Below are 143,626 nucleotides of genomic sequence, written 5' to 3' on the forward strand. Positions count from 1 at the left end.
AAAAGGCAGCTGCCGGTATGCTTTTCTGCACAGCCCCACAACAGACACAAACTAATCACAAACTGTCAATTTCTTTTCCCTTACCTTTCAGGAATCTCTGTTTCTGGCCAAATTTAACCTCTTGTTTCGGCGTAGACGACTGGATGTTCCACGATGCCCGGATGGTGGTGACTGAAGCATAAATACATGGGGCTCAAGAGGGGTACCGCCGTCATCCCGCTTATTATCACGATTATTTACGTTCTATTAGGTGTAACTTAAACAGCTGCCGTTGAGACAAACTGTCGGATTAGAAGACCATGGATAAAATTAGTTTGATTTATTGTCCGGCCTCTAGTCGCCAAACTGACAAAGAGTTAGAGGGCTTCGAATATTTTTTGGACGGTTGAGTGCACAACATATATCAGCTTGCGTAATTTGACACCTTTACTTGTAATTTACTTCATTTGAACCTAACTACAGTTACTCAGATATTCGAAACTTCTGGTCGTAAGATAATATGCTTGTCGTGATTCTTACGACTTGCGACATGGTACAGCAACCTCCAAGTGTTACGTATACTTACATACGCCGTGTTTTTTTTTTTTTTTTTTTTTTTTTTTTAGCATGTGGTAAATTCTGATGCAAAACAAACCCAAAATGCCTTGGGCTATTGGGTCGAATGACTGAACTAATAGATTCTAAGCCTTAGGCCACATCACAACTTCTTTAATATATGTATGCAGTATATAGACCTCAACCGAGAATTGATATTTGCTGTCAATTTGTTATGTACTATGTTTAAACTCATTCAAACCCTTAGGGCTCACAGTAATTAGATCAGTGTTGAATGGCACATTTTTATTTTTACGTCTCCCGACTTAAAGAAGAAATAAAAGTTTTAATTTTTATCTTTGTTTTGTATTTTCACTTCACCGAAAAGTGAGGCTGGAGGGAGACGTATTTAAATGTAACTAATGTAGTTGTTAGCAGCAGAACGTATCGGGAAGACAACTATTGCACTCAATGCAGTACATTTTCCAGTTGTCTCCCCTTAGCCACGCTCTCGATATAATTTATTTAAACGATTACGCCCTGCTCAAGAATATTTCACTTATACGACGGCCGTCAGCATTATGGTGGGAGGAAACCGCAGGTTGCTGACAGACCTTCCCACGTACTGACGGAGAGGAAGCCAGCACGGGCTGGACTTGAACTCACAGCGACCGCATTGCTGAAAGGCTCCTGAGTCATTACGCTGCGCTCGCGCGTTAACCACCTGAGCCACGGAGGCCCCTCGCTCGATATAAAGACAACTTAGTATTCCCAAACTGATGACGTCGTATGTCAGGCAATGTCTTTAAATGTTGCCTCTTCTTCTTTGCAATCAACACATGAGAGGGAAAAAGCTTCTATAGCTATATATGACATACCAGTATACTTCATAGGTTACTTTCTTTCCGTATTTCAAGACCATCGCATGACACGCAGATGGGATTAAGAGACGTTATTTTAATCTCAGCACGCAGTGATTGACGTTTAAATCAAGTGAAACTTCAGTTCTTACATGCCTGTTAAGTTTAGTAATTTTTACTGGCTTTTAAAAGTGTCTTCAAATTCTGTGCATGTGTCATAAATTCCATACAAAAGTTCGAGGAGATGACGGGCACAGGCTTCTGCTAAGTACAAGTGTGTACTTCGAGCCTCATACCTGCTCGTTGTTGGTGACAAGTTCACAATGCATTATATAAGAAATAAATAATTGTCATGAAGACCAGCGGTAAGGATTTTGTGACGCAACCTCACTTTATATTAATTTAAGACATATTCATAACAATTTACGTTTGTTATGTGAACTGCATTCGGCGTAATTTAGTGGCATATGCGCTGCATCCACTAAATAAACCCAAAGCTAGAGATTCACTGCATTGTTATCTGTAGGGCCTACTGGTATAAACAAATATCCAACTCCCCATGCACCATTGCAGGTAAATAAATAAGGCGTAACTTTTCTTCTTATAACTGAATTCTTATTTGATAGGTCCTAATTTATTTGCTTTAACGCTTCATAACTAGTACCACCAGAGCCACTCGATCAGGGTCAACGGAGTGCATCTGCACACGTGAATATACCATATGGTCATATTTTAAATAATTGCAAAATTTTTGTGCATAACATAACAGCGCACGTGGTTATTACGCCGTGCGTGTCGTTACACGCATCCCACCCCCAGACAAGCCACGGTCCCTACTCTCTGGCCGTACCCATCGCTTATCAGTGTGCCAACCACCCTCTCTGACACGGCCATTCCCGCATACATGTCGTCACATGTTAACATGCATTGCTCACTAAATTATGACGCCTGGACTGCTAAGTTAAGATATATTAATTAATGCGTATTTAATTTGCTGACACAATTGATACATAATTTAAGGACCCCAGTCGATCAAACCTGCATGTGCTGGTACGAGCTGGCTATGTCAGACCAAACGGAAACCTATTATTCTGTAGTGTTCATTAATCGGCTTGAAAGTTCAGTTAAATATCATACAATATAAGGGAACGTGAAAATATTAATTCTATACAGTTTCTTATTAGCATTGATTGCGAAAAAAATAAAAGATGAGTAAAATTATATTTCCTTTACAGAAAAGATGCATCGAAAAACACATGATGCCTCTAAGGTAATTTTCACAACTACCAAATGAACTTTTGTACAATGACGAACGAAAAGGAAAGAAAAGTACTACTAAATTATAAATATAAAATAAAAAAAATAATAAGTTGGACTTAAAACGATCTTTTATTACAAAATAGTTACGTTGAATTGTTTTCACACGCCTCCAATGACCATTTTAATAAATTATTTGTAGTTTGTTGTTTAAACTATAAACATTTTTATTAATGAAATGCATTAGACTATTTTTTTACCACAGAAAGGTAAGATATTCCATTCCAAATTGCAATGTAAGAATGCTGGACAATTTATGGAGGAAAGGACACATTGTGTAAAAATGATGAATTAGGACACGTGCGTCGGTCCTGCAGCTCGACCTAGGCTTGAATAGTCTTCAAGCCCGACATGTTGGCTCTATATGAGGCTTTTATATGATCCCGAAGATGACGTCACCCCAGGTACCGAAGACTGCTCACGTGGGTAATTTTACTACGGAATTTCCCGAAGATGACGATTTTGACGTCACATCGATCCAGAACAAGCTTCCCATATGTCAGTGCGTTATAAAGCACAGTTGTACAATGTCTGGATGTCCGCCATACCTGTGGCAGACTATCGGGCACTCTGCTGGCACAAGTCCCGTTACATAGGAACTTCTGGCTGGCCCCATGCAGTACTCTCCTCAACAGATAAAAGATAGACTTCTAAGGGCACTAGATGAGGACAATAATGTAAGAAAACCGACTTGAAAACGTGTTTTTTTGTCGTGAAGTTAAGGTGGTGTCCGGTGCAACTTTTCTTGGGTTGTGTACCATCAACGTTGCTCGTTGGCGACAACATGTGTCTTCATATATTTCCATTTTTCATGTTCTTCTGCACCATTTATTAGATAAATTTTGGTTCTGTCGATGACATGAATGTACCATAGTAATCTTTATTTTAAGTCTGTGTACTGATTTTACGTTTTAAACGGTGGGAATGTGTTTGAAAAATGGACTAGTAAGCGGGGGCGACTGGTGTAGTTGCCATTTCAGCCGGCGGGGAGTTGCTGCCGTGATCAACGCGTTCAGGCCACATATCTGTCTCAACACTTCCGTCCACATTGCTGCAAATCTCCACTACATTTCTTCTGCACGCTTTGCTTGTTGTGTACCAAACCACGCATGTACCTGGTAAAAGTGGTCGCTTGTGAAAGGTCGCTGATGTCTTTCGTTTTGTTCGTAAGCAATCGAAAGAGATCTAAAAATAAAAAGGGTAGACTTAACCGGTTGTCACGTGGTACACTGAACATGTTAGTATGTATAAATATGCATTTATGCCTGTATATAGAAAAAGCTGACCAGGGAAGTTGAAGACCTATGTCCTCTCTTGTGCAGTGTAAATACAGTGGTTTTGTGGGGATGCTGTCCAGTGTTAAGTGGACTCAGTATAAAAAGTTATGTAATTTGTTCAGCACATGTACGGAGTTAAAGAGAGGATGTGCATATAGCGTGGCTATTTCATTACAAACTTGAATTTTACCAGTTGATGAGGTTGGATGATGGTATGCTGTTTAATATTTTGCTCTCAGATGCAGCACTGTAGCTCTCCTATTTTGTATGCTGATGGCCAGAGAACTTCATGGTGAAAGCTGGTCGAAATTGGGCCAGTAATTTATTTGTTTAGACACATATCTTTGGCTAAACATTACCAAAAAACAAAGAAAGGGCTAACATTTGAATAAAAGGTGTGTTTTCATTTAAACTGTGTGTTGCACAGCCTGTCAATATATAGTTATTCACTATAGCCTCCATATACGGCTGATATTTATGGTTTATGTGAGGTATCCCCATCTCCAACCTGCCATATTCTTGAGTACCGCGTAAAACACCAATCAAAAAAAAAAAAAAAAAAATCCAACCTGCCATGTAGCCTCGCCTTTGATTGAACTGGATTTTCCCAATGTCTGAAGCTTTTACTCTGTAGTTCTCAGATCATCACCATTACAACAGAGCCTCAGTACTGTATCTACTTATTCCTAAATTAATACCCCAATCTATTTTCATAAACTGACGTATTGGTGCTGGGTGCCTCCTCACTCCCACTTCCAAATTTCTACAGTCAGAAACAGTTCTTTAGTTTTGATATTGTAGTTTGTGTTGTTAAGCTTTCTTTTTACGATGGTATGTATTGTTCAGACATCACTGTCTGGGATATCTTGTATAGTAGCATTATTGTCATGTTTGTATACTGTCATGTCCATCTCATATTGTCATGTCATGTCAGGAATCATTGCTTTGGTTGTATTGTTATGCCACTGATTTTGGGTCATCCTTCTTTGTGGTTGTATCATCATTATGCTGCTATCATACATAAGTTTCATTGGGTTTATTGTTGTGTCGTTGTTGTATTATCCTGTTGCAGTGATACTAGTGTCGGAAATTAGTGTTTTGGTTTTATGATTTTTCCGTGGATGTATTGTCCTGTCACTGTGATATCAGGTTTGGTTTGGTTTCACCACACTCTGTCTAGTTTATTAAGCACAGATTTGTCAGGTACCTGGTGAAGGTGTTGTTTCACCAGGCTCTGGCTAGTTTCCTCCACCCATAAACCAGAGATTTGTCAGGTACCCGGTGAAGGTGTTGTTTCACCAGGCTCTAGCTAGTTTCCTCTACCCATACACCAGAGATTTGTCAGGTACCTGGTGAAGGTGTTGTTTCACCAGGCTCTGGCTTTCCTCTACCCATACACCAGAGATTTGTCAGGTACCTGGTGAAGGTGTTGTTTCACCAGGCTCTGGCTAGTTTCCTCCACCCATAAACCAGAGATTTGTCAGGTACCTGGTGAAGGTGTTTCACCAGGCTCTAGCTAGTTTCCTCTACCCATACACCAGAGATTTGTTAGGTACCTGGTGAAGGCGTTGTTCCACCAGGCTCTGGCTAGTTTCCTCTACCCATACACCAGAGATTTGTTAGGTACCTGGTGAAGGTATTGTTTCACCAGGCTCTGGCTAATTCCCTCCACTCATAAGCCAGAGATTTGTCAGGTACCTGGTGAGGGTGCTGTTATGTATTTTATTTTAAACATCCCCTAATCTGAACAAAGTTCAAAATACTCCTCTGCAAACTTCATCTACCTAAGCTAAAACCTTAACTTCATTTGACATGCATTAATTTTCTTTGACTCTGTGTCAACCCTTTGACCCCAATCTGGCCATATACCATAGCTGCTGACCTATGACAAGAGTGTGTGTAGCTGCTGTCCTGTGACAAAAGTGTGTGTAGCTGCTGTCCTGTGACAAGAGTGTGTGTAGCTGTTGTCCTGTGAGAAGAGTGTGGGTAGCTGCTGTCCTGTGACAAGAGTGTGTGTAGCTGCTGTCCTGTGACAAAGGTGTGTAGCTACTGTCCTGTGACAAGAGTTTGTGTAGCTGCTGTCCTGTGACAAGAGTGTTTGTATCTGCCATCCTATGACAAGAGTGTGTGTAGCTACTGTCCTGTGACAAGAATGTGTATAGCTGCTGTCCTATGACAAGTGTGCATGTAGCTGCTGTCCTATGACGAGTGTGTGTAGCAACTGTCCTGTGACAAGTGTGCATGTAGCTGCTGTCCTCTGACAAGGATGCATGTAGCTGCTGTCCTATGACGAGTGTGTGTAGCAACTGTCCTATGACAAGTGTGCATGTAGCTGCTCTCCTATGACAAGGTTGCATTTAGCTGCTGTCCTGTGACAAGGGTGCATGTAGCTGCCGTCCTATGACAAGGGCACATGTAGCTACTGTCCTATGACAAGAGTGTTCGTAGCTGCCATCCTATGACAAGGGTGCATGTAGCTACTGTCCTATGACAAGGGTTTATGTAGCTGGTGTCCTTTGACAAGTGTGCATGTAGCCACTGCCCTATCACAAGAGTGTGTAGCTGCTGTCCTATGACAAGGGTGCATGTCCTTTGACAAGTGTGTGTGTAGCTAATGTCCTATGACAAAAGTGTGTGTAGCTACTGTCCTGTGACGAGGGTGCATATAGCTGCTCTCCTATGACAAGGGTGCATGTAGCTGCTCTCCTGTGACAAGGGTGCATGTAGCTACTGTCCTATGACGGTGCATGTAACTGCTGTTCTATGACAAGGGTACATGTAGCTGCTGTCCTATGGCAAGGGAAGATGTAGCTACTGTCTATGACAAGGGTGCATGTAGCTGCTCTCCTATGACAAGGACACATGTAACTGCTGCTCTATGACAGGGGCACATGTAACTGCTGCCCTATGACAAGGGTGCATGTAGCTGCTGCCCTATGGCAAGGGAAGATGTAGCTACTGTCTATGACAAGGGTGCATGTAACTGCTGCCCTATGACAGGGGCACATGTAACTGCTCCCCTATGACAAGGGTGCATGTAGCTGCTGTCCTATGACATGCGTGCATTTAGCTGCTGTCCTATGACATGAGGCATGTCCTTTGATGAGGGTGCATGTAGCTGCTCTCCTATGACGAGGGTGCATGTAGCTGCTCTCCTATGACAAGGGCGCATGTAGGTACTGTCTATAACAAGGATGCATATAACTGCTCTCCTACGACGAGGGTGCATGTAGGTACTGTCTGTGACAAGGGTGCATGTAACTGCTGTCTGTGACAAGGGTGCATGTAACTGCTGTCTGTGACAAGGGTGTATGTAACTGCTGTCTGTGACAAGGGTGTATGTAACTGCTGTCTGTGACAAGGGTGTATGGTTTCTGTAGATTCCAATTCACCTTATTCATCTGATGTTCAAGTTGCCAGGTTAATAAGATTTTTCCTTTTGCATTGTTCCATGTACAGATTTAATTTACACATGATAATGTCTTACTCAACAACCTGCAGATAGTCATGTGTTTCCCCTGGGCTCTGCCCGGTTTCCTCACACCATAATGCTGGCCGCCATTGCATAAGTGAAATATTCTTGAGTACGGCGTAAAACACCAATCAATTAAATAAATAAATGTCTTACTTAGATACCCGGATCCTACTAATGAGGACCCTCTTTCACAAAACTTCATAAATCAACTCTTGGTAACCTTTCCTTATGGTATTATGACCTACACAATGTCTTGCGCAAAAAGTTAGGAGAAATATGACTTGCAAAGTTTTGTGGTAGTGGGGCCTGGCTATGAAAACCAGTATTAAAAGAGTGATTGATTGTTTTTGCAGGTTGTGGACATGGCCCAAGTGTTGGAGGTCATCTCCATTCTGGAGACCTATACCATTACTAGAGAAGCTTTGGAGGTAGGCTTATCTCATGTTCACTCATTAACAGTCATAGCAGTTCATGTGGTAATCTTACATATTGGACCTACAATATTAAGTAACAGATATAATACTTGTCCGTGACCTTTTGTCTGCTTCTTTAGCCGATACACATTGTAATTGTAACAGGAATACATATTTTTGTCTTTTCCCCTCTGGTTGGCACATCTAATGAGCAAAGCATATATATCTTTACTTTTCTGAAAAAACTGAGAAACATGGACATGTCATACACGAGATATGTTTTTTTTTTCAGCAAACTAGAATTGGAAAGACCATTAATGAACTGCGGAAAAAGACGAAAAATGAGGAACTGGCAAAAAGGGCCAAGCGCTTGGTGCGAAGCTGGCAGAAGCTTGTATCTGGCGGGGGAGATTCCGGGGCAACAAATGGGGATCCGTCAGGGGCCTTGCCTCATCCATGTGTGGCTATGTTACAGGGTAGTCCCCGATCCCGCCCCAATAGTCCCGCCTCAGTCCTCAGCAATATCTCACCGGGCCTGTCAATCAGCCGGCCAGGTACTCCTCTCACTCCAGGGAGCAAGTCTAGTCTAACCTCAAACAGGGTGAAATCTCGCCCTCAGACACCCAACTCTGTGGGAAGTGGGGCACGGCTTCAGACTAATGTGTCCCCTAAGCTGCATTTTGGTGGCAGAATTGGTGCCCAACCCAACCAAAATGCGACCTCAGAAAACCTGGGCCACCGTCAAACTCTCTCCCCGCTGATCACTGGAACTAAAGGGAGAACACTCAGTCCCGCTGTATCTGGTGGCATTCGTGTTAGCCCCTCTAGCGATCGGGGGAAGACAAAGAAGCCAGATAAAAACGCTGTACAAAATGTGAATCATTCCAATGGAAATAAAAACCTTTCTCCTGCCTTGTATGGGGTGAACTCTGAACTCAGCAGATCTCCTGCCTTGCCTGGAGTTAACTCTGAACTTAGCAGATCTGATCTGGCAGCACAGAAGAAACGGTCGCGAACAGAAGCTGACACAGACAGCTCCTCCACCAAAAGACTGTCCGTGCGAACTGGCTGGACTGCCGGGGATAACTCCTGCCAGCCTCCCGCGAACCAGTTAAACCAAGAGCGTAGACACTCGCCGGTAAATGGGATGGTGAAGCACTCTGGGAAGTCTAGTGGCCTTAAGGGGTTTGTGAGGGAAAGTCATTACCGCCCAGCAACCACGCTTCATGGTAGTAAGCCAGCCACTGTCACATCACCTAGCCTGGATGACTCAAGAGATAGTGACAGCTTCTCCGCCAAGCGGACTATTAATTTCAGTGTGCAAAATAAACTGGGCGATGCCGACAAACCTGGCAAAGAAAGTTTAGTAAAACCTCCCAAAGCAAGGGTAAAAACTACAGCTGAGTTAATCGCTGAACTCCAGGCAAAAAGTGATACTGTCGATCGTAAAACTTTGGAAAGAATTGCCTCTGTTGAACGGGAAGCTGACGATTTAAACCAGTCAGTTGTGCCTGCTGGGGCCCTGCCTAGAGCTAGGAGGAAGCCAAATGAGGCGGTAACACCGCTTACTGGTAGTCGTGGGAGGGGCAAGCTGAGCCCCAATAAAACTGAACTGGTTGAGAAATTCCTGTTATCATCAGTGGCCAGTCCGTCTCCTGTTGAAGATTTCCATTGTTTTAAAGATGAAGATCATTCTAGTGATTCCCTTAATCACTCAGAACACAGTGCTAAGTTAGATAGTTCACTGGATCCTGTGCGTGAGCAGTCCACGGCCACTGGGCCAGGACTTGTTGATCCTTTGTCCTTGTTACCTCCCCTTAATCTGGAGGAGATTGTATGGGATGAAGAAGAGGATGAGGGTGTGCTAGAAACCGGTAAGCGGTCAGTTACAAACATTGATGTGGAGCGACTGTCAAACTATCATTGGATGGGAGTGAATGGGACATACGACAGTGCGGGCAACTGGCGGGACTGGATGCAAACTTACTCCGTGCCCACGTTTGACGGGGAAGTGCTCCATATCCTGCCCTATGTAAATATTGACTGAGTCACACGGACTCTGTGATGCATTGTTGTTTCTGTCATGTCTACTTCTTCCTCCCAGGACCAGGCTCACATCTTATTTAAGAAAAAAACATTTATTGATGATTTACTTGATATGTGTAAAAAGCCAAATGTTACAAATATTGAAGTATTAAAATGTTGAAGGCACATTATATTTGACTATGGCATTGATGTTGTCTCGAGGGAGATTTAAGATGGTTACCATGGTGATCGATGCAGAGCCGTTTTGTTAAAACAACCTTCACCTTTTAGTTTACAGAGACATATTTGTTACAGTTAAACAGTGGGAACTGTTCTCATCTCTGTGTTACCTGCATTGAAAGTCAATGATTTCCACAGTTCAGATGCCTCAAAAACATAGGTGTGTATGATATATATATGTATATATAAATTTATATAACATAATATATATATATGTGCATGTATATACATGTATAAACTAAAGTGCTGTAACATTGATTTTCTTGTGAATTACATTTGAAACGTCTGCAAATCAGCTATAAACAAATTATTTAAGTTATTCTGGGAAATTTTCCGTTCAGATACATGTGGGTGTCAGTCACAGTGTCCAAACCATTTTGACATACCTTGTTTGACTGTTGGATTGTGTTCTTTGCATTTGTACAGTTTATACCACTGAGTAGTTGTGTTGATGTTGAATGCTACATGTGACAGAATCCTGGCATGTATATGTCGTGTGGACTTTTACGATACACAGTTAGTGGTTAGATTTTGGAGTACCTCCCTTTCTCCAACTTCAGCCCCCCCCCCCCCCCCTCAAACCTCCCCTCCCCTCCCTCCCCACCAAAGTGTCACAGCTATGCACTGTCTGTATCACACCTTGGCCACGGGTGGAGGCCACTGGGTAGAATCATTGATCTTATGCCCCTATCGGAGTCTTTTAAGCCTTGTATGCAAGTTTGTTTTTTTTCAAAAGAAGAACCATGAAGTACACTGAAAAAAAGGGATCTACAATCTGTAACTTTGTGAAGAGTTAGCACATAATAAAGATTTGAACTTTTATATATTTCATAAGGACAGTTTATAATGTTAAATGTTGGTAAACAAAGAGGGACTGTTGGGTAACCTTCCTTCTAAGAAGGAGTGCTCTTTGATGCACAATCCGGTGTGGTAAAGCAAGGTTGATAAATGATCAATTCAATTCTCAGTGCTGCTGTCAGGGCCGACTTAGAACACGTGGTCAGCACTGTTTTGTTTTGTTCATACATGTGCATGTATAGCAATACCCATGTGTGGCAAAGGGTCGAAAATGGCTGAACAACCCATAATCATTCGTAGTTTAATAAATTAATTCTTCACAAACTGCAAGATATGCTGAAATTCTCTTGTTACATGTACATACCACAGATGCTAATACAGTCTGAACAACCCCCCAACACAATACATGCGCCTGTTCACAGGTTGTGTGAGGAAAACTGTCTTCTGTCTGCAGATTTCTACACTACTGCTTCCGCTCTGTATCACTAATCCAGGCTCTTCACGATCACAACTGACACTTTTAAGAACTGATGCTCTTAACTATTGTGATATTCTGATTTGTTTCTTTTCACAGTTTCATTATTTCAATTGTTACTGACCTTTTTTTTTTTTTTTTGAGGGTGATATTTGTTGTAACAAAGTGGCTCTCCTGACATAATCTTTTCACGAAATACAGAAATGTTTATGAAAATAAATTTAGTTAAAATGAAACTAACTATGTTGTTATTACTCTTGTTTTTTTTTAACATTATATATTATTCACTACAGATACATTCTTGAAAGCTGATGCCACTGTAAGATACTTATTCCAGGAACTACTGACTTCAGCATTGTTTCTCAAGATCATATGGCGTGATAGTTTATTTTTGCCGGGCAGTGGGAAAAGGAGCAGCCATTGTCACCTCTCTGGAATTGTTGTTAGATTGAATCTAGTCGGGTGTTATGTAGGATGGTGTATTCACCTCTCTTGTGTGACAGTTTTACAGTGGTACTTCATGTCACACTTCTCACCATATGGGCTGGCTTTGTGCTTACAAACCCATCCTGAATATACCTGGCTGTGGACACACATGGAGTAGCATTTTGTGCTGGAATGCCCAGGGCACAGATCCGCTGATGGGCTATGCAATCACCACTGGAAATAACAACTCCTGTGGACATAGTTATGACATAGCCTTTCAGCTCACATGGAGGGAAGCCTTAGGTGACTGATTTGCCTCCAGTGGTGTTCTGGCCACAGCTGATGGACCCCTGAGTTCACAGGTTCTAACCCAGCCCTGGTTGGTTTGTTAACAGCTGTTAGTGAGGAGGATTGATGCTTACCTCACAAAGGCTAGCAGATCCAGTTTCTTCTGAACCTAAACTTTCCTGCTGCTGTACACCTAACATTTGCTTGGTTATAGTATGGAGCAGTAGTGAAGTAGATGATTGACTGGTAGGCGTATAGCAATGTCTATACTCACACCAATCCCTGTAATTCTCAAAGCTGATAGTGAAGTGCTGAATGGAGTTTCTATGCTGGGAGATAAGTGCCCAGGCCCCAGGGTCTTGAAGCCATCTTGAGACTTGTTAGGCTTCAGAATAAGTCACCTCGCTAAATGTGTGACTTGTTTTAAAATTTTTTCTTTGATATCAATAACCTTATCTTCCACTTTTCTTACCAAACTGAAAATTAGCCTATAGATTGAAGTTTTAAGTTCCGTATTAGTTTAGACAACCACAAGTTTAGACTAAAGTCTGACTGATGAACTTTATGATGTTACTGGGTATTTAATGATTGTAAAATCATGCAGTTTAAATACAGTAAAATCATTGTCTTGAGCTGCTAATCCTGTGCTAATCCTGCGCGTATCGTGCTCAACAGTCTTTCAAAGTTTATTTATGAACGCAAGCTTTCTCAGGTATCACCTTGCTGAAATGTAGCACGGGATGACGAGTAGGTTAGCATGGTGAGTCCAGCCTGGGAGAGGTCAAAACTAGTGCCTGTGGGAAGGGGCGTCGCCTCCACTTAATTGTGCTGAATGTCCTGACAGCTGTACAAGAGAATTATTCATACACATGCTACGACACAAGTAATATGAAAACAAGCAGATAGAAACTTTCAGCCTGCAGTATTGTGCTGGATACAGTGATCCCGGTGACTATGACAAATTGACCAAGATGTGGCCGCTGGACAGGCTGCTTACACAGTAAAACTGCTGACCTCCAGAGGCAAAGGTAAACTTCCATACCAAAATGCTTCGTGTCTCACTGAGAATTTGTTTGTGCATGTGCAGGTCTGACAGGCCTCTGTAACTGCATGTGTCAAACACATTGCCGCTGAAAGCTTTCCTGTTACCATGGCAACTGTTACATAACGCTCGCATGATCCCTTGCAAGCTGGTCAAGGCCTGATGATTAGTGCTGATGTTCCTGAATATTTCCACATGGATGCCCGTTGGGGGTTTGTGTGTTGGTGGGTTGGGTGTTGGTGTGGTGAGGGGTGGGGGGTGGGGAGGGATGTGTGTGTTAGTGTGGTGTGGTGGGATGCACATGTGGTCAGGGTCCTTTGTCAAATACCTCCAAATGAATGGGAGTTAGGTGTGTGTGTGTGTGTTGGTGGGGGTCTGGGTGGGGGTCAACTGGGGCATGTCCATGGTGCTTGTCTGACTGAGGATGCACATGTGGCCAGGGTCCTCTGTCAAATACCTCCAAATGAATGAGAGTTAGGTGTGTGTGTGTGTTGGTGGGGGTCTGAGTGGGGGTCAACTGGGGCATGTCCATGGTGCTTGTCTGACTGAGGATGCACCTGTGGCTAGGGTCTTTTGCCAAATACCTCAACACTGAATGGGAGTTGTGATGTGTTTGTGTTGGTGGGGTCTGGGTTGGGGTCAACTGGGGCATGTCCATGGTGCTTATCCGACTGTGGATGCACCTGTGGCTAGGGTCTCCTACCAAACACCCCTATATTCCTGTATTAGGGCCACGGACATGTTATTATAGCTGTGGAACTTGTCCATATTCATAAGCTGTATAACATCCCATAATAATGATGTCATGTTACATGGATGCATGTATCCCAGGAGGGATAAAACATGCTGGTCATCCCTGCATGTGCCCGTAAACTAGCGTGATTGAGAAGGGCTTGCCTTATTGCTCTGAAAGCCAAATGTTAAACATTAAGTTGTGCTTTGCCTGCAGCTTTAATGTGCACAATTCTGAGAGTTATTTATGTCACACCTTACCCGATTTAAGACCATATTTACGTTAGTTGTGCGTGTGTTGATGGGAGGGAGGGGAGATTAGTTGCGGGTAGATCGAGGAGCATATCATTGAGGTGTTATATTTTCTTTTTCCCAGAACCAACCTACTTTCCATTTTGTCACATACTTGACAGTTATCAGACACCTGGCAGTTGTCATATACCTGACAGTTGTCACATACCTAACTGTTGTCACATACCTGACAGTTGTCATATACCTGACTGTTGTCACATACTTGACAGTTGTCATTTATCTGACAATTGTCACATACCTGAGAGTTGTCACACCTGACAGTTGTCACATACCTAACTGTTGTCATATACCTGACATTTGTCACATACCTGACAGTGGTCACACACCTAACTGTTGTCATATACCTGACAGTTGTCACATACTTGACAGCTGTCATTTATCTGACAATTGTCACATACCTGACAGTTGTCTTACCTCTGACAATGGTCACATACCTGACAGTTGTCATATACCTGACAGTTGTCACACAGCTGACATTGGTCACATACCTGACAGTGGTCATATAGCTGACAGTTGTTATGTACCTGGCAGTTGTCATATACCTGACAGTTGTCTTACATCTTATAGTTGTCATACACCTGAGAGTTTTCACATACCTGACAGTTTCTTATAGTTGTCACACACCTGACAGTTGCCATACACCCGACAGTTTTCACATACCTGACAGTGTCTTATAGTTGTCACACACCTGACAGTTGCCATACACCCGACAGTTTTCACATACCTGACAGTGTCTTATAGTTGTCACACACCTGACAGTTGCCATACACCCGACAGTTTTCACATACCTGACAGTGTCTTATAGTTGTCACACACCTGACAGTTGCCATACACCCGACAGTTTTCACATACCTGACAGTGTCTTATAGTTGTCACACAGCTGTCACATAAATTACAGTGGTCACATACCTGATAGTTGTCATACACCCGACAGTTTTCACATACCTGACAGTTTCTTATAGTTGTCACACACCTGACAGTTGCCATACACCCGACAGTTTTCACATACCTGACAGTGTCTTATAGTTGTCACACACCTGACAGTTGTCTTATACATTCACCACTCAATCATATATGCTTGAATACAGATTTACCAATCCTCTACACAAAGGTGCATTTGTCTGTGTGTTGTCATACAGGCAGCTGTCATAATGTGGCAATGGTCACATACCTGACAGTTTTCACATACCTGACAGTGTCTTATAGTTGTCACACACCTGACAGTTGTCATACACCCGACAGTTTTCACATACCTGACAGTGTCTTATAGTTGTCACACACCTGACAGTTGTCTTCCACATTCACCACTCCATCATATATGCATGAACACAGATTTACCAATCCTCTACACGAAGGTGCATTTATCTGTGTGTTGTCATACAGGCAGGTGTCATAACGTGACAATGGTCACGTGACAATATACCTGACAGTTTTCACATACCTGACAGTTGTCACACACCTGACAGTTTGTCATACACCTGACAGTTTTCACATACCTGACATTGTCACATACCTGACAGTTGTCATATACCTGACATTTGTCACATACCTGACAGTTGTCAGATAACTGAGAGTTTATATATAACTGATAGTTGTCTACAGCCATGACTATGATCTAAGATTGGCTGGTGACATTGGCTAAACTGGCTTATGACATTGTCTAAGACTGTGGCTGATGACACTGCCTAAGACCATAATGATAACACTGGCTTAGGCAGTGGCTGATGACAATTATTAGTTATTTATTTATTTATTCGACTGGTGTTTTACACTGTACTCAACAATGTTTCACTTATACGATGGCTGCCAGCATTATGGTGGAAGGACACAGAGCTTGGAGGAAACATCGCACGAACATCCAAAGATCACTGGCAGACCTTCCCGCTTACGGCCAGAGAGGGACAATTCTTGAGACCATTGTAGATGACACTGGCTGTTGACACTTGTCAAGTTCAGCAGAAGCTTCCAGTTGTGGTGAGCTAGATGAAGGACTGCTAGACGTGGCTTACTGACTAGCTTAGAATCAAAAAAGGCAGCCTGATATGCTGATGAGGAAACCAGAAACATAACACTTAAAGATGAGGAAATATGTTGAAAAAAAAAGAAGCAAATGGACACTTTAAACCAAACTGTCTTCTTTCTTTAATTTATTTTTCCTAGTATTAAATGTTGGACAATTACAATTTTTCTAAATATATGTACCATCTTCAGATAAACAATGCATGTTTCTATGAAGATACTGCTGTACAGTGATCATTTTTCTACATGTACATACATTCTGGGTTTATCTACATAATTTACATCCTTTAAAAGTAAATGCTCATTATTAATGATGACAAGAAGTACCTCTCATGTTGGTCTTTGTAAATGCACCTTTTGAACTGGATTCAAAATTCCGTTAACAACTATAAGTGATAACCCTCTCAGGTATTATACTTCAAACTTTCTACCTTTGATCTTGGAGCTTTTTGGACAAAATTCACCAAAGCACAATTAATATCAATCATATGTGTACCTTACATTAATGTTAACTCAGAATCAACACACCTTTTCTGCTTTAATATGGCAAATGTCCTGAGTTTTGTCTTATATATGCATGACCAAGATGCAAATGAGAAAAGTTCAGGTCCTTATCGAATGACCACTGATTTAGACATTTTACAATTGATGAAGACATCTTACTGGTGATTTACATGTCACTGGTGATTTACACATCTTACCAGAGGAGGGCTTTGCTTTTGATGTTATTTGACTGCAATATGGTAACAAAAACAGTTTTTTTAATGATAAATACAGAACATAGTTTCAATTTAATGGTGTTGAAATGAGGAAAATAAATAGATTATGTTTCTACTGATCAGGTTAATACACCTGTGTACATTTTAACTCAGACATGGGGAAGGTGCATGTATGCAGATAGACATTCATGATTCGTATGTCGAAAAGCTAAACTTTCACTACAAAATGCCTTTCTAAGATAAAACAAACCATGAATGAATCTTTCTATATAAAAAATGCCACAGATATCTATGACTATCTATTGCTACCATACCATCTGCCACATTTGGACTAAGTGTAAGGTATAAATGCTGCCTGTAAAATTGTCCACACTCACTTCATGGGAATGTACTGAAGACTTGAACATGTGGGATGTCAAGGGATTTGTCTGTATTTTTATTTCAGATATGTACATGTCTTTTCTGGCCAATAAGACATTTCAGGATTAATAAAGAACTAACAAGATTAGAGCCCTGTGACTCGTTGCAGTATCACTTTTAACTTCTATCACTCACACTTAGTTTTGGCATTGGCTTTGACCAAGAGAAGAACAACTCATTACCACTGATATGTTTGTTGTAATCAGTTTTCATAGTCAAATGACTCCTCTAATTCTGACAGCAAGATTCCAGGTGACGAGTTTTATTTACCGGTAAATACGTCCCTACGCTATATGGACATGGGCCAGCTTTCACGAAGCGCTCTTTACATTACGTTCACTCAAATATCACACCAACCAATACAGTAGGCATTACATCGTCCTGGTAGTTGAAAGCTCAGAACGTTAAAAGTGCTTTGTGACACTGGGTGATGGGTCTTTGTCTGACTTTACCTCGTTTTCCAATGTGAGTTAAGCTTGTCAAAGTAATAATCAGGATCTTTGTCATCAGAATACAATATCAAGAAGACAGGAAATCTAAAATAAAAAAAAGTTTTGTCTACAATAAATAAAGTTAATTAATAAATAAGGATAAAATACATTCTTTTGACTTAAATAGTTTTTCTATTGAGTTTGGATCATGTGTGCACAAGGGAGTGGAAGAGATGAGCTGACATTCTATGTATAAGGCCTGGGTCACAGAAGTTTAGGTAACTGTTTTAATCGGCGTACATCAAGTATAGTATCTATTTCTAGCTGACTTTTGCCAGCTAGTTCTGGGTCAAGTTCTCCAGCAGCACTGTTCTGTCTCTGAGTCTTCCCCTGTGGATCCCTGGGAGACTCTGGCACCTGAGGGGGCACCTGTTTACGAGCAGTGGAAGCAGTAGTTCGTTTGGAAGATGGCACAGGTGTCCTTTGTACAAGGCTTTCTTGCATTCTGTACTCTAGCAGTTTGTCTGGAGAGCCTAGGGTCTGATTGGCTGTTTCTCTGTACGAGTTCTTCCTCACAGAGCAACTGATCACATTAATATAGCTCTCGTAAAGCTCACTCTGTTGACTGTTTGGTGGGGCCTGACATGAAGGACTTGGGCTGAGCACACAGGGAGAGTTTGTCCTCATCACCTGGGCAGACTTTGGCCTCTTACAGCTGCCCTGACCTTGTCCCTGCCGCAGCGAACCTGATGGGGAGGGGGCAGGGGAAGGTTTGCTGCTCTCACACTGTGACCCACTCAAAAGCCCATACTTCTGCATGTACTTTTTGGTGGCAAATGTCATGTCATTGGGTGACATGCCATACTGGGTAACATTAGGTGTCGTCTTGGCACCTGTCTGAAGCACCTGCTGGAGTAAGGCTGTCTTTCTTCCATTCTTTGCACCGTTCACACATGCGGCTGCCCGCAGCTTGGCCATCTGGGTCAGCTGTTCGTCTTTCAGGTACTTCATAGCCATGGCATTGATCTCCATGGAGGAGTCGCTATCAGAATCCAGGAACATGGACACATAGTTTATCTTGGGAATGAATGTCGTGTCCAAAGTACCCACAGAAGCCCCAAACCTGCATTGATAGATTAATAGACAGAATATGAATGAACATTGATCAATAAGCACATTTAAAGACATGAGGATATGAACATGTTTCAAATCATCCAATAGCATATAACTTGAAAAAAAATGTCACTTTCTCAATCATAATGACCAAATTGTAGTCCAGGCTAGGAGATTCGCCGGTGATCCTTACATGTAAGAACGCAATAACACGGAATCTGGATGAGTACTTCTGGAGGTATAATATCAAGAACTGAAGCCAAGAGTGAGTTCTGCTTATATTAAATAGATGAAAGGTCAGTTGCAAGGACAAAGGTTTAATCAGACCCAATGGATCAGCCCACGAATCAAGATATGAAATCTAACTGTAACTTTGTGAAAGATGCAAACCTTTGTAAACTATTATCTCCCAACATTCATATTTGAGGGCTTCCTAGCCAAGATAAAATCACTAACTTTACAAACGAAAGTACATGAAGAGTTTACAGTGATACCATGGCATACATGGTGGTGACTGTGCCCTCTGACCAATTTTGGTAAATTTTGGTACTTAGTATATTGAGATTTACTGGAAGACGTGCTTCTGTCTTGTGCTCCTGACCTGAGTAAGGAGTTGAGTTTGTCCGCATCCTGTGTGATACCCAGGAGCTTGGTCGGTGAGGGCGGAGCAGTCTGACTGAGGCTGTGAGAACCCGAGTCCTCCTGTATGCTGAATGAGGAGTGTCCCTGATCCTTATGGTAATCCTCACATTCCTCATCTGGCTGTAGGGTATCCTCTTCCTCCTCACCACTGTTCTGCTGTAACAGCTTCTGAATGTTTACCTGAGGCAGGTGTACAAAAAATGTAGTCTTAACAAGTACAGTAAGATATATACATATGTGCAATGTAAGATCAACATAAACTTCTTTTTTTATGCAGTAATCCAAAGATAAGTGAAGGAAGAAACTGTGTAAAGCTTTGGTGAAACATGGCACATTACTGCTTTTCTACTTCAAGCAGGACAAACTCCAGAGAAGAACATTACTCTTCACAAGGCAACTGATAAACTTCCTGTAACAAACCTACAGGTACAGCGAAATATGGGGGTATCACAGAAGCTCACAACAATCTACATTCAGTGAGGTGCACCTGTTTAGGAAAGCAGCAATAAGACTGTGGGTGATATACTCAACTTGATTTCCATGGGTAGAAATGAACTGACAAATATTTCTATGAGGCTGTAGATGCTGTTGTGTTGTACTGATGTTTAGAAAAGACTCACTGTTGTGTTGTACTGAGGTGGAGAGATAACTCAATGTTTTGTTGTACTGAGGTGGAGAGAGAACTTACTGTTGTGTTATACTGATGTGTAGAGAGTACTCACTGTTCTGTTGTACTGAGGTGGATAGAGGACTCACTGTGATGTACTGAGGTGGAGTGAGGACTCACTGTTGTGATGTACTGAGGTGGAGCAAGGACTCACTGTTGTGATGTACTGAGGTGGAGTGAGGACTCACTGTTGTGATGTAGTGAGGTGGAGCGAGGACTCACTATTGTGATGTACTGAGGTGGAGCATGGACTCACTTTTGTCATGTACTGAGGTGGAGTGAGGACACTGTTGTGATGTACTGAGGTGAAGCGAGGACTCACTGTTGTGATGTACTAAGGTGGATTGAGGACTCATTGTTGAGATGTACTGAGGTGGAGAGATAACTCACTGTTGTGTTGTACTGAGGTGGAGTGAGGACTCACTGTTGTGATATACTGAGGTGGATAGAGGACTCACTGATGTGATGTACTGAGATGGACTTAGGACTCACTGTTGTGATGTACTGAGATGGATAGAGAACTCACTGTTGTGATGTACTGAGGTGGAGTGAGGACTCACCATGAGCTGGTTATAATACTCCTGCTGTTCCTGTTCGGACCGCTCTTCTACTGGTTCACCAGCCTCAATCTGCTGATGTGACACCACGTAATTAATAGTGAATTACACTACTGGAAAAAATTACGACTGATACACGATTTCCATACTGCCAACAATACATCTGCTGCCAACAGCAAAACTGCCCGGTTACACTAGTGTAGATAATTACGGCTGAAACACAATGTCCCATACTGCCAACAATACATCTGCTGCCAACAGCAAAACTGCCCAATTACACTAGTGGAGACAATTACGACTGAAAACCGATGTCACATACTGCCAACAATACATCTACTCATCTGTCGACGACAGCAATATTTCCCATTTACACTAGTGGAGATAATTACGACGGATACATGATGTCACATTACATTAGTTACAAAGTGTCCTGGTCACATACTTCCTTAACCAATGACCAGTGACACACAAGTCTACTTCTACAGCAGCCCACATCATGACAAATTCAACTGTCCATCATGTTCTTTGCACAGCAGATAATAACCACAAAAGAACTAAACACAAACCCTGATGGTATACTGGTATGTATACTGTCAATCCCCAAGTTATCAATTAAGACGTCAGACTTACCTCTCCTGTGCCGTCCACCATACTGGCACTGATCGGACTTTCTGAAAGGTCAGCCCTAGATTCCCGCGACCTGCAACATTTAAACTGGAAGATAAAATATTTGTAGCAAAAACAATAATTCCAACATCTCATTTTGTTTCTAAACTAATGTGGCTTTAATCTAGGTGCACTGGGTGGCGCAAATGACATATGTACTATGTATATATACTTCACCATAATGAATGCTCCTTGCAGTTGCCACTTACTCACCCTGACAATGACTATAGTTATAGTTCGAAAGCTTGGTAGATAAAGTGTACATAATGTACAAAATTATACTAGTCGCGTTATTCATTTGCAAGATTAACATTTGAATGGCTGGTTTATTTTACTTAGAAGGCCTAAAAATTTATTATAAAGACTTGGGCATATACAACAAGATAGGCTGTAAGAGAGCTCACTGGTACAGAACAAACCAATAACAGATAAGACAAGAGATTCATATTTCACCATCCTAGAAGTCAAAACACTTTATACAGGCATCTGTAACAAGTATATCAAGGGGAGGTAATCAGTACCTGGTGGGAGATGAGTGATAGCTGGGCAGGTCTACAATCATGTCAGACTGGATGCTGTCGTCTGTTTTCTCCAGGCCAACGTTGTTCATCATAGTGGTCAGGTCAGCTGACATCAGGACATCGCCCGAGTCAAACCTTGCTGTGCTGTTCAGCTGCGGAGGACCCCGATGTCGCACCTCTGCTGGTGTTGTGGCTCCACTTTTTGATGGTGGTGTATCAGTGGCTTGTTTGACAGGGGACATAACTCTGTTCAGCAGGCTGGTCTGTATACCTGTAGATTCGTGCTCTGTGAGGACTGCCTCATTGCCTCTTGACTCACACAGGCTGGTGTTAATGGCCACTGAACAGCTCTGAGATGATGACTTGGGTGATGCAGAAGAGGACTTGGGAGACTGGCCCTTAAGCAGCTCCTGTATCTGAGCTTGCATCAGTTTGAGCTGTGAGTCTTGCTGTAACAACAGCTGGTAGACCTCAGCAGGGACGCTGTTAAAACTAGGGCTGTTTGTCAGGCTGGACAGCGTCAGAGCTGTAGGGTTGGCTGCGAGGGTGGATTTAGGGCTGGTGGACTCGCCCTTACTGGTGGGGCGATCCGGGGTGACACTAAGACCACTGTCCTGGCTTGACCGACAACTGTTGTCCGTCAGATTGGCCTGGTCAGTCACATGGAGACTGGGACCTGGGGCACTGGGCGTCACCAACGACGGTGCTGCTACAGTGTTACTGCTCACAGGTGCCTGATGTACATATACCAGCTGTGGAATACTGGAATTGCCCTGGTTGTGTACTGTGCTGCCAGAATCAACAGTGTTACCGGGCTGTACTCTATGGCCACTATTTCCAGGAAGGCCTGCTGTGCTATAATGAACTGTCCTATTGCTTTGATGCACTGCAGTTCCATCTTGTACTGTTCTATCCAGATGACGAGCAGTGGCATTTACTGAGCTAACTGGGTAGCCCACATTACTCTGTTGTACAGCACTGCCAGCCCCTGGGCATGTCGTACCACTGCTCACCTGCAGGGGTACTGTGCTGTGTGTACTTTGTACTTGAGTCGGGTGGGGTCCAGGTAACTGAAGGCGATTGGGCTGGGAGGTGTAGTTCTCATACTGCTGAGCTGAGCCTGGTGTACTCTGTACCTGAGCTGGGTGGGTGGGTATAGACAACCGAGGGCAGTACAGCTGGGGGGTAGGGGCTGGTGATACATTGTAATTCTCATACTGCTGGGCAGGCTGGAAGTGCACAGCTCTAGCTGGGCGCATCTGTACTGGCTGTGCTGGGACATGCGAGGGGTGTGGAGGGTAGCTGGGTTGTTGGGGGTAGAAGGTAGGGTGAGCGGCTTGATGACAATTCTGTCTGTACGCCTGAGCGGTAGGTTGAGCTGACTGTACTACAGGCCTATAGGAAACGCCCTGGGGATGGGTAGGGTTGGGCTGGTCCCACGACTGGGGAGCTGGGTGATGGGGAACAGTCAGGGGTCCTATGGTGTAAGATCTGGCTGACCAAGGTCTACACTGCCTCAGTATAGGTTGTCTGACTACAGAAGGTACAGAAGTGACTGGTGGAGCATGGGTATGACTTTGATGATGTTCTGCTGAGGAGTGGTGTCCTGGCTGAGCAGCCCTCAGGTATCCAACACTAGAGTTATTTGTCACCGGGCAATGCTGTGGCCGTTGAGTAGGGCCGTAAGACCTAGGGTTATACGCCTGGGCAAAATGGGCAGGGCGTGGGGGCAGAGGAAGCCGTCGCCCTGACCCTGGCTGTAATACACCCCTCCCTTGCCCACTGGGTGTTGCTCCTCTTGGATGAGGTTTAGTAAATCTGTCAGTATAACACAGCTGAGCATCTGTAATTGCAAAGTTAGGGCGAGGGTTGTGGAGGTTAGGCATACTTCCACAACGTGACATGCCTGCTCTCCTGCTCCCAGCTGCTGTAGTGTCCACAGGAAGACTGTGTGGAGGTCCCTGGTCATTGGGGCCAGCCAAACCAGGCCTCGCCCTGTTCACCCAACTCTTGTCACTGTCATGAAACATCAACGACACTTCTGGAACCATGGTGTCAATAATGGGCATCTGAGAAAAAAAGCAGAAGTTGTTAAGACAAAACTACAGTTTGCCTTTCAGTAGCGCTTACTTTTCTCCAACCTGCTCCAAATCATTGTAAAGTTTACTTGTTAAGTTTTCTTTTTCATAAACTTCCTATACACCTTTGGTCGTACACTAAACAACCAGGTGGCAAAAATCTTTTAATCAATTTGTTTCAAGGATATTTATTTAAGTCAGTCGTCAGTGAAAAACAATGGAAGGAAGTAAGGAAATATCCCAGACGCACCTGTGTGGGGTGTGGGGAGGGCATTGCCCTGGGGGTAATATCTTCCATAGATAACACAAATGCATTTTCACTTGTAGGTGCGTCTTTTTCAGCTTTCCTTGACCTGAAAATGATATGAGGATAAGACTGATGGGTTACTTGAAATTTCTAACTACGATAAAGCCCACTGTTGTTGCAGCTACAGGTTAATGAGCTTTTTCTATTAAGTTCACCAAGTATAACATTTAGCTGACTGTCACATTCGCAGATGATGTCAAACCATCTACACTTAAAAGCCATTTCAAACTGGGCATAGTATATTATAATCAACTTAAGATACTGCCACGGCCTGGGTTTGGTCTTCGATCAACCTGTACTCACAGCTCTTGTTTGACAGCCTCTTGTGCAGCAGTAAATGGGTCTATCTTAGGTCCATTAGTAACTTGTGACGTGTCAAATTCTGTAAACTTCACTTCTCCATTGTATCCAAACTGAAAAAGACAACGAGCAGAGTGAATCAAATCCTACCGATATATCTTAGATATACATGTATTATATGTTTTAATATTTTATGCAACTAGTCTGGGTACTTTGGTTTCCACAATCCATAAAGCGTCGTTGTATAAGCGAAATATTCTTGAGTACAGTATAAAGTCAGAAAAATTCTTGAAGAAAGTCCTGTAGACCTTGTACAACTTCATTATCACAAATAATCTGGCCAAAGACTTCTCATACTCATGTCAGACACACTTCATGAACAACACCACCAAATGGGGCCAAAATGTATAATCAAATAACATGTCATTGTGTAAATTTTATATAATAAATACATATTAAACAATAAATACATGTTACACAATAAATACATTTACAATAATGCTGATGAACCTAATCTAAACTCAACTGTAACATCAGTACAAATATTTATGTAGAGATGAGGACCCTGTGAAAGTGCAGCCCTTATGTCCCCAACAAAGTGCAGCAATGTACTCACAGCGGGAAGCTGGAGCCTATCACAGGCAGAGTACAGGGAGTAATCCAGCTCAGTTTTACCGGTCCTTGTGGTGCACTCATAGAACTCAGGCCTGGAGTGTAGAGGGCTGTACAACACTAACAGGAATGGCTCAGGAGGCTCACATACTCTGCAACCCAACAACATAGACATGCAGTTAAAACATGAGTGAGGGGCAGGGTGAGACAAACAAAATTCATCCAAACTCATGGAGAATACAAAACATAAGCATATAAGCAAACATTTGTGAGGGGCAGGGTGAGATATCAAAAATTCAACCAAAGTCACTGAGAAAACAAAACATAAACAAATGTATGGACATGTTCAAATTTATGTAATAGTTTGTATCTATTTCCGTTTCAAAATGCCACATGTACTGACAAGTTGAGCACAAGCCAGTTCGCTAAAAACCTGTGGAATGCTGGTCTACATACAACTAGGGCAATAGGTTTGTGAGATGAGGCTATGACCAGATCTACAATAGTTGTCCTCACCTGTCTTGTATAGCCTGATTGAAGATGAAGCGTTGACAGCATGCCCATACGTAAGGGCTATAAATGAAGGGCACACCAATGATCCATCTGTAACACACAGACAGAAATAAAGCTTCATTCTTCACAAGGGATTAGAGGAAAACTGAGATCAGAATAATAAACCAGAAAATAAAACAACACAAACATAAAAAGGGATTCCACATATGATTGTAGAAATGGAAAACATCTCTGGAATACTATGATTTCTTGAAAAATTTAAGAATAGATTCTATAATAAATTTTGTGTTAAGGTCTGCTAGCAACCATTGGTTGGCTGTGGGTTTCTCTCAGTTTTCCACCCACCATGATGCAGACTGTCAACTAGAAGTGAAATAATGTTGAGTATAATGTAAAACAAACAGTCAAATACATAAAATAAATATTTTCAATTTTGAAATCAACAGCTCTGACTCACATTCCAACTAATGGTAAACCATAAGCTTTGGGATCAGACTCTAGCACTAATAGCAGCTTCCTGGTATGATCCATTGTGAGGTATCTGAAAATAAATAAAACATATATCTTAAGTACTGCACATTATATACACCTCCAATTGGCTTTTATCAGCTCATGGGAATTAGAGCTTCTGAGACCCCCAGGCGTAATATTAAACAGATTTGTGAAGCAGCTGTGCCCCAACCGAGCAATGCCATCTCTAAATGACCAAAAGTAAGAATATAACCAGACGTGTGGTGTAAAGTGAACTGTGCAAAATATTAAATGCTTATCTTCTTTAGCAACTTCAGATTTATGAAACCAGATAAAAACAGGAGATGTTGTATACTATTAAGATGTTGTTTTAAAGCTTCAAATATACCTTAACCTACTTCAGCCATTGGCATTTTAGACAAGTTATTTTGTTTCAAACTAATAATCACAAGAAATGGCAGACTTAAGACCCTGTCACCAGGTACCTACCCTGTTTTCGGCTCCCCTTGTAAATGATGCAGACTCATAGGGCCTGCCAGGTTCTTGGACAGTGCCGTTGGGACTATGGGAACAGGGTTAATCTGTGTGACCAAGAAGTGAGTAGATGGACACACCACATCAAACTCCACATCACATGTGACCACATCATGGACCATCTGACTACTGCAGCTCCCTCTGGTGAGGAGAAACCCACCCAAATCTACCGTATCTTTACTGCTACATCTGTGATGAAGACACTAAAAAAGGTTTATAGACGTGAATTGATCAGTAAAACAAACATACATGTTCCATAAAATGCAGTTCTACACATCAACAGACTAAGATGGGCGTGAAAATCACTTATTTATATAATTGCATATTCCCTGATGAACAGATTCCAGACATTACTTTGTCATAAACATAGTTTAAAAGTTTCTGTTACACAAAATCTAATAACTGCATAGCACAAAATAATCCAAATACTAAATACTCACCTTTAAAGCACTTGTATAATGATCTTTCAAATTCTTCACTTTGGCTCTTGATTTAAATGCCTACAAACAGGAAGTAAACAAATGTGACAACATTGGTAAAAAAACTGATTTCCCTGTCACCAGCTACAATTTTCTCATAAAATAACAGCATGACAAACCTTCAGACAGTAAAAAAAAATCACAAAAGATCAGTAAAAGGTAAAAGTAGACTCCAGACAATTAAAATTTGTTTCCTCACAATATACACTCATACCTGAAAGGGAACCAAAACATCTCCAGGTGTTTCAGTGCTAGGACACAGGCCATTCTCACCAGAGTTATGTCCCCTGTCAAACCTGTCTAGTACAAGACTCAGGCCTTGACCATCTGAAAGCATGAAGAGGAGAGGTGGTGCGGGTAGAGACACAGCACCATGACTGCAGTGAGACACTGATGGTCAAGACACTGATGGTCAAGACAAAAATACTTTACACATGTATGTATGTCACATGTTATGGGTGCTCCACTTGAAGGTTACAACTTACATCATATTTACCTTGCAACAGCTTAAAGTTCAAACAAAGCAGAACCTTTGGTTTCTTCCGGAGGAAAAAAGACACCACCTTAATAAAATCTAATCCGGTTTGGTATGCACTGTTATTCGACTTGAGTCCTCTTCGTTACTGGTTAAAGGCAACAGAGCATGCCAAAGTCTACACTCACTCAACCAGACAGGATTATGTTCAGCTGTCACACAAACACTGTACCTTCATCAATGGTGAATGAGCCGAGAAGTAGACAGGAGAAGGAAGAGTCTCTACAGTTGTCCAGGTGACGTAACACCAGCCTCAGCACCTTGCCTGACACCCTCAAGCGAGGGTTCCTGAAACACAACCCGCAGTTGGCTAATTCATGTCAAACTAATTATACAATATGGCTACTTTTTGTCGTAGAAGTAAACATTGCATCCCGCAAAACAAAAGTTCACTTATTCAACAACATTGTTTTGTGAAAAACATCATGGGGAAAAAATTCACGAAAGTCTATAATTTTAAAGAACTGCAAATCTTATGATTTCTGCAAAAACAGTCTTTAACTTGACTTTAGATTTCGAAAGTTTTCCTTATCATTTTATCCCAAAAAATTTAAGTATCCTTAACATCGATCTACATAACTTTCCAATGTACAGAAAACATCTGTGGCTTCTCTCTCTTTGATTTTAGAACATTCCAGTCATCAATAGTGCCTGTCCTTCATGTTAAAAATAATGTAACAGTGTCTTTGACAGCAAAATGCATGAAACAGATTAACTGTTCACAATACAGTCAATGAATGATGGATAAGGTATCATACTTGTCAGGGAATGATGGATAACAGTGATGGCATACCTGTAATAGGCCAGGTGAAGTTGTGCTGGAGAGCCAGTAGGGGTGCGGTCCCAGAGTATAGCCTTGGTACTGGGGAATTCTAACATCTTACTCACCTGACAAAACTGGACACAACAAACAGGGCCACACTTAAAGTGACATTTACAGTAACACTGTGTCTCTTTGTACCTCTACATTTTTCTGAGCTTTATTAACTTTAAATAAAATTTGTGGAAAATCAAGGCCATTTTTGAGAAATTCCCGACATTTATAAAGAAAAAATACCCTGCATTTTCAAGAAATTTTGAGAAATACAAGACAAACATAAAATAAACCATATGACAGCATGTAATATCTTAAACATAAATCAACAGATAAATTCACCTAGCATACCAAAAACTTACAAGCTTACAAAAGAACAAGAACTCTTAAGTATATATATATTTGATATACTTACTTTAATATCAACACATGTCAAGATGCTTGGATGTAAAGAATTCACATGGTGTTATGTGTTTCTGGAGACTCTTCAGATATGTCAAGTGTCATGCCTGCCAAAAAAAAAAAATAAATAAAAAAAAATAAATCGAACATGGAAATAAAAACAAGTTAATGATTCCTTGTACATAATAACCATGGAATATGGAAGAAGTTAAATGAACTGTACATGGCATTTACTGAGGCACTACATGTACCTCATGCAATTGTGATCAAGTCAAACGTGATTCTCCAGTCACTTGACATGTTTTACATGGCATATAAATATATTACTGTAAGTCTCTGCCATCTACATTAGCCTACATACATGTACAGCTCACGTCCATTCACCTGACATAGTTTACATGGCACATACATGTATATGGTACTGTAAGTCTCTTCTATCTACATTAGCCTACATACATGTACAGCTCACGTCCAATCACCTCATAGTTTACATGGCATATACATGTATATATATGGTACTGTAAGTCTGTCATCTACATTAGCCTACATACATGTACAGCTCATGTCTAATCACCTGATATAGTTTACATGGCATACGTATAGTACTGTAAGTCTCTGCTATTTACATCAGCCTACATGCTCACATCTAATCACCTGACATAGTTTACATGGCATATATATATTGCTGTAAGTCTGCCATCTACATTAGCCTACATACATGTACAGCTCACGTCCATTCACCTGACATAGTTTACATGGCATATATACATGTATATAATGCTGTAAGTTTCTGCCATCTGCATTAGCCTACATACATGTACAGCTCACGTCCAATCACCTCATAGTTTACATGGCACATACATGTATATGGTACTGTAAGTCTCTTCTATCTACATTAGCCTACATACATGTACAGCTCATGTCTAATCACCTGATATAGTTTACATGGCATATATATAGTACTGTAAGTCTGCCATCTACATTAGCCTACATACATGTACAGCTCACGTCCATTCACCTGACATAGTTTACATGACATATATATATAATGCTGTAAGTTTCTGCCATCTGCATTAGCCTACATACATGTACAGCTCACGTCCAATCACCTCATAGTTTACATGGCACATACATGTATATGGTACTGTAAGTCTCTTCTATCTACATTAGCCTACATACATGTACAGCTCACGTCCATTCACCTGACATAGTTTACATGGCATACATATAGTACTGTAAGTCTCTGCCACCTACACTAGCCTACATACATGTATATGGTACTGTAAGTCTGTCATCTACATTAGCCTACATACATGTACAGCTCACGTCCAATCAACTGACACAGTTTACATGGCATATACATGTATATGGTACGGTAAGTCTCTGCCATCTACACCACATAAATGCAGATGTACAGAACATGTCACAGCATACAGCTGAAAACTTGGTATGGGAAGCATTTCGCATTCTTATTGTCATGCGGCTGTATACTTAATTACAAATATAAAACTACAAGACTACTGCATCTTTATATGACTGGAAAACTTTGAACAATGGAAATTCTAACAGCCTGCAGATTAGATACTAATCACAATTTGCACCTGCAGAGATCACTAATTAATAATACATGTATATAGATCTAGATGTAGGATTAAGGGCATGCAGCAGGGGAAGGAAGGGGTGGAGGCATTTGTCGATGTGCTGGTAACCGTCCATTCACCACGGGATATGAATATATGAGCAGAGAGTGTGTATCCACCATGCAATGTGAATACATGTACTAATTATGATACAATCTAAAATATGAACTGAGCTGAAAGGCAAATGAAAAGTTTTCTTGTGAAAACTTATTAAACTGGTCTCACAGTTTAAATTTACAAATTTCAGAATTTTCATGTAAAAAATGTGTGTGAAGACTCATTTTGTCTGAATGTTACCATTTACAATCCTGCCAATTGCTTACAGCTTATCTTTTCATATACCCAATTTCTCTACAAAAGATTGTACTTAGCAATTTTCCAGTCATATGACGAGTAATTAAATGTCTGTGTACATATGCTGTGTCTTCTTGTGGCAGGCGAGTACATGCCACCAAAGTGCTGCCGTCACTGAAGTATCATGTCTAAGAGACCAGGCATACAACACTCCACCCAATCACATTATACTGATACTGGGCCAACCAGTTATGCTTCCTTGCTCTAAACTCTCAGGGCTGAGTGCCAAGCAAGGTAGCAACATGTACCATTTTTCAAGTCTTTGGTATGACCCGACCCTGGTTTGATCTCGGGTCTCCTTACTTCGAGGCCTCCCTACAACAAATCTACTCTGGGTTTACACGTTCAAAACAGCACACTGCACATGCAAGCAAGGCATATTATTTAAATGTTATTCAGGCCTTACACAGATTTACTGTCTATCATCTAATTGTTGGTTTATAACACAGCACTTTTAGAAGAATATAAACACCATAAACTTTAACTTTTGATGCAAACACTTATGATTTTCTGATCAAAAATTAATCAAATTTCACCAACCCAAAAAAAAAAAAAAATCAAATGGCATTATAAAATGAAACCAACAAAGTCAGGAAAAATGTGTCAATTGAAAAATGCTTAGCTTTAAGTGAAATACTCTAGATTATTTCATTTATTAAAAAATGAAAATTGGCATGATTTCACATTAAATGTCTCAATGACAATCACAAAAACATGTACCCCAGATTAAAGTCAACTATATGGTGAGATGTAATATTCACTGAAATTAAAAACATTGTATACATCAATAATTAAGATCATATATAATGGTGTTTAATTTTAAACATCTTGATGATGCTTGACACGTGCAAAATATAACCCTGACTTGACGCTGAATTTCAACAAATGACCATCATAACAATGTGCACATGTTCTGTCTAACAACAATAAAAATTAGCACTCTGGACAGAAAGAAATCAGCAGAAATTTGTGTGAACACATAAACTGGCACAAAACCTCTATGAAAGAATAAAAGTAATCTGCAATTACACATTTAAGTCTAACAACCAAGACCTCACCAGTGGTATTATGTTGGTCAGAATGAAATACATCTATGTCAAAGAATGCAAATAATCTCATGCCACACAAGCAAATAGTTAATACTGTAAGTAATAGGATCAGTCTTACAGGTCATTCATTTGTATGCCTTTGGCAGTTAAGACACGTGTTCCATGTGTAAACCCCTAGCCAGGCTTTTTTAGAAGGGTGTTGCAGTCTACCTCTAAAATGTGCAACCCGTCCCTTTTTGGTCTGGCACAATGGTTATAGATTTATATAGATAGGTAGAGGAAATTGCCACCCAGCCCCATTTTGAGTAATGTACCCTGTCCCTTTTGATTTCTAGCTAGGGGTCTGATCAGAACAGAGGTTCTGTTAACTACCTATCAACTGAAAAAAAAAAGGCTAAATTTATTTTGGTCATATCGATGTATCTAACTGCAGTATAATATTTCTGCGATATAGTATTTCGAATGGTACCTTCACCACTACTATTCTTGTTAATGAGCAAGTCATTCATAATTAAATAATACACTAGAAACTGTAAAACATGTATTTAACAGGTTTCAACAATACTTGGTAATTTAAGTCACCCCAAAGCAACGAAACAAAACAGGTGGATAAGAAAATTTGGAAAATAATATTCTGTTTCCACACATGTAATCAGTCTAGTACATCTGAATCTATATCACTTACAATAGCATCGTGGAGCTGCTGACAGCTGAATATTGCATTACTACCTTAGCCAGTTATTTATTTATTTACTGAATTGGTGTTTTACACTGTACTCAAGAATATTTCAGCATTGTGTTGGGAGGAAACTGGTCAGTGCCCAGGGGAAACCCACAATCCAGTTGTGGGTATACGTCTTCCCAACCCAGCCTGGCTTCTGATGTATGAGCATGAGCGGACTAGTGTGCATACAAAAGCATTGCAGGCTGACTAAATGTCAACCGACAAGGTACAGGTCAGAATGTTAAATCAGGAAGGAGATCATTTAGCTCGCTGAATTCACGCAAAAAGATTCAGTAGGTTTCTAGTAAATATATCTACACTAGATAGCTTGACAAGGGTATGAAAAATTGGCACAAGAAAATGATGCAACTAATTAAGAAAATATGAAGTCTTCAGGCAACAGGTGAAATCCCACCTCAAGCTATGATCTTCGGCAAAGTTAACAATTTACTATGGTAACCATTTTTCACGTCTCAATATGAATCAAAAACCAGCTAAATGGACACACATTTCAAGTTTTACTTTACGCAACGACATCATTAACATTACAGAACTTTTCATTGTGCATCATATATAAACATGAAGGTATTCAACCGTTTATTTGTGAAAGAGGTGTGGTGTGTAGGGTGTAGCATGGCTGTCAAAACAGGCAGGGACATGTCAACCGTCAAAATGCGCCAAGTTTGTTGCAACAGTTTGGCATTTTTAACAATGAAAAAGTGTGCTCTAGGCGAAATAATGATGACACTGCAACACACCTAAATACCCCGTGCAGTCTAACGGACATTTAAAACGCTAACATTAGGAAAACATATGAAACTGTTTGTAATCCGAAGGCCCCATACGGTCGGCATGGACAACAACCGTCTGCTAATACAGATAAAATTTTACTTTCTGACAAATTCTCACAATAACCATGGGTAAAATTTTCTGTAAACACTTCTGTCGTTGAAAAACATTTCTCTGTGTCAAATATAGGACTCGTTATTTCCGAAATACTGCACTTAAACCACAAACTTACCATCGATCTCCAACAGCAACATTGGCGCTCGCAGCTTGAATTTTTCTGTACCGAGCAACTAGACGACGGAAGTCCCCAGTGCGCATGTTGAGCGGAAGTATCTGTCAATCAAGGGAAGCGCGAAAGCACGTTGTGCGAAATACGACACATTGTCTAGGAAATAGCAGTGAAACTTTCGCTTTCTGTGGAAATCGGTTACCTGGAAGTTTCTTGGTCGGTTAGTCCATTTTGGTGAACAGTGATGAAATCATCCGTTAACGGTTGTGTAGCAAAAATATTGGTAGATGATAGTTTTTTGCGATAGACGTTACCTTTGACCCGTGGTTGGCGTGTTTGATTACAGCTGTCACCCGAGTGGTTCGTTGGGAAAAAAAATCAATCATTGGTAGACCTGCTTTTTGTCTTGCGGCCGGTAGGGCTTTGGCCAACGTGGTATTTAGACCGGCGAGTCTGTGTGTGAGCCCAGTTCGGCCAAAGCTACAGGGCTACATGTATCAACAATTTGTGAAGGAAATGTCTTCAGGCCAAGGCGATTTCAAGTTCAATGTTGTGTTTGTACTGGGCGGTCCAGGGGCAGGCAAAGGCACCCAGTGTGAGAAAATCACTCAGCTACAGGTACATCTTACTGACCTTACTTATATCTATCTAGGGTTTTATCTCTTAGTTTGTAGTAAAGTTAGCAGTAAAAGTGGACGAGTGTGGTGGACTGTCTTGTAGTCAAATATGAACAGTGTCATTGTTTTTTCTTAAACTAATGACACTTTATTCCTTGCTTCCCATGTCAGTATTTTTTGAGAAATAATGCAGGAAGCGGAAGAATTTCATTATCATTTAATTATTATGATGACAACATTACTTTATGAAATGTCACCTTTATGGCACAAAATAAAATAATGAGTTCCAGTACATGGGGAGGGGGGGGATTAAAATTTCAACAGGTGATGGGAACTAAACAATCAAGTATTATGTGCCCTATATGTGTCTGACATTAGATTTTGTGACAAAAACAGGCTGTAACACCAGGTGTCAGCGTAACATTTGACAGCTCAGTCAGACAGATTCTGTTGCATTTTCACAACACAGAGAATAGGAAATACATGTACCTGAGTCAGTATCAGTCTCTTTGGCTAAAAGAACGTCAGATTTCAGTTCCAAACTTAGCGTGTTCATGTAGGTGATATATCAAATGAGTTGACCATCATACATCACAGCTAGTGTTCTGTCGTCCTTGAATTATTTAAAAATCGTAATCTAAAGTGCACAAGCGTGCATAAAACAAAATGAAAACGAAGTTGTCAGCAGGTTGTATAGTGACATACATGTAAACAGTCACACAGACAGATGCTGATGCACAGAAAACATGGAATAAAACATATAACTACATCTGAGGCGTTAAACAGTTTCAGTTGCACTTTAGAAAAACACATATGAATTTTCTGTGTTTTATTTACTTATTTTTATTTAAGGCCCCGATGTCATTCCGATATTTATTGTGACTGGAATTAAACTTTCTAGAACATAGTATTTGTATATGGCAACTGTCAGTTTGGGAAGGTCATTGTTTTTCTCTTTATTTACTAGGGTCACAAGTTTTAACACCTATATGTATCTCATAAAAATCCTGAATTTCTATATATTTCTTAATCTCTGAGGGTACATGCATGTATAACATTAAACAATGAAGACACGGTATATTGTTAGAGAAACTTTAAAGTGTTACTTGGTGATTGTAAATGGCATTTAAAATTGCTTGTTGGTTATGACTTGGAATCAATAACGAAGGTTGCATTAATTATAGAGTGAACCCAGTGTTGAGCTAGTGAGATGCCCTAACCCCCACTCATCTAGTAGATGAACAGCTGTTTGTCACAGTTTTTTATGTACAGGTAGTACCCTGTTTATACACTTGTTCATTGAACTTCATAACCCTCATATATTCACCAGTTCAAGGGCTGTGTCTATTAATTGCTTCTTTGGACACTCACAAAAATAGCAAAACATTTATAATGCTCTGCTAACAGTAGGTTCTATTTTTGTTTTTTTTTTGGGTATTTGCCATGCTGTGGAACTAAATGTAGCCCAATGATCTATACCTACCCATAGTGAATAATCTGTTAAGTGGATGTCTCTACAATAAACATTTACTGTTAGCATTAATGGTAACAGTCTGTCCTATCCACCACAACAAATAGCAGGTGTTAGTCACTTCCTGGAAATGCAGGTCAGCTATATGTGGAAGGTCATGCAAACTAAATAGGCTTGGTTAGCGGGGAAGTGTTTTTTTTACTTTTTTTTTTTAAAGAAAAAGGTAGGGAATTTAATGAAATGAACATTAAGTGGTACGTGTTGCACTACTCTAGGATGTGTACAGTGTTAGGGCTGTTACTAGACATGTACAGTTTTAGAGCTGTTACTGGACATGTACAGTGTTAGGGCTGTCACTGGACATGTACAGTGTTAGGGCTGTTACTGGACATGTACAGTGTTAGGGCTGTTACTGGACATGTACAGTGTTAGGGCTGTTACTGGACATGTACAGTGTTAGGGCTGTTAATAGACACATACTAGACATATATACAATCACCCTCTGAAATAGCGGGCTTTTTAGGGACAAAATAAAAGATCACACTAACTTTGTATATTATTTTTCTCTTATTTTATCTTATTTATATGTGAATTGACAATAAATATTAGTTTGATTATTTCTAGTTTGTATGGTACATTTTAAGTCTAAAGAAGTATGGCTGTATTGCGTACACGTTGGCGGGTACACTGTGTACTGTATCTCATAAACGTGCTGGCAGGTACACTGTCTGCTGTATCTCATAAACATGTTGGCAGGTACACTGTGTACTGTATCTCGTAAGCATGATGGCAGGTACACTGTGTACTGTATCTCATAAACATGTTGACAGGTACACCGTGTACTGTATCATAAACATGTTGGCAGGTACGCCATGTACTGTATCATAAGCATGTTGGCAGGTACACTGTCTACTGTATCTCATAAACATGTTGGCAGGTACACTGTACTGTATTTCAAACATGTTGACAGGTACACTGTCTACTGTATCTCCCAAACATGTTGGCAGGTACACTGTCTACTGTATCTCATAAACATGTTGGCAGGTACACTGTCTACTGTATCTCATAAACATGTTTGCAGGTACACTGTCTACTGTATCTCATAAACCTGTTGTCTGCTGTATCTCATAAACATGTTGGCAGGTACACTGTGTAGTGTATCTCATAAACATGTTGGCAGGTACACTGTCTACTGTATCTCATAAACATGTTGGCAAGTACACTGTCTACTGTATCTCGTAAACATGTTTGCAGGTACACTGTCTACTGTATCTCATAAACATGTTTGCAGGTACACTGTCTACTGTATCTCATAAACATGTTGGCAGGTACGCTGTCTACTGTATCTCATAAACATGTTGGCAGGTACACTGTCTACTGTATCTCATAAACCTGTTGTCTACGGTATCTCATAAACATGTTGGCAGGTACACTGTGTACTGTATCTCATAAACATAAGATTTCTCATGTAGAAGATGATAACAAGATGTATGTTCTAGGATCTACTTCATCCACTTAACTACCAACCATGTAATTGTCCGAAGTTAAGAGTGTATGTTACTAAGACTTTGTCAGTAGAATGTGCATGTATAGTTAGTGGTTGCTAGATTTCCTCATTTCTCAGAGTTTAGTTTGTGTAAATGGAATATATATGTATAGTGGTTGCTAGATTTCCTGATTTCGCAGAGTTTAGTTTGTGTAAATGGAGTATATATATAGTGGTTGCTAGATTTCCTCATTTCGCAGAGTTTAGTTTGTATAAATGGAGTATATATATAGTGGTTGCTAGATTTCCTCATTTCGCAGAGTTTAGTTTGTGTAAATGGAGTATATATATAGTGGTTGCTAGATTTCCTCATTTCGCAGAGTTTAGTTTGTGTAAATGGAATATATATATATAGTGGTTGCTAGATTTCCTCATTTCACAGAGTTTAGTTTGTGTAAATGGAATATATATATATAGTGGTTGGTAGATTTCCTCATTTCGCAGAGTTTAGTTTGTGTAAATGGAGTATATATATAGTGTTGCTAGATTTCCTCATTTCTCAGAGGTTAGTTTGTGTAAATGGAATGTATATAATGTTGGTAGATTTCCTCATTTCTCAGAGGTTAGTTTGTGTAAATGAAATGTATATAGTGTTGGTAGATTTCCTCATATCTCAGAGTTTAGTTTGTGTAAATGGAATATATATATATAGTGTTGGTAGATTTCCTCATTTCTCAGAGTTTAGTTTGTGAAAATGGAATATATATAATGTTGGTAGATTTCCTCATTTCTCAGAGTTTAGTTTGTGTAAATGGAATGTATGTATAGTGTTGCTAGATTTCCTCATTTCTCTTCCCATGACCAGGGACCAGGCTTCGTCCACCTCTCGGCGGGTGAGTTATTACGTGCGGAGCGACAAAAACCAGGATCGGAGTATGGTGACATCATAGAAACACATATCCAGAATGGCTCCATCGTTCCAGTGGAGATCACGTGTGCGCTCCTTAAAAGGGTGAGATTTGTGTCTGTCGACATAGGGGACAGGAGAATACATATCCGTAAGTCACATGTGGGAAAGCTCATCAGTAACTTGACGAAAGTCAGTACTTTACCCCGATCACTCCTTTTTCCTCCACCTGCCAAATTCCTGTGTGTGGCATTAAATAGTAATCAAGTCAAATCAAATAGAACAAAGAAAAGGTTTTTCGAAGACGTTCATCTTTTCATTGTAAAATATTTTCCATACAGGAATTCAGTCCTAATTTCATAGCATCTTAGTCTTCTTTCAGAAGTTGAGACGCTTGCGTCTGTTTATCAGTATGAAATGGTAGTTTTGCCTTAATTTCTGTACCAACAGAGAGAGCTCTATAACTTGCTTAAAATAAAATGAAGTGATATAGAAAAGAAGGGTGTAAAAGTGGGATGGGATAAAGTGCTCCTCATGAGACATACTAAGGTGAGAGAAAATGTGGATGTCTGTGGAGGTAATGGTGTGATATGAAACTGAGTGAGGTCTACAGGCTAGCATACAAGGTACGTGTTCCAGGATACACTGTACCGGAATATCTTTGTCAGTGTGGGGATTATTTTTTTGTCTTTCCTCAAACATGATGATTGCCCAGAGCCATAGCGCCTAAGAGAGACACAGGTTCACGCTAGTTCCACGAGGGGGCGCTCGCGCATATACCAAAAGTTGGAGGAAGGAAATGATTCATTCGCCCAACGTTCATGGGCGAAGGCAGTGTATTGCCAGGATTCTAACCCCAACTTAGGCATATACGCAAGCGCCCCCAGTCAGAACTCTGGTGATTTCGTGCCCCCCATAGACCCTGTGCTGCCTGTAGTTCATGTACATATCTTTGTACCTGAACTTGTACACTAAGCACTATGAACCTTGTAATAGTCAACAGTTTGAGGGACTCCCATCCTACCCAGTAGCTTCCTGCTTCACTACAGGAAGGACTGAAGAGGTTCACTTCTGTTTGTAGGTTCTTTAGAACTAAATTAAGTGAAAATTGTTTGGAGTGGCTTTGTCACAATCAGTTTGTTTACAGCTGCCAGTCTTTAGGGGAAGTATAAAAGCCCATTATGTATAGCCTCCTCCTAGCCTACATGTATGTGTGTACTGTTAAGTATACAGTAGGCCATGCGTTCAAATCTGTACAAGCACTTTTCCTAAATGCTAAAGAAAACTGTAAATAAATTGGTTACTTGCCATTTGAGGCAACAAGGAACAAAGCAGATGAAATAAAGGCTGAGAAGATATTTTTAAGCTTTTGTAGTTTACTTTGAATGGTAAAGTTGAAACCAAACATAGTTGACGTTATCTGTAGATCTTGTGTGTTATACCGTTCATTGATACATTATCTGTGCAGCAAACAGGCAAAAATAGTATTGTGTTAAGGTGTTTATCCGTCATGGTGTTAAGTTGTGGATATATCTGGCAGGTTAGAATGAAATAATTGAACTCACTCGGCGTAATGATGGTATTTAGCAGTTTCTATATTTGCTGTGGGCACACTTGACATGTCTGGCCACGCTGGGGGTTGGGGGGATGGTGGTAGGGAAGGTTCCCGGAGAGCATTCAGGCATGATCGTCCTATTCACAGACACTCCAGCAAGGGGTTTTGTTGTAACGAGACCTTGAATAGACAGCCACTTCACTCTGTACAATAGGCCTCCAATGCTCCAGTGTATCAGGCCTTTGATGCCTGCTCACTGCTTTCAGTTCTATAAACCTGCTAACACCGTCATTTTAGTGTGTATGAAGGAAGTGTCAGGTATTCTGGTATCTAGGTTACCACACCTAAGTAGGAAATGGTGGCAGGTAATGTCATAGTGAACTCTTGAGAAGCCATCAAGGAGTTAGTTATGATATCATTACATAAGACACACTTCAGACACTTTTGGAAATCATAGTGGCAGGCTTTCCCCTGACTTTTCATTCTTTTCATATTACTGAATGCTCAGTGGCCAATCAATTCCAACAATTTCCAGTAATTTTGTAACGATATCAACCATTGTTAGAGGGAAATGATTTTGAGTACAAAAGCACCAAGAAGATCAACAAAAATTTCGTCGTCTTTGGTCAAGCTTGTGCTGTGCATCCACTAGGTGAATTGTTCTTGGTTTTGTAGGCTATGGAAACCAGCGGCAAACAGAACTTCCTAATAGATGGTTTTCCTCGAAACGAAAACAACTTATTTGGCTGGGAGAAAGAAATGAAACATGTTGCCTTTGTTAAATTTGTCCTTTTCTTCAACTGCAGTGAGGAGGTAAGAAATCCAGTGTGATGAAGTGTGCTTGTGTTAACTGTGAACTCTCATTTTCATGTAGTACATCTGAGGTTTTACCTGAGCGCATTAAAATTGTGGCTAAACAAAGAAGATGTGTTTCATTATGGTGCCAAAATTTTCCAAGCAGCAAGTAAAACATAAATCCAGTTAACAAAAAATGGTTTTATATTTATCCATGGTTGCTAGCTTTTACAGCTTTAGTTCTGATAAAGCGCGTGGATGTCTCATGCAATTTGCAGAAAGTCTCTGTAAAAATGGCTAGTGTCAGTCCTTAACATTGAAGTTACCTCCCTTGAAGGCACGTGGCACGTGCAGCTCTATGATATAGGGAATTTACATATACTGTCAGAGTGCTAGGTGTCTCTGTAACCAGCATGAATTACCGCACAGGAAGCCACATAGAGTGCTTTTGAAAGGATCAAAGCACAACTGTCCGTCTTCCTGAACTTTCTGGTCTACATTTAAACTAGAAATGCCATTAGGCTGTGGTTTAATCAAGCAGTGCAAGCCGGCTAGTTGTTGTTTATTGTCCCGGTGATTCAGGTTCAAAGCCAGATAATATTCCTATCCACTTGTATGATGACGAAACACATTTCCAATTTCATGTACTGTCAAGAGATGAAGATCCAACTGATATATGTGACACACATTGTGAACGCTGCCCAGTGATCATACTTGTGGCTGTGGTACTGTGTGACATTCACGGTCTATTCTGAACACTGCCCAGTGATCATACTTGTGGCTGTGGTACTGTGTGACATTCCCGTCTATTCTGAACACTGCCCAGTGATCATACTTGTGGCTGTGGTACTGTGTGACATTTACGGTCTATTCTGAACGCTGCCCAGTGATCATACTTGTGGCTGTGGTACTGTGTGACATTCCTGTCTATTCTGAACACTGCCCAGTGATCATACTTGTGGCTGTGGTACTGTGTGACATTCACGGTCTATTCTGAACGCTGCCCAGTGATCATACTTGTGGCTGTGGTTCTGTGTGACATTCACGGTCTATTCTGAACGCTGCCCAGTGATCATACTTGTGGCTGAGGTACTGTGTGACATTCATGGTCTATTCTGAACACTGCCCAGTGATCATACTTATGGCTGTGGTACTGTGTGACATTCACGGTCTACTCTGAACGCTGCCCAGTGATCATACTTGTGGCTGTGGTACTGTGTGACATTCCCGTCTATTCTGAACGCTGCCCAGTGATCATACTTGTGGCTGTGGTACTGTGTGACATTCACGGTCTATTCTGAACACTGCCCAGTGATCATACTTGTGGCTGTGGTACTGTGTGACATTTACGGTCTATTCTGAACGCTGCCCAGTGATCATACTTGTGGCTGTGGTACTGTGTGACATTCACGGTCTATTCTGAACGCTGCCCAGTGATCATACTTGTGGCTGTGGTACTGTGTGACATTCCCGTCTATTCTGAACGCTGCCCAGTGATCATACTTGTGGCTGTGGTACTGTGTGACATTCACGGTCTATTCTGAACGCTGCCCAGTGATCATACTTGTGGCTGTGGTACTGTGTGACATTCCCGTCTATTCTGAACACTGCCCAGTGATCATACTTGTGGCTGTGGTACTGTGTGACATTTACGGTCTATTCTGAACGCTGCCCAGTGATCATACTTGTGGCTGTGGTACTGTGTGACATTCACGGTCTATTCTGAACGCTGCCCAGTGATCATACTTGTGGCTGTGGTACTGTGTGACATTCCCGTCTATTCTGAACGCTGCCCAGTGATCATACTTGTGGCTGTGGTACTGTGTGACATTCCCGTCTATTCTGAACGCTGCCCAGTGATCATACTTGTGGCTGTGGTACTGTGTGACATCCACGGTCTATTCTGAACGCTGCCCAGTGATCATACTTGTGGCTGTGGTACTGTGTGACATTCACGGTCTATTCTGAACGCTGCCCAGTGATCATACTTGTGGCTGTGGTACTGTGTGACATCCACGGTCTATTCTGAACACTGCCCAGTGATCATACTTGTGGCTGTGGTACTGTGTGACATTCACGGTCTATTCTGAACGCTGCCCAGTGATCGTACTTATACCTGACAGCAGGTAATATTTGTCAAACATGACCCCTACTTTATGTATGTCCACAAATGTATGTTGTATTTATATGTACCTGCCTACTGTCTCCCGCAGGTGTGTGTAAACAGGTGTCTGAACCGAGGACAGACCAGTGGGCGTTCTGATGACAACCTTGAGAGTCTAAAAAAGAGGTATGTGGTGAAGGACTTCAAGAGGAGTCATGTAGTGATACAGAACTTCAAGAGGAGGCTTGGTTCCCCTCAGCCAGGTGTCACTGGCTGCTGTGGTGTACTGGATAAAGCCTCCTGATCGGTGCACCCAGGGTTCAGTTACAAATCAGTCATATGGGTAATGTTGGTGGCAGTACCAAGCTTGGCACTTGGTGTAAGAGGAACAGACCAAGTACTGGTTTTCCTGGTGTCAATACAGTGTGGCAGGTTGAGACGCGTGTCTTTGGCTTTGCGTTCCATTGAGGCAGTACACATGTCCGTATTGGCTCTGACTTGCAACAAAGAGTCAGCGTTGTCATGTGACCGAAAAGTGTTTAAAGTGACATTAAACCCGAAAAAAACAAACAGTGGTTTCTATTGTGGATCTGGTAACGTGCTCAAGACTTCTGTCTCTAGTCTGCTCAGTGGGCTTAGGCACGAGAAAGTCTCTCAAGAACTGGGCATTTACCAGAAAGTAACAGTTTGTAGCTTCCCCGAGGGGGCTGTGTTTAGGCTTCCTTCCCCCATAAACCTAACAATTACTTGTATTATACAAATGAAGGAGGCTTGAGGAAGGCTATGGACATCAGTCAGATAAATACTGAGTAACCATGATAACAAGATCTGAGCAGGTGTGGGGGAAATAGAATGTGGATGACTGTTGTTTGTAATTTACAAGTAGGAGGATCTATAAAAGAGTAGTACAAAAATGAATAGAGCTTCGAGATGAGATCATACTAAATTATGTATGCACTGAATGGTATATAGTCGAATACAGCCAACAGAGTTGTTATTTTTGTTTGGAATTGGAAAGTTTTTAAACTGCATAAACCATTTATGATCAGCTTATTTATGTTTTAAAGTGACAGGCTGTTCTGCACTTTCTTTCAGAATACAAACATATTATAATGCAACAATGCCAATAATAGAACATTATAAGAAGCAGGGTTTAGTGAGAGAAATCAATGCTGAACGAGATGTGGAAGAGGTGAGTAAATATCTGACCTACTCAGTATTAGCCAAACTGTGTGGAGGTAATGAACTATCTAGGATCACGAGTTCAAATCCACGTGCTCATTTAACAGAGATACTTGCATAAAAATGTAGTGATTTCTTCACAGTCAAACCTATGTACATACAGTAACAATTAATGTGTGCAACAAATAAAAGGCAACAGAGTAATTTTTTTTTTCATTTTTGCCCTACCCAAAAAACAAAATCAAAGCTCAGAAAATCCAAAAAATGTGGTTAGAATCATCCAGAGATGATTTCATTAAAAACTTTTAGTGCAAATTATGCACATTTTTGATTTCATTTTCAAAGCAAAACTACATTGGTTGAATTGACAAATATACATTGGCTGAATAAAAGGATAATTTTACTGGTGAACAGAGAATAATGCCTTCCGAATATGCTTGAATAAACGCCTTGCAAATATGTCAACTAGTTGAAGAATTACAGGACCTGGTATTTATTGTTGAGTGATAGCCGAAAGTGCGTATGTGGTGACTGGAACCACATGTCTTATGTTCCCTTCTCTAATACTACATGGGTATTTCCATTGATTGTGGTATTTTCTTGTATTCGCAGGTATTTGCTGATGTGAAGAAGCTGTTCTTGGAGGTCTAACGTAGAAGCACCTGTCAACATCACACAACATCCAACAAATCTGATGCAATTATAAATAAAACTGTTTTATCGTGTATTAGAAGCTCAAATCGTGGGAAATTGAATTCTGTTCTGTAGATTTTTAAACTTTGATAAGGGATAGGCTTAATGGTATTGTTCAGTTGTCTTTGTTTTTAAGTTTTAAGTTACTGTTGTGAATGATAGAACAAGGGATTGGGATAGAACCGAGATACTTGGCCTCCATCTTCCAACTTTTGGTGACCAAGGAAGAGTCTTGTTAGACTACATCTATACTCTGATCCTGCAGCCTATAACACAATATAAAGAAATAATCAAATAAATTAAGCATTTCCACATATTTGTGTGGCTAATTATTAAGGCATTCACTTTTTTTTTTTAAATTTAAGTCCTTTTTGGTACAGAATTCAGTACTTGTTGCCTCCTGTTTTCTTAAAGGAGCATACCACCTATAAACATTTTATTTTTTGCAGTGAATAAAATGGAAAAAAAACTTTGATGTTCTAGGATAGCATTTATAGGCTGTAGGCCTATTAAGTAGGCTGATGCAGATTCTTTTTAGGCTTTAAACATGATCCAAGTGTTGTATTTCCATATTTCCGCGTTAAATACTAATAGGGATGTAATGTTAGGTTTATATTCATGTTAAACCTAGAATGAAGGAATGGTTATATTTTGAACACCACCCGGGCAGTAATACAACAGCCAAGTCGTGGTGAGGTTGAATGTGGAAACTCCGCAGCCAGAGGTTGTTTAGCAGCTAAAAAGAATCTGTGACGTCACTGCTTCATCTTGTTATGGCCTCGGTCTTTATTTGCATTTAAAAAAAGTCTTGAAAACAGTATTTTATGAAGGTCTGTTCTTTTAAGGTGTACATGTATTTTCCATCTGACGTATTGCATGTGACAACCATAACATATAATTGCATGTTGCTATATACTCTGTAGATTTAGACTTGACATAAAATAAGTTTATTTCACCTAAGCAATTTCTGGTAGAAGGTATGTTAATATTGAGGTCACATCTGATAATGGCTTGTGCAATGATACCCAGTTGTTGGAATCACTTTACTTAACGAGGCAGATCATTAAAAGTTTACACTTTTGAGCTCAGGACTACTTCTTGAATGTATGTGTTTGTCTACATGTAGAGTGTATGTAGGCCAGAATTCTAAATGTGTTAGTCATGGAACAAGTATTTTTAGTTGACCTTTGACCTGTATGAACAGTGTGATGTGCTTATGTTGACATTTGACATTACACGATATAAATTGCAAATATACCCTGATTTATGTATTTATGTAAGCGGGGAAATGATAGGAAAGGTGGAAAATTGCACTTTTGTGGATAATGATAAGTCAGGATAACAGGTGTGTAGAGGTAACCGTCCTCCAGCTGTCTGAAATAAAGCTGCCGAACAACCGACATCAGGTATGTGTCTCAATTATCATTTAGACTGGTTTTCTCTACCTGTTATCCTGACCACTGTGAAAAAAGTGCAGTGTCCTTGAGTACCAATATTTAGAATGGCTTAAACTCTTGTAATGGTAAAAACAGATATTAAAGTTTAAAACGAATATCGGCGTATGAGTAAAGTCATGAATGGGTATATTCTGTCAGAGAGCTTGATTACAGAACTGCTCCCAAGTGTCCATGAACCTGGCATAGGTCAGGTTTGTTCTGTAGAAGTGTAGAAACTGTTGGTAATCTTAAACAAGGCTGGAGACTAGAGCTGACCAAAAGTCATATCTCTTATTGAGAAATATGATTGACCTGTTTGTCAGGTTTGGTCAAGTGTCAATCCATGTTGCAACAGGGCCTTGTTTGCTTTGTGATTTAGTGCCATACCCTCGCCTCAGAGACTGTCTACAGGCTGTCCTGCTTGCCTAAATACCTTTTTTTGATTGTTTTCCTGTTGTTGGGAAAAACTGGTATACTTTGAGGTATCGGTTAAAGTGCTACTTCAGTCTTAAGAGACGCCAAATAATTAAAATATTAAAATATTAAACCGATATGAAGGATACCCTATGGAATATAGCTAGCACCACAGTTCAAAAGAGACGCCAGGTTTGAGATATTAAACTGACATGAAGGATACCCTATGGAATATAGCTAGCACCACAGTTCAAAAGAGACACCAGGTTGAAATATTAAACTGATATGAAGGATACCCTATGGAATACGGCTAGCACCACAGTTCAAAAGAGACGCCAGGTTGAAATATTAAACTGATATGAAGGATACCCTATGGAATATAGATAGCACCACGGTTCAAAAGAGACGCCAGGTTTGAGATATTAAACCGATATGAAGGATACCCCATGGAATATAGCTAGCACCACAGTTCAAAAGAGACGCCAGGTTTGAGATATTAAACTGATGTGAAGGATACCCTATGGAATATAGCTAGCACCACAGTTCAAAAGAGACGCCAGGTTGAAATATTAAACTGATATGAAGGATACCCTATGGAATGTAGATAGCACCACCGTTCAAGAGAGACACCAGGTTAAAATATTAAACTGATATGAAGGATACCCTATGGAATATGGCTAGCACCACCGTTCAAAAGAGACACCAGATTAAAATATTAAACTGATATGAAGGATACCCTATTGAATACGGCTAGCACCACAGTTCAAAAGAGACGCCAGGTTTGAGATATTAAACTGATGTGAAGGATACCCTATGGAATATAGCTAGCACCACAGTTCAAAAGAGATGCCAGGTTGAAATATTAAACTGATATGAAGGATACCCTATGGAATGTAGATAGCACCACCGTTCAAAAGAGACACCAGGTTAAAATATTAAACTGATATGAAGGATACCCTATGGAATATGGCTAGCACCACCGTTCAAAAGAGACACCAGGTTGAAATATTAAACTGATATGAAGGATACCCTATTGAATACGGCTAGCACCACAGTTCAAAAGAGACACCAGGTTAAAATATTAAACTGATATGAAGGATACCCTATGGAATACAGCTAGCACCACAGTTCAAAAGAGACGCCAGGTTAAAATATTAAACTGATATGAAGCATACCCTATGGAATATAGCTAGCACCACCGGTCGAAAGAGATGGGAGGTTTGAGATATTTGACTGATACGAAGGATACCATATGGAATATAGCTAGCACCACCGGTCGAAAGAGATGGGAGGTTTGAGATATTTGACTGATACGAAGGATACCATATGGAATATAGCTAGCACCACAGTTCAAAAGAGACGCCAGGTTAAAATATTAAACTGATATGAAGGATACCCTATGGAATATAACTAGCACCACCGATCGAAAGAGATGGGAGGTTTGAGATATTTGACTGATACGAAGGATACCCTATGGAATATAGCTAGCGCCACGGTTAAAAAAAAAAATTTGCCCTGAATAATGCTATTTAACCCCTGCAAATAAAGAGTCCTGAGAAACAAAATTCTCGGTAATTTCTGTAAAATTTTCCTGATGTGACGTAGTAATATTCCTTATATGACAATGAATCAGGCTGATATGACGTCGTGTACGCTGTTACGCTGGAATGATGTCATGCCCGTTTGAAAGTATGACATCGTTTGTTGCTATTAGTCAGTGATGGGTGACGTCAAGTGTTCTTGCATGAAATCAGTCCAGGCAAAATTGGAAATGACAGAAAACTTTTGTTTCGGTATTATCCTCCCGAACTAACAAAGGTTTTAATACAATGCTCTTATTCTACAATTTAAGAGAAGAATTCTGACTGCCCGTATCATTTAACCTTGCCTTTAGGACATACATGTCTCAACACTAAAGTACATTGTAGGTCCTTAATCATAAATATTTAGTCATACCAAGTGCTAGCTGGACTAGGTGATATAACCTTGGAGGGTTAGTCTGTGTCCATGGCATGACTGTACAATCAAATGATACCTCCTCGGTATGACTACAGTCAAATGATACCGCCATGGTATGACTGTACAGTCAAGTGATACCTCCATGGTATAACGGTGCAGTCAAATGATACCTCCAGTGTATGTACAGTCAAATGATTTCGGTCCAGCTATGGATGGACTGAAATCCAGCCAAGGGAAACCATTGTAAAAATTTAGAGTATTCTTTTGCAAATGTTTAGTTTGAATGTAGCCGATATAGTGTCATCTACTCTGAGCCTAATAGCCCACATGTACTGACAGTTTTACAGAATGTACCCATTTGTATGTAGTCCATATGTCCACCTGTATGACGTTATATGTGTTTGATGTGTACCAGTACTTAACTTTATTGTCAGCATGTACTGACCAGTCTTACGTCACCGCCAGACCTGGCTTACGTGTGCTCTGTAGGTCATACGATATTGACTATATCCTATATGTACCTGTGTGTTAATTTAACTTGTGCCTGTTGGCCTGCGTCATTCTGGCTGTACCCTAATTCCTCAACCTTTTTGCTTATGAAAGACCAACTTTCTGTGCAATTTGTGCACATTTATAATTTGATTTTGGAGACAAAACTACATTGGTTGGATTTGGCCATTTTCAGGCCCTCACAAAAAGTATTATCTTATTAGTCTATATAGAATAAAGCCTTAAGAATACGCTTGCATAAACACCGTGCAAACAGGCTGAAGAATTACAGTATGTGTACATGTAAGTTTTAAGCTGCAAACAGTGGTAGTATTTTAGAATTTGAAGTCTACTTAAAGCACGACAGTTCACAAGTGTAAATAACACTCATGTAGTTGGTCATTATCATGTGTGTGGACAGTTGTACTGTATTGGTATATAGGCCTATTGTATTGTATTGGTATATAGGCCTATTGTACTGTATTGGTATGTCGGCCTATTGTACTGTATCAGTATATAGGCCTGTTGTACTGTATTGCTATATAGGCCTATTGTACTGTATCGGTATATAGGCCTTTTGTACTGTATTGGTATATAGGCCTATTGTACTGTATAGGTATATAGGCCTATTGTACTGTATAGGTATATAGGCCTATTGTACTGTATAGGTATATAGGCCTGAGAACTGTATTGGTACATAGGCCTATTGTACTGTATCAGTATATAGGCCTATTGTACTGTATCGGTATATAGGCCTGTTGTACTGTATCGCTATATAGGCCTGTTGTACTGTATCGCTATATAGGCCTGTTGTACTGTATCGGTATACAGGCCTACTGTCTCCTCAAGACAAAGGCATTGTTTACAATAACCAACTGAATAATGAATAATACAGTGGAACAGCATGCATATTAAATAACACCTCGTTCATAAAAGTGATAGTAAATAATTCAAAGATACAAATTGATTCTGTGGACAGTTGCTTTGACAGAACAGTGTGGAGCTGAATGTTATAGTGTGATCACCTGAACAATATGGTTTCTGAGAAAAAGATACTCAAATTCCTCAACCTTTGCGCATATGAAAGAGCTCAGCTAGTTTCAGTGCAATTTGTGCAGAATCTTAATTGATTTTAGAGACAAAATTATATCGGTTGGATTGGCCCGTTTCCGTTCTTCACCAATAGTTTAACGTCAACACAGAATACAGAAATATGCTCTCAGAATATGCTTGAATAAACACCTTGCAAACAAGGTGTTTGTGTGGCCCCCAGGAAACCGGGGTATATGTAGTTACTTTTGAGGAATGTAACTCCAGGAGTCCAAGGTACATGTAGTTACTGTTGAGGAATGTGGCCCTAAGGGCCAGAGGTACATGTAGTTACTTTTGAGGAATGTAACTCCAGGAGTCCAGGGAACATGTAGTTACTTTTGAGGAATGTAACTCCAGGAGTCCAGGGAACATCTAGTTACTTTTGAGGAATGTAACTCTAGGAGTCCAGGGAACATGTAGTTACTGTTAAGGAATGTAACTCCAGGAGTCCGGGGTACATGTAGTTACTGTTGAGGAATGTAACTCCAGGAGTCCGGGGTACATGTAGTTACTGTTGAGGAATGTGGCCCCAAGGGCCGGGGGTGCATGTAGTTACTGTTGAGGAACGTGGCCCCAAGGGCCCGGGGTACATGTATGTGTTTGACTTACACAGTAAAGCTCTGGTGTACAAATCAACCTTTACCATGACTAAAAATACAAAGTTGGTGTAATGTCGGATACCATGACACTTGTTCTGGTCTGTGCTGTATGATCTATACGACAGCTATTATGTATAATGTAGACCCATATCCTGGACAGTTTATCTGTATAGACACTGTGCGGTCAATTATTTAAGAAAAATAAAACGACTCTTGGATACATTTGGTTTTTGTACATTTTGTGTTCTTGGGGGCTTGAGGAGATGGATAATAGTACTGGTACATTTTGAGTTGTCAAGGAATTATGTTTGCACATAATGAGCCCCAGAACTAACCATTCCAACCAATGTAGTTTTGTCTCCATCAAATTGAAAACATGCATAAATTCCCCTGAAGGTTGGTCTTTCATATGCGAAAAGGTTAAGGAATTAATATATCAGTTCACCCACATTCGTGTGGCTAATATTTATATTTTTGATTGGTGTTTTACGCCGTACTCAAGAATATTTCACTTACATAAGGGCGGACAGCATGACGGTGGGAGGAAACCAGGCAGAGCCCGGGAGAAACTCATTAGCGACTGCAGATTAGACAGACCTTGCCATGTATCTTGCTGGAGAGGAAGCCAGCATGAGCAGAATTAGATCTCACAGCCCTGCTTATGTGCTATCCTTCTTGGCCACAGAGGCCCCCTCGTGCACCTAATACATGTACCATTACAATTTGATTCTCCGATTTCCTGCAGTCCATGCAGGTTTCCTAGCATTACAATATGACTCTCTGATTTCCTGTATTCCGTGCCCGTTTCCTAGCATTACAATTTGACTCTCTGATTTCCTGTATTCCGTGCCTGTTTCCTAGCATTACAATTTGATTCTCCGATTTCCTGTATTCCATGCCTGTTTCCTAGCATGACAATTTGATTCTGCGATTTCCTGTACTCCATGCCTGGAGGTTCCTACACACACATCATGTCATTGGTGAAGGGCAGGTAACTCAGTCACGGGCCACACGACAAGGTACAGCCAATCCTAATGGAGGTCTCTACACACACATCGTGTCATTGGTGAAGGGCAGGTAACTCTGTCACGGGGCACAGGACAGGGTACAGCCAATCCTACTGGGGGTTCCTACACACACATCATGTCCTTGGTGAAGGGCTGGTAACTCAGTCACAGGGCACAGGACAAGGTACAGCCAATCCTAATGGAGGTCTCTACACACACATCGTGTCATTGGTGAAGGGCAGGTAACTCAGTCACGGGCCACAGGACATGGTACAGCCAATCCTAATGGAGGTTCCTACACGCACATCATGTCATTGGTGAAGGGCAGGTAACTCTGTCACGGGGCACACGACAAGGTACAGCCAATCCTACTCGGGGTTCCTACACACACATCGTGTCATTGGTGAAGGGCAGGTAACTCTGTCATGGGGCACACAACAAGGTACAGCCAATCCTACTCGAGGTCCCTACACACACATCGTGTCATTGGTGAAGGGCAGGTAACTCAGTCACGGGCCACACGACAGGGTACAGCCAATCCTACTCGAGGTTCCTACACACACATCATGTCCTTGGTGAAGGGCTGGTAACTCAGTCACGGGGCACGGGACAGGGTACAGCCAATCCTAATGGAGGTCTCTACACACACATCATGTCATTGGTGAAGGGCTGGTAAATCAGTCACGGGCCACACGACAAGGTACAGCCAATCCTAATGGAGGTTCCCACACACACATCGTGTCATTGGTGAAGGGCAGATAACTCTGTCACGGGGCACAGGACAAGGTACAGCCAATCCTAATGGAGGTTCCTACACACACATCGTGTCATTGGTGAAGGGCAGGTAACTCAGTCACGGGGCACACGACAAGGTACAGCCAATCCTAATGGAGGTTCCTACACACACATCGTGTCATTGGTGAAGGGCAGGTAACTCAGTCACGGGGCACACGACAAGGTACAACCAATCCTACTGGGAGTTCCTACACACACATCGTGTCATTGGTGAATACTTAGGGTTGTTAGTCTGTACTCAAAAAAGATTGTCTGGCCTCCAAATCATGGGGGAAAAGAGAATCAAGCCAAGGATTTTCATTTATTGCAATATTAATTTCTTATGACGACAACAACAAATGATGAATTGGATTTCTTTTTACAAAATTCATGCTTTTGGAAAATCATGCACGTTCCTAAGAACTTATTATCTTGTGCAATTTGAATCAACTTTCCTTAAATCTACTACTAATAACATATCAATAAACACTCAGTATAAAAAAATTAAATAAATAGTATTGATCTATGAGAAAGGATGCAGGATGCACAATACAGCAGTAATGAGGGGTTCCCTCGTGTCAAACAACTCAGTGGGTAATGTACTTTTACCTCTCATCATCTTGTTCAAGAACTTATTTACTTGTCTGCCATAAAAGAGGTTGCTAGTATAAAAGGACCTGAAGTTCCACCTGATGAAATATACCACAGTACAATGAGATCTGCATTCCAAGTGATTTCAAACACTGCTGTATGGCTTTCTACTACACTATTAAAAACACTAATGATTCTTGCTTACCACATCAAAACTACAGCACCTGAGCACAGTTTCGCAGAACATTATAGGTTCAACAAATTGCTCAAACCAATAGTTTTCTTGTATCATGGAGCATTTCTGCTTCAGTAAAAACAAAACTTTGGTTCTTTAGTGAGACCAAGCCGTATGGTCAAAGACTCTGCCATCTAACCAGATCTACATCACACTAACCACATCACACTTTTGCATACCTGGTCTTATATAGATCGGCCATTAGCCAGACTATAAATAAATTACTACTGTTGCCCCAAAAATATGCACCGTCTATCATTGGCCAAATGTTAATGTGCGCTGAGCTTTGTTCACAGCATCGGCCATTTCCTTAGCCTGTTGTTTGTACTTTTCAGACAGTCTTTCATCTTTCTTCACCCCATCTCCCTTCTGGTACATCTGACTGACATTGGAACAAGCATACATGTTTCCCAACTCACACGCTTTCACAGAGTACTTGAAGGCTTTTGCCATATCTTTGGGTACGTCTTTCCTCCCGCTTATGTAGAGGCCGCTGGCCTGGTAGCAGCCAAACTGATAGTCATTATTACAGGCCTTTATGAAGTACTCTAGGGCCTTTCTGAAGTCTTTGTCCCCGACTTTCCCACCTCCATAGATCAGCCCTGCATTGTGACAGCCCGGCATGTACCCAAGTTCACACGCCTTCACGTGGTACTTGAGGGCATCATCCATTTTTTTCTCACAACCTGAAACCCACAAAAATGGCAACGACTCAGAGTGACCCCATTTGTCATTATGCTTTATCTGTGTGTAAAACTTCTGTTCAGTACATGCAGTGCTTTTGGAGAAACCACCCTTGACATGTACCTTAACACTGATTTTAACATACATTACACTAAGTTCTGAATATTTTACTTTGTAAATTTGTAATAACATTGCTTTCCCCTTTCTTAGATGCCGGCACCAACATTCAGCCTCATTTCATATAGGATTCCAGCACCACCACTCAGCCTCACTTCATACAGGATTAGGGCACCACCACTCAGCCTCACTTCATACAGGATTAGGGCACCACCACTCAGTCTCACTTCATACAGGATTAGGGCACCACCACTGAGTCTCACTTCATACAGGATTAGGGCACCACCACTCAGCCTCACTTCATACAGGATTCTGGCACCAACATTCAGCCTCACTTCACACAAGATGCCGGCACCAACACTCAGCCTCACTTCATACAGGATTCCAGCACCACCACTCAGTCTCACTTCATACAGGATTAGGGCACCACCACTCAGTCTCACTTCATACAGGATTAGGGCACCACCACTCCGTCTCACTTCATACAGGATTCTGGCACCAACATTCAGCCTCACTTCATACAGGATTCTGGCACCAACATTCAGCCTCACTTCATACAGGATGGCAGCACCAACATTCAGCCTCACTTCATACAGGATTCCAGCACCACCACTCAGCCTGACTTCATACAGAATGCTGGCACCAACATCTCGGCCTCACTTAATACAGGATGGCCGCACCAACACTCAGCCTCACTTCATACAGGATGGCGGCACCAACACTCAGTCTCACCTCATACAAGATGCCGACACCAACACTCAGTCTCACTTCATACAAGATGGCCGCACCAACACTCAGCCTCACTTCATACAGGATGCCGGCACCAACACTCAGTCTCACTTCATACAAAATGCCAGTACCAACACTTAGTCTCACTTCACACAAGATGCCGGCACCAACACTCAGCCTCACTTCATACAGGATGGCGGCACCAACACTCAGCCTCACTTCATACAAGATGCCGGCACCAACACTCAGTCTCACTTCATACAAGATGGCCGCACCAACACTCAGCCTCACTTCATACAGGATGCCGGCACCAACACTCAGTCTCACCTCATACAAAATGCCAGTACCAACACTTAGTCTCACTTCACACAAGATGCCGGCACCAACACTCAGCCTCACTTCATACAGGATGGCGGCACCAACACTCAGTCTCACTTCATACAGGATGCCGGCACCAACACTCAGTCTCACTTCACACAAGATGCCGGCACCAACACTCAGCCTCACTTCATACAGGATGACGGCACCAACACTCAGTCTCACTTTATACAAAATGCCAGCACCAACACTTAGTCTCACTTCACACAAGACGCCGGCACCAACACTCAGCCTCACTTCATACAGGATGGCGGCACCAATACTCAGTCTCACTTCATACAAGGTGGGGGCACCAACACTCAGCCTCACTTTATACAGGGAGCAAAAAAGAGGACTGTGCAGTTATTTACATTCACTTGCCACTCTGTACCAACTAATGGACACCTCCACCAGTTTGGATCCATTCATACATAGTATATGAAGTCAGACAAAACTTGTTTTACCTCTTCCTAAAACTCTGTAGTTTCCAAATTTGTAGCAGCTGTGTCCATAGTTATTATCATCACAGTTTGTCTGGAAAACCTTAGCAGCTTTTTCAAAGTCTTTCTGTATACTTTCAAGAAAATCTGCGAGTCGATGACATCCTGCAAAAGAGAAATACCTTAACATATTAGTGAATTATCTTTTTACTGGTGTCATTTTAATATAGAAGATTGTATTATAGAGTAGATAAGACAGAAGTTAGATAAGAGACACGTAGGACCAAGGCATCTTACATCAGCAACTGGGCCTGTTTACACAACTAAGCCTAACAAAGTTAGCCGACTTGCCACCTGATTTAGCCTGTTTCACAAAGAAAATATTTGGCTATTCAGTGAAGTGTTTTTGTTTTAGATGTTCCAAGTAGCCTGAAATCGTTAGTCACATTCAGAGGTGGATAAGGTGAAGCATTTAATATTTCATCTTTAAAAGTGTTATGTCTACAATTTTTGAAAATCTTACATCTTTTTAATGCTTATAAACCAGCAAAAGCCTACTTACAGTAGCTGGCTATCACCCTAAAGGGCTTAGCCGACTACTGATTCTTAGATGGCTACAAAAGTTTTGTGTAATAGGCCCCAGGGATTTCTTAGGAGTAGTCTCCACTTTATGGCTACTGAAAAGATGACTTCAAATTGCATGTAGAGCAAAATCTTTGCAGGTCCTGTTTTTTCCAAAAATGGTGTATCTTTCATGTGAAAATCAGTCCACATATTCAATTGTTTAGTTACATACAAAATCTCTGTGTAACACATTGGTAACATAAAAATGTCACACAAAAGGATTCACTGAAAACTCATAGGAGAATGTGAATAACAATTTACAGTGTCATATTTTCTAGACTGAACAAATAACAAGATTCCATAGACAAAACCATAACGATGGAAGTGACGAATGGAGGTGTGGACTGATAGCAAATAATACATATATCAAGCCATGTAAAACATTATTTTACATACGCCAGTCACTGTTTTCGCCAGAAAGTAAGGCTTGTCTTGTAGTTTCTACACACTACGTCTTTTGTGTGTAGGCCTAGAGTTATAAGATGTCATTAATGGGTGAAATATCAGATAGTATATGATATGAAAATATACAACACAGCTGGAAACATGTTAGTAGCACGAGCACTTACCATTAATCTGAGCCAAATTATGAATTAGTATTTATTTACAAAATATTATGACTTTCATTCAGATTAATAAAACATAAATGTGACAAAATGCTAAAATTTATGCCAATATGTCGTATGTTTTTCCATCATACGAAATGCTGATAGTTCCAGTTATTGTTATGTAAATGTTTTTATCAACATTTTTATTTAAACAGGGTGTTTACAGGGGAGTAGAATATTTCTACATCAGTGGACGTAGGCCTACATATGGGTATGATACAATTCTGGTCTAAACATGATGTCTGTTATGTGTCTTTTGGAGAAAGCAGATTGACATGGGTTCAGTATTCGTTGTTTCCTCATTATTTGTTATACCTTCAGCGCTCTTTTCGCTGTAACACTGAAAACGAAATTCTATGCCAATGTTTTTCAAGTATTCTTTCGCTTGCTTCTCATCTCTGAGGTCATAAGCGGGGACAGCCATCACAAGTTAAAAGAAATGAAATGAAGACAATCCGAGTTTGACCACACACGCGAGCCCCAGTCGCGCACCTGCGTATAAATCACACAAGACTTCGCCACCAGGGGGCGTCTTGGCGCCAAGAACGAGAAGTGACAACGAATGGCCACAGTCATCTGTTTGCTCGCCAGCTTTTGAGAAATATTGAAGATGTGTCAGACATTGTCAGTAGTGACAGAAGTGGTGGGTAGGTAAACTAGAGGGAGTGAGATCTGAAGAGGTTCACCCTGCCTCTTATGGTCGCCGTTCCGCCACATTGCCAAGGTAATGACCATGTACCAGTGTCTTCCTTGATGAAAATTTCTCAGTAACGCAGCATGAAATGTTGTTGATGATAAAAATTTGTTTACATCATAGCTTGTTTCCGGTGTAGGGGTACCATATAAAGTCCCTAGTTGGTTTGTAACTTCAGTAATTTATTTGTAGTGCTGGGTGTATGTTGATAATGAAAAATTACTACCTCTCAGCATGTTTACATGAAAATCTCGGAGAACTTCTGGGTGTAACAACTACTGTAGAGATGAGCATAAACTTACTGGTAATACCTTTAGGCCGGTGTGGTGATCTTCTAAGTGTCTAACCGTCCATCTTAAAAGACATTGGAATGAGCTATCCTTCAGTTTTTAATAGTGCATATAGCTTTGTTGTAAACACGTTACTCAGATTCAAGTGGCGCATCCACAGTTAGTTTTATTCAACCACACCAGAAGTTGGTGTGTGCTGCTGTTTTAGTGTGAATTTAAAGGCCCACTTTGTTCCTCAAAATGCATGCAGAATGGACCAGTTGGGTTTGTCATTTGCATGATTATACGTTGAGGCAGGTAAATATAAGAAATGTGGAAAACATACTGAAACATTTAATTAAAACTGAAGTAACTACCACAGAGATATGGTGCAAAACTATTTCTTCAGATAAAAGCATCCTCTTCACGCACTACTAGCACTGGTAATTGTATGTTGTATTCAAGTAATTACCATTAAGCGAAATCCCACCGAAAAAATTTTCTTTTCTGCTGTTGACAAACTCTTGTTTTCCATTCAAGATGCCATTCAAATCATATTTCATGCATATTTGCAGCTACATATAACCATGCATTTACAATGATTTAGCTTGAATAAAACTTGTTTGAGACCATGGATTTACAGGCATTTGCCTTTTTACTCCTGCATACATGTTTATACTGGCATAGACACAGAGGTGAAAATACTGCCAGAATAATGCAGGAGTTAGTGCAAAACTCTGCTTCACTGCCTATAAAGCTAGGCTCACTTGATGTTCATAATTCACAAATGCTGGGCAGACTTCTCTGCTGTAGGAGGTACTATAATCTCCTGTTGTTATCACTCATAGTTTTCAGAGTGTCACCCCGTCTTTCATCTCTTATGTTTATCATTGGCTTGCCCATGTCTCATCTGAAGGAGATGCCCAGATGCACACAGTAAAAAAAAAAAAACCCCGAATAATTCAAGTTAAAAAACACTCAGTCCAAGATGTTACATGTGTAAGGTATATCAACATTTTCTTTGGTCAAGGATAACCCCAAACTGGTGTCATAGTACACTGCATGTAAAAATATGTTGTGCCTTTGAACTATAAACAAATATTATCTGTCAAAACATACCAGTCCCAGTACTAATTTTGCAGTTACACTTGTCCCTTTTTGTCTAAATCTATGACTAACACCACCTTCAGTCTGGTATTTCCAAGGCCATGTGGTCTGAATCTATTGCTAGCATCCTTCAGTCTTGTATTTCCAAGGCCATGTGGTCTGAATGTATGGCTAACACCCTTCAGTCTGGTATTTCCAAGGCCATGTGGTCTGAATCTATGGCTAACTCCCTTCAGTCTGGTATTTCCAAGGCCACTTGGTGTGAATGTATGGCTAACATCCTCTTCAGTCTGGTATTTCCAAGACCATGTGGTCTGAATCTATTGCTAGCATCCTTCAGTCTGGTATTTCCAAGGCCATGTGGTCTGAATCTATGGCTAACACCCCCTTCAGTCTGGTATTTCCAAGGCCATGTGGTCTGAATCTATGGTTAGCATCCTTCAATCTGGTATTTCCAAGGCCATGTGGTCTGAATCTATGGCTAGCATTCTTCAGTCTGGTATTTCCAAGGCCATGTGATCTGATTGTATGGCTAACACCCTCTTCAGTCTGGTATTTCCAAGGCCATGTGGTCTGAATCTATGGCTAGCATCCTTCAATCTGGTATTTCCAAGGCCATGTGGTCTGAATCTATGGCTAACACCTTTCAGTCTGGTATTTCCAAGGCCATGTGGTCTGAATCTATGGCTAACACCCCCTTCAATCTGGTATTTCCAAGGCCACTTGGTCTGAATCTATGGCTAGCATCCTTCAGTCTGGTATTTCCAAGGCCATGTGATCTGAATGTATGGCTAACACCCTCTTCAGCCTGGTATTTCCAAGGTCACTTGGTCTGAATCTATGGCTAACACCCTCTTCAGTCTGGTATTTCCAGGGCCATGTGGTCTGAATCTATGGCGAACACCCTCTTCAGTCTGGTATTTGCAAAGCCCCTTGGTCTGAATCTATTGCTAGCATCCTTCAGTCTGGTATTTCCAAGGCCATGTGGTCTGAATCTATTGCTGGCACCCTTCAGTCTGATATTTCCAAGGCCATGTGGTCTGAATCTATTGCTACCACCCTCTTCAGTCTGATATTTCCAAGGCCATGCGGCCTGAATCTATGGCTAACTCCCTTCAGTCTGGTATTTCCAAGGCCGCTTGATCTGAATGTATGGTTAACACCCTTCAGTCTGGTATTTCCAAGGCCATTTGGTCTGAATGTATGGTTAACACCCTCTTCAGTCTGATATTTCCAAGGCCACTTGGTCTGAATCTATGACTAGCATCCTTCAGTCTGATATTTCCAGGGCCATTTGGTCTGAATCTATGGCTAGCATCCTTCAGTCTGGTATTTCCAAGGCCACTTGGTCTGAATCTATGGCTAACTCCCTTCAGTCTGGTATTTCCAGGCCACTTGGTCTGAATCTATGGCTAGCATCCTTCAGTCTTGTATTTCCAAGTCCATGCGGTCTGAATCTATGGCTAAGAACCCCTACAGTCTGATATTTCCAAGGCCACTTGGTCTGAATCTATGGCTAACAACCTCTTCAGTCTGGTATTTCCAAGGCCACTTGGTCTGAATATATGGCTAACACCCTCTTCAGTCTGATATTTCCAAGGCCACTTGGTCTGAATCTATGACTAGCATCCTTCAGTCTGGTATTCCCAAGGCCAAGTGGTCTGAATCTATGGCTAGCATCCTTCAGTCTTGTATTTCCAACGCCATGTGGTCTGAATCTATGGCTAAGAACCCCTACAGTCTGGTATTTCCAAGGCCACTTGGTCTGAATCTATGGCTAACAACCCCTACAGTCTGGTATTTCCAAGGCCATGTGGTCTGAATCTATGGCTAACAACCCTACAGTCTGGTATTTCCAAGGCCACTTGGTCTGAATCTATGGCTAGCATCCTTCAGTCTGGTATTTCCAAGGCCACTTGGTCTGAATCTATGGCTAGCATCCTTCAGTCTGGTATTTCCAAGGCCAAGTGGTCTGAATCTATGGCTAACAACCCCTACAGTCTGGTATTTCCAAGGCCAAGTGGTCTGAATCTATCGCTACCACCCTCTTCAGTCTGGTATTTCCAAGGCCATGTGGTCTGAATCTATGGCTAGCATTCTTCAGTCTGGTATTTCCAAGGCCACTTGGTCTGAATCTATGGCTAGCATCCTTCAGTCTGATATTTCCAAGGCCACTTGGTCTGAATCTATGGCTAACACCCTCTTCAGTCTGATATTTCCAAGGCCAAGTGGTCTGAATCTATGGCTAGCATCCTTCAGTCTGGTATTTCCAAGGTCACTTGGTCTGAATGTATGGCTAACAACCCCTACAGTCTGATATTTCCAAGGCCATGTGGTCTGAATCTATGGCTACCACCCTCTTCAGTCTGGTATTTCCAAGGCCACTTGGTCTGAATCTATGGCTAACACCCTCTTCAGTCTGGTATTTCCAAGGCCAAGTGGTCTGAATCTATGGCTAGCATCCTTCAGTCTGGTATTTTCAAGGCCACTTGGTCTGAATCTATGGCTAACACCCTCTTCAGTCTGATATTTCCAAGGCCAAGTGGTCTGAATCTATGGCTAGCATCCTTCAGTCTGGTATTTTCAAGGCCACTTGGTCTGAATCTATGGCTAGCATCCTTCAGTATGGTATTTCCAAGGCCACTTGGTCTGAATGTATGGCTAACACCCTCTTCAGTCTGGTATTTCCAAGGCCACTTGGTCTGAATCTATGGCTAGCATCCTTCAGTCTGATATTTCCAAGGCCACTTGGTCTGAATCTATGGCTAGCATCCTTCAGTCTGGTATTTCCAAGGCCATGTGGTCTGAATCTATGGCTAGCATCCTTCAGTCTTGTATTTCCAAGGCCACTTGGTCTGAATCTATGGCTAGCATCCTTCAGTCTGGTATTTCCAAGGCCATGTGGTCCAGAAAATGATGGGTAATGCTCATATTGATCTACTGTGGTATGGCTGCACTGCTTCCTTGAAATGTTTGACCAGGGCCTGTGTTTTTAACTGTATCAGATTTTTAAATGGCGACCTATATGGCTGGACAATATAATACCAAATCTAATCAATTGTGTATAGTTTAGGGACGGATGGCATGTCTTTGACACCTTAAAACAGATACAAAGTTCATTTTTTTATTTCCTCACGTCAATTATCGAGATTATGGTCTGAATTCAAATCTTGTTCAGTAACGAGGAGAGGCAGAGGGTCAAATCCATTTGCTTGTTATGATGTTTTTCCTGGCTGTGTCTGAATTCCCATGGTTGAAAGTTGTTGTTGTAGAATCACTTAACCATGCCTGTTGTCTGGCTCTAAGATTGTTTCTTCTTGTCATTTCAGATGATATATAAATGTCCTGTGTGTGGGAAAGAATTCCGAAGAAGAGTAATTTTAAATCTGCACAGAAGTTCTCACGCCAAATTTAAATATAAGTGTCAGATTTGTGGAAAGGTGAGTTTTAATCTATCTGCAACACATTTAGAAATAAATTTGATATTGTTGTGTAAAAAATCTACATTTAAAAGATCAGATTATTTTTTAAAATCTGATAAATTCTATGTTTTCCCCACCGTTTATTCGGGCTGAAGCTCTGCAGGGGAGGAAACTAGCCTGTATATTTATGGCATTCACTCTCCTAGCAGAGACTACAAATGTGGACAGAATGAACAACACTGACTGAGTAACTGTTGTTAGGTAGGTGTAGGTTGACTAAGTCAAAAGATGAGGTGGGTAACAATTTTTGGTCCACATAATGTTAACATTGAGGATTTTTGAAGTTTACTTCATGATATACCTGTAGGTGCTCAGGGCTCAATTTTGGTGTCTGACTGAAACAGATGAATGGAAACTTTGAATATTGATATTCTCTGTATATTGGCATCCTATATTTGGGTGTAGGTATGCAGCCATCCTCAGGAGTGCACAGAATGAAAGTTCAGGCTTATATACATATATGTGTGTGTGTTTTGCTTTACACAAAACTGATCTGTGGCCATAGCTCCGCCTGACTCAGCTGTGTAGACTACTAGACTAGCTAGATCACATTCATACACAGCTTTGACATTTTCACCTGTGTCAGGTGGGTATGTCATATACCTTGAAAAGAGTGGAAAGGTGTGTCAAGTACCTGGAAATGAGTGAGCTGTGAACCAAGTTTCCTCTCCTACAATCTGGTAGTCTTTCTAGTGAAATATTTATGAATAGGATGTAAAATGATTCAAAGAGAATAAATTCTATTACAGGTGTTGTGAATAAATCTTTTTGTTGAAATCTTTGCCCATATGTTTCAGGTGTTTTTACTGCGGTACCAAGTTCTACAGCACCAGAGGCTCCATGGAGCATTTAAGTTACGTCAGTGTAAGACGTACCCAGAAGTCTACAAACATCTGTCAGGACTGATGAAAAATTCACGTGCTGATTTCAGTGGCTGGCCATTTAAGTGTAAGAAATGCCCATCTAGTTTTCTCAAATCCCCTTATTTATCTGCTCATCTGTTCCGTGTACATGCCATTGTGACAAACAAAAAAACATCTGCATTGATAAACACAAACTTCAGAATGGTGGATCATGAAAAGAGTGCATGGAAAATTGGATACCAACAACTATTACCTGTAGGGAAGGAATGCCACAATGACCAGAATGCCTCTACTTTGGGTTTGTTATCCCATGTGCAGCAAGGGGGAATAAATGACAAATCCTCTGTGCGCAATCATGGACTAAGTGACAAATCCTCTGTGCAGCATCATGGACTAAGTGACAAATCCTCTGTGCAGCATCATGGACTAAGTGACAAATCCTCTGTACAGCATCATGGACTAAGTGACAAATCCTCCATGCAACATCATGGACTTAGTGACAAATCCTCTGTGCCACATCATGGACTAAGTGACAAATCCTCTGTGCAGCATCATGGACTAAGTGACAAATCCTCTGTGCCACATCATGGACTGAGTGACAAATCCTCTGTGCAGCATCATGGACTAACTGACAAATCCTCTGTGCAGCATCATGGACTAAGTGACAAATCCTCTGTGCAGCATCATGGACTAAGTGACAAATCCTCTGTGCAGCATCATGGACTAAGTGACAAATCCTCTGTACAGCATCATGGACTAAGTGACAAATCCTCCATGCAACATCATGGACTTAGTGACAAATCCTCTGTGCCACATCATGGACTGAGTGACAAATCCTCTGTGCCACATCATGGACTGAGTGACAAATCCTCTGTGCCACATCATGGACTGAGTGACAAATCCTCTGTGCCACATCATGGACTGAGTGACAAATCCTCTGTGCAGCATCATGGACTAAGTGACAAATCCTCTGTGCAACATCATGGAGTTAGTGACAAATCCTCTGTGCAGCATCATGGACTAAGTGACAAATCCTCTGAGCAACGATGTGGACTAACTCGCACAACAGGAACATCACAGAAAAGTCCACTCCCGAGAATATTGTTAGAGTCACCTAGAAAAAGTCCTGGACAGTTGGCGAAACAAAGATTGTTGAAAAAGTATCAGCGTTTCCATAACAGTTATCCTGTGGGCAGAAGGTTGTGTTTGGACAAAAACCCTTCTGCTTCTGGATCCGACCATCAAAAGTCCCCCAACAGATACGAAGAGCTTACAATGCCGAGACTCAGAGAGATAAAAGTTGTTTTAGAAGATGTGCGTTTTAATGGAAACAACGGAGTAAAAGTCTTAAATATTCACCAGAACCAGACAACTCTGCCACATAATTCTGAGCTCCGTGCGTCCTGTTATGGTGAAGAGGAGGACTTGATTCTGCAGTTATCAGACACTTCGGATGTGGAGGAGGACTCCATGCCTCATCTCCACAGAGTCTCCTCTGAAGAGAAGGCTTGTGACTCTGATGACTGGCAAAGTGATACAGAGGGTAGAAGTGATAAAGCAGCAGTGTCAGTTAAAACAGATGGTTTCAAGGAGAGAGAGGGGCTTTTTGAAGTGTTGCAACATGAGCACGTTAGATCAGGTAAAAAGAGAGTTGATTACGAAGTGAATGACAAAGAATCTTCATACAAAAAACACAGAACACAATCAGATAAAGTAGGACTTAATGGTCTTATACCACTGAAAAGTCGTAAACAATCTTCAACATGGGGCAAAGTGAATAGCATACATCATCGGACAGGCATCTTTTCTATGCCAGATTTGATCATGGTTAGTGAATGGAGTAGAGTTGATGACAATGAGAGTATACAGGACAAAAGCATGCCAAACCTTCAGGGATCTAAAAACTTCTCCACTTCTGTGTCAAAGGGAGAGGAGAGGACAATTCCAAAGTTAACATTGAAAAAGCTTCCGAAACCTTTTGTCTCGGATTCTTCACGAGTGATGCATAAGGACAGCAGTATATCACAACAGAGCGAGAATAATATCAATATGGACAGGAAGGTGACTCCGGCAGACTTTATTCATTCCGCTTGCTCTGAGACACCGTCCACTTTGTCAAATCTGAGGAGAATCCACCACTGTGATAGAAAATGTGCCCCTCCATGCTGCGAGCGCCCTGACAGCCCTCATCTGCCTGTCTCAGGAGCAGGTAGGCTGAATGAGCATGCGCCCTCCCGAACAAAGCGCCATCACAGAAGCGCGTCAAGTTTAATGACAGATCTCTCTGAGCTGAAGCATGATCGAGAAGATCAGGCAGAGGTTTACCCTGACAGCCTGTCGTCTGTGGAGGATTTATGGGAAGGTTCCATGCAAACTAGACCTTGTGCATCTTCATCATTTCTTCTAGAGCGCCGAATGAGTTGCCCTAACGCAGTGTCATCAGAGTATGTTTCAGTTAAGCGTCGAAGACACATGACCATCTCAGGAAAGGATGAAGATCCTCGGCAACCATGTGTTGCTAGGGAACGGAGACGCCGCCCAAAACCCTTGTCTCACAGATGTGCTTGCTGTATGGACCAAGGAAGCAGCAGAAAAAGGAAAAAGCGTAAATACAGAAGAAGAGAGAAGGCATTTGATTGGGAGATTCCAGAAGTGTTGTCCAGAGAACAGACAGATTTTATTCACAATGTTACACTCTTGATAAGTTTAAGACACAAGGTTTATCGCCTTTGTCAGGTTCTGTTTCCTAAACTGGCCTCTGTTTGGCAACTTGATCCCGACACAGAACAAATTGACATGTTGGTCATGGAAATAACGGATGTCACAAGGACAGTGTCATCTAAGTGGGAAATGGACACGCCAACTGGTGGCAGAATGTGCCAGGATAGTGGTGGAATCACATTGAAGTCAGATAACAGTGAAGAAACTGTGGACAAACCTGACATGACTTTGGGCAATGTCTGTGAGTTCAACTGTGATATTCAGGGAAACAATGGGACAGTGGTGGAGAAAACTCAGACTAGTTCTGATGAAACCTCAGTTAAGATATTTTCAAAAAGCAGATCAAATTCACCAGATATGAATAGGTCTTTTCCATCTTTGTGGAAGGAGGAAAACGATGTTTCAGACAGATGTAAACAGGCCAGTGAGTCAGATCAAATAAAGGGGTATGGAGGTTTTGAGGACACCCACCCAGATTTGACCGAGGATCTCAATAGTGAACCACTGATTCCAAATCTAAACTGCTGTGACATGATAAAAGGTGATACCAAAGAGTTGAGGTCTCCAGCTTGTGATGGTGACATAGAGGATGAGTTACCTTTGTTAGAATGCTATGCTAGCCAGTTGGACTCTGAGGGCCTAGCCCAAGATCCTGAGTCAACTGTAACAGACAGCACAGACAATCTTTGGGGAATCAGTGTCCTAGAAACCATTCAAGAGGAACCTTTGGCTGTGGGTGTATCTCGATTGAACCATGACTCTACCTGTGAGAGCCTCAGTACACACCCTTTTTCAGGGCCTGTGAGAGGACCTGAATATAGTCCCTGGGGAAGCACTGCTAATGAGAGCTGGGAGGGTGAGTTTATGAAGTATCTGAGAGGTCACTCTGTGGCACCCGTTGGCAACCCAGAAGGTTCAGCCAAGAGCAGTCTGGACAAGACTGATAATCCAGGCACATCTAAACAAACTCAGTCCCCATCAGAAGTCCTTGATTTTCGTATGTTGAACACCCATGTCACCCTTTGCAAGAACCCATATCTGTGTTTGACTCGACTTAGGAAAAAGGTTATTCTCTTGCTGAAACCTTTGTTGCCCAATCTTACCTTTGAGAATAACTTTGACAAGTTCAGTGATGATGTGGACATGCTTGTGGAACTTGTTATTCAGAGCAATGAAACTAAAGAGGCTAGAGCCACGCATTCCGGAGTTGACTAGTACACTGTGGAAACATTGAGTTGAGCATAACATGAGAAGTGAAAAATCTGGACAGCTCATGGTTTGGTGTCATACATGTAGCTTGTTAAGCCTGGGCAGCTCATGGTTTGGTGTCACACATGTAGCTTGTTGTTACATGGTTATCATCTCGCCCTCAGTCTACGCTGCATACTGTACGCTGTCGCATTAAACAGCATAGTGTGAAACAAAAGCTTGTTGAGTTAAAATTTGAAATGTTTATTTTGTCTGTTAATTATTTAGGTGTGTAACATTAAAAAGAACAGCAATACCAGTCAACTAAACAAAACTATACTTGTTTATATGAGAATAATTATTCGTTATATTAAAAGGCAGCAATGGTCATTTGATATGTAGATATATGTATTGTGTATGTCCTACCCAAACCAGTACATTTGTAAGTAACCATGTTTCAAATATTAATTTATTAAATGGGAATTATAATGCATCAAGCTTGTAATTTGTTTTAAGGCAAATTCATTTATGGCAAGATGGTAAATTTGTCTTCATCTTTTTTTATAAATACATATATGGTGTAAAGGTACCAAAGAGAAAATGAGTGATGCACAGGGGTACAGTATTTGTTTAAAACTAAGCAGACAAGTTAAAACTTTTCCAGGGCACTAAATTTTTGACTAGTAATCTGGGTGTTACTAAGTGGAGGCAATTACATTAGCTTTCCAGAAGCTATTACGAAGTTAAATGCTGTATGTTGTGGAAGAGATTGAAATTATTCAGAAGAAGTGTTTGAGTTCACCATGGATTGGAAAGGTGTTAAATGATTGCAGTAAGATGTTATAGTTATCGCTTCTGGATCAATGCTGTATCTCACCTTAAGTTTAGCATTTTAAAGTGACATTTTGCTTGATTCTAACATTCGTCAATATTATAGGGCAACTGAAAAGGTTTATGTAAAGTTTGATGACTTATCAGAAAAATATTAAGAAAAATTCAAGTGTTTTCATGAAAAGTATAATTTTGAGGCCTTTATTTGCTTCTTAAATTGCTATCTTACGTACCAAACTTTGGGTGTAATACAGTAGTTACTGTAAGTACCGGTAGTTACTGTAAATACGGGTTGGCAATATTGTCAGTGGAAAACAAAGCTTAATACCTTCAGAAATCCTAAACCTTTCCAGCTGTACATGGCAAAGTGTAATCTGTTTATCCAAGGATAAACCGGGCTTTACATGCAGTTTAAAGAGAAATCATTCTCTTTATGATCCATTGGAGAACTTGATCTACATTTTAAGGTCACTATAAAAGTAAATGAATTAAAACTGCACTCATTGCTGGATACCTGGTGTGGTGTCCTTCAGAAGTACAAAAAGTCAAATGGCCCAAAATTTGAACATGAGATTTCGATGGTTGTGAGATGTGAACCTGATTTACAGTTGCACAATGAAGGCTCAGCTAAAATCTGATGTTCACAAACTTTCAAGCTCCAGTTGTAAACAGCATCTACTTTGTTCTACACTCATAATATCAGTGGCCTATCTCCTCATTCTTTACTTGATCACCCACTGATTAATATAGATGCATTCTCTGTTAAAACAGCTTTGTGACCTAGTTATCAGAGAGCCAATCAGATAGCCGAAATTACTGGAAGACTTTGAAAATCTATTCACAAAGTGTTATTGGACGGTTTATGTCATGTGATCCAATTGAAAGCTGACTGACTCCATGTGCTGGAAAACTAAATGAATAATCAAGGATATTAATTAAGAAATTTCAACATCATCATATTGAACTGAAACGTTAGTGTTTCAGATGGCTGGTCAAGCAAATATGGTGAATTTGAAAGAAGATAGGCTTGTGTGTTCGCCAGCTGGCAGTGAAAAGTCATTGTGCTGGTCACTTGTGTTGTGTTGACTCAAAGTCAAGACAACAACAACAGCCGATCTTCCAGTTCATCCAAATGTTAGAAGACTACTATACTGTTGTTATATTCCCACCTGTCAGCAAGTGGATAAACTCAGTGCCCGTGGGTTTCCAGCAGTAAGTGTGATGGGAAGTTTAGTCAGGGACATAATCGCCGCAAATCTGGGGAAACATTCTTCATATGACAGCTGTTGTGTAGCTGCGTTTCGTTGGTTGAGGCAACTTGTAAAGATTCACGTCACTGGGAATTCCCGAAGTTGACCTATAACGGAGAATGGAACTACATCAGTGGGTGATGGAGTAAAAAATGACGAGACAGGCCACTGATATTCTGACTGTAACTTTGTTCATGTCATTTGATTAATTCGTCTCAAATATCAGTGAAATTACTCTACACAAATTCCCACACTCTTATTTAGATTTAGACTTTTTTATCCTTTGCATGTAGCCATGGCAACCTACGGCAAACTACATGGCAAAATACTCAAATTTGGACATTCCTTAAGCTGTGTTGTCTTTATCGTTTTATGATTTTAGTGATGAAATGCCACTATTTATAACCAGTTTTAACACCAATGAGGAAACAGAATATGTCGGCCCCATTACATGTACCTGAGCACAGCATCAAACATGTAAATAACTCTAAGTGATTGTAATTGCCCAGTGGCATTTCTTCATTCTAGACAGCGTTCACTTCTGTTTCCGCACATTTCATGATATATCAAGATATACAGATAAATATTGCCTTTATATCACGCTGTCGACAATGCTGGTCAGCTTGCACAGTATCAGGACGTATGTACTGATGTTAAAGGTAATCATTGAGGTTGTTTATAATTATTACAGTTTGTTATTCAGAGTTATGTATTTGTCTAGTAGACTCAGTTTATCTTAGTACAGTGGGACATGCTAAGGAGATGTGTAATGGTTGACATATTAATCTGTCCATATGAAGTATAAAGTATATGTACATAGCATGTACCTGTCTGTATATGTAAATAAGGGATTATGTGTGTATGTATATATATATATATATATATATATATATATATAGGTCTAGAAGTAAGATTTCTCTGATGTGGAGAAATGATAGAACGATGAAACAGTTTCGAACATCTTGTTCTTGTCAAGGAATGAAGTATAACAGTTGGACAGGCTCTATATATGAACATGTTTCCAGGGAGTAAATGGTCGCTGGGACAACAAATTGTCAAGTACGGACTTGCTAAAGCGTTGTGAACAGGTGTACACAGAGAGATCAAAAAGGGTAATAATACTAATCTTTATAAATTAGTGTGAAATCAAACAATGCAATACAGTTCATTATGTATATTAAACATAGCATTCTTAAATAATGAACAACATTTAGTTTGGTTTTCTAAAAACTAGTCCTCGTTTTCTTCAGGTTTGTCGTTTACTGTTAGCAATTGTAGATTTGGAAATGATATCTTTCATTTTAGCACTATTGTTCAATATTAAATAACGTATTCAGTATTATGGGGAATATATTATTATTGTTGTGATTGTAAGTAGATATAAAAAGGAGAATATTCTAATTGGCAGTTTTTGGTGAGATTTGCCTTAACCCGCTTAGGGGGTGAGATAAAGCTTTCGTTATCCCAACGTTTATTAATCCCTCTTGATTTCCCCTAAAGAGTAAGGCAGACTTTAATTCAATAAGTCGCTCAATCCGATTGGTTGGGTTGACGACAATACTACACATCCATCTAGCCAGTGAGTTTTCCTGGAAATGTGCCTGTATATAAAACCTGTCCAACTGTTATACTTCATTCCTCTATAAGAACAAGACATTTGCAGCAATTACAGTCGAAATACAAAGATGTAGAAAGTTGAAAAGGTTTATTTGTTCAGTATAGATTTATATATTCTACATATATATAGTTTGCTTTACATGAAATTGCTTTACATGAAATCATTAGTTTTGCGCTGTATGTTACACTACTTGCTGGCGAATAACTTGAGTCTTCAGTGGCTTTTCTGATGCAGATTGTTCAGTGTATTACATAGAGTTCAAAGCCCAGTTAGCATTCTGTAATTCTCAGCATTTCAGGGGAAATGTGGAGACGCTTGCTTTGGGCTGATAATGATTTTAAGCTGTAACTTAGGACAAGGTGCAATTTTAGGCTGCTGGTGGGAAAGAATTTCATTTACAAGAGGGGAGACAACCCTGTTAAGAAGTGTTCGGTGTAATGTCTGGGATTGGCATGATCAACAATCATTGTAATATGGTTTGGAGTAAAATGGTAGATGAAAGTTAAAAATTGTCAATTTCATGAAGTGTAATATTTAAATGGCAAGTCAGGACTAAACTTTCCAATGTACACGGCAATGTTTCTATGTGCACGTTTATTGTCCTCTACAAAACTACCTGCACGTGTCCTCTTGTTTCACAAATCGTATAAATAAAATTTCCTTGACTCTCCTGATTTATTAGTGTGCACGGCTGAAGGTTCTGCTTAGTTAGAATGATACCAAAATGACCAGCTCAGATGAATATGTCAGGTGCTCTAGGCCAGATCAGAGACCCATCTCTGTTAGCTCCCACAGATATCGGGCTAAGCACCAGAGGCTAGAAAACTGTTCTGTTGCACTCTCGAGGCAGAGTGATCATTGGATACACATTCACCTAAGTAACTGCAGCATTTGTGTAAATGGCAAAAAACTGACTTCTAGCTGCTGCCAATCTTTAAAAAAATCTCTGTAGTACGTATTTGTTAACCGGGCTCATTCTCCTATTCTTACTAGTATGCTGAGGGCTTATTTCATTTATATTTCCTTCTATTCTCAAATCGTACATTGTACTGCATTCCTGTCTTTCCCATGACAGTTGTCTCCCTTAATACTCTGTGATTGTAATGCCCAGTACAACATAAAACTCTAATATAAATATTATATAAATATTCATACTGTTTTGTCAGGAAATGATTATTATGTTGGAAGCAGCTGATATCACAGTCTATGAAGGACAGACCAGGTTCAGGTGTCATAAAGGTGTAATGCTTCACTGGATTGTTGATATAGAAGTATCAGGGCTTTTCAAGAGCTTCTTAGAGAAGAAAATGATTTGGTTAGATTTAAAAGCAAATGTCAAATGGAGTCATTTGTGGATTGTGGAAAATCTAGTTATAAAATGTGTCCAAGTATTTTTTTGTGTCCATTTTATACAGACTTTGGATTCCATACATTTATTCATATTGTGTCTAGAACTACGTGTTGACCATGTCTTGTATATAGAGGTAAAATGTTATAGCTTTACATGTGTACGTCTCACATGGATATACCTGTACAGTTCTGTCGCTGTCTGAATTCTGAGTTTATGATATCAATCCAAATGTTTCATATAGACTTATCCAATGTTTCAGATGTACAGTGGTTTGTCTCACCATCCAATAAATACTGTTTGTTAAACTCAAACTTAAACATTTTGTTACCTTTAGTTTGATGAAAGTTCAGACTCTTTTTGTCTCTTTTTTGTTTTGTTTGTCATAATGGTTTGGTTGTTTTGTCCCTTGGATGAACTTAAGTTTTTATAAGACTTCTGTGGAAAAGTGTTAAAAAGCAAAATAGTGTCCATTTTTGTACTGAAAGTGAATGGTTTTTGAAAGTGTTGGTGGACATCCGATACTAGGTCATTGAAATGCTTGAAGGGTCCTCTGTGGTCAAGGTGCTTAACGTGCCAGCATGGTGCAATGACCCAAGAACTTCTCATCAATGCGGTTGCTATGAGTTCAAGTCCAGCTCATGCTGGCTTCCTCTCTGGACTTATGTGGGAAAGTCTGTTAGACAGGTGTTCTTAGGTCTAAAGGTAAGATGACATTCACCTGGAAAAAGGTAAGATTAAGCACCAGAAAAAATGATCTAATGACATTTATTTGATAGACTTACGAACAAAACCCCTAACAACAGTAAATTGAACATCCGGCTGAATGATAAGCAAAACACGGAACACCTAATCTCAAACAGAAAGACGAACATCATGACAGACGATTAGGACTCTAACAGAAAGATAGGACAACACTAAGCAAACAGCCAGAAAAACAGCCAACAACACCCAGGCAGACAGAGCAAACACTCAGCTTGGTGGTAACTGATCACCAAAACAAAAAAGTAAACGTTAAAACGCCCAGCCCAGCAGTAAACAGAATATTCAAGCAATAAGAGGAACATTCAAACAGAAAGAGGAACACTGAAACAGTAAGCATAACACCCAAACAGCCAAACAGGAAGAGAAACACCCAAACAGTAAGCAGAACAGCCAAACAGGAAGAGGAACACCAAACAGTAAGCAGAACACCCAAACAGTAAGAGGAACACCCGAACAGTAAAAGGAACATCTAAACAGTAAGAGGAACACCCATACTATAAGCTGAACACCCAAACACCCAAACAGGTAGAGGAACAGCTAAAGAGTAAGCAGAAAATCCAAACAGGAAGAGGAACACCCAAACAGCAAGCAAAAAAGCAAATGTTGAAAACGCCCAGCCCTGCAGTAAACAGAATATTCAAGCGGTAAGAGGAACATTCAAACAGAAAGAGGAACACCCAAACAGTATGCGGAACACCCAAAAAGTAAGCAGAACACCCAAACAGAAAGAGGAACATTCAAACAGAAAGAGGAACACCCAAACAGTAAGCAGAACACCCAAACAGAAAGAGGAACACCCAAACAGTAAGCAGAACAGCCAACAGTACACCCTAACAGTAACAGGAAGACCCATACTGTAAGCAGAACACCCAAACAGCTAGCAGTACACCCAAACAGTAAGCGGAACGTCCAAACAGTAAGAGGAACGTCCAAACAGGAAGCAGAACACCCAAACAGGAAGCAGAACACTCAAAAAGGAAGAGAAACTCCTGGCTCACCAATAAGCAGATCACCCAAGCAGCTGGCAGAAAACCCATCATGTGGTAACCACAGAACATTTAAACTTCAAAACATAACACCCAAGCAGAAAGCCAGACATCAAAATATCAAAACATCAGGCCCATCGGTAACTGAAACATTTAAATAGACACAAGACCACCCAGCCCAGCAGCAAACAGAACACCAAACAGAAACAGGAACACATAGCCCAGCAGTGAATGGAACACCCAAACAGAAACAGGAACACCTGGCCCAGCAGCAAATGGAACATCCAAGCAGAAAATGGAAACCTGGCCCAGTGGTAAATGAAACATCCAAACCAAAACAGGAATATCTTACACCCAGCAGCGAATGGAACACCCAAACAAAAACAGGAACACCTAGCCCAGCAGCAAATGGAACATCCAAACAGAAAAAGGAAACCTGGCTCAGTGGTAAATGTAACATCCAAACCAAAACAGGAACATGACACCCAGCAGCAAATGGAACACCCAAAACAGAAAAAGGAAACCTGGCCAGCAGAAAAATGAAAAGAGAACACCCAGCCCAGTGAATAATGAAACACCCAGACAGAAACGGGAACATCTGGTCCAGCAGTCAATGGAACACCCAAACAGCAACAGGAACATCTGGTCCAGCAGTCAATGAAACACTCAAACAGAAACTGGAACGCCTGGCCAACAGTGAATGGAAAACCCTGAACAGAAGGAGAAACATCCAAATCAGTGGTAAATAGAACATCCAAACAGTAAGCGAAACACCTGAACAGAAAGCAGATCACCCAGAGAGACGAACATCCGGCCGTGCAGTAACCAACTGCCCAAATGCCCACACAGAAAGCTAAACACCAAAACAGCAAGCTAAACACCAAAACATCAAGCTAATGCACTCAGAAGGTGTTATTAAAGCCTAAATGTTGATGACATTAAAAAGCCCTCCTGCAATGCTAAATCCAGCTGGATATTGTCATAATTTGGGGTTAATTTGTGATTTCATATTTTATACTTTTATAAAGTTCAAATTGAACTTGTTGGGCAACAATATGTAATTAATTTATTTCATTCTAACAGTAATAACATTATTACGAATTTCATTTTATGAATATAGCACAGAATTTAGTGCCTAAATAATTTTGTAATACACCTACTACAAAGTTAACTTCGTTACAAGTGTTAATTTATCCAGTTGTAAAGAGGCATTTATTGTTCCATGCTTTCACTGTCAGAAATCAAATGGAATTGCCTTGCTTTCTTGCAAGGACTGGCACGTTGAAAGTTGGCCGTTTCACAAGAGCCAGCAGACCATGTGTTTGAATGGTCCTCTTCTCCCCCTGCCAACCACAGACAGGCTTGAGCACGTCGACAATGCGTGGTCAGTTAGAGTGATCTCCCTTCTGACGCCGCTCTCCGCACTTCGCTCGTGAGTAACCATGATCATGGCGATCATCCCAGCCACTTACAACATGTACGAGATGTTTCAGGCTGTTCTTCAGGTAATTAATCGCTATTTTCCAGTGAAAACGCCATACGCGCAAAATAACAATCGGTACTCAGTGCTCCTACTTAATTTTTCGTATTTTTGTCCGACAATAACCATTTTTCTCTAAGTGGTATTTGTCACCCTCAAGGCGGCGTCATTAGAACAACAACGACGTGTAGGGTGGGGTGTTGACGTTTAACATCAGTATATCATAGTGATAAAACGATTATTATTATCGCGGCTAATTTAGCACTATTTGTAATATGTATCATAGTCTGTTAAAATGGAGGGCGTTAATGCACGCTAACATTACTAGTTTTATTTATTTCACTTGTGATTATTTAGTTTTCTTGCATTTGTTACATAAATATACAAGACAGATTTCATTTAGGGTCATCCCCCAATGCCCTCCCACCATCGTCCTGGGCGATGTCGTATGAATGAAATATTCTTGATTACAGTGTGAGACACTGATCAGATGAATAAAATTTAGGGTGTTTAAGTAAAGTGGTGTAAATGCCTAACCTGTTGTTTTGGGGCTATTTTTGGCTAAGCAAAACTTTGCCAGACCCAATGTCTTAGCAGTCTGGTACTAGTTGCAACCTTAGTCCGATTTCCATGTCTCAGTTAGTCAATTCCCACCTATCAAAAAAATCGCCGCACATTTCAGAACTTCTACTCAATGGAACAGATCTGAGTGAAGTCACCGGTCCTGAACGCACAGTTGACAGAGCGTCCACTTCAGGAGTGGTAGATCCAGGGTCAATCCTGGGTCGAATCGCATCTAAAACTTTAAAAGAGGAAGTTGTAACATCCTCGCTTGGCGTTTAGCATGAAGGAGAAGTGCAACTACTGACTGACCCATATCAGTATAATGGTTCTGGCCGGGCTGCTTACTTGTCCTTGGTATGTCGTCTCAGTGAAGCAGCTAGATAAAAGAGTGGTGGAAATCCGTCCTGCAAAAGGAGGCACATTACATGCACTCCAAGGATTCCTTGGTCGTCATATGGCTGAAAAATTAAGTACGACGTTCAACCCCAAGCACTCACTCACTGAGTGAGGTCTGACAGTAACAAAACTTAACTGCTCTAAAAATTTAAGTTCTTTTTTATTCCTTTCTAAGCTGAATTAAGAATTTCGAAGTTGTGCTCACAAACTTTGGTAAATGCCAAAATTCTATGCAAAAAGTTGATGTTGATATTTGAAACTCGACGTTCAGGGTTTACTGAATTTTGAGAGTTGATTCAAGCAGATTACCAAGTCAAAATCCACTTTGGGTGAAGACTACCATATTAATTGTGATTTCATGCTGATGGATAAATTGGTATGGGTAACCTGAAACATTTTGCATTACTGAACTGATTGTTGACATGGTTTAAATAACTGAGAACATTTGCACATTCACTTGAAATCAGACTCATTAGTAATTGCCTTTAAATTTATAATTTTTAGTCCCCAACAATAAACTAAATGTGTGCCAGGGAATGGCAAATAAGAGAATCTGATGAAGACTGTAATTTCTTCTTTTACACTAGTTTGGAGGAAGTCTTCAGAACAAAGGAACTATAAACATTCTTGCAGTGTAGTCTTTTTATAACATTCATGCACAACATAATTACAAATGTACAGTAAATCATGTCAGTACATGAAAAGTTTTTATTATGTTTTTATATTTAATAAAATAGTAGATGTGTTCACTTGGAAAAATGAGTTTGTAAAAATTTGTGGTTTTGGTGTAATTATGGATTGAGCAAGATTTTCCATTAAGCATTCATTGGTTATTCTGTGTTTTTAGGTGACTTATGTTTTTTATTGTAGGCCCCGGCTTATCATCTCATATTTGAAGCTCTGCTGATCGTATGGATCATAAAACTGATATTCTCCAAAAGCTACAGTCCAGCAAAAGAGATTTTAACAGAGAAGGTAGGGTTCATTAAATACAGCTAGAGGAAAAATGTTCCTGTTGTTTATGTTGAGCGATGATTTTTTGCTGCCAGACTGACTATAATTGTACCAGATGAAGAAAACAATTGTATTTGATTTATTTTTTTCTATTCAGTTCATTCTCAGGTGGCCTCTGTCTTTAAGGTTCATTTGACAGAGTTTATAAAAAGTAACATATGTGTCCAATTCTAATAGATGTAAACATTGTTAATGAGTTAACATTAAACAAAGATGGCTGGAGAATGTGAGAGGAAATGAGGAAAGGTTTGCCAGTGGAATAAAAAAACTATGCCTGCAGGAGTCACTTGTCCAGCCTTAAATTGTATCCATCATTTTCTCCATGTGAGGTATTTGTTCTGTTGATGACTCTGTTGACTATTGTAGGAGAAAGATGAGCTGATAGCAGAATGGACCCCTGAACCTCTGGTACCAGACACACCCCCTGACCACCCAGTCCTCCTGGCTATGGAGAGAAACATAATACATGGGTATGGGTATCACTACCTTACCCTCTACATGAGGGCCTGATTCTACAAGACCTTCCTCACTACCTGACCCTCTACATGAGGGCCTGATTCCACAAGCCCTTCCTCACTCCCTGACGGTCTACATGAGGGGCTGATTCCACAAGACCTTTCTCACTACCTGACCCTCTACATGAGGGCCTGATTCTACAAGACCTTCCTCACTACCTGACCCTCTACATGAGGGGCTGATTCCACAAGCCCTTCCTTACTCCCTGACCCTATACATGAGGGGCTGATTCCACAAGACCTTCCTCACTCCTTTACCCTCTACATGAGGGGCTGATTCCACAAACCCTTCCTCACTTCCTGACCCTCTACACGAGGGGCTGATTCCACAAGACCTTCCTCACTCCTTTACCCTCTACACGAGGGGCTGATTCCACAAGACCTTCCTCACTCCCTGACGGTCTACATGAGGGGCTGATTCCACAAGCCCTTCCTCACTCCCTGACCCTCTACATGAGGGGCTGATTCCACAAGACCTTTCTCACTACCTGACCCTATACATGAGGGGCTGATTCCAAAAGACCTTCCTCACTCCCTTACCCTCTACATGAGGGGCTGATTCCACAAACCCTTCCTCACTCCCTTACCCTATACATGAGGGGCTGATTCCAAAAGACCTTCCTCACTCCCTTACCCTCTACATGAGGGGCTGATTCCACAAGCTCTTCCTCACTCCCTTACCCTCTACATGAGGGGCTGATTCCACAAAACCTTCCTCACTCCCTGACCCTCTACATGAGGGGCTGATTCCACAAGACCTTCCTCACTCCCTGACGGTCTACATGAGGGGCTGATTCCACAAGCCCTTCCTCACTCCCTGACCCTGTACATGAGGGGCTGATTCCACAAGCCCTTCCTTACTCCCTGACCCTCTACATGAGGGGTTGATTCCACAAACCCTTCCTCACTCCCTTACCCTCTACATGAGGGGCTGATCCCACAAGCCCTTCCTCACTCCCTGACCCTCTACATGAGGGGCTGATTCCACAAGCCCTTCCTCACTCCCTTACCCTCTACACGAGGGGCTGATTCCACAAGCCCTTCCTCACTCCCTTACCCTCTACACGAGGGGCTGATTCCACAAGACCTTTCTCACTCCCTGACCCTGTACATGAGGGGCTGATTCCACAGGCCCTTCCTTACTCCCTGACCCTCTACATGAGGGGCTGATTCCACAAGCCCTTCCTCACTCCCTGACCCTCTACATGAGGGCCTGATTCTACAAGACCTTCCTCACTACCTGACCCTCTACATGAGGGGCTGATTCCACAAGCCCTTCCTTACTCCCTGACCCTGTACATGAGGGGCTGATTCCACAAGCCCTTCCTCACTCCCTGACCCTGTACATGAGGGGCTGATTCCACAAGCCCTTCCTTACTCCCTGACCCTGTACATGAGGGGCTGATTCCACAAGCCCTTCCTCACTCCCTGACCGTCTACATGAGGGGCTGATTCCACAAGCCCTTCCTCACTCCCTGACCGTCTACATGAGGGGCTGATTCCACAAGCCCTTCCTCACTCCCTTACCCTCTACACGAGGGGCTGATTCCACAAGCTGTTTCTCACTTAAGTCAAAATTGGCTTTGTGAAGTTGACAGAACATCAACATTACCAGAAGCAGATGAATAGAGAGAAGTTTGATACTGCGCTATATGCATGTCTGTACTCTGGTTACTGGGGGGATGTTTTTAAACATAGACAAGCAATACTGATGAATTATGGACAGTAATTTGTAGTCTGCATATCACGATCAGAGATTACTGTAAGAATGCGTTTTGGTGCATTCTGTCTATAATGGAAATATCACTTCTGCTATTGCTGTGACCATATGCATTTATCAGTTTGGGGTGGAAGTACCTACATGTAGATAGCAGAATCATAAAGAGATCATGGCACATTTCTCTCATTTTATGTACGTCTGACATTACATGTTACATGGTCATTTGAACCCATTGGAACACAAGGTGAAACAAGCTGCTCTCTTATCTTGGATGTTTGGTAGTAGGGCAGTGGAATGTGAGCTTCTAGGTCATTGGTAGATGTGGCACTAAAGCATTGACAGCCAAAGTACATATGTCACACAGTGTTACTAGATTAGCACGACATTACATACCCATGTTCTGTACATGGGAAAGTTTGTCAGCAACCTGCAGATGGTCATGGGTTTCCACAAGCATATACAGCCCATTACAATGTCAGGTTCTGAGGAATTTCGTGTGGGGGCTTTTGCACATATACCAGAAATTGAGGTTAGAATCCTGGCAGTGAACAGTCTTCACGTACAAAAGTGTTGGCCGAATGGAGCGTGTTCTCAATAACGTGTCAGTAGTTTATGTCAATCACAGTAAGCATTAACCAGCGCACCTGTCACAATGTAAGGTTACCGCATGTGGGCCTAAAAACAGGCTACCCAGTAACACACAGGCATGGGGCCAAACGTGTACATACCATAGGTTTTTGTTAGCAAATCATCGGTCTCGCACAAAGCCAAAGTCAAGGAATAAATAAAGTATCCATGTAAGCACTATTTATAAAATATAGGCCTGTATTAAACCCGTTTTTGATATTAAATTTTTTGTATAAACAGATTTGTTTTGAGAAGAGAGGCAACAATGAAATGGTCACAGAGATGAAGGGCCTAGTCTAAGATGTGCTCATACTGGTGATAGTTGATATGCTTGAGCATGTCTTTACCATGACAAAATGGCTTTATGAGATTAAAGCTAATCGGATTAAGAACTTGTAAAACAACGCCTTACCCCTCTCCACCCACCAAGACATCTCGAGACTGGAGTCCTAATCTGGATTTAGTGTTTATCAGTATAATCCTTTTGATTTAAACAATGTACATCTTCTGGCTCAAAGCACTCACATGTACTGAGTGCAAATCTAGTGCACCATATAAAATGATAAATTTCTTCCTATTTCACTTAAAACAAAATTCGGCATGGATGCATTGAGAACACGCTTCATTCGTCCAACACTTACGTACGCGAAGGGCGTTCACAGCCAGAATTCTAACTTTAATTTTCGGTATATGGGTGAGCGGGCCCACATGGAACTCTCGAGAACCTGAATCTGTAATAGGCTCAAATTTCCTCTCACCATAACATATAAGTGAAATATTCTTTAGCATGGTGTAAAACACCAATAAAACAAATAAATCAATTAAACCTTCATTTGCTGTTCTCTTAAATTGTGTTGTTTTTTTTTTTACTGTCTTCTCCAGGCGTGCTGGGAAATATGTGAATATCAGAAGTCATGAATGCCTCAACATGGCCACTTTTAACTTCCTGGGTTTAGTCAATGATAAGTCAGTAGAGGTAAGATAAACTTACACTTACGCACATTTTTTGTTTTTGTCATAATTGTTTATACCTAAAACAGAAAACTCAGGAATTTCTTTTTCCAGTTGTAAGTTTTTTTTATAGTATAACTATTCCGTCAATGTACACATGTATTAAGTTGATTTTCTTGGTCAGATACATTTGTGGTTATATATACGTGTACGTATGCATATTGCTAGCTATTTCTGTTGTGACATTTACAGGATGCAGTGGTGGTGGCCCTGAAGAAATATGGGGTGGGCTCATGTGGTCCTCGGGGATTTTATGGAACTATGGGTAAGAGGGCTTGTAGTGAACCCGTAAGCAATGTGTGAGATGCCAGGTAACCATGGAAATTGTATCCATGTCTCTCTCAGATTAAACAGACTGATTCAAACATTTGTCTGTAGTCGCAGTTATGCAGGCATGTGGATTTGCACCGGCCTGTGGGTAGATGTCACAGCGTGTAAGACTGTTCAAATTTTGTACACTCTTTGTTTTATTACTAATATTGTCCTGATCTCAGTTTTTTAAATTCATGTGTTTTGTGGTTTCTGTCCCAAAATCTGACTGACATTTTGAAATATTTGCTTTATGAGCGTCTGTAGGATAAATGGGTAAATAAGGTAAGATCATCGTATGTATTGATGAATCAAGGCATGAATATTGTTTGTATTTCTGTTCTTGAGTATGATGTAAATTGCCAATCAAATAAATGAGTAAAAGGATCATAGTGGCATACAGTCATTTTAAGACTTGTGTGTTTGTGGTTTCAGATGTTCATTTGGAGCTGGAGGAGCGCTTAGCCAAGTATATGGGTTGTGAGGAAGCTATTGTATACTCTTACGGGTTTGCTACAATAGCCAGCGCCATCCCAGCGTATTCCAAACGAGGGGATGTCATATTCTGGTAAGGTGCCTCTGTCTCCATATGAGCTCTACAGATCACTAACTTATCCGTCTTATAACTGGCTCAGCTGTTATGATCAGACCTGCTGTAAGATGGTTAACTCTTGACCAGTCAGGTTGATTGTGTCTTTATGGTTAGATGTTTCTGAAGTACATGACCAGATACGGTGGCACCTTAACTTCAAAGCAGTTTACTGTGCAAAAATTGTGACTTTCCAAATCAATATTTATTTTGATGCTAAGATTTGCCTTCCACTTCCATGATAGAATTGAAAATTTTTAGTATGAAGTTCAGATCTCAAGATCTAGGGCCACTGTTCCAGAACACCCTCCTAAGATGTAATTACTATAGCAATCAAGTGTCAACTGGCATCTGTTCATGTTTTTCCATACAGTGATCTGCCTGTTTCCATCAGTGTGCACGCTAGAACCTTCCGTTTATGTGCGTTAATGGGATGTTGACCTGTATTTCAGTGATGAAGGAGTGTTTATGTGTGTTAATGGGATGTTGACCTGTGTTTCAGTGATGAAGGAGTGTTTATGTGTGTAATTGTAATGTTGACCTGTGTTTCAGTGATGAAGGAGTGTTTATGTGTGTAATTGTGATGTTGACCTGTGTTTCAGTGATGAAGGAGTGTTTATGTGTGTTAATGGGATGTTGACCTGTGTTTCAGTGATGAAGGAGTGTTTATGTGTGTTAATAGGATGTTGACCTGTGTTTCAGTGATGAAGGAGTGTTTATGTGTGTAATTGTGATGTTGACCTGTGTTTCAGTGATGAAGGAGTGTTTATGTGTGTAATTGTAATGTTGACCTGTGTTTCAGTGATGAAGGAGTGTTTATGTGTGTTAATGGGATGTTGACCTGTGTTTCAGTGATGAAGGAGTGTTTATGTGTGTTAATGGGATGTTGACCTGTGTTTCAGTGATGAAGGAGTGTTTATGTGTGTAATTGTAATGTTGACCTGTGTTTCAGTGATGAAGGAGTGTTTATGTGTGTAATTGTGATGTTGACCTGTGTTTCAGTGATGAAGGAGTGTTTATGTGTGTTAATGGGATGTTGACGTGTGTTTCAGTGATGAAGGAGTGTTTATGTGTGTAATTGTAATGTTGACCTGTGTTTCAGTGATGAAGGAGTGTTTATGTGTGTAATTGTGATTGAAGGAGTGTTTATGTGTGTTAATGGGATGTTGACCTGTGTTTCAGTGATGAAGGAGTGTTTATGTGTGTTAATGGGATGTTGACCTGTGTTTCAGTGATGAAGTAGTGTTTATGTGTGTTAATGGGATGTTGACCTGTGTTTCAGTGATGAAGGAGTGTTTATGTGTGTAATTGTGATGTTGACCTGTGTTTCAGTGATGAAGGAGTGTTTATGTGTGTAATTGTAATGTTGACCTGTGTTTCAGTGGTGAAGGAGTGTTTATGTGTGTAATTGTGATGTTGACCTGTGTTTCAGTGATGAAGGAGTGTTTATGTGTGTTAATGGGATGTTGACCTGTGTTTCAGTGATGAAGGAGTGTTTATGTGTGTTAATGGGATGTTGACCTGTGTTTCAGTGATGAAGGAGTGTTTATGTGTGTAATTGTAATGTTAACCTGTGTTTCAGTGATGAAGGAGTGTTTATGTGTGTAATTGTGATGTTGACCTGTGTTTCAGTGATGAAGGAGTGTGCTTTGCCATACAGAAGGGACTGGTTGCCTCACGCAGTAAAATCTGCTACTTCAAGCACAATGATATGCAGGACCTGGAGAGATTACTGAAGATTCAACAAGACGATGATAGAAAGGTATTTATAACTTTTTTGTCACGTGAAAACTATTTATTGTTCATGGTACGGATTGAGAATGTAGTATGGCAGTGACATTTGCTCTTTGAAGTTGCAATACTGTCTGGAAAGACAAGGTAAAAATACAATTCCCATGGTTGTGCTGAAGTAGACCTATGAGGATATGTAGATTTGCTTTGCCTCACACATGTATACATCTTGCTTTGATGTATTTTGCAGAATCCTCGAAAGGCCAAAGTGACGAGGAGGTTTTTGGTTGTAGAAGGAATATACGCCAAGTCTGGCAGTATTTGCCCTCTTCCCAAACTGGTAAGGGGAGGAAATCTTGTTATCACAAGCTTTCTCAAACAGCAGGGGATATTAATTTGGGTTTTCCTGTCTTTCATTTTTTCTCCTCAAAATATTGTCTGGTTTTAATCACATTTAAAATGTTCACTTTGTAAAATGTCATGTTGAGTTTGAAAACCGGTCAGATAAGACAAACCAGTGCATAACTTTTGAAGATTTGGCTTCTTCATTCAGTTATTATTATCAGAAGTAGACATCTAGCAGACTTCCCATTAGACAAAAACTATTTCTGCTGCTTGGTATACCTGCAGGATAGACAATATTCTCAGTTATATATACAGTCGTTTTCTCATTTTAGATTGAATTCAAGTACAAGTACAAAGTTCGCATCTTCCTGGAGGAGAGTTTTTCATTCGGTGTTCTGGGAGCAACAGGAAAGGGCATAAGTGAACATTTCAATGTTCCAGTGAGTTTTTCTATGTTGTCTTTTTTGGTTCAGACTGGTAGGTAACCAGTATGTTGGAAAAGCAATATTTCCAGAATGCTTGTTATGAAATTTGTAAGACATAATGATACCATTGCAGTGGTTAAGAGAGCTTTTTGGGACTGGACACAAAGAGCAAGTTACACAGTTACCTGTATATAAGCATGTGGTGTGTTCTCTCTCCACGCAGGTGTCAGACATAGACCTGATAGCAGCATCACTGGAGACGGCCATCAGTTCCATGGGGGGATTCTGCTGTGGCAAGAAATATGTAGTAGATCATCAGGTAAGGTGGATTCTCTGAATTCATTGAGGTTTAATTATTCTGTCTTCAGGTGCAGAAAATGATGAGTGTTAGAAAGTGTAGGGATTATTAGCATTGCACAAAATCTGGATTTTGGGTTTGTGATGGATGTACCACATCCACCAACATCTCTATTGGATTCTGCTCTGATTGGGGTTTTTGGTTTGTGAAGGATGTACCTTGTCCCCTGACATCTGTATTGGATTCTGCTCTGATTGGGGTTTTGGGTTTGTGATGGATGTACATGTCCGCCATCATCTGTATTGGATTCTGCTCTGATTGGGGTTTTTGGTTTGTGAGGGATGTACCTTGTCCATGGACATCTGTATTGGATTCTGTTTCGATTGGGGTTTTGGGTTTGTGATGGATGTACCTTGTCCACGGACATCTGTATTGTATTCTGCTCTGATTGGGGTTTTGGGTTTGTGATGGATGTACCTTGTCCACGGACATCTGTATTGGATCCGCTCTGATTGGGGTTTTTGGTTTGTGAGGGATGTACCTTGTCCACGGACATCTGTATTGGATTCTGCTCTGATTGGGGTTATGGGTTTGTAATGGATGTACACGTACATCAACATCTGTATTGTATTCTGTTCTGATTGTGGTTTTGGGTTTGTGATGGATGTACATGCCCGCCATCATCTGTATTGTATTCTGCTCTGATTGTGGTTTTGGGTTTGTGATGGATGTACCTTGTCCCCTGACATCTGTATTGGATTCTGTTCTGATTGGGGTTTTGGGTTTGTGATGGATGTACCTTGTCCACTGACATCTGTATTGGATTCTGTTTCGATTGGGGTTTTGGGTTTTCGATGGATGTACATGTCCGCCATCATCTGTATTGGATTCTGCTCTGATTGGGGTTTTGGGTTTGTGATGGATGTACCTTGTCCCCTGACATCTGTATTGGATTCTGTTCTGATTGGGGTTTTGGGTTTGTGATGGATGTACCTTGTCCACTGACATCTGTATTGGATTCTGTTTCGATTGGGGTTTTGGGTTTGTGATGGATGTACCTTGTCCACTGACATCTGTATTGGATTCTGCTCTGATTGGGGTTATGGGTTTGTGATGGATGTACCTTGTCCACTGACATCTGTATTGGATTCTGCTCTGATTGGGGTTATGGGTTTGTGATGGATGTACCTTGTCCACCAAATCTGTATTGGATTCTGCTTTGATTGGGGTTTTGGGTTTGTGATGAATGTACACATTCACTAAAATCTGTATTGGATTTTGTTCTGAGTGGGGTTTTTGGTTTAGTGCATGAATGGAGTTCTGTATGTTTTCACAACAACAACAACATTGCACCAGTTACCTGGTACTCTGAAATGAAGCTGCTGTATGGTGTACAGGCCCTAATGTTGGGTAAGGTGACAGTACTTCTGAGATGTCAATTGCCTTTGTTTGTCTATTGTAACGTTTTGATTAGCAAATGTAGATCTTAAGTCAAAATTTTAGTCATTAAACTTGGCATGTTCCTTTCTGTTATTTTAGCTGAAAGTTTACCCAGAAATTACGTTGTCAAGCGGTGTTTTGACCTTGTTACCTCAGAAATAACAATTTTAAAGTGATTTTTAAGATAGCGTCATAGTGTCAGAGGCTGACAAATAAGGCGTTTAACTAGAAGAACTTGTAACACAGAGTTCGGTATTTCACTGTAGATAAATTTCTGACAAAAGTTGTATCTTCTGTTGTATGTGTCTTGTTACTTGTTAAGAAAAGGAATCTGGATCCAGGCGATGGAATTACTGCACGATCTTAGATTTTAAAATTGTTGTTTCATCTGCGGCCTGATGTTCTATGATTTGTTTGTCTCGGAGTTCATGTAGGCCAGGAAAAACTCTCTGACATGAGATGAGTGAAAAATTCTTTAGTGTTGCACAATAATCAAATATTTAAATAAACTAAAACGACCAGGGCATGACATTGTGTGAGGCCCCAGTCAGCTTTGAGAAACATCTCTCTGTGGCCAGACCTTCAGGTCGTACATGAATGATTGTGTGTTACAGAGACTGTCAGGCCAGGGTTATTGTTTCTCTGCCTCTGCCCCACCTATGACTGTCTCAGCAGCTATCCAGGCTCTTAATGTCATGGAGGAAAAGCCAGGTGAGTCTTCTGCCATCTTCGTTTACAAGGCTCTGTAGATTTTTGAGAGTAACACATTTGGTGAAAAGGTAAAAAAAAAAAATTGGTAAAAATATGATAATGATAAATGAGATATGGCTAATTTTGATTTTTCTTATTAATATTTGAGTGCATAAAGACATGGATGAATTCTGTTTCGCTGTTCTGTTTTGTTAGTTTTTTTGTAGAACGTGTAGCTTGTTACAAAAAAATAGATCAAAGGTATACTCATGATGTTTGTACATTGAAACCAGGAAATGCGCACAGCATGATCACAGTAGAGAATGAAGTTTTTATTATCATGGTTTACAAGAAATTAGTAATATATTTTAATTGTTTTGATGATCATGTAATGTTTGTGCTATTTAGCAGCACTTGCTGAACTGGGACCATTTTGTAAATCAGTATTTCATAACTTTTCTTGTGGCTGTATAAGCTATAGCCAACATCATTTCCAAGAAATTTACAACTATTCAGAAATATGGCTTCAGTGAAGTTTTGCCTAAGTGATCTCATAATGGTATTAAACAGAAGTAACGTTGGACATTGTGTTGTAGAGATGTTTGAGCGGCTGCGTGAGAACTGCAGGAAGGTGCACAAAGGCCTGTCACAGATCCCCGGGATGAAGGTGGATGGGGTGAGCGTGTCCCCCATCAAACACCTGCGTTTACTGGACCCCTCCCCAGAGAGGGATCTGGATAACCACACCCTTCAGCTCATCGTTGACAAAGCCATCGACCGGGGGGTGGCATTCACCATGGCCCGCTACCTGGAGAAAGAGGAGCACAAACTTCCACCTCCCAGGTAATTGCTCAGGTATAAATGTTGAGGCAGACACTTCCACCTCCCAGGTAGGTGCTCAGGGCTAAATATTCGGGCACAAACTTTCACCTCCCAGGTAGGTGCTCAGGGCTAAATGTTGGGACACAAACTACCACCTCCCAGGTTGGTGCTCAGGGATAAATGTTGAGGCACACACTTCCACCTCCCAAGTAGGTGCTCAGGTGTAAATGTTGAGGCAGACACTTCCACCTCCCAGGTAGGTGCTCAGGGCTAAATGTTGAGGCACAAACTACCACCTCCCAGGTAGGTGCTCAGGGCTAAATGTTGAGGCACACACTTCCACCTCCCAGGTAGGTGCTCAGGGCTAAATATTCGGGCTCAAACTTCCAGCTCCCAGGTAGGTGCTCAGGGCTAAATGTTGAGGCACAAACTTCCACCTCACAGGTAGGTGTCCAGGGCTAAATGTTGAGGCACACAGGGCTAATTGTTGGAGATTTGTCAACCTGGCCTCTGTCATGGCAATGAGCTTACATTTAGGTGTGGAGAAATGAATGATCAGGGCTTAAATGGTGTCACACTAATAGTTTGCCATTTTAGTCGCGACCTTGGCTGTTTATATGCAGGAAATGTTCCTGCTTTATCTAGAACCAGTGGAAATCACAGTAAATATTCTTGCTGTCAGTAAATTAAAAAAAGAAAAGAACCAGTCTCATTATAGCGCTGGCTGTTTGTGCATTGTTGATTCCACTTGATCATTAGGCAGACAAAGTGTGACTGTTGAAGATGAAAAGCTCTGTATTGTTGAGTATGATTGATGAGTGTTGTTTGATGACTGCTTTTTCTGTTTCAGTATTCGTGTGTCTGTAAACAGTAAGCTGTCAGATGAGGAGATCCAGAAGGCTGTGTCTGTTCTCACCTCTGTCTGTAAGGCTGTCCTCAACACCAGGTACAATTCTCACAAGTTTACTTCTCATTCAGTCAGTCAGGTGAAATTGTGAGACTACTTTGAAGTTTTATTATCTTTGCTAAGATAGCAGAACAAAGTTTTAATACCTTTGCTAAGATAGACAAACGAAGATTTAATACCTCTGCTAAGATAGAAGAATGAAGATTTAATACATCTGCTAAGATAACAGAACCAAGTTTTAATACCTCTGCTAAGATAGCAGAACCAAGTTTTAATACCTCTGCTAAGATAGCAGAACCAAGTTTTAATATCTAAGCTAAGATAGCAGAATGAAGCTTTTATACCTCTGCTAAGATAGACAAACGAAGATTTAATACCTCTTCTAAGATAAAAGAACGAAGATTTAATACATCTGCTAAGATAACAGAACCAAGTTTTAATACCTCTGCTAAGATAGAAGAACCAAGTTTTAATATCTAAGCTAAGATAGCAGAATGAAGGTTTTATACCTCTGCTAAGATATACGATAGATGTTTTAATACCTCTTCTAAGATACAAGAATGAGGATTTAATACACCTGCTAGGATAACAGAATCATGATTTAATACCTCTTCTAAGATAGCAGAACCAAGCTTTAATCTCTAAGCTAAGATAGCAGAATGAAGCTTTTATACCTCTGCTAACATATCGGAAAGAGTAAATTGTCAGAATTTGTGTCAATTTTTCTTTCTTTCTGCTGAAAGCTTTATACTTGATACATATTGTTTTCTGACAAGACTAGTAGGTCTCATCTTAGGCTTATGGTCACACGTTTTTTCATAAAAGGCCAACTTTAAACAGAACTTGTTGATTTTATGTGAACCTGGAAATACATAATTGGGTGGTGCGTTAATTAGTATTTCACAGAATTCTGAAATACACCGTTAATACATTGTAATTATCATTTGTGAGAGTATGTATGTTCAGACGATATTATAAGGAAACTTCATCAGAACTGCCCCGTGAGACAGAATTTTTTCTTCCTCATGAATCAAGCAAATCAGAGCACTGTTGTAGACTCCTGTAGACTTTGCATATACATGTCATGCCAGCGAATCTACCAGTATGATCCAGACACCTCTGTTTTCTTGGTTTCTAAGTTACTCTAATGGTGGCGACTGGTATGTGAAGGAAAGCCACTAGTACACACCTACTGGTCGCTGAGGACAACTATGGTCAGCAGTCATTCAGAGGTCTACGGTATGAAGGTGAGAAAGTCACTGGATGAAGTGGATCTGACCACTGCCCACACTTGAGTTAACACAAAATCAAAGGCAAGGGGGCTGTGAGTGGCCATTGACAAGGCATGGACAGGTCATGGGCAGGGTGTGAAGAGGACATGAACAGGGCTGTTTGTTGTAACAGGGCTGATATGTAACAAACATCCAGCTGTGGGAGTTCTGTTAAGGTATGGATGGCTGGTTGGACGTGTCTGTCTGACTGTAAGTGTTGGTCTATCAAGACATGCATGTCTAACTGGACATGCCTATCTGACTGGAAGTGTTCTTTTGTCAAGACACTCATGGCTATTTAGACATGTCTATCTGGCTGGAAGTGTCAAGATATACATGGCTAGTAGCATGTTTCCATCTCACTAGAGTTGTTCATCTGTCAAGACATGCATGTCTGTCTGAACATAGGTGATCTGGAGTGCTTATCCCTGTCTGTCTGAGGATGTATATTTGAGTATGTGTCTGTTATATGTATGTTATATGTGGAGTGCAGTACATCTGAAATCTGACTAGAAATAAACGGTACATTTGAGTATGTGTACGTTATATGTTGAGTGCAGTACATCTGAATTCTGACCAGAAATAAACGGTACATTTGAGTTTGTGTATATTACATGTGAAGTGCAGTACATCTGAAATCTGACCAGAAATAAACAGTACATTTGAGTTTGTGTATATTACATGTGAAGTGCAGTACATCTGAAATCTGACCAGAAATAAACAGTACATTTGAGTTTGTGTATGTTACATGGGAAGTGCAGTACATCTGAAATCTGACCAGAAATAAACGGTACATTTGAGTTTGTGTATGTTATATGTGAATTGCAGTACATCTGAAATCTGACCAGAAATAAACGGTACATTTGAGTGTGTGTATGTTATATGTAGAGTGCAGTACATCTGAAATCTGACCAGAACTAAACGGTACATTTGAGTGTGTATGTTACATGGGAAGTGCAGTACATCTGAAATCTGACCAGAAATAAACGGTACATTTGAGTTTGTGTATGTTATATGTGGAGTGCAGTACATCTGAAATCTGACCAGAAATAAATGGTACATTTGAGTGTGTGTATGTCTTGTTTGAAGTGTGGTACAGCTGAAATAAAAAGTTGTATTTGTGAAAATGTCATTTTTGGAGTTTAGCACTTCTGAGATCTGTTCAGAAATACATGTTGAAGGGAAGTGTTTACTGGCTGAACATTGGTACTAAATTATGATAAATAATTTTCAACAAAAATAGTTGGACGAAAAAGACTTCAGCTAGTAGAAAAAGCTGGGTCACCTGTGCAAATCAGATACAAGGTGTAAAGAGTATTTACTGTTACTGTTGTAAATTTACAGTATACTGGGCTGAGACTCAGATTCATGTATTGAGTGATTGCTTTGTCAAAGTCTGCGCGATTTGTTTGTATCTTTGTCAACTTTGGCATCAAAATGTTTCACTCATGCCATTGTCTTTACACACACACACACACACACACACATGTATATTCCAAATTCTCTTGTACATTGCCATTGCATAATATTGATGCATTTATGTAAGTGGGAGCTTTATAATATATGTTATGTATAATATGTTGTCATATGTCCCTTTGTAATTTTTTTTATGATTGAATAATGTGTGTACTTATTATTACTGGAGTTTGTGTCAGTCTTTGCTTGCAATTTTTCCCCTTAAATCAAGCCGCATCAAAATGTTACGTTCTAATGTCAGTTTTAATGTTGATTTGGTATTATGCTCGGTGTTGATCAGAGCTGACTAAGGATTCCACTGATCAGATGTGTAGATATTTGTAAGCAGATTGCAACCCTTTTACGGATGAGTTATCTGCCCCTGCCCCCATGCACAGCCTGTGGTGTTCAGGTTACTACGATACTGTGAGCTTTAAACAGATTTCACCTGTGGGGCAAATTTAGCACGTTAATAAGGACAAGTACTGTATGTCCAATGCTCAAAATCACACACAGAAAATGACTTCAATTCCGGGCATGCCTTGAAAATTCTCTAAAATAAGTCCTTTAGGAAAGTAAAAACTCATCTTTTGTGGATTGAAGTTTCATTGTGGTATATGATGTGCCCTTCTGTAAAGCGACGACATGACACAAAGGGGCACCATGTTACTGTCATGTCAAAACTCAAGCCAAACTGTAGTGGTTTGTCAGTGATGATGTTCCCAATCTGCTGTGGCACCCTCTGTTGGCAGGGATGGTCAAATCAGTAAGAAACCGCTCTATTCAGTCAAACATTTACAATTGTTTTTATCTTTGATATATAATGCAATGTTTTCTATTTTCATATTATTGTCTCAGAATTGGTGATTTGTCCAGGATATCGTCAATCTTTCAATGCTTGGATTTAGAAATTAAAATATATGCCTGCTGCTGATGTTTCAGGCAGAAGGTAATCATTGTACAAAATAATTAATTAGGAACTCCAGGAGCTCTTTCTGTATAAGACATCCACATGTTCTCGTGATGATTTGACTAAAATTCTGCTAGATGAGCATTCATTCATGAGCATTCATTCATTCTGAGACATTCTCTATTCTGTACAGACTCTGTGAGTGGAAGAGTACACGAATTACTTGTAAGCAATGATCAAATTAAAGTTAAGAAATAAAAATGCCATGAACTCTAACATGATGAAGTTAGTGAGTTTATTTTCTTTTCCGTTACTTTCAAAATTTTTCAGGGAAAAGGCAACTTTTTATTTAGTGTTGGCCAGAAAAAAATTGTTGGCAGCTCACTCAAACTCACTGCTTACAATGTAGGGTTTCTTTCCTGAGCACTTTGATGATATACTATGTTTATAATATTCTTTGCTAAATACGGCAAATTTATGGAAAGAAATTTTTGCAGTTTAAAGAAAATAGGTTGTCAAGCTTCTAGTGGGTCATTGAAATGATCCAAATCAGACGGAAGCTTGTCTGGAATGAGGCCCCAGTCATTAAGCCGCCCACCCTGACCTGATTACCCCAGGACTGAGCAGGTCTCTGTTTGAATCCAGCATCTACAGGTATGGCTGCAGTTTTAAGTCTAGAGGTTTTCACCCAATGAAAGGTGGTGGTTAAACCAGCCATAAACCTGACAGTCGCCATAAACCTGACAGCCACCCAAAAAATTATAATATTCATGAGTGTGTATGTTATACTCCAATCAAACAAAATAAATTCTGTCGAAAACTAAGAACTTTCAATCCTCCAATTTGGTACTTACAGTACTTGTCAGAGGCCATACTTACAGACAGTCCAAAGTGGTTTATTTGATGAAAATCCTCTATTTCATGAGTACTGTCAGGTTACATATAGGTTAAAAAAAAGAAAAAACCTGTGAGTAAAATGTGCCTGTCCCATGAGAATGAGGTACTGATAGTTCAAGAGATATTGACAGAGTGACACTTCCTGGTTTATTTTGAAAAACAGTCTCTAACATTACACATATAAAATCAAGGGATAAAATTCTAGTTTCAAACATATTTTCAAAATGTATATGCAAACCTACAATCTATGTTCCATTAGATTGCCAACAGGAGATTTTAAAGAGTTATGATATTAAAGAAAAACAGAACTGAAGCTGATTGGCTTACAGTGAAGACAGGATTTCCTAGGTCAAAATCCACAGCCTTGGTCGTGCTTCAGTGAATTTGCCATACCTGTAATACAGCTTAGGCTATGCATAGCCTGGACTTGCCTATCTCTCACACCAGTCAATCACAAACGGTTCTGTATTCCTTTTGAGATATGTCAGAGAGACAGCTATCTTTTTCCCGACTTTCACACAAAAGGACAAAATATACATTGCTTATAAAAACTTATTATTTATTTATCAATTGTTTTCCAACCTCATACTCAAGAACGCTTAAAAAAGAATACACATAAATGATGAAGATACACAGATGAGCATCAAATTAAAACAAACCTGTTCATACAGACATAAATGACATACCCAGACCTACTTCATAAAATTTAAGATTACAATTAGTTCCAGGAAAGGTTAAAAAAAAACAAAAGGGCAAAATGTTGTTAAAAAAATTAAAACTAACAAATTTGCATTGTGCATGTACTTTAAAATCACAGAGAAAATCTTTTTATATTTATGTTGAAGACATTTCATATTATACACTATCAGCAATGAAGCATGAATCTTCATTGGCTGAGCCTTTCATACATACATTACATTCCATGATATGCTAGCAGAACTTGACTTACATAAAAAGAATATCTTGTGGAATACCATAACGAAGTTCAATAATCCATATTCTGTCTACACAAAATTAGTTGACTTAAGTATATGGTTATTACAGCCAAGGAAAACCTGTATCTATTAAAAAAGTATATTAAAATTTATGATAATTGTGGCTGGAGATGCCACTGTCCACCAAGTATGAGATCATATCTTTCTCAAATGAAGTTGTTCCACAAATGAGTACGTAGTTGTCTGGGGATATGTTGCCAAGGACTTGTGATAAGAGATGATAATCCAGCCTTCCGTGGTGGATATTGTCTCCATACCGCTTCAGCGATCTCACTCTCTCAGGACTGTCCTGTATAAACGAATGGGTAACACTGGGTTAAAGTTTTATTGATTCTGCTATATTCTCTACACTGCTATATTCTCTCCTCTGATCAATTTATATGTACAACACACATTCTGTAAGTTATGAAAATATATATATACATCTATATGAAATTTAAAATTATTCTTGCACATATGGGCTTTGATATATATTTTGAATCCCTATACACATTGTGCAGACTGTAGCGTAGGTTTGAACCCACAGAAATAGACGACAACATCCTTCTGTTACTTCACCATCATTATGGTGCAGGTTTTTTACCATTCTCACAGGAGTTTGGAATCAAAAACAAACCTACAGCATGACACCAACTTTCCAGGTCCATCTCCTTGGAGGTTTCATACATCTCGTCAGCCTTGTAGGCAACCAGACTTTAAATTTACAGACTGAACTGTTAATTAACAAGTTTTCAAAACATTATGGTGGTGGTACCTGGGTTAGGATGTAGAGGATGGTGACATTCCAGTAGGCTGAGCACTCCTCCAGCTGAGACTTCAACAACAGGTCTTCATACCTCTTACAGGTGTACACCAGCAACAGTCGTGTATCATCCCGCTCGTTAATAATCACCTGTCTGATTACCTGTATCATGGGAGCTATACCTGTGCCAGCTGCCAGGAGGACCAGCCTCTGCCACTGTAAGCAGAAAATAAGGGTAGACAACTCACACCATAAACAGTGACTGAATACTTGACAGCTGTCAGTATAGGACCAGCCTCTGCCACAGTAAGGAGATAATCAGGGTAGACAACTCACACCATAAACACTGACTGAATTACTGAATACAAGACGCTCATGAAACTTCTTCCATTATATTACCCCATGAGGTGTGCAGAGCCCTGGTCTCTTTTAAATGTTGATATTAAAGCTACAGCTGATCCTGTGGTATGTTTTTAACCTCTGACCTCCTGGTCAATGAGTGACTAGCAATAATTTGACTCTGTGGAGCCAAGAAAACAGCTTTCCATATAACCTGGACTTTTCCTATTTATTTCATTAGTGTTTTACATGATACTCAGGAATATTTCATTCCTATGACAGCGGCCAGTATTAGGGTGGGAGGAAACCTGTCTCATCTGCAGATTGCTGGCAGATGGCTTTCCACTTGGTGTCTTCCATGTCAAGATGTACAAATGTTCTGCACACAACATACCTTGTTTGGTGAATATGAGAACCTTCCACAGGGCCCTCTCAATTCCACTTTGTCTCCTGTTTTGAGGGCTTTGACATGTCTGGACATCCTGCCATCAGGGTATATCTAAATCATATCATGCATAAAATATTAATTACGTTAGAAAAAGAAAGGTAATCAATTTATCTAGCAAAGACTCTTGAGAAAACTTTCAGGAGAGAATCCCAGGCACAGAATGCCTTATAGTAGTGAAAAACAAAAATTTCATGCATCTTGAAACTGAAGATGACTTAATCATGTGGTATGAAGTCAATAATTTTCAGCATCTGCAGGAGAGAATCCATCAATTACCTTAATTAGAAGATCAAAGTAGCCGAGAGCATGAAGTGGGCTGACGGGGGTGTACTGTCGCGTGATCACTCTGCCATCCCCAATTACCCTGCAATCACACAACTAGACATTAGAGCTGGGTAATGTTTGTGATGTGTAATGCAGAGCTATTCCAAAGACTGTCACACCATGTGTGCTTTCATAATAAAATAAAACCCCATTTTCACACTGATACACCAAAAAATATGCGTGAATGCAAATTTAATTGATAAACTCTATTCTGATGACAATTCTGTATGTGTTAAACTGCACCTCGCACACCTGTGGAGGTACATGTATGGGTGGCACGCTTGTGGAGGTATGGGAGGCACGTCTGTGGAGGTATGAGTGGCACAGCTGTGGAGGTATAGATGGCACACCTGTGGAGGTACGAGTGGCACAACTATGGAGGTATGGCTGGAACAGCTGTGAAGGTATGGATGGCACAGCTGTGGAGGTACATGTATGGGTGGCACGCTTGTGGAGGTATGGGAGGCACGTCTGTGGAGGTATGAGTGGCACAACTATGGAGGTATGGCTGGGACAGCTGTGAAGGTATGGATGGCACAGCTGTGGAGGTACATGTATGGGAGGCACGTCTGTGGAGGTATGAGTGGCACAGCTGTGAAGGTATGGATGGCACAGCTGTGGAGGTACATGTATGGATGGCATAGCTGTGGAGGTATAGGTCGCACAGCTGTGGAGGTATAGATGGCACACCTGTGGAGGTGCGAGTGGCACAACTATGGAAGTATGGCTGGAACAGCTGTGAAGGTATGGATGGCACAGCTGTGGAGGTAAATGTATGGATGGCATAGTTGTGGAGGTATAGGTCGCACAGCTGTGGAGGTATAAGTGGTACACCTGTGGAGGTATAAGTGGCACACCTGTCGAGGTATGGGTGGCACACCTGTTGAGGTATGCGATGGGCCATTCAACACATGCACATTTAAGTACAGATGTACCTAATATTACTTGCCTCATGATAATATGTTGGCCAGTATGCAGACCCAGGCACTTTCCATCAGGAAGTTGAAATCTCAGAACATAAGTATCACAGCTTTCTTGCTTTATGCTTGATATAGAAAAGTATCTGTATTCACACTCAGAGAGAGTAGGTATCTGAAATTGTAAAACATAAAAAACTGACAAAACAGTTATCTCCATATTCACTGACAATGCCACAGGCACGAAATGTTGATTTGATCTCATGGGATTTGAATTACACGGATTCTGTATCAACCATCAGTGATCAGACAGGGAAGTATCCAGGATTATACGTGTGCTCAACCATCAGTGATCAGACAGGGAAGTATCCAGGATTATACGTGTGCTCAACCATCAGTGATCAGACAGGGAAGTATCCAGGATTATACTTGTGCTCAACCATCAGTGATCAGACAGGGAAGTATCCAGGATTATACCTGTGCTCAACCATCAGTGATCAGACAGGGAAGTATCCAGGGTAATACGTGTGCTCAACCATCAGTGATCAGACAGGGAAGTATCCAGGATTATACGTGTGCTCAACCATCAGTGATCAGACAGGGAAGTATCCAGGATTATACGTGTGCTCAACCATCAGTGATCAGACAGGGAAGTATCCAGGATTATACGTGTGCTCAACCATCAGTGATCAGACAGGGAAGTATCCAGGGTAATACGTGTGCTCAACCATCAGTGATCAGACAGGGAAGTATCCAGGATTATACCTGTGCTCAACCATCAGTGATCAGACAGGGAAGTATCTAGGATTATACGTGTGCTCAACCATCAGTGATCAGACAGGGAAGTATCCAGGATTATATCTGTGCTCAACCATCAGTGATCAGACAGGGAAGAATCCAGGATTATACCTGTGCTCAACCATCAGTGATCAGACAGGGAAGTATCCAGGATTATACCTGTGCTCAACCATCAGTGATCAGACAGGGAAGTATCCAGGATTATACCTGTGCTCAACCATCAGTGATCAGACAGGGAAGTATCCAGGATTATACCTGTGCTCAACCATCAGTGATCAGACTGGGAAGTATCCTGGATTATACGTGTGCTCAATCATCAGTGATCAGACAGCGAAGTATCCAGGATTATACGTGTGCTCAACCATCAGTGATCAGACAGGGAAATATCCAGGATTATACGTGTGCTCAACCATCAGTGATCAGACAGGGAAGTATCCAGGATTATACGTTTGCTCAACCATCAGTGAACAGACAGGGAAGTATTCAGGATTATATGTGTGCTCAACCATCAGTGATCAGACAGGGAAGTATCCAGGATTATACGTATGCTCAACCATAAGTGATCAGACAGGGAAGTATCCAGGATTATACGTGTGCTCAACCATCGGTGATCAGAGAGGGAAGTATCCAGGATTATACGTGTGCTCAACCATCAGTGATCAGACAGGGAAGTATCTAGGATTATACGTGTGCTCAACCATCAGTGATCAGACAGCGAAGTATCCAGGATTATATGTGTGCTCAACCATCAGTGATCAGACAGGGAAGTATCCAGGGTTATACGTGTGCTCAACCATCAGTGATCAGACAGGGAAGTATCCAGGATTATACGTATGCTCAACCATCAGTGATCAGACAGGGAAGTATCCAGGATTATATCTGTGCTCAACCATCAGTGATCAGACAGGGAAGTATCCAGGATTATACGTGTGCTCAACCATCAGTGATCAGACAGGGAAGTATCCAGGATTATATCTGTGCTCAACCATCAGTGATCAGACAGGGAAGTATCCAGGATTATACCTGTGCTCAACCATCGGTGATCAGACAGGGAAGTATCCAGGATTATATGTGTGCTCAACCATTGGTGATCAGACAGGGAAGTATCTAGGATTATACGTGTGCTCAACCATCAGTGATCAGACAGGGAAGTATCCAGGATTATACGTGTGCTCAACCATCAGTGATCAGACAGGGAAGTATCCAGGATTATACGTGTGCTCAACCATCAGTGATCAGACAGGGAAGTATCCAGGATTATACGTGTGCTCAACCATCAGTGATCAGACAGGGAAGTATCCAGGATTATACGTGTGCTCAACCATCAGTGATCAGACAGGGAAGTATCCAGGATTATATCTGTGCTCAACCATCAGTGATCAGACAGGGAAGTATCCAGGATTATACGTGTGCTCAACCATCGGTGATCAGACAGGGAAGTATCCAGGATTATACGTGTGCTCAACCATCGGTGATCAGACAGGGAAGTATCCAGGATTATACGTGTGCTCAACCATCAGTGATCAGACAGGGAAGTATCCAGGATTATACGTGTGCTCAACCATCAGTGATCAGACAGGGAAGTATCCAGGATTATACGTGTGCTCAACCATCAGTGATCAGACAGGGAAGTATCCAGGATTATACGTGTGCTCAACCATCAGTGATCAGACAGGGAAGTATCCAGGATTATACGTGTGCTCAACCATCAGTGATCAGACAGGGAAGTATCCAGGATTATACGTGTGCAGAAAACTGTGAAGTCTCAGTCAGAGGCTCTCCAAAAATCATACTAACAACTGGTTGTGGCGGAAGATGCATTAAAATGAACTTACAATTTCTGAAGTTAGTGCTTTGTTGGCGACGTTAAGAGAAGCTTTACTGCCTTAGTTGAAATGGACCTCCTGCTGTCACACGTTTGTGCAATTTAGCCAGAGTTTAAAGAAAAGGAGACTGACTTACAAGACTCTGGTTTACCTAGATATCTGCTCCTGTAGATATGTGAACACTGTATGTGTTTTTCTATTTAAAGTGACTATAGCAAATAATTTCAGGTTAGGGTGCACTTTATTCTCACGTGTCAACCTAGCAAATCTGTACACCACACAATGACTAAAGGTCTCCTTTATTTTTATGTAATTTGTACACCAGACAATGAGGAAAGGTCTCCTTTATTATTATATAATCTGTACACCAGACAATGACTCAAGATCTCTTTTATTTTTATGTAATTTGTACACCAGACAATGACTAAAGGTCTCCTTTATTATTATGTAATTTGTACACCAGACAATGACTCAAGATCTCTTTTATTATCATATAATTTGTACACCAGACAATGACTAAAGGTCTCCTTTATTATTATATAATTTGTACACCAGACAATGACTAAAGGTCCCCTTTATTATATATAATTTGTACACCAGACAATGACTAAAGGTCTCCTTTATTATATATAATTTGTACACCAGACAATGACTAAAGGTCTCCTTTATTACTATATAATCTGTACACCAAACAATGACTGAAGCCACAATCATATATAATAAAATGAAAAGAAAAATAAATTAAAAAGGAACCGCAGAAGAGTTCACAGGCTTGGAAGAAGGCAGGTGTGATCTCTGTGCAGACTTTTCATGTATATCTATAATCAGTGAAGTTTACCTGCACTAATGAGACATTCGTGTCCCCCGGGTTCTCCGTCGCGACATTGCCCCTGCGTATCCTCTCGCATTCCCTTTCCCACAGGTGAACTTCCTGTTCGTATCTGTCAAAGACACATGGCCTGCAGCCCATGCCACAACAGTCCCCCTGTAGAGGCTCCTCAGGTTTGGGTGGAAAGTGCCACATACTTCCTGTGTAATCCATTCTGTTCATTTCCTCATGCAGTACTATGACAGCATAGAGAAAGGCTCACATTTCACACTAGTTCTGCACAAAAAGAACTGACACGAGAACAAAAAAAAATCCTCACCATCATTGTGGATATGTCAAAACCCTTTCACACTTCACAGGTTAAGTCTGAAAGATTTTTATCTTTCCGAAATCAAAGGTGAATCCAATTGAAAGATGTGTGAAATAAATTGAAAAAGATTAAACAAAACTGCTGCCTTAGTGTGAATCAGTTTGACACGTTCTATTGTCCATGATGCTTTTCCTTTGATTTAATTTTAACTAGTTGAGGACGAGTGTTTCTGAAGTCCATGTCATATATTAGGCATATCCACCAAGAAAACCCCTCCTTCACCACACGCTTCTCTCCTGAAGTCTTATCAGCACTGGCAAGGGTATCTGTTATTTCTCTTCCTGCATCCTCTATCTTTCTTTTCTTTAGGCATGAAGAATCTGTAAAATTTGTCAAAAAATATATAACACCAAATGGTATTCAGCCATACTGACTTCAGTTTACAGTAAACACCATTTTCAGTACCAGTAATTGAAAATTTCGCAAGTAAACTGAGATACTGAAGTATAATTTATCATCAATACCATTTACAACTGTAACAATCACCCACTCGATCCCATTCCGCTGTGGAAACATCAATAAATAAATCCAGTACTTACACACTAAATATGTTTAATTTGATAATACAGTGAATCAAAAATAATGGAGAGAACCATAACTTTTAACAATTATTTACATCACTCCTCAGTTTTCAATGACTTAATGTACAGCATCCGACATGCTTCTGTTGATGACTTAATGTACAGCATCTGACATGCTTCTGTCAATGGCTTAATGTACAGCATCTGACATGCTTCTGCCACTGACTTAATGTACAGCATCTGACATGCTTCTGCTAATGACTTAATATACAGCATCTGACATGCTTCTGTCGATGACTTAATGTACAGCATCTGACATGCTTCTGCCAATGACAATGTACAGCATCTGACATGCTTCTGCCAATGACTTAATGTACAGCATCTGGCATGCTTCTGCCAATGATAATGTACAGCATCCGACATGCTTCTGTCGATGACTTAATGTACAGCATATGACGTGCTTCTGCCAATGACAATGTACAGCATCTGACATGCTTCTGACAATGACTTAATGTACAGCATCTGGCATGCTTCTGCCAATGACAATGTACACCATCCGACATGCTTCTGTCGATGACTTAATCTACAGCATCTGACATGCGTCTGCCAATGACTTAATGTACAGCATCTGACATGCTTCTGCTAATGACTTAATGTACAGCATCTGACATGCTTCTGTCGATGACTTAATGTACAGCATCTGACATGCTTCTGCTAATGACTTAATATACAGCATCTGACATGCTTCTGTCGATGACTTAATGTACAGCATATGACGTGCTTCTGCCAATGACTTAATGTACAGCATCTGACATGCTTCTGTTGATGACTTAATGTACAGCATCTGACATGCTTCTGTCGATGACTTAATGTACATCTGACATGCTTGTGCCAATGACTTAATGTACAGTATCTGACATGCTTCTGCCAATGACTTAATGTACAGCATCTGACATGCTTTTGTCGATGACTTAATGTACAGCATCTGACATGCTTCTGCTAATGACAATGTACAGCATCTGACATGCTTCTGCCAATGACTTAATGTACAGCATCTGACATGCTTCTGCCAATGACTTAATGTACAGCATCTGACATGCTTCTGCTAATGACTTAATGTACAGCATCTGACATGCTTCTGCCAGTGACTTAATGTACAGCATCTGACATGCTTCTGCTAATGACTTAATGTACAGCATCTGACATGCTTCTGCTAATGACTTAATGTACAGCATCTGACATGCTTCTGCTAATGACTTAATGTACAGCATCTGACATGCTTCTGCCAATGAAGGACATTAAGGTCTTAAAATGTTACTTCTGATGTCAACACTGAATTTTTTCTCATCAAAAACAAATCGTAAGAGGCCCAATAAGCTGAATGAATCAGAACAACACAATACAATAAATTCAATATCGGAGTGGCTATTTACCCGGCAGCTGTGGATGTAACAATCAATTCCTGGTTATATCCACATCTACTCTTCGCCAATCAGCCCTGAACCGTCAAATTTGTTGTGGCATGAAATGAGCCCAAGTTCCAAAGACTAAGAGAATGTTTGGCTGGGTGGTTAGTTCCTGGTCGTCCTTTCACATGAATGCTGCGAGAAAGGGTCTTTTCACTTCACCATGGAACATAATACAACCTGGGATACAGCTAGTGTGAGAGGGATAGTAAATTGTGACTCCTTACACTTTTTCCATTGTTGTTGTTGAGAGGGATAATGAATTGTTACTCCTTATAACTTTTCCATTGTTGCTGTTGTGGTTTTTTTTATCACTATTATTTTTTGTTTTTGTTTAGACAGTTTACAATAAAGTAGATGAACATTATAATGTTAACATTCAGTTAGTTTATAGAGTGTTACCTTCACATATTATCAGTACAACAGAGGTTAGGAAAAGCAACTTCAAAGGTCTACAATGCTGTGTGTGCTGTTGTCATCATTTTGTGGATGAACAACAACATATTAAGACTTAATGCATATTTCATTGCAGTTATTATTCAGACAGTATGAGGAATTATGTGCTCATTGGACGACATGGCTTGAGTGACATTTGAGGCTTGAGGTTACTCTGCCATGTTTTATTAGTCCAAGATTGCTCTAACGTTAAGTTTGGCAAAATTTTGTCCAGTCAACCAACACTGCCTTGGGGCCATCCATGGCTGAACAACATTTTGCAAAACCCAATGTCAGAGCAATCTGGGACTATGTTTTATGAGAAGTCCATTAATGTCTGCTCATATTTGACTTAATGTGGGTATAGCTTGTTGCCCTATATATTTTTGAATAATAGAACGGTACTCGGCTTCATGAGTGGAGGAAACCGGAGTTCCCGGCGTAAACCTTCAACCTTTGGCTAATTACCTACTGGTTTGAACTTTTCCATATCTGACAGACAGATATGCACAACAAATGTTAGACAGCTTAAATGGCCACACTAGAGTTGTCGACTGCCTACACTGTTCCTCAGACCCCACAAGCAGTGAAAGCGGAGGAATATACAAATTCCCTGCCCAAGCCCGGGCTTGAACCTGCACCTCATGTGTTGTATTAGGTAAAAGACAAGCTCCACTAAACACTGCTGTCTGGGCATGTAAGGATAAAATGCACATGATATCCACAGTCACAGGTGATGGGTATATAAAAACATTTTTGAAGCTATAACCACAGCCACTGGGTATATGAAAACAATTCTCGCAGCAACTGATTACGGGTGCATAGGTATACCCTTATTCCTCAATATTTTTGCATATGAAAGAGCAACTTTCAGTGCAATTTATGCACATCTATAACTTCATTTTGCAGAAAAAATACATTGGTTGCACTGACCAATTTCAGGGCTTCAAAAAAAGTTAAATTTTATCAGTCGACACACAATAATGTCTTCAGAATATGTCTGAATAAACACCTTGCAAACATTCAAAATGGTTGAAGAATTACAGAACGCAAAAACTTTCAGTCACAGGGTATATATATCCACAGCCGCCAGGTATGTAAGGGGAAAAATTGGATTATATCCACAGCCTCTTGGTAAATAAGCAAAACAGATTCTGATTATATCCACAGCAGCTGGGTAAGTAAGCAACAAAGACTCTGATTACATCCACAGCCGCGGGGTAAATAGACAAAACAGATTCTGATTATATCCACAGCAGCTGGGTATATAAACAAAAAAAAATTCTGATTATATCAACAGCCGCTGGGTAAATAAGCAAAAAAGACTCTGTTTATATCCAGAGCCGCTGGATATATAGTGACTGCCTTTAAATATTCCTGGTACCGTCGTGCTAGTGTAAAATAATAATGATCATACAGTACATCTTAGAACCTATATGCCTATATGAAAAACATATATGTATAGAATATAACACTGTGAATAAAAAATAAACCAGAAGTTCCATTTTACAAGCCTAAACTAAATTCAAGAATCTTCAATGATTTTCTGCCCAGGTGCAGACTCAACAGAAGTGAATTTGGTTGATCAAAATGTAAACTATCCGACTGGTACATTCGCCCCAATTTCAGGTAAGCAAACGGATGATAACCTGCAAACACCTGATGTGAACATATAGCTCACCTGTGTTACAATTATCATTGTCATCCATGATTTTGTTTACAAATGAAACTGATTAAATTAGGTATCTTTTACAACGACATCCATATCGTCTGCAAACATTCGTCTTTAGAACTCTTCTGCTTTTGAGAACTACAAAAGAACTACTTCCGGTGAAAACTAGCAGACGGAAAAAGAAACGTGTTTTAATGTGCGTTGAACATCAAAAGTGAACAGTGTTTGGCTCACCAAAATATCTGTTGTCCAGTTACCATACTTGACTAAATTGGTCAGTTGTAGCACAGATCAGTACTTTAATCAAGATCAAAGAAAAAGTGTTAATGCAGATACCAATGAATCTAACTCAACTTTACGCTTGCACATGCACGCGGCTAGCCGCCCAAAGTGACAGTGTTATCCTGTTGTCGACATGCCTGAGGAATTACAGATTAAGTCCTTCCTTTCTGGCGATGAAAAGGCAAAATTTTCACATTCAGAAAAGATGTCTGTATACGAGAAAGTATATTTCAAGAATGTTCATAAACCCTGGAAAACCACAGCCGAAAGAAACAGACCTGGTTTGCAAGAGTCACAAGGTTAGATGCACTGTACTGTAGCCTACACTTGCTCTGTGTGTCTGGTGATTCACGTTAAACTGTCGTCATTATACAGTGTTTCATTTCTTCGTTAAATTCGTGGCATCAAGAAAAATGACTTGCCCAACATGGCGCCACCTTGATGTTTGCTAACCGTACTGACTGAGCCATTCAAGGTGGCAGAACACTGGCACAAATCCAAGAACAGTAAATAGAATGTTGTATCTCTCTACCGGAGTGTTAAAAAAGGGTAGATCCATGTAGGGCTAGTTCTAGCCAAAGGCTGTTTCTGTCCTCTCATATCGCCATCAATCACTCAACAGCTTTAATTTGTACGTTTAAATTTTAGCACTTCATGTGTGAAGAAATGTATTTCCTGTATGTTATTTGATCGTATCCATGGGAACATTATTTTTTTTTTTTTGAGGGCTGGGAGAGTTGGGTGGGATGGTGTATAAACTCTCATCTTGACATTTGCTCATCTCAACATTTGCTCATCTCGAGTTTTGCTCATCTTGACATTTGCGTTTAACTGAGGGTATTGTGTATATACTTATCTATTAATCTAACACCTTTACAAAGTTTGATTGGTTTTCCTGTTATTTCTGTGTTTTATAAGCTGATGCTATACAATGATATCATCGCACAAGGACATACAGGTGCCTTCCATATGTTACCATTCGGATTAAGAGCTTTTGAGAAACTGTCTCGATTGATAGATGAAGAGTTACAAGCATTGGGATGTGAAAAACTGATGCTGACAACAATGACAAGCAAACACCTTTGGCAAAAAACCGGTGAGTATTTTAACCACATGTATTGATGCAGTGTTCAGTGAAATGATTTTAATATTACTGATTTAGTTGTGGACTTGTATCTTCTTGAAATAATTATTTGTCCAGTGCTACTATAACTAAAGTGTTATTATTGCTCTATAACATAAATTAAAGTTTTATTTGATTTTTTTCTTTTTTGATGTTGAATAGGTCGGTGGGATTCCATGGGGTCAGAGCTGTTTAAATTGAAGGACAGACATGACATGTACTATTGCCTGGGGCCGGTAAGTCAGACATGACATGGACTATTGCCTGGGGCCAGTAAGTCAGACATGACATGGACTATTGCCTGGGGCCTGTAAGTCAGACATGACATGGGCTGTTGCCTGGGGCCAGTAAGTCAGACATGACGTGGACTATTGCCTGGGGCCAGTAAGTCAGACATGACATGGATTATTGCCTGGGGCCAGTAAGTCAAACATGACATGGACTATTGCCTGGGGCCAGTAAGTCAGACATGACATGGACTACTGCCCATGGCCTATAAGTCAGACATGACATGGACTATTGCCTGGGGCCAGTAAGTCAGACATGACATGGACTATTGCCTGGGGCTGGTAAGTCAGACATGACATGGACTACTACCCATGGCCTATAAGTCAGACATGACATGGACTATTGCCTGGGGCCTGTAAGTCAGACATGACATGGACTATTGCCTGGGGCCGGTAAGTCAGACATGACATGGACTACTACCCATGGCCTATAAGTCAGACATGACATGGACTATTGCCTGGGGCCTGTAAGTCAGACGTGACATGGACTATTGCCTGGGGCCGGTAAGTCAGACATGACATGGACTATTGCCTGGGGCTGGTAAGTCAGACATGACATGGACTATTGCCTGGGGCCTGTAAGTCAGACATGACATGGGCTGTTACCTGGGGCCAGTAAGTCAGACATGACGTGGACTATTGCCTGGGGCCAGTAAGTCAGACATGACATGGATTATTGCCTGGGGCCAGTAAGTCAAACATGACATGGACTACTGCCCATGGCCTATAAGTCAGACATGACATGGGCTGTTGCCTGGTGCCAGTAAGTCAGACATGACGTGGACTATTGCCTGGGGCCAGTAAGTCAAACATGACATGGACTATTGCCTGGGGCCAGTAAGTCAGACATGACATGGACTACTGCCCATGGCCTATAAGTCAGACATGACATGGACTATTGCCTGGGGCCAGTAAGTCAGACATGACATGGACTATTGCCTGGGGCTGGTAAGTCAGACATGACATGGACTACTACCCATGGCCTATAAGTCAGACATGACATGGGCTACTACCCATGGCCTATAAGTCAGACATGACATGGACTATTGCCTGGGGCTGGTAAGTCAGACATGACATGGACTACTGCCCATGGCCTATAAGTCAGACATGACATGGACTACTGCCCATGGCCTATAAGTCAGACATGACATGGACTATTGCCTGGGGCCTGTAAGTCAGACATGACATGGACTATGGTTTTCTTAACCCACACATGGGACACAGTGTTCAAAAAATGTTAATTAGCTTGTGTAAATGTACCTCAACATGGTAAAATTTGTTCACTCGTGTAAAACTGTATTATATTCAAATTCTGTCACAATATACCAGCTCCAGGTGTCTCATTGTTTAAAATTGTATAGACTCATTCTATACTGCAACCATGAATGTGAACTATGTTCACCATGAAACTGGTACATACTGGTTTGTTCACTTTGTTTTTGTATGTAACTTTAATATAAATAAGAATTCTTTTTGTTTAGCACCTTACTCTTTTGAAGGTGATAGGTTGTTGCCGCAACATCAATAAATAATTTACACTGTCCAGGAGAACAGTTTTATAGTGTTATCTTTTATAACATAGACATATACTATTGTAATAAACAGGCTACTGCTGTTGAAACTCATGTTTAAACACAGGTACTGTATTCTAATATGGATCATATGATAGATGACAGATAACCTACAGTCTAGTGAAGTGTTTCCTATTTATATGACACCGTTGGTATTACCCGGTACTGTATTTTACCTAATGTTTGGCATGTAAAAATGCACTTTCAGTAGCACACAAAGGCCGTAAAATGGTAGTTCTGATGCCAACACTTCACATGAAGGCCATAAAATGGTAGTTCTGATACCAACACTTCACATGAAGGCCGTAAAATGGTAGTTCTGATGACAACACTTCACATAAAGGCCGTAAAATGGTAGTTCTGATGCCAACACTTCACATGAAGGCCGTAAAATGGTAGTTCTGATGCCAACACTTCACATGAAGGCCGTAAAATGGTAGTTCTGATGCCAACACTTCACATGAAGGCCGTAAAATGGTAGTTCTGATGCCAACACTTCACTTGAAGGCCGTAAAATGGTAGTTCTGATGACAACACTTCACATAAAGGCTGTAAAATGGTAGCTGTGATGACAACACTTCGCATAAAGGCCGTAAAATGGTAGTTCTGATGCTAACACTTCACATAAAGGCTGTAAAATGGTAGTTCTGATGCCAACACTTCACATGAAGGCCGTAAAATGGTAGTTCTGATGCCAACACTTCACATAAAGGCCGTAAAATGGTAGTTCTGATGACAACACTTCACATAAAGGCTGTAAAATGGTAGCTGTGATGACAACACTTCACATAAAGGCCGTAAAATGGTAGCTGTGATGACAACACTTCACATGAAGGCCGTAAAATGGTAGTTCTGATGACAACACTTCACATAAAGGCCGTAAAATGGTAGCTGTGATGACAACACTTCACATAAAGGCCGTAAAATGGTAGCTGTGATGACAACACTTCACATAAAGGCCGTAAAATGGTAGCTGTGATGACAACACTTCACATAAAAGCCGTAAAATGGTGGTTCTGATGACAACACTTCAAATAAAGGCCGTAAAATGGTAGTTCTGATGACAACACTTCAAATAAAGGCCGTAAAATGGTAGTTCTGATGACAACACTTCACATAAAGGCCGTAAAATGGTAGCTGTGATGACAACACTTCACATAAAGGCCGTAAAATGGTGGTTCTGATGACAACACTTCACATGAAGGCCGTAAAATGGTAGTTCTGATGCCAACACTTCACATAAAGGCCGTAAAATGGTAGTTCTGATGACAACACTTCACATAAAGGCTGTAAAATGGTAGCTGTGATACCAACACTTCACATAAAGGCCGTAAAACATTTCACAAAAAATTGTGAAGAGGCCCTGAATTAAAGATGGATAAATTAATGAGAGCTAAATATGTCAAATGCTAAACTTCAGGTGAAATACTGTAGGTCATTAATTACACCTAAGTTTAAATAGTAGGCGTGCTTTTTTGACAACTGTCTGGTTAATTTACATGTATATATGTATACAAGCAAATGAATTTTCTCAATTTTCTCAGACACATGAAGAAGCCGTCACAGACCTGGTGGGGTCTCAGCCTATCTCCTATAGAACACTACCCATTATGCTGTATCAGGTACAGTCGTCTATACGATTGCTAGTGCCGTTTTTTTGAATGGCTATTTCTTAATTTGCTGAAATTAAATTAACTAAATGTAATTTAGTGTAGTCAGTTTATTTCAATATATCATTATGGTTTGTTACATTATTATGAGAATTTCAGAAGTGTGGGTATTCTTTATATCCATTCCTCAGATACGTGGTGGAATATCCTAGGAGACCAAAGTCCACGATTAATAGTGACATGGTGAATTAATGTCCAGATATCTGCGACACGTGTCTGTAGTGTGAATTAATGTCCAGATATCTGCGACACGTGTCTGTAGTGTGAAGTAATGTCCAGATATCTGTGACACGTGTGTGTAGTGTGAATTAATGTCCAGATATCTGCGACACGTGTGTGTAGTGCGAATTAATGTCCAGATATCTGCGACACATGTGTGTAGTGTGAATTAATGTCCAGATATCTGCGACACGTGTGTGTAGTGTGAATTAATGTCCAGATATCTGCGACGTGTGTGTAGTGTGAATTAATGTCCAGATATCTGCGACACGTGTGTGTAGTGTGAATTAATGTCCAGATATCTGCGACACGTGTGTGTAGCGTGAATTAATGTCCAGATATCTGCGACACGTGTCTGTAGTGTGAATTAATGTCCAGATATCTGTGACACGTGTGTGTAGTGTGAATTAATGTCCAGATATCTGCGACACGTGTCTGGAGTGTGAATTAATGTCCAGATATCTGCGACACGTGTCTGTAGTGTGAATTAATGTCCAGATATCTGCGACACGTGTGTGCAGTGTAAATTAATGTCCAGATATCTGCGACACGTGTGTGCAGTGTGAATTAATGTCCAGATATCTGAGACACGTGTCTGGAGTGTGAATTAATGTCCAGATATCTGCGACACGTGTCTGTAGTGTGAATTAATGTCCAGATATCTGCGACACGTGTGTGTAGTGTGAATTAATGTCCAGATATCTGCGACACGTGTCTGTAGTGTGAATTAATGTCCAGATATCTGCGACACGTGTGTGCAGTGTGAAGTAATGTCCAGATATCTGCGACACGTGTCTGTAGTGTTCCATCCCGTGCTTACAGAAAAACTTGTGGTGATATATTACGTGTAGATGTGAGGTGCTCCAAGAAGTATTGTGCTTACTTGTTTTACTGCCTCTTATCTTGATACTTACATTAAACTGCTCAATTTCAGACCACTCGCAAGTTTCGTGATGAAATGGCACCGAAATATGGTTTATTAAGAGGACGGGAATTTGAAATGAAAGGTAAGCGTGGGATAATATTGAATCGTTATTGAATAAATATCGACTGATGCAGACAAGGTTTTTTTTTGTTTTGCACAAAAGTGTACAATGTTGCTATGTTGCTAATGCAGGTATGCCATATGAATGTTGCTAATGCTGGTATGCCATATGAATGTTGCTAAGGCTGGAATGCCATATGAATGTTAATGCCGATGTGCAATAAGAATGTTGCTAATGCAGGTATGCCATATGAATGTTTCTAATGCTGGTATGCCATATGAATGTTGCTAATGCTGGTATGCCATATGGATGTTGCTAATGCTGGTATGCCATATGAATGTTGCTGATGCCGGTATGCAGTATGAATGTTGTTAATGCCGATGTGCAATAAGAATGTTGGTAATGCCGATGTGCAATAAGAATGTTGGTAATGCCAGTATGCGGCATGAATGTTGTTAATGCCGATGTGCAGTAAGAATGTTGGTAATGCCGGTATGCATTATGAATGTTGTTAATGCCGATGTGCAATATGAATGTTGTTAATGTCAATGTGCAATAAGAATGTTGGTAATACTGGTGTGCAATAAGAATGTTGGTAATGCCAGTATGCAGTATGAATGTTGTTAATGCCTATGTGCAATAAGAATGTTGGTAATGCCGGTATGCAATAATTATGCTTGTAATACTTTTCATTTGCTTTTGTTTAAATGCATGCCGTGAAGAAATGGTTTTATTCTGCACCCGGCTGTAGATTTCCATGGTTTATGGCCATGGTTTGGGAAAAAACCATGAAAAAAGTATGGGAATGGTGGAATTTGTGTGGAAAGCAGGGACATTTTCCATGTATTGACATGGACAGCTCATGGCTTGTACATGTATTTTCTACAGGTACAGCCCATGACTTGTCCATGTATTTTCTGCAGGTACAGTCCATGGCTTGTACATGTATTTTCTGCAGGTACAGCCCATGGCTTGTACATGTATTTTCTGCAGGTAGAGCCTGTTGCTTATACATGTATTTTCTGCAGGTAGAGCCCATGACTTGTCCATGTATTTTCTGCAGATACAGCCCATGACTTGTCCATGTATTTTCTGCAGGTACAGCCCATGGCTTGTACATGTATTTTCTGCAGGTAGAGCCCATGACTTATCCATGTATTTTCTGCAGGTACAGCCCATGACTTGTCCATGTATTTTCTGCAGGTACAGCCCATGGCTTGTACATGTATTTTCTGCAGGTACAGCCCATGGCTTGTACATGTATTTTCTGCAGGTAGAGCCTGTTGCTTATACATATATTTTCTGCAGGTAGAGCCCATGACTTGTCCATGTATTTTCTGCAGGTACAGCCCATGACTTGTCCATGTATTTTCTGCAGGTACAGCCCATGGCTTGTACATGTATTTTCTGCAGGTACAGCCCATGACTTGTCCATGTATTTTCTGCAGGTAGAGCCTGTTGCTTATACATGTATTTTCTGCAGGTACAGCCCATGACTTGTACATGTATTTTCTGCAGGTACAGCCCATGGCTTATACATGTATTTTCTGCAGATACAGCCCATGACTTGTACATGTATTTTCTGCAGGTATAGCCCATGACTTGTACATGTATTTTCTGCAGGTACAGCCCATGGCTTGTGCATGTATTTTCTGCAGGTACAGCCCATGGCTTATACATGTATTTTCTGCAGGTACAGCCCCTGGCTTATACATGTATTTTCTGCAGGTACAGCAGAAGATGTACATGTATTTTCTGCAGGGAACACTGCTGGCTTGTAAATATATTTTCAGCAGGTACAGCAGCTGCCTTGTACATGTATTTTCTGCAGGTACAGCCCATGGCTTGTACATGTATTTTCTGCAGGTACAGCCCATGACTTGTCCATGTATTTTCTGCAGGTACAGCCCATGGCTTGTACATGTATTTTCTGCAGGTACAGCCCATGGCTTGTACATGTATTTTCTGCAGGTAGAGCCTGTTGCTTATACATGTATTTTCTGCAGGTACAGCCCATGGCTTGTACATGTATTTTCTGCAGGTAGAGCCCATGGCTTGTCCATGTATTGTCTGCAGGTAGAGCCTGTTGCTTATACATGTATTTTCTGCAGGTACAGCCCATGGCTTGTACATGTATTTTCTGCAGGTAGAGCCCATGGCTTGTATTACGGGGCCTTCTTGGCTCAGTTAGTTAGCATGCTAGCGCAGCGTAATGACCCAGGAGTCTTCCACCAATGCGGTCGCTGTCAGTTCAAGTCCAGCTCATGCTGGCTTCCTCTCCGGCCGTACGTGGGACGGTCTGGCAGCAACCTGCGGATGGTTGTGGGTTTCCCCCGGGCTATGCCCGGTTTCTGCCCACCATAATGCTGGCCGCCATCGTATAAGTGAAATATTCTTGAGTACGGCATAAAACACCAATCAAATAAATATCTAAAATTGTACGTGTATTTTCTGCAGGTACAGCCCATGGCTTGTACATGTATTTTCTGCAGGTACAGCCCATGACTTGTATTTTCTGCAGGTACAGCCCATGACTTGGACATGTATTTTCTGCAGATACAGCCCATGACTTGTACATGTATTTTCTGCAGATACAGCCCATGACTTGTACATGTATTTTCTGCAGATACAGAACATGACTTGTACATGTAGTAATCCACTTTATGCCATGTTTTTGTTGCAGATTTATATACTTTTGATTCATCTGAAGAAAATGCAAAGGAAACTTATGAGAGAATTAACAATGCCTACATCAGTATATTCAACAGGCTACACTTAAATTATATTAGAGGTGAGTGGTAAATTGATTCTCACAAACTGATCTTTGGGCACTAATCTGCCAGCATTAATCTGTCACTGTTTTATAATGTATAATTTCTGTGTGAAGGCTACCATGCCACATGGTCTGCATTTTTTGTGTGGTGAAGCCTTACTGATGTTTTAAGGTGATTAGGTAAAATTTGTGACATGAGGTTACCCAAGGCTTCTACAATGGTCATCCTGAAGTCTAATGTTTTAAATAGGAGTCGTCCTGAAAGCAGGAAGTAAAGCTACATGGTATTTGCATGACAAACCTTTGATCTGTACACACGCACAAAATTACGATTAATAAAGCCTTAAACTTCACTCAGTTTTGCAGCCCTTGGAACATGTAGGTCTACAAACTATTGAGGAACTACAGAAATTGTATTGAAGTGTTGTAGTCTTTATTGGTTGAACACTCTATTTGAGTCACACCTTTGGCAGATGAGGATGTGAGTTCAAATCCCACTCTGTTCCAGTTGCTGGGGACTCTGGTGCTATAGGGGGAGATCTGTCTCATGAGTTTCACATCCTAGCAGATATAGGACAGGACAAACTTCTCATTTGTTCAGAGTAAGTTCAATGTTCTGCGGATAGATATGGGATAAAATTTATCCATTGTTAACACAGGTCAAATGCTAACAATTTATTTTCAACATTTGTCGTTGTTGAATGTAGAGATACTGAACGTAATTGTATTATTTGCATAATCTTGTTATGGTGAAAATAATGAGAAATTCTAGAAGCTTTAAGAAATGTAATTTAGCACACTGTGGTTTTAATTTTTTCATTAAGCTTGAATTAAATTTTTTCAATTTTACAAGCCTTGTGTTGTTTCACCAACAATACAAAGTTTAACTTTTCGGAAAAGGTGGACCTAAGAGAGGTAATAGTTGAAAACTGTAGTCTCTTACCTGCGAGGTCTCCTGTTTAATTCAACTCCTTTTTGGTTTGGCTTTGTGTTAACTCCTGGTTGTTTGTCAGATACTTGCAGTATTATCCTTGGGTTTTGTTTTCTAAAATAAAAGCCTTAAATCTGTATACTGTCATATACATCTGAGGGAAGTGTTGTAAACAATGATCGTGTAAATAAATACTTGTGAGAAATGTGATGGTAATGTGTGGTTGTTTTTGTCCATAGTTGTGGCCTAGGATGGAACCAGGAGTTAGTAGGTAAGGTACCTGGTGAGGGTCGAAACCTGGCTGTCTCTCATCATAAGCCTTACCCTCATGGTATGAGGAAAAAATCCTCATGTACAGTGTTGAAGGGCAGTCAGATAAATAAATGAATAAGTTGGTTTGATCCTAAAGGATAGGAAATGGTACAAATTTTATTTTGGTATAATGTATACTTTTGATGATGTAATGTTGTAAATATTGTTTATTATAAATTCTGTTTTTTAAATTTCCTCTGATAGATTGATTATGATCACTGTCACTGTACACTTGTTTATTAAATGTGGTACTCAAGTTTATAACCCAGGCTATGAAGACAAACCTCCACCAATACAGTACTTAACTTTCTTCTTCTTTTTTCTCAAAACTTTTAAACTTGACAAAACAAGAGACAAAAAAAAAACTGTATTATATTTCAGCTGAGCGACACATTTTTCTTAATTCTGATTTATTCACCTGCCTTATACACGTACTGCCACTGTTTGTGAAGTTTGATTAATTCCTTACCTGAGAACTTTTCAGGCCTTCGGGTGCTTCAGAAATGCATTTTTATGTAGCAGGCATTAAGTGAAATACAATAAATGCTGTGGAGTTAAGTTCTAGCCTCATTGGTACATTTGGCATGTGATTTGAACACTTTTATGTTACAGACAGCCAGAGCAGTCAGACGTGCTCAAGGTCAGATTGTGGACCAAATTTGACAGACAAAATTGGGATAGAGGTGTGTGGAAGTGTGTGCTAAAAACAAGAAGAGAAACTTTTAAAGAGAAAACATGAGCAGCTGTAATGTAAGATAGCGAGAGCAGCCTATGCTTACCTGTGATGTCACCTGTTGTCATATGTGTCATATTTGATTGGTTTGCAGGTGGGACATACATTTTTCCTAGGAACAAAATATTCCAAACCATTGAATGCTACCTTCCAGACAGAGACAGGCAAACAGGAGTAAGTTGTATCTGCTTGTGTTTGTCACTCTGTCACATACATGTTTCCTAATAATATTTTATTAATTTTTTATCAAGTATTTACTAATTGGAACTGTTGGTGTTAGGCAGATCTTCACTGCCTTCTTAAAAAGATACATTACTCTTGTCAAATTGGTTTATTACACCTGTCTAAGTGATTTATTACACCTGTAACACAGATTCATTACACCTGTCTAACTGATTTATTACACCTGTCACACAGATTCATTACACCTGTCACTGATTTGTTACACCTGCCAAGATGAGCCGTTACACCTATCACACTGATTCGTTACATCTTCCAAGAAGAGTTATAACACCTACCACACTGATTTATTGCACCTGCCAAAATGAGCCATGTCTTCAGTGCTTTACATATGTTGTTAGTGGTACATGTAATTGTTTATTCATGCATTGCCTGCCACCCCTCCTCTGTGATAATGGCCTGCTGCTCCTCCTCTGCGATAATGGCCTGCCACCCCTCCTCTGTGATACTGGCCTGCCACCCCCTCCTCAGTGATAATGTCCTGCTGCCCCTCCTCTGTGATAATGGCCTGCCACCCCTCCTCTGTGATAATGGGTGGCCACCCCCTCCTCTGTGATACTGGCCTGCCACCCCCTCCTCAGTGATAATGTCCTGCTGCCCCTCCTCTGTGATAATGGCCTACCAATCCTCCTCTGTGATAATGGCCTGCCACCCCTCCTCTGTGATAATGGCCTGCTGCTCCTCCTCTGTGATAATGCCCTCTTTCTCCCAGGTTACTACAGATGGGCTGTTACGGGCTTGGAGTGACCCGAATCTTGCAGTCAGGGTTGGAGGTGCTGTCTCTGGAGAATCAGATTCGTTGGCCACACCTTCTGGCTCCTTACCAAGTCTTGATCATCCCCCAGAAGGTAACCTACAACCAAGTTTTCTGTGTGAAACTTGAACACAGCCACCCTCTTGTAGTCTCAACTAGAAACTGCCCAATAGCTTCAGGGACTTGATAAAAACATTTGTAAACAAACTTGACATTGCCTGTGGATAACTCCTTCATTTTTTTCATGCATGACATTCCCGTATTGATTCCAGTATTGTTATCAACTGAGCTTCTTAATTCAAATCAGCTTCTAAATGCTAACTGAAGAAAACTAGTTTGTTTTAAGTCATCCTCTTTCCAAATTTGCTGATGCGTACAATGTTGTAATGAAATGTCAAAACTTGAACATTGGGCACACATAAATCTAAGGCTTGAGGAGATTAAGAAGACATAAATGTATTACTAGATCATAACTCCTGTCTAAATATTATTTGGGGCCTCAGTGGCCGAGGTGGTTAAGAGCCTGCCAGAGCGGTGCTATGACCCAGGAGCCTCAAACCAATGCGGTCACTGTGAGTTCAAGTCCAGCTCATGCTGGCTTCCTCTTCGGCCATACTTGGGAAGGTCTGTCACCAACCTGAGGGAGGTCATAGGTTTCTCCTGGGTTATGCCTGGTTTCCTCCCACAATAATGCCGGCTGCTGTAAAATAAGGAAAGTGTTCTTGAGTATGGCGTAAAACATTAACCAAATAATTAAGTAAATATCATTCTCTGTCTATAATTCATTCATGATTTCATTCTGTTAATAATTTTTTTAAAAAACCCTAAATTTTCCTAAAAGTGTCTGAAATGAGCATCCTGGTTGCAGTTGTGATGAGTGACACAATGAAGGCCTGAAATCTCTGCTAATCTTCCACACGTACATGTCATTACACACCTGTCAATCAGTAATTAATAAATCAGTTAATACTGTGTTTGCAGGCAGGCTATAAAGCAGGTGTGTGTTTGGATTTAGCGGAGTGCCTGTCTGATCGCCTCTCATTGAATGCCGCACTAACAAATGAGGTTGTGATAGATGACAGGACGCAGATGACCATCGGCAAACGACTGTACGAAGCCAAGAGATTAGGGTTTCCTTACATAGTTGTGGCTGGAAAAACGGTAAAACCGCTGTAACCCACATAATTAAACCTGATCTTAAATCTCATCTTCTGTAAATCTTCTACATTTTTGACCTTTAAAGCACTTTTTTTCAGTGAAATTTATACATTTAATTACTATTAAAATATTTCTTTACACCCCTTAGTTCTCTCAGAATGATTAAAAATATTGGCTTCAAAGATAGTTGAAGAGGTTGAAGAATTACAGTATTTATGATATGATGGAAAACACTGGTGTCATCAATAAATGAAGATATTCATGATGTCCTACATAGAAGCAATGAGGGGTTACTTTGATATTTTTGATACAGTCAGTCCTACCTGCATACCGAATGTTAAGGTACATGTTAGGGTGTACTGGGACATCCTAACATTGCTATGTGGTAAGATTTAAAGGGAACAACCAGGGTCAGTCTGGAACATCTTGTGTATGTGGATATTTTGAAGCCATCAGGAGATATTCAGTGATATAATTCATGGTACCTGTATTTTCCTTTCCGTTCGGAGTAAGCCATATTGACTGTTCAGTGCGTTGTCAGTCCATGCTTTATCCTAAGTATTTGCCAAATGCTATATAAATAAGGAACAGGTAAACCCTATGCAATTGCAATACATTATGTTATAATTATTTGACAATTTTACTTTTTCAGCTTGAGTATTTGGTTTTGTACGAATTTCTCTCTTGGTTTATGTTTTACCAGGCTTTACAGACGCCTGCCATGTTTGAAGTGATAGAGGTAGCCTCTGGAGCCACAGAGACAATGACAGAGGATCAGCTGTTTGATAAACTCTCCTGTATAGAGACAATACCCTGTCATTCTTGACAAGAACTGATATAGGTAGCCTCTGGGGCCACAGAGACAATGACAGAGGATCAGCTGTTTGATAAACTCTCCTGTATAGAGACAATACCCTGTCATTCTTGACAAGATGTGATATAGGTAGCCTCTGGAGCCACAGAGACAATGACAGATGATCAGCTGTTTGATAAACTCTCCTGTATAGAGACAATACCCTGTCATTCTTGACAAGAACTGATATAGGTAGCCTCTGGAGCCACAGAGACAATGACAGAGGATCAGCTGTTTGATAAACTCTCCTGTATAGAGACAATACCCTGTCATTCTTGACAAGGACAGTCTGCTTAGTGTGTAATGGGGCTAAATTGACGAACATAACTTAATAATTACAGCGAATATTGTGAATTTAGTTTCATGGAAAAATTGAATTATTATAATGTATTGGGCATAAGCATGTAACATTATCTATGATGGAGGAAAGTTTGAGGAATAGGTTGTTGTTTCTTTAATTTGTTGTGATTTAGTTCAATGTAGGTCTAATATGAATAAGGCAAATCTGAGTTAGAGTTCTTGAAGATAACAGCAGCAGGACTGTTGAGAATTTCAACAGGCGGGTACCATAATTGAAGAATAAAAACAAAATGAAAGGAAAATTATTCTTTAAATCTTCATCCTGTTTGTATTTTTGTACCATAAAAAAATTTTGTACCATAATAAAATACATACAAATACTTATGTATGGGATTAAAATACATAAAATGTTATGTCCAATTAGAAGTATTGCATTATGTGATCAACATCAATAGAAGTCTATACCTCTGACAAATGCTGATGTCAAGTACCAGGTAAATCAAACTTACCAACTGGTTCTGTGTGTACTTTATACCAGTTTACTGGTTTTTAGACCATGGTAAGTCACACACTAGTAGCCCTGCCCGTGTCACAGACTGGTAGCCCCTCCTGAGCCACACACTGGTAGTCCTGCCTGGGCCGCACAGTGGTAGCAATGCCCGTGCCACAGAGTGATAGCCCTGCCCGTGTCACACACTGGTAGCCCTTCCCAAGCCACACACTGGTAGTCCTGCCCCAGCCACACACTGGTAGCCATGCCCGCGTCACACACTGTTAGCCCTGCCCATGTCACACGCTGGTAGCCCTGCCCGTGTCACACAATGGTAGCCCTGCCCGTGTCACAAGCCGATAGCCCTGCCCGTATCACATGCCGGTAGCCCTGCCCGTGTCACACGCCAGTAGCCCTGCCCGTGTCACACACCTGTAGCCCTGCCCGTGTCACACACCGATAGCCCGGCCGTGTCACACACTAATAGCCTTGCCCGTGTCACACACTGGTAGCCCTTACTGAGACACACACTGGTAGCCTTGCCCGTGTCACACACTGGTAGCCCTGCCTGTGTCACACACTGGTAGCCCTGCCCATGTCGCAAACTGGTAGCCCTTACTGAGCCACAGAGTGTGACACACTGGTAGACTTGCCTGTGTCACACACTGTTAGCCTTGCCTGTTTCACACACTGATAGACTTGCCTGTGTCACACACTGGTAGGCCTGCCCGTTTCACACACTGGTAGCCCTGCCCGTGTCACACTGGTAGCCTTGCCTGTGTCACACACTGGTAGCCTTGCCTGTGTCACACACTGGTAGCCCTGCCCATGTCACACACTGGTAGCCCTTACTGAGCCACAGAGTGTGACACACCAGTAGCCTTGCCTGTGTGACACACTGTTAGCCTTGCCTGTGTCACACACTGGTAGCCTTGCCCGTGTGACACACTGGTAGCCCTGCCCATTTCACACACTGGTAGCCCTGCCAGTGTCACACACTAGTAGCCCTTCCCGTGTCACACACTGGTAGCCCTGCCCATGTCACACACTGGTAGCCCTGCCCATGCCACACACTGGTAGCCCTTCCCGAGCCACACACTGGTAGCCCTGCCCATGCCACACACTGGTAGCCTTGCCTGTGCCACACACTGGTAGCCTTGCCCGTGTCACACACTGGTAGCCCTGCCCGTGCCACACACTGGTAGCCCTGCCCGTGTCACACACTGGTACCCCTGCCCGTGTCACACACTGGTAGCCTTGCCCGTGTCACACACTGGTAGCCCTGCCTGTGCCACACACTGGTAGCCCTGCCCGTGTGACACACTGGTAGCCCTGCCCGTGTGACACACTGGTAGCCCTGCCCGAGCCACACACTGGTAACCCTGCCCGTGCCACACGCTGGTAGCCCTGCCCATGTGACACACTGGTAGCCCTGCCCGTGTGACACACTGGTAGCCCTGCCCGAGCCACACACTGGTAGCCCTGCCCATGCCACACACTGGTAGCCCTGCCCTTGCCACACACTGGTAGCCCTGCCCATGTGACACACTGGTAGCCCTTCCCGAGCCATACACTGGTAGCCCTGCCTGTGCCACACTGGTAGCCCTGCCCGTGTGACACACTGGTAGCCCTGCCCGTGTCACACACTGGTAACCTTGCCCGTGTCACACACTGGTAGCCTTGCCCGTGTCACACACTGGTAGCCTTGCCCGTGTCGCACACTGGTAGCCCTGCCTGTGCCACACACTGGTAGCCCTGTCCATGTGACGCACTGGTAGCCCTACCCGTGTGACACACTGGTAGCCCAGCCCATGTGACACACTGGTAGCCCTGCCCGAGCCACACACTGGTAGCCCTGCCCGTGCCACACACTGGTAGCCTTGCCCGTGTCACACACTGGTAGCCTTGCCCGTGTCATACACTGGTAGCCCTGCCCGTGCCACACACTGGTAGCCCTGCCCATGTGACACTGGTAGCCCTGCCCATGTGACACACTGGTAGCCCTGCCCGAGCCACACACTGGTAGCCCTGCCCATGCCACACACTGGTAGCCCTGCCCGTGTCACACACAGGTAGCCCTCCCCGTGTCACACACTGGTAGCCCTGCCCGAGCCACACGCTAGTAGCCCTGCCCATGCCACACACTGGTAGCCTTGCCCGTGTCACACACTGGTAGCCCTTCCCGAGCCACACACTGGTAGCCCTGCACGTGCCACACTGGTAGTCCTGCCCGTGCCACACACTGGTAGCCCTGCCCGTATCACACACTGGTAGCCCTTCCTGAGCCTCACACTGGTAGCCTTGTCCGTCTCACACACTGGTAGCCCTGCCCGTGCCACACACTGGTAGCCCTGCCCGTATCACACACTGGTAGCCCTGCCCATGTCAGCCAACTGGAACTTGGTTAAGCTTTGTGTTTTGTGTCCTCAGGATTAATAAGCTGTGCTATGATACCATCCTCTTGATGAAACCCAGTCATGAAATGACTAAAGTAAACTCACCATTTAACTCGGAACATTTTTTTTTACTTTTTTGTAAAATTCATATAACATAAATGATTCACTATTAATTCTTCGAGGTTATCACATAAGTTGGATATTAAGATGTAATTATCATGGCATGGTATGTAAATTTATGTCAAACAGACACCGAAATATGGCCTGTGCAGTTACAGTTATCTCCCCTATTGGAGGTCTTCAGTGTTTGACATGTCACACCAACAACAACGACACGTGTTGTCAAAGTTAACCAGTGATCAGATGTCTAGGATGTGTTGGGATAAGCAGGGGGGAGAAGGCAAGTAACGCTGTTCTGATCGACAGATGTCTGATATTGAGGAGGAACTGTCCTGTAGACATCGGATAATTCGGTGTTCACAACATTTAAAATTACCAATTTTACATTTAGGTTGATGAAATCGGCTAACAATAGCACAGAGTTAACGTTATAGGCCTACTGTGTATAGTAAACGTTGCAGTCTTCTTTTTTAAAAATGTATTGGCACATGTGGCTATCCGTGGCATAGGTCTAACTGAATAGCCTTTACATCAGGTTAATTGGAGTGAACAACAAAACGCCACACAGTGCATTGTGTATTCAGCTTTTCTTTCCTCTTGTTTTAGACTTAGTTCCTCTCAGTCAACAAAGTCACTAAGCATTAGGTGAAGCAGGGTGCGAACCATGTGTGGTATATGTTGTGTACTAGGAGATGAGAATTGTCCCATTATAACTAACAAGGTAAGTTTAAATGTACCTGTTGCATTTGGTGCGTGTTGTAATTAAACATCTCAGTGCGCTTCTCTTCATCAATATCACCCTGTTAAGATTAAACTTGTTAATAATTAAATATAAAGAACTCTAAAAGTACATGTAGCACACTGTCCCTAAGCCAACAGAGTTATCCTCTACTTTGCAGATAGGTAGGTAGAGATTATTCCACTAACAATCAATGCAGACACATCCAAGATTGTCATAGCATACGTGTTTATTACATATAATTGAGCCATGTATGTCATACCTGTCGATCAACTGATGATTTCAGTTTTAACTAAAATGTGTTTCATACAGGCTGATATGATCAAAAGAATAATATGTGTTTTAAGTTCGGCCACAAAATACCCTGACAAAAACCATACCTGATACTGGTACCTTCCTTGATCTGCTGCTGTTGTTTTGTAGTATAATTGGCTAATCAGATGTCACAATCAAAGCAAGGAATCTGTAACTTCAGCAACACGTCTTAAATTACCACACAGATTTTATGAAAATGTGTTGATGCTATTTAGGTGATGAACGCCATCTTGTGTTTGGTGTTATACATATATGTAAGTGACATAAATAAACATGAAATTGTGACTAAAGGAAAGTATAGTTAAGACACACAAATGAGGTGTTTCCTTTGCAGAATTGATTGGTGCATTAAACTAAGGGTGGATAGATTGATATGTGTGTATCTTGTTTTTAAGGATTACTTTCATGAACAGTCTCGCTTGTACAATAGAGGCCCGGGACTGTCGGAGGAGGGTGGAGTTACCTGCCCCTGATGGGCAGACCCTGGTGATGTGTGGGTCAGTGTTAGGTCTGAGAGGGCCCCTCACCTCCCAGCCCCTAACTCTCCCAGGGAGCAGGAACACCTTACTGTGGAATGGGGAAATATTTGGGGGCCTGAAGGTAACTTCATTTGTGATGTGTTTCGTATAAATATGGTTCTTTTTTTCTGAAGATACTAATGATCTCAAATTGTACATGTCACAAACACATTCCTAAGCAGATGTAGTAGTCTCTGTTTGTATTCATTCTGCAAATCATTTTCTCCTGACTGATTTATCCTGTTAGGACAAGATAACACCAAACACTGAGTGATTGCATTATCAGCTTCTCTTGTCGGTGGCAAGGTAATGTTGATATATTGACATCATCAGAATGTATTTCTACTTTACTTATCTAATCAGAATGTAGTGACTTGCTTATCTATTCTGATTCTGAGTGTTTGAGTGAATCAGTGAACGTACATGTAAAATGATGCGTTCCTGTGGGTTAAACTCAAAGTACAGTCACAGGTAAAATTAGTTCTGCAGGAATTGATGAAAACTGATCCTACAGCTCTCTCTGTCTTCTTCATGTCCTCTGTGATTGTCTATTGAGCAGTAGGAGAAGATTGTAATGACACTAGGGTTTTGCTGAGGACACTGTCACAGTGTACATCCACGGCAGAGATACTGCAGGTGATGGTGATGATACAAGGGCCTTCTCATTCATATATTGGCAGGTAAGGAAGATAAAGTCTTCACTCAGCTATTTTATACCTTTTAGATTTTTTTTTTTTTTTTTGATTTGTGTTTTACGCCGTACTCAAGAATATTTCACTTATACGACGGCGGCCAGCATTATGGTGGGTGGAAACCGGGCACGACCCCGGGGGAAACCCACGACCATCCGCAGGTTGCTGGCAGACCTTCTCACGTACGGCCGCCAGCATGAGCTGGACTTGAACTCACAGCGACCGCATTGGTGAGAGACTCCTGGGTCATTACGCTGCGCTAGCGCTTTAACCGACTGAGCCACGGAGGCCCTACCTTTAGAAAGTTTCAGTGTCAGTTTGGTAATTTGGTTTCACTTCTCAAAAATTTAAAAATGAAAACATTTAGGTGAAGCTGATTGAACTGTGACGAGTGCTCTTTCTGTACTTCTGTTGTTAAAATGTTCCCATTGACAACTGTGATGAGTGCTCTTTCTGTCCTTCTGTTGTTAAAATGTTCCCATCGACAACTTTGATGAGTGCTCTTTCTGTACTTCTGTTGTTAAAATGTTCCCATGGACAACTGTGATGAGTGCTCTTTCTGTACTTCTGTTGTTAAAATGTTCCCATGGACAACTGAGATGAGTGCTCTTTCTGTCCTTCTGTTGTTAAAATGTTCCCATCGACAACTGTGATGAGTGCTCTCTCTGTCCTTCTGTTCTTAAAATGTTCCCATCGACAACTGTGATGAGTGCTCTTTCTGTCCTTTTGTTGTTAAAATTTTCCTATCGACAACAGTAGTTCTAGAGTCTTAGAGCCCAAATCATAAATCTTTGCTGTGAGTTGGCCAGGAAATGACTTTGGAAGTGTATTAAAATGGTATATAACAAGTAAATGTCCTTCTTTTTTTAAGGATTCTACAAATACTCTTTGGTTTGGGAGAGACACTTTGGGTCGAAGAAGTTTACTCTGGCATCTTCCTATCTGTTCTGAAGATGTGTTTATGCTCTCATCTGTCAAAGTACACCATATGGTAAGTAGGTAGATAAGTAGAGAATAAATATGGATGTGTTTGGTATTTTAGGTACCTGTAAGCTTGTGTGGCATTAGTGGAGTGGGTAAAGCCCTATGATAATCTGGCAAAGGTGTGGCCACATTCACCTGGCTGACTGGTATTTCCGGCTTCAAGCTCATTGCTGTAGAAAGCATGATGTCTCAGGTTCAGTCCCAAGTGTTGTCATATTCTAAACTTCAGAATAGGAATAGTTTACTGTGACTGTATGGGGCCTCATGTCAGTGCGCAGTGAGAATATGGGCCTCATGTGATTGTGTAGTGTCAGTGTATTGTGACAGTGTAGGTTCCCAAGTTGTGCGGTGTCAGTGCACAGTGACTGGATGGGGCCTCATGCCATTGTGTGGTGTCATTGTTTTGTGACTGGATGGAGCCTCATGCCATTGTGTGGTGTCATTGTTTTGTGACTGGATGGAGCCTCATGCCATTGTGTGGTGTCCGTGTACTGTGACTGGATGGAGCCTCATGCCATTGTGTGGTGTCATTGTACTGTGACTGGATGGGGCCTCATGCCATTGTGTGGTGTCATTGTTTTGTGACTGGATGGAGCCTCATGCCATTGTGTGGTGTCAGTGTACTGTGACTGGATGGGGCCTCATGCCATTGTGTGGTGTCAGTGTACTGTGACTGGATGGGCCTCATGCCATTGTGTGGTGTCATTGTTTTGTGACTGGATGGAGCCTCATGCCATTGTGTGGTGTCAGTGTACTGTGACTGGATGGGGGCCTCATGCCATTGTGTGGTGTCAGTGTACTGTGACTGGATGGGGCCTCATGCCATTGTGTGGTGTCAGTGTACTGTGACTGGATGGGGGCCTTGTGATTGTGTGGTATCAGTGTACTGTGACTGGATGGGGCCTCGTGATTGTGTGGTGTCAGCATAGTGTGAGTTGATGGGGCCTGTTGATTGTGTGGTGTCGGTGATGTCTTGTGTATGACATGGTATTTCAGTAATACAGAAGAATAAGTGCCTTCACTGGGATTAGCCTTTTACCAGGAGGTCATTACAGAAATATCGAAACCAACCAGGCAAGCAAACAATCACTTTGCTGAGATAAGTACTTGTTGGTTGTGTGCAGTATTCTGTGATGTCCATGGCATGGCATTGCAGTGAGGCAGCATTCTGAATGGTGATCTTCTACTTACAGAGACCCCCATTTTGGTATACATTAGGTGTCTGCAAGATGTGTTGTCTGAATGATTAACTTGTGTGCATAAATCTGTTGGAGTTTCCATGATGATGTAAACAACCTAATGTGGCAGTCGAGTTTTGGGATTATTTGTAGAAATTTGAGGAAGTTCCTGCGGTTGGTATATTTTCACTGAGATTGAGTGACAAGAAAGCTGGAGATACATGTTGCTTTATGCAAATGACATTGTTTCCATGGAAACCAAGTGGCTTAGCAAGAATACATCCCATAGCTGAAGAAGAAAAGAGCTGCTGGAAAGAAAGATTAAGGGAATGTTTACCTGCTTTGACTGAATCTTCTCTTCATTGTGACATGGTGACTTTGAGATACATTCCCACATTCCCAAGGTCAACAAGGACATAGAGGCACCCACAGATAGATCTTTGGGAAAACTTGAACCGGTTGACTTCCTGCAGTCATTGCTGACAAAAGACGATACACTGGAAAAACTTTCGTCACAACTAATAGATGTTCTTAAAAAAGCTGTCCAGGTTCGAGTCAGCTGTATAAGTAAAACCGGCGGTCCCGAGCAGAATGAACCAAGAGAGTGGTGCTGATTTGTGTTCCTGTCAGTCTAGAGAACAAGTACAAAGTGATGCGTTTGCTAATGGTTTGTAGTGGAGAGGTTCAAATCCAGCTGGAACAACAGGTACCTAGTCTCTGTGAGGATTTGAAGAATGCAGAACGTAAGGCAAACTTTGAAGACAATCATAGTCAAGCAGTAGACCTAAACTCATCAAAAATGACTCAAATTTGTGAACCCCGAAAAAGCAGTGTAGCCATTTTGTTTTCTGGAGGTCTTGACTCAACTGTGATCGCTGCCTTGGCTGATAGGTAAGGTTATTTTTCACTTTAAGTTTTCTGGTATAAATGGCATGAAAACAGACATTTCAACTCTTGTAGCTTGGCACATTATTTGGCAAATTCAGATTTTCATTCATTAGAAACTATCACAGATGTTGGCTTTAATGAGAAACTGACATGACAAAAACTACATCTGCATATTTACTTTAAAATATGACAAATTCAACACCTTTTGTTGTTAATAGTGACGTATGAGTCCATGAAGTTATTTCTTCTTTTCAGTCTGAACCACACAACAAGTTCAGTGGGTCTAGCAGTAACAAGGTTGTTGTTCTCTTATGGAGTGGCAAAAGTTGCATTTTGTAACAAAATAAACCCATTACAGGAAGCCCATGTAAAGCAAAAACAATACGTACACAATCGGCAGTATCATCCTTCATTGTCTTCTAAAAGACGTTAAACCTCACTTAATCACTCACTCTCTCGTCTGAAAGTCGCCGCCATATGACGACGTTCAACCTCAATCACTCACTCGCTCTTCTAAAAGTTGCCGCCATATGGCGACGTTTCAACCTCAGTCACTCACTCGCTCTTCTGAAAGTCCGCCGCCATATGACGACGTTCAACCTCAATCACTCACTCGCTCTTCTGAAACTTGCCGCCATATGACGACATTCAACCTCAATCACTCACTCTCTTTTCTGAAACACGCCGCCATATGACGACATTCAACCTCAATCACTCACTCTCTCTTCTGAAAGTCGCCGCCATATGACGACGTTCAACCTCAATCACTCACTCGCTCATCTAGACATCTAGTTAGTGGTAGTTTGAGTTATAATTTCCTTGTTTCAGATGTTTGCCAGAAGATGAACCGATTGACCTGTTGAATGTTGCTTTTGAACAGAAATCCAAACCACATGTTGAGAAAACCAGCAAGCACAAAGGGCCGGGCAGGTAGGGAAAGCTTGGGTCATTCCAGTAGACTCCAGGGGTATAATGTGGGTAAGAACAGAAATCCAAACCACATGCTGAGAAAACCAGCAAGCACAAAGGGCCGGGCAGGTAGGGAAAGCTTGGGTAATTCCAGTAGAGACTCTAGGGGGTAAAATGTGGGTAAAAACAGAAACCCAAACCACAAGCTGAGAAAACCAGCAAGCACAAAGGGCCGGGCAGGTAGGGAAAGCTTGGGTCATTCCAGGAGACTCCAGGGGTATAATGTGGGTAAGAACAGAAATCCAAACCACATGATGAGAAAACCAGCAAGCACAAAGGGCCGGGCAGGTAGGGAAAGCTTGGGTCATTCCAGTAGAGACACCAGGGGATATAATGTGGGTAAGAACAGAAATCTAAACCACATGCTGGGAAAACCAGCAGGCACAAAGGGCCGGGCAGGTAGGGAAAGCTTGGGTCATTCCAGTAGAGACTCCAGGGGGTATAATGTGGGTAAGAACAGAAATCCAAACCACATGCTGGGAAAACCAGCAAGCACAAAGGGCCGGGCAGGTAGGGAAAGCTTGGGTCATTTCAGTAGAGACTCCAGGGGGTATAATGTGGGTAAGAACAGAAATCCAAACCACATGATGAAAAAACCAGCAAGCACAAAAGGCCGGGCAGGTAGGGAAAGCTTGGGTCATTCCAGGAGACTCCAGGGGGTATAATGTGGGTAAGAACAGAAATCCAAACCACATGCTGGGAAAACCAGCAAGCACAAAGAGCCGGGCAGGTAGGGAAAGCTTGGGTCATTTCAGTAGAGACTCCAGGGGGTATAATGTGGGTAAGAACAGAAATCCAAACCACATGATGAGAAAACCAGCAAGCACAAAGGGCCGGGCAGGTAGGGAAAGCTTGGGTCATTCCAGGAGACTCCAGGAGGTATAATGTGGGTAAAAACAGAAATCCAAACCAGATGATGAGAAAACCAGCAGGCACAAAGGGCCGGGCAGGTAGGGAAAGCTTGGGTTATTCCAGTAGAGATTCCAGGGGATAAAATGTGGGTAAGAACAGAAATCCAAACCACATGCTGAGAAAACCAGCAAGCACAAGGAGCCGGGAAGGTAGAGAAAGCTTGGGTCATTCCAGGAGACTCCAGGGGATAAAATGTGGGTAAAAACAGAAATCCAAACCACATGCTGAGAAAACCAGCAAGCACAAGGAGCCGGGCAGGTAGAGAAAGCTTGGGTCATTCCAGGAGACTCCAGGGGGTATAATGTGGGTAAGAACAAAAATCCAAACCACATGCTGGGAAAACCAGCAAGCACAAGGAGCCGGGCAGGTAGAGAAAGCTTGGGTCATTCCAGGAGACTCCAGGGGATAAAATGTGGGTAAAAACAGAAATCCAAACCACAAGCTGAGAAAACCAGCAAGCACAAAGGGCCGGGCAGGTAGAGAAAGCTTGGGTCATTCCAGTAGAGACTCCAGGGGATATAATGTGGGTAAGAACAGAAATCCAAACCACATGCTGGGAAAACCAGCAAGCACAAAGGGCCGGGCAGGTAGGGAAAGCTTGGGTCATTCCAGTAGAGACTCCAGGGGATAAAATGTGGGTAAGAACAGAAATCCAAACCACATGCTGGGAAAACCAGCAAGCACAAAGGGCCGGGCAGGTAGGGAAAGCTTGGGTCATTTCAGTAGAGACTCCAGGGGGTATTATGTGTGTAAGAACAGAAATCCAAACCACATGATGAGAAAACCAGCAAGCACAAAGGGCCGGGCAGGTAGGGAAAGCTTGGGTCATTCCAGGAGACTCCAGGGGGTATAATGTGGGTAAAAACAGAAATCCAAACCACATGCTTTGAAAATCAGCAAGCACAAAGGGCCGGGCAGGTAGGGAAAGCTTGGGTCATTTCAGTAGAGACTCCAGGGGATAAAATGTGGGTAAGAACAGAAATCCAAACCACATGCTGAGAAAACCAGCAAGGACAAGGAGCCGGGCAGGTAGAGAAAGCTTGGGTCATTCCAGGAGACTCCAGGGGATAAAATGTGGGTAAAAACAGAAATCCAAACCACATGATGAGAAAACCAGCAGGCACAGAAGGCCGGGCAGGTAGGGAAAGCTTGGGTCATTCCAGTAGAGACTCCAGGGGATATAATGTGGGTAAGAACAGAAATCCAAACCACATGCTGGGAAAACCAGCAAGCACAAAAGGCCAGGCAGGTAGGGAAAGCTTGGGTCATTTCCAGGAGACTCCAGGGGGTATAATGTGGGTAAGAACAGAAATCCAAACCACATGATGAGAAAACCAGCAGGCACAGAAGGCCGGGCAGGTAGGGAAAGCTTGGGTCATTCCAGTAGAGACTCCAGGGGATATAACGTGGGTAAGAACAGAAATCCAAACCACATGCTGGGAAAACCAGCAAGCACAAAAGGCCAGGCAGGTAGGGAAAGCTTGGGTCATTTCCAGGAGACTCCTGGGGGTATAATGTGGGTAAGAACAGAAATCCAAACCACATGATGAGAAAACCAGCAGGCACAAAATTTATTTATTTATTTATTTGATTGGTGTTTTACGCCGTACTCAAGAATATTTCACTTATACGACGGCGGCCAGCATCATGGTGGGTGGAAACCGGGCACAGCCCGGGGGAAACCCACGACCATCCGCAGGTTGCTGACAGACCTTCCCACTTACGGCCGGAGAGGAAGCCAGCATAAGCTGGACTTGAACTCACAGCGACCGCATTGGTGAGAGGCTCCTGGGTCATTACGCTGCGCTAGCGCGCTAACCGGCTGAGCCACGGAGGCCCCAGCAAGCACAAAAGGCCGGGCAGGTAGGGAAAGCTTGGGTCATTCCAGGAGACTCCAGGGGGTATAATGTGGGTAAGAACAGAAATCCAAACCACATGCTGGGAAAACCAGCAAGCACAAAGAGCCGGGCAGGTAGGGAAAGCTTGGGTCATTTCAGTAGAGACTCCAGGGGGTATAATGTGGGTAAGAACAGAAATCCAAACCACATGATGAGAAAACCAGCAAGCACAAAGGGCCGGGCAGGTAGGGAAAGCTTGGGTCATTCCAGGAGACTCCAGGGGGTATAATGTGGGTAAAAACAGAAATCCAAACCAGATGATGAGAAAACCAGCAGGCACAAAGGGCCGGGCAGGTAGGGAAAGCTTGGGTCATTTCAGTAGAGACTCCAGGGGGTATAATGTGGGTAAAAACAGAAATCCAAACCACATGATGAGAAAACCAGCAGGCACAAAGAGCCGGGCAGGTAGAGAAAGCTTGGGTCATTGCAGGAGACTCCAGGGGATAAAATGTGGGTAAGAACAGAAATCCAAACCACAAGCTGAGAAAACCAGCAGGCACAAAGGGCCGGGCAGGTAGGGAAAGCTTGGGTCATTCAGGCAGAGACTCCAGGGGGTATAATGTGTGTAAGAACAGAAATCCAAACCACAAGCTGAGAAAACCAGCAGGCACAAAGGGCCGGGCAGGTAGGGAAAGCTTGGGTTATTCCAGTAGAGACTCTAGGGGGTAAAATTTGGGTAAGAACAGAAATCCAAACCACAAGCTGAGAAAAGCAGCAGGTGCAAAGGACCGGGCAGGTAGGGAAAGCTTGGGTCATTCCAGTAGAGACTCCAGGGGGTAAAATGTGGGTAAGAACAGAAATCCAAACCACGTGCTGAGAAAAGCAGCAGGCACAAAAGGCCGGGCAGGTAGGGAAAGCTTGGATCATTCCAGGAGACTCCACGGGGTAAAATGTGGGTAAGAACAGAAATCCAAACCACATGCAGAGAAAACCAACAAGCACAAAGGGCCGGGCAGGTAGAGAAAGCTTGGGTTATTCCAGAAGACTTCAGGGGTATAATGTGGGTAAGAACATGTGTAATGTGTAGAGCTTAAGCGAAAACTACTCATATACACACATATATATATATATATATATATATATATATATATATATATATATATATATATGGTTCTGTCAGTTTTAGTGTTACATATGTACATACTGTATTCTTCAAAATGGAGGGAAAGGCCATGTGCTGGTGTGTCAGGTCTCCTTAAAAGGTTATCAAGCCAGGTGTCTTTAACAAGCATTCACAATTCACTGAAGCCACACCATAATACATGTATGTTCACACTGAGACATTCCTGCTGCTTGCATATAATAAGGATGTAGAGCATGGGGAGAAAAACCAGAGCAAGTACCACAGTGTGATAGATGTAGAGCATGGAGAGAAAAACCAGATCAAATACCACAGTGTGATAGACATAGAGCTTGGAGAGAAAAACCAGAGCAAATACTGCAGTGTGATAGACGTAGAGCATAGAGAGAAAAGTCAGAGCAAATACCACGGTGTGATAGCCGTAGAGCATGGAGAGAAAAACCAGAGCCAATACCACGGTGTGATAGACGTAGAGCATGGAGAGAAAAACCAGAGCCAATACCACGGTGTAATAGACGTAGAGCATGGAGAGAAAAACCAGAGCAAATATCACAGTGTTATAGACATAGAGCATGGAGAGAAAAACCAGAGCCAATACCACGGTGTGATAGACGTAGAGCATGGAGAGAAAAACCAGAGCAAATATCACGGTGTGATAGCCGTAGAGCATGGAGAGAAAAACCAGAGCCAATACCACGGTGTGATAGACGCAGAGCATGGAGAGAAAAAACAGAGCAAATACCACAGTGTGATAGACGTAGAGCATGGAGAGAAAAACCAGATCAAATACCACAGTGTGATAGACATAGAGCTTGGAGAGAAAAAACAGAACAAATATCACAGTGTGATAGACGTAGAGCATGGAGAGAAAAACCAGAGCAAATACCACAGTGTGATAGACGTAGAGCATGGAGAGAAAAACCAGAGCCAATACCACGGTGTGATAGACGTAGAGCATGGAGAGAAAAGTCAGAGCAAATACCACGGTGTGATAGACGTAGAGCATGGAGAGAAAAGCCAGTGTCAATACCACAGTGTGATAGACGTAGAGCATGGAGAGAAAAGTCAGAGCAAATACCACGGTGTGATAGACGTAGAGCATGGAGAGAAAAACCAGAGCAAATACCACTGTGTGATAGCCGTAGAGCATAGAGAGAAAAACCAGAGCCAATACCACAGTGTGATAGACGTAGAGCATGGAGGGAAAAGTCAGAGCAAATACCACGGTGTGATAGACGTAGAGCATGGAGAGAAAAACCAGAGCCAATACCACGGTGTGATAGCCGTAGAGCATGGAGAGAAAAACCAGATTCAATACCACAGTGTGATAGACGTAGAGCATGGAGAGAAAAACCAGAGCAAATATCACAGTGTGATAGACGTAGAGCATGGAGAGAAAAACCAGAGCCTATACCACGGTGTGATAGCCGTAGAGCATGGAGAGAAAAACCAGAGCAAATACCACAGTGTGATAGGCGTAGAGCATGGAGAGAAAAACCAGAGCAAATACCACAGTGTGATAGGCGTAGAGCATGGAGAGAAAAACCAGAGCAAATATCACAGTGTGATGGACGTAGAGCATGGAGAGAAAAACCAGAGCAAATACCAAGGTGTGATAGACGTAGAGCATGGAGAGAAAAAACAGAGCAAATACCACAGTGTGATAGATGTAGAGCATGGAGAGAAAAACCAGAGTCAATACCACGGTGTGATAGACGCAGAGCATGGAGAGAAAAACCAGAGCAAATATCACAGTGTTATAGACATAGAGCATGGAGAGAAAAACCAGAGGAAATATCACAGTGTGATAGACGTAGAGCATGGAGAGAAAAACCAGAGCCAATACCACGGTGTGATAGACGTAGAGCATGGAGAGAAAAACCAGAGCAAATATCACAGTGTGATAGACGTAGAGCATGGAGAGAAAAACCAGAGCCAATACCACGGTGTGATAGACGCAGAGCATGGCGAGAAAAACCAGAGCAAATACCACAGTGTGATAGGCGTAAAGCATGGAGAGAAAAACCAGATCAAATACCACAGTGTGATAGACATAGAGCTTGGAGAGAAAAACCAGAGCAAATACCGCAGTGTGATAGATGTAGAGCATGGAGAGAAAAGTCAGAGCAAATACCACGGTGTGATAGACGTAGAGCATGGAGAGAAAAACCAGAGCCTATACCACGGTGTGATAGCCGTAGAGCATGGAGAGAAAAACCAGAGTCAATACCACAGTGTGATAGACGTAGAGCATGGAGAGAAAAATCAGAGCAAATACCACAGTGTGATAGACGTAGAGCATGGAGAGAAAAACCAGAGCCAATACCACGGTGTGATAGACGCAGAGCATGGCGAGAAAAACCAGAGCCAATACCACGGTGTGATAGACGTAGAGCATGGAGAGAAAAAACAGAGCAAATACCACAGTGTGATAGGCGTAGAGCATGGAGAGAAAAACCAGAGCAAATACCACAGTGTGATAGGCGTAAAGCATGGAGAGAAAAACCAGATCAAATACCACAGTGTGATAGACATAGAGCTTGGAGAGAAAAACCAGAGCAAATACCGCAGTGTGATAGATGTAGAGCATGGAGAGAAAAAACAGAGCAAGTACCACAGTGTGATAGGCGTAGAGCATGGAGAGAAAAACCAGAGCAAATATCACAGTGTGATAGACGTAGAGCATGGAGAGAAAAACCAGAGTCAATACCACGGTGTGATAGGCGTAGAGCATGGAGAGAAAAACCAGAGCAAATACCACAGTGTGATAGACGTAGAGCATGGAGAGAAAAACCAGAGTCAATACCACGGTGTGATAGCCGTGGAGAATGGAGAGAAAAGTCAGAGCAAATACCACGGTGTGATAGACGTAGAGCATGGAGAGAAAAAACAGAGCAAATACCACAGTGTGATAGGCGTAGAGCATGGAGAGAAAAACCAGAGCAAATATCACAGTGTGATAGACGTAGAGCATGGAGAGAAAAACCAGAGTCAATACCACGGTGTGATAGCCGTGGAGAATGGAGAGAAAAATCAGAGCAAATACCGCAGTGTGATAGATGTAGAGCATGGAGAGAAAAACCAGAGCAAATATCACAGTGTGATAGACATAGAGCATGGAGAGAAAAACCAGAGCAAATATCACAGTGTGATAGACGTAGAGCATGGAGAGAAAAACCAAAGCAAACACCATAGTGTGATAGATGGCAGATGGTCACATGTAACCGGTGAAATACGGCCTTATGTTAGTTTACCTCAGTCAGGGTTTATTATAACTGTAAATACATGAATAGTAGCAAATTTCACCATGGCTTGAATTAGCAGAATTAGGTAAAAAAAATGCAGTGATGTTAATTGCAATTTATTTGAATTCACTTGTCTAGAATTACTGAAAATGCTGTGTTGTCATCACTTTGAAACACTGCTTTAATGTGACATGAAGAATGGTAAAAGCAATGTTGACCATCAAATAAGTTAAAAGTTATGTGCTCTGTTTCAGGATGACCAGTCCCCCCGTTGACCCATTTCTGGTGCCAGACAGACAGACAGGTTTGAGTGCGCTTCGTGAGCTTAACCCATGCCGTCAGTGGAACTTTGTTGAGGTAGGAGCTTACTTGTTTTGTCAGTTGACTGATTTTCTTAACCTATTCATAATGTTCCCTTTATAGCTTGTTACATATGTTTTCATCCACAAAACGGTACTCTTTGTTTCATGGGAAAGAAATTTACTTTGAAAGATAAACATCACCATGTTGTCATACTTGAGACAAAGTGAAATAAATATTCAGACAATAGTATTGCCCATGCTTTTATACAGCATGGGCAATATACATGTAAAATTTCATCCGTTTTTGTGTATAATTGTGTATTCTTTGTGTGGGTTGTTTCCTGTAAAAACTCACATTCTGTTTAATGTGAGTTTGAATGACTCTTGTTGGATGCAGTTGTGCTGGAGGATGGCAGAGCTTTGACTATTGAGATCATTTCAGAAGGTTTGATTTCCACCTTCCCAAGGGTGGGCTTGGGGGATGGGGTCCCCCCCTAACATACCATCACCCACAAGCTCCAGTCATTTAACAGAATCTTGATTATGGTATAAAAAATAACATGCAAAAAATAAAGGTGGAAATCCTTGTATGTTTATTTCATGTTTGATGGACCTTGTATGTCATGTTGGATTGACTGTGTTTTATTTCAGATTAACATAACCATTGAGGAATTGAGGAAATACAGGTATTGCATTTACTGTCGTATTAATCATACTTCATAATTGTTTCATGTGTAATAATTCAAAACTACTCTGGTTAAAAATGAAATACGCCGTAAGTACGTATAACTGTAATATTTACTATGTTAAGATGTCATTTGATGGGATGATCCAGGCTTTTTTAAAATGAAGAATCTGATAAGCACTGGATTTGTTTATTCATGTATCTTATGAACGCAGAAAGTAACAATTGCTACTGAATTATTTAATTACACAGTAAATTAATATTTTATGCTGTAGTTAACAGTACTCTTATTACTGACGAGTGTCATAATCGTGGGTCAAAGAAAGGTCAAAAAAAATTACAGCATCTTACCTGACATTTCTTGATATAATATCACCTACCTCTTTACTGGTAGAAAATTGAACATCAGGTGCCAGTAAATTGACAAATAATTTAGCAAAAGCCCAACAAAAGCCAAACTCTTCTGTAGATCTTGGGACACCATGCAAAGTTTGGTGTAAGTATATAGCTACGGAACCACTGACAGAAACCACTTTTAATTGAAGAAAGAAAGAAAAATCCCTAGTTCAAAGCCTTAAATAAAGTTTAAAAAATGGCTGAATAGAGTCGTTCTCAAAATATTAATCTGCCTTGCCTTCTGATCTAGAGAGAGTTATTGCCATGGAAGCCACACAGTTTGCTGGGTCTCTTTTTGCAGACAAGCCTGTGTATCAGAGCTGCTGTACCCTCTGTGTACAGTGTTAGATGACAGTATAGGATGTGCTGTGTGGTTTGCTGCCAGGGGAACTGGATTACTGAGGACAGCATCAACTCCACATGCATACAGCAGTGAGGCCAAGGTCAGTTCTAGGTCACACTGCCCACGTAAACCTTTACATGCACACAATGTACAGCAGTGAGACCAAGGTCAGTTCAAGATCACGCTACCCATGTGAGCCCTTACATGCTTGTAGCAGTGAGGCCATGGTCAGTTCAAGATCACGCTACCCATGTGAGTCCTTACATGCTTGTAGCAGTGAGGCCATGGTCAGTTCAAGATCACGCTACCCATGTGAGCCCTTACATGCTTGTAGCAGTGAGGCCATGGTCAGTTCAAGATCACGCTACCCATGTGAGTCCTTACATGCTTGTAGCAGTGAGGCCATGGTCAGTTCAAGATCACGCTACCCATGTGAGTCCTTACATGCTTGTAGCAGTGAGGCCATGGTCAGTTCAAGATCACACTGGCCACGTGAGCCCTTACATGCTTGTAGCAGTGAGGCCATGGTCAGTTCAAGATCACGCTACCCATGTGAGTCCTTACATGCTTGTAGCAGTGAGGCCATGGTCAGTTCAAGATCACTCTGCCCATGTGAGCCCTTACATGCTTGTAGCAGCGAGACCAAGGTCAGTTCAAGATCACTCTGCCCATGTGAGTCCTTACATGCTTGTAGCAATGAGGCCATGGTCAGTTCAAGATCACACTGGCCACGTGAGCCCTTACATGCTTGTAGCAGTGAGGCCATGGTCAGTTCAAGATCACGCTACCCATGTGAGTCCTTACATGCTTGTAGCAGTGAGGCCATGGTCAGTTCAAGATCACACTGGCCACGTGAGCCCTTACATGCTTGTAGCAGTGAGGCCATGGTCAGTTCAAGATCACTCTGCCCATGTGAGTCCTTACATGCTTGTAGCAGTGAGGCCATGGTCAGTTCAAGATCACGCTGCCCATGTGAGCCCTTACATGCTTGTAGCAGCGAGACCAAGGTCAGTTCAAGATCACTCTGCCCATGTGAGTCCTTACATGCTTGTAGCAATGAGGCCATGGTCAGTTCAAGATCACGCTACCCATGTGAGCCCTTACATGCTTGTAGCAGTGAGGCCATGGTCAGTTCAAGATCACGCTACCCATGTGAGTCCTTACATGCTTGTAGCAGTGAGGCCATGGTCAGTTCAAGATCACACTGGCCACGTGAGCCCTTACATGCTTGTAGCAGTGAGGCCATGGTCAGTTCAAGATCACGCTACCCATGTGAGTCCTTACATGCTTGTAGCAGTGAGGCCATGGTCAGTTCAAGATCACACTGGCCACGTGAGCCCTTACATGCTTGTAGCAGTGAGGCCATGGTCAGTTCAAGATCACACTGGCCACGTGAGCCCTTACATGCTTGTAGCAGTGAGGCCATGGTCAGTTCAAGATCACGCTACCCATGTGAGTCCTTACATGCTTGTAGCAGTGAGGCCATGGTCAGTTCAAGATCACGCTACCCATGTGAGTCCTTACATGCTTGTAGCAGTGAGGCCATGGTCAGTTCAAGATCACACTGGCCACGTGAGCCCTTACATGCTTGTAGCAGTGAGGCCATGGTCAGTTCAAGATCACGCTACCCATGTGAGTCCTTACATGCTTGTAGCAATGAGGCCATGGTCAGTTCAAGATCACTCTGCCCATGTGAGCCCTTACATGCTTGTAGCAGTGAGGCCATGGTCAGTTCAAGATCACACTGGCCACGTGAGCCCTTACATGCTTGTAGCAGTGAGGCCATGGTCAGTTCAAGATCACGCTACCCATGTGAGCCCTTACATGCTTGTAGCAGTGAGGCCATGGTCAGTTCAAGATCACGCTACCCATGTGAGTCCTTACATGCTTGTAGCAGTGAGGCCATGGTCAGTTCAAGATCACACTGGCCACGTGAGCCCTTACATGCTTGTAGCAGTGAGGCCATGGTCAGTTCAAGATCACGCTACCCATGTGAGTCCTTACATGCTTGTAGCAGTGAGGCCATGGTCAGTTCAAGATCACACTGGCCACGTGAGCCCTTACATGCTTGTAGCAGTGAGGCCATGGTCAGTTCAAGATCACTCTGCCCATGTGAGTCCTTACATGCTTGTAGCAGTGAGGCCATGGTCAGTTCAAGATCACGCTGCCCATGTGAGCCCTTACATGCTTGTAGCAGCGAGACCAAGGTCAGTTCAAGATCACTCTGCCCATGTGAGTCCTTACATGCTTGTAGCAATGAGGCCATGGTCAGTTCAAGATCACTCTGCCCATGTGAGTCCTTACATGCTTGTAGCAGTGAGGCCATGGTCAGTTCAAGATCACGCTGCCCACGTGAGTCCTTACATGCTTGTAGCAGTGAGGCCATGGTCAGTTCAAGATCACGCTGCCCACGTGAACCCTTACATGCTTGTAGCAGTGAGGCCATGGTCAGTTCAAGATCACGCTGCCCACGTGAGTCCTTACATGCTTGTAGCAGTGAGGCCATGGTCAGTTCAAGATCACTCTGCCCATGTGAGGCCTTACATGCTTGTAGCAGTGAGGCCATGGTCAGTTCAAGATCACGCTGCCCACGTGAGGCCTTACATGCTTGTAGCAGTGAGGCCATGGTCAGTTCAAGATCACTCTGCCCACGTGAGCCCTTACATGCTTGTAGCAGTGAGGCCATGGTCAGTTCAAGATCACTCTGCCCATGTGAGCCCTTACATGCTTGTAACAGTGAGGCCATGGTCAGTTCAAGATCACTCTGCCCATGCGAGCTCTTACATGCTTGTAGCAGTGAGGCCATGGTCAGTTCAAGATCACTCTGCCCATGTGAGCCCTTACATGCTTGTAGCAGTGAGGCCATGGTCAGTTCAAGATCACTCTGCCCATGCGAGCCCTTACATGCTTGTAGCAGCGAGGCCATGGTCAGTTCAAGATCACTCTGCCCATGTGAGCCCTTACATGCTTGTAGCAGCGAGACCATGGTCAGTTCAAGATCACTCTGCCCATGCGAGCCCTTACATGCTTGTAGCAGCGAGACCACGGTCAGTTCAAGATCACTCTGCCCATGTGAGCCCTTACATGCTCGTAGCAGCGAGGCCATGGTCAGTTCAAGATCACGCTACCCATGTGAGTCCTTACATGCTTGTAGCAGTGAGGCCATGGTCAGTTCAAGATCACGCTACCCATGTGAGTCCTTACATGCTTGTAGCAGTGAGGCCATGGTCAGTTCAAGATCACACTGGCCACGTGAGCCCTTACATGCTTGTAGCAGTGAGGCCATGGTCAGTTCAAGATCACGCTACCCATGTGAGTCCTTACATGCTTGTAGCAATGAGGCCATGGTCAGTTCAAGATCACTCTGCCCATGTGAGCCCTTACATGCTTGTAGCAGTGAGGCCATGGTCAGTTCAAGATCACACTGGCCACGTGAGCCCTTACATGCTTGTAGCAGTGAGGCCATGGTCAGTTCAAGATCACGCTACCCATGTGAGCCCTTACATGCTTGTAGCAGTGAGGCCATGGTCAGTTCAAGATCACGCTACCCATGTGAGTCCTTACATGCTTGTAGCAGTGAGGCCATGGTCAGTTCAAGATCACACTGGCCACGTGAGCCCTTACATGCTTGTAGCAGTGAGGCCATGGTCAGTTCAAGATCACGCTACCCATGTGAGTCCTTACATGCTTGTAGCAGTGAGGCCATGGTCAGTTCAAGATCACACTGGCCACGTGAGCCCTTACATGCTTGTAGCAGTGAGGCCATGGTCAGTTCAAGATCACTCTGCCCATGTGAGTCCTTACATGCTTGTAGCAGTGAGGCCATGGTCAGTTCAAGATCACGCTGCCCATGTGAGCCCTTACATGCTTGTAGCAGCGAGACCAAGGTCAGTTCAAGATCACTCTGCCCATGTGAGTCCTTACATGCTTGTAGCAATGAGGCCATGGTCAGTTCAAGATCACTCTGCCCATGTGAGTCCTTACATGCTTGTAGCAGTGAGGCCATGGTCAGTTCAAGATCACGCTGCCCACGTGAGTCCTTACATGCTTGTAGCAGTGAGGCCATGGTCAGTTCAAGATCACGCTGCCCACGTGAACCCTTACATGCTTGTAGCAGTGAGGCCATGGTCAGTTCAAGATCACGCTGCCCACGTGAGTCCTTACATGCTTGTAGCAGTGAGGCCATGGTCAGTTCAAGATCACTCTGCCCATGTGAGGCCTTACATGCTTGTAGCAGTGAGGCCATGGTCAGTTCAAGATCACGCTGCCCATGTGAGGCCTTACATGCTTGTAGCAGTGAGGCCATGGTCAGTTCAAGATCACTCTGCCCACGTGAGCCCTTACATGCTTGTAGCAGTGAGGCCATGGTCAGTTCAAGATCACTCTGCCCATGTGAGCCCTTACATGCTTGTAACAGTGAGGCCATGGTCAGTTCAAGATCACTCTGCCCATGCGAGCTCTTACATGCTTGTAGCAGTGAGGCCATGGTCAGTTCAAGATCACTCTGCCCATGTGAGCCCTTACATGCTTGTAGCAGTGAGGCCATGGTCAGTTCAAGATCACTCTGCCCATGCGAGCCCTTACATGCTTGTAGCAGCGAGGCCATGGTCAGTTCAAGATCACTCTGCCCATGTGAGCCCTTACATGCTTGTAGCAGCGAGGCCATGGTCAGTTCAAGATCACTCTGCCCATGCGAGCCCTTACATGCTTGTAGCAGCGAGACCACGGTCAGTTCAAGATCACTCTGCCCATGTGAGCCCTTACATGCTCGTAGCAGCGAGGCCATGGTCAGTTCAAGATCACTCTGCCCATGTGAGCCCTTACATGCTTGTAGTAGCGAGGCCAAGGTCACTTCAAGGTCATACGTGTACTATCAACACAGGCCTTCACATGCGTTCAGCCATAATGCTGGCCGCCATCATATAAGTAAAATATTCTTGAGTACGGCGTAAAACACCAATCAAATAAATAAATAAATAAATACATGCTTTCAGCAGTGAAGTCAAGGTCAGTTCAAGGGCATGTTGTACACAAGTCTTTGTATGCACATAGCAGTGAGACCAAGGTCAGTGCAAGGTCATGCTATCCACATGAGGCGAAGGTCAGTACAAGGTCACACTGCAGAGTGGTTGATGTGCCATGCCCATGTCTTATACCATAGCTGTAATCCTGAGTGGTGTCTTTGTGTTGATTGTGAAGTTTTTTACCTCTGGCTACATTTAGATTCCACCATTGAGGATGCCAGTTTCCTGTCAGTATTGGTTTCTTCGATAATAATAAATAAACACAATGCAAAGGTACACATTCACAGTGTCCAACTGATCCTGTCATATGCTGCTGTTTATATACAAAACTGGTTGGAGGTGCAGAAGGTGATCGATTTGCTTGTCAATGTCAGGCAAGTTTTGAATTAAATGTGTTCATATTCTGTTGTCATGGATACAATGGTTGTATGGTTGTAGGTAGTACTGGTGGGAATGGGGGCAGATGAACAACTGGCAGGCTACTCCAGACACAGGACCAAATTCCAGTAAGCTCGGAAACTAAAACAATCAGTTACTTCACATGCTAGGCACCAGTAAGAATAGGTGATAAAAGCTTGAATGTTAAGTAATCAAATTTTGCGCCTTAAAATCTGCCATCATCAGAGGAAAATGGCCCTGTTCAGAGGAAACATTCTAACATGCTTGTTAAAAATACGTTAAATACATTCCCTTGATGAGCATCTTCCAGCTTATGAGCAGATGTTCGCGAATAGACAATGCAACATGTCCAAGGTGCAGATTCTATCAGCGGATTTTAATTCCCCAAGTATTTTATCACCAGACTTAACATTTTTATATGATTGTATGCAATGTGTCTTTAGCAGGATTTCTTATATGCCTCATGAAAGGAAAGGGGGCTAAATTTGTGAAAGAAACGTGAATAAAAGAATCTGTGAAAATGAACTATGAAGTGGACTTGGCTTACTTCAACCAAGGATTAGATCCATGCGTCCTTGTTTGAAGGTTGGGGCAAACATTATGTTATGGAGTGGACTTGGCTTACTTCAACCAAGGATGAGATCCATACGTCCTTGTTTGAAGGTTGGGCAAACATTTTGTTATGGAGTGGACTTGGCTTACTTCAACCAAGGATGAGATCCATGCGTCCTTGTTTGAAGGCCGGGGCAAACATTATGTTATGGAGTGGACTTGGCTTACTTCAACCAAGGATGAGATCCATGCGTCCTTGTTTGAAGGCCGGGGCAAACATTATGCTATGACGTGGACTTGGCTTACTTCAACCAAGGAGGAGAT

The 143,626-nt window shown here is 41.5% G+C and overlaps 10 protein-coding genes and 1 long non-coding RNA gene across 16 annotated transcripts in view; 7 read left to right on the plus strand and 4 right to left on the minus strand.

Annotated features, from left to right (window-relative positions):
- The window catches only part of LOC135481240 (ras-related protein Rab-3), a 62,613-nt gene extending 62,460 nt beyond the window's left edge, over positions 1-153 (minus strand). For all 3 annotated transcript variants that reach the window (XM_064761078.1, XM_064761072.1, XM_064761074.1), the window contains exon 1: positions 85-153. The gene's annotated coding sequence lies outside the window, so the exon portion shown is untranslated. The remainder of the gene's footprint in view (positions 1-84) is intronic.
- Positions 154-3,246: 3,093 nt separating this feature from the next.
- On the plus strand, positions 3,247-11,599 carry LOC135481254 (mediator of RNA polymerase II transcription subunit 26-like). Its single transcript, XM_064761098.1, has 3 exons — positions 3,247-3,388; positions 7,817-7,891; positions 8,169-11,599. Exons 1-3 carry the CDS (start codon positions 3,326-3,328, stop codon positions 9,921-9,923), a joined length of 1,893 nt encoding a protein of 630 aa, XP_064617168.1. The 5' UTR covers positions 3,247-3,325; the 3' UTR covers positions 9,924-11,599.
- Positions 11,600-16,375: 4,776 nt separating this feature from the next.
- LOC135481241 (SCL-interrupting locus protein homolog) lies at positions 16,376-29,122 on the minus strand. 2 transcript variants are annotated; one of them, XM_064761081.1, is made up of 16 exons: positions 29,028-29,122; positions 28,592-28,695; positions 27,971-28,086; positions 27,478-27,590; positions 27,225-27,284; positions 26,740-26,987; positions 26,237-26,320; positions 25,783-25,869; positions 25,271-25,418; positions 24,658-24,767; positions 24,298-24,400; positions 21,970-24,038; positions 21,413-21,482; positions 20,786-20,854; positions 19,518-19,738; positions 16,376-18,926 (listed from the first exon to the last, which is right to left on the minus strand). In XM_064761081.1, the coding sequence occupies exons 2-16, from the start codon at positions 28,675-28,677 to the stop codon at positions 18,068-18,070; spliced, it is 4,443 nt and encodes a 1,480-aa protein (XP_064617151.1). In that variant the 5' UTR covers positions 28,678-28,695; positions 29,028-29,122; the 3' UTR covers positions 16,376-18,067. The 2 variants fall into 2 exon arrangements, with proteins under 2 accessions (XP_064617151.1, XP_064617150.1); XM_064761080.1 differs by having other exon boundaries at positions 20,786-20,857.
- A 4,797-nt stretch (positions 29,123-33,919) lies between these two features.
- LOC135481238 (UMP-CMP kinase 2-like) lies at positions 33,920-48,005 on the plus strand. The gene is made up of 6 exons (XM_064761070.1): positions 33,920-34,417; positions 38,239-38,385; positions 40,511-40,648; positions 42,844-42,920; positions 43,830-43,926; positions 44,529-48,005. Exons 1-6 carry the CDS (start codon positions 34,292-34,294, stop codon positions 44,565-44,567), a joined length of 624 nt encoding a protein of 207 aa, XP_064617140.1. The 5' UTR covers positions 33,920-34,291; the 3' UTR covers positions 44,568-48,005.
- A 4,610-nt stretch (positions 48,006-52,615) lies between these two features.
- LOC135481261 (cytochrome c oxidase assembly factor 7 homolog) lies at positions 52,616-57,218 on the minus strand. The gene is made up of 3 exons (XM_064761109.1): positions 57,080-57,218; positions 55,557-55,697; positions 52,616-53,891 (listed from the first exon to the last, which is right to left on the minus strand). Exons 1-3 carry the CDS (start codon positions 57,186-57,188, stop codon positions 53,461-53,463), a joined length of 681 nt encoding a protein of 226 aa, XP_064617179.1. The 5' UTR covers positions 57,189-57,218; the 3' UTR covers positions 52,616-53,460.
- A 144-nt stretch (positions 57,219-57,362) lies between these two features.
- On the plus strand, positions 57,363-69,889 carry LOC135481237 (uncharacterized). The gene is made up of 3 exons (XM_064761069.1): positions 57,363-57,488; positions 62,164-62,274; positions 63,114-69,889. Exons 2-3 carry the CDS (start codon positions 62,164-62,166, stop codon positions 67,113-67,115), a joined length of 4,113 nt encoding a protein of 1,370 aa, XP_064617139.1. The 5' UTR covers positions 57,363-57,488; the 3' UTR covers positions 67,116-69,889.
- A 5,434-nt stretch (positions 69,890-75,323) lies between these two features.
- Positions 75,324-90,084, plus strand: LOC135481229 (serine palmitoyltransferase 1-like). Its single transcript, XM_064761057.1, has 14 exons — positions 75,324-75,391; positions 77,197-77,301; positions 77,707-77,810; positions 81,085-81,178; positions 81,406-81,478; positions 81,958-82,090; positions 83,744-83,873; positions 84,093-84,182; positions 84,520-84,627; positions 84,836-84,931; positions 86,965-87,061; positions 87,637-87,883; positions 88,713-88,808; positions 89,909-90,084. The coding sequence occupies exons 1-14, from the start codon at positions 75,329-75,331 to the stop codon at positions 89,949-89,951; spliced, it is 1,479 nt and encodes a 492-aa protein (XP_064617127.1). The 5' UTR covers positions 75,324-75,328; the 3' UTR covers positions 89,952-90,084.
- Positions 90,085-90,095: 11 nt separating this feature from the next.
- On the plus strand, positions 90,096-92,681 carry LOC135481230 (uncharacterized). Its single transcript, XR_010445980.1, has 2 exons — positions 90,096-90,515; positions 90,929-92,681. It is a non-coding gene; the product is annotated as an uncharacterized LOC135481230 (long non-coding RNA).
- A 731-nt stretch (positions 92,682-93,412) lies between these two features.
- LOC135481257 (NADH-cytochrome b5 reductase-like) lies at positions 93,413-105,102 on the minus strand. 3 transcript variants are annotated; one of them, XM_064761102.1, is made up of 7 exons: positions 104,994-105,102; positions 100,530-101,210; positions 97,100-97,242; positions 96,103-96,190; positions 95,773-95,877; positions 95,052-95,255; positions 93,413-94,586 (listed from the first exon to the last, which is right to left on the minus strand). In XM_064761102.1, the coding sequence occupies exons 2-7, from the start codon at positions 100,740-100,742 to the stop codon at positions 94,380-94,382; spliced, it is 960 nt and encodes a 319-aa protein (XP_064617172.1). In that variant the 5' UTR covers positions 100,743-101,210; positions 104,994-105,102; the 3' UTR covers positions 93,413-94,379. The 3 variants fall into 3 exon arrangements, with proteins under 3 accessions (XP_064617172.1, XP_064617174.1, XP_064617175.1); XM_064761104.1 differs by lacking the exon at positions 104,994-105,102 and adding an exon at positions 102,845-102,954; XM_064761105.1 differs by lacking the exon at positions 100,530-101,210 and having other exon boundaries at positions 104,994-105,078.
- A 54-nt stretch (positions 105,103-105,156) lies between these two features.
- Positions 105,157-119,437, plus strand: LOC135481256 (probable proline--tRNA ligase, mitochondrial). Its single transcript, XM_064761101.1, has 13 exons — positions 105,157-105,565; positions 106,185-106,362; positions 106,552-106,625; positions 109,792-109,869; positions 111,071-111,143; positions 113,806-113,913; positions 114,404-114,497; positions 115,066-115,097; positions 115,751-115,821; positions 115,966-116,045; positions 116,824-116,959; positions 117,847-118,026; positions 118,727-119,437. The coding sequence occupies exons 1-13, from the start codon at positions 105,311-105,313 to the stop codon at positions 118,847-118,849; spliced, it is 1,482 nt and encodes a 493-aa protein (XP_064617171.1). The 5' UTR covers positions 105,157-105,310; the 3' UTR covers positions 118,850-119,437.
- Positions 119,438-122,818: 3,381 nt separating this feature from the next.
- The window catches only part of LOC135481267 (asparagine synthetase domain-containing protein 1-like), a 23,069-nt gene continuing 2,261 nt past the window's right edge, over positions 122,819-143,626 (plus strand). The window contains 15 exon segments of the mRNA XM_064761116.1: positions 122,819-122,903; positions 123,632-123,828; positions 124,314-124,412; positions 124,415-124,434; positions 125,318-125,437; positions 126,762-126,976; positions 126,979-127,215; positions 127,251-127,499; positions 128,325-128,426; positions 130,466-130,676; positions 131,851-131,900; positions 135,856-135,958; positions 136,555-136,589; positions 137,286-137,427; positions 142,790-142,857. Of these exon segments, the coding sequence (XP_064617186.1) occupies positions 123,642-123,828; positions 124,314-124,412; positions 124,415-124,434; positions 125,318-125,437; positions 126,762-126,976; positions 126,979-127,215; positions 127,251-127,499; positions 128,325-128,426; positions 130,466-130,676; positions 131,851-131,900; positions 135,856-135,958; positions 136,555-136,589; positions 137,286-137,427; positions 142,790-142,857 (1,838 nt within the window). The 5' untranslated portion in view covers positions 122,819-122,903; positions 123,632-123,641.

This window comes from Liolophura sinensis, unplaced genomic scaffold (genome assembly GCF_032854445.1).
Source record: "Liolophura sinensis isolate JHLJ2023 unplaced genomic scaffold, CUHK_Ljap_v2 scaffold_14, whole genome shotgun sequence".
NCBI lineage: Eukaryota > Metazoa > Mollusca > Polyplacophora > Chitonida > Chitonidae > Liolophura > Liolophura sinensis.

Excerpts from the sequence above, each read along its gene's own strand:
- LOC135481254 (XM_064761098.1), top strand. The coding sequence starts at position 3,326 with ATGCAGTACTCTCCTCAACAGATAAAAGATAGACTTCTAAGGGCACTA. Across the intron at positions 3,389-7,816 it reads CACTAGATGAGGACAATAAT|GTTGTGGACATGGCCCAAGT; the intron begins GTAAGAAAACCG and ends TTGTTTTTGCAG. Across the intron at positions 7,892-8,168 it reads TTACTAGAGAAGCTTTGGAG|CAAACTAGAATTGGAAAGAC; the intron begins GTAGGCTTATCT and ends TTTTTTTTTCAG.
- LOC135481241 (XM_064761080.1), bottom strand. The coding sequence starts at position 28,677 with ATGTTAGAATTCCCCAGTACCAAGGCTATACTCTGGGACCGCACCCCT. Across the intron at positions 26,988-27,224 it reads ATTATACAAGTGCTTTAAAG|TGTCTTCATCACAGATGTAG; the intron begins GTGAGTATTTAG and ends AACCTTTTTTAG. Across the intron at positions 20,858-21,412 it reads TGGTGGACGGCACAGGAGAG|CAGATTGAGGCTGGTGAACC; the intron begins GTAAGTCTGACG and ends GTGTCACATCAG.
- LOC135481238 (XM_064761070.1), top strand. The coding sequence starts at position 34,292 with ATGTATCAACAATTTGTGAAGGAAATGTCTTCAGGCCAAGGCGATTTC. Across the intron at positions 40,649-42,843 it reads TCTTCAACTGCAGTGAGGAG|GTGTGTGTAAACAGGTGTCT; the intron begins GTAAGAAATCCA and ends TGTCTCCCGCAG. Across the intron at positions 42,921-43,829 it reads CTTGAGAGTCTAAAAAAGAG|AATACAAACATATTATAATG; the intron begins GTATGTGGTGAA and ends ACTTTCTTTCAG.
- LOC135481261 (XM_064761109.1), bottom strand. The coding sequence starts at position 57,188 with ATGGCTGTCCCCGCTTATGACCTCAGAGATGAGAAGCAAGCGAAAGAA. Across the intron at positions 55,698-57,079 it reads CAGCGAAAAGAGCGCTGAAG|GATGTCATCGACTCGCAGAT; the intron begins GTATAACAAATA and ends TCTCTTTTGCAG. Across the intron at positions 53,892-55,556 it reads CTACAGAGTTTTAGGAAGAG|GTTGTGAGAAAAAAATGGAT; the intron begins GTAAAACAAGTT and ends TGTGGGTTTCAG.
- LOC135481237 (XM_064761069.1), top strand. The coding sequence starts at position 62,164 with ATGATATATAAATGTCCTGTGTGTGGGAAAGAATTCCGAAGAAGAGTA. Across the intron at positions 62,275-63,113 it reads AGTGTCAGATTTGTGGAAAG|GTGTTTTTACTGCGGTACCA; the intron begins GTGAGTTTTAAT and ends CATATGTTTCAG.
- LOC135481229 (XM_064761057.1), top strand. The coding sequence starts at position 75,329 with ATGATCATGGCGATCATCCCAGCCACTTACAACATGTACGAGATGTTT. Across the intron at positions 81,179-81,405 it reads TCAATGATAAGTCAGTAGAG|GATGCAGTGGTGGTGGCCCT; the intron begins GTAAGATAAACT and ends TGACATTTACAG. Across the intron at positions 84,628-84,835 it reads GTGAACATTTCAATGTTCCA|GTGTCAGACATAGACCTGAT; the intron begins GTGAGTTTTTCT and ends CTCTCCACGCAG.
- LOC135481257 (XM_064761102.1), bottom strand. The coding sequence starts at position 100,742 with ATGAACAGAATGGATTACACAGGAAGTATGTGGCACTTTCCACCCAAA. Across the intron at positions 97,243-100,529 it reads CGAATGTCTCATTAGTGCAG|ATACCTACTCTCTCTGAGTG; the intron begins GTAAACTTCACT and ends TTACAATTTCAG. Across the intron at positions 96,191-97,099 it reads GGCCAACATATTATCATGAG|GGTAATTGGGGATGGCAGAG; the intron begins GCAAGTAATATT and ends GTGTGATTGCAG.
- LOC135481256 (XM_064761101.1), top strand. The coding sequence starts at position 105,311 with ATGCAGATACCAATGAATCTAACTCAACTTTACGCTTGCACATGCACG. Across the intron at positions 109,870-111,070 it reads TACCCATTATGCTGTATCAG|ACCACTCGCAAGTTTCGTGA; the intron begins GTACAGTCGTCT and ends GCTCAATTTCAG. Across the intron at positions 115,098-115,750 it reads ATGGAACCAGGAGTTAGTAG|ACAGCCAGAGCAGTCAGACG; the intron begins GTAAGGTACCTG and ends TTTATGTTACAG.